The sequence below is a fragment of the Crinia signifera genome, chromosome 7, assembly GCF_055691185.1.
Source record: "Crinia signifera chromosome 7, ASM5569118v1, whole genome shotgun sequence".
NCBI classification, from domain to species: domain Eukaryota; kingdom Metazoa; phylum Chordata; class Amphibia; order Anura; family Myobatrachidae; genus Crinia; species Crinia signifera.
The window spans coordinates 19190863-19312758 of NC_139223.1; the positions used below are offsets into that span (position 1 = coordinate 19190863).

Here is a 121896-nt window from a genome sequence, read left to right on the forward strand (position 1 = left end):
TCTCTAGTGCTCAGACTACTGCGCTGTGCACTAGAGAGACGAGGAGACCCGAACAGAGGAGGCTGCACACACGTTCTCCTCTCTTAAAGCGCCTCTGCTCTGCACAATATGGACTGGTATCCGGATGATAGGTTGACGTTGACAGGTTTATCACAATTATTTTTCTTCTTTATTTTTCGGACATATTTTAGCATCCATGTAGACTCTGATTGGGGACAGTTAAGTGTGTCGAGTGCACCACGTACCCACAAGAACCATTCAAAGGTACGTGCTGCGCTTATCACAGTTCATTTCATTTACTGTTCCAAACTTTCCCTATGAGAGTCCCACCAGTCATGGATCTTCAGTAGACAAGTGTAGTTGTGATCGATACATTGCCCGCACCTGCGATATTTATTATTATATTATTTGCAATAGCCAGAGGCGCAGATGTTGTTGCGGATATTTATTTAGCATCTTGTAAGATGGGCTGCTGTCATTGTGAATACTGGAGGTTCTAAATTGCCCTTCAGAGGCGATGCCACCCTCAACGGTATCTCTTGCTTTCACAAATATAACACAGCGTCATTTCTCATTATATGGCACCACCTAGTGGTGATAACCAGCAATTTCTGTCACCTACATAATAAAGTGTAAAGGCCCATACACACTGGGTAACTTTGAGCTGAAAGTCGCTCAAAACAGCAGGTTTCAAAGCCACCCAGTGTGTATGCCCGGGCGGTGAGCGCTGCTGCGCGCTCCCGCAACATCGCCGGGAAAGCTGTTCATCTGGTTATACCAGCAGATGAGCGGCTTTCAGGACGGCTTTGCATAGCACTGTGCTATGCCGCCCCCCCCCCCCCTCCATCGGCGCCAGGCAGGGGGAAAGCCGCTCAGTGTGTATGCACTGAGCGGCTTTCCCCACACATCATCGCTGTCCATACACGCCGGGCATGGTCACCCAGTGTTTTTGGACCTTTATTCTACCACCCTGAAACCTTCTGATTCTCCTCCGGCTAGAATTTGCGTGATTAGAACCAAATGGATTTCTGATATGACCAATACACCAGAACAGTTTCCCTAAACTTGGTAAGTAATGTCGGAGTTTGGGAAACTTTGCGTCACTAGACCTTTTTTGGCCTCTCAGCAGCAATAAGATGATCTTATAGTACAGTATATAATGATTCCAGGAATAAAGGCTGTCGTGTTGCTATTGGTACTTCCCATAAACTGTAATGTGATTGGTCTGATTGTCATTGGAGTCCGGCCAAATTCAGCTCCGGACTTGCTCTGTCTGATCCCTAGCACAGGCGTCAACCTGTCACCCCGAAAACCCAGTTGGTTATTAGAATGTCCACAAACCAATAAGGAGGCCCCAATTAATATAAAATATAATTTAATAAAACGCAGTTGTTAGTCATCATTAGTAATATATGTATTGTGCTTAAATGACAACCAAGGATCAGGCTTTTACCTGATGTAACAGTTAACCCCTTAAAGTACAGAATCACTGCAAAACAAAGCGTGAGACCACAAGGTTAAGAATCCCATCAGGACGCCAGAATCACACAAACGTGTCAGGCTTTATAGATTGTCAGCTTATCGCCAAGGGTTCGTCAGTACATTTTTATTAATTTTTTGCCGAGATTGGGGGGTATTCAATCTTGGGTCACGGCTGTCGAGCTGTCCCGAAAGCATGACCCTGTCCCGTTCTCCTTCTGCTCGACTGAGAAAAAGCGGGACGAGAAGGGGGCGTGGCCGAGAGCTGCGGCAGCGAATAGTCGAGCTGCGGCCGCGAGCTCGTCACTTCCCGGCAGAACGAGCCCGACTGCTTGTGAAGTCAGGCTCGTTCTGCCGAGATCCCCTGTTCAATACTGTCAGGGAAGACAGCATTGAATAGGGCCCCGCAGCCATCGCCCCCTTCAGGAGATGGCTGCGGGTGATTGAACACCCCCCATTGAGTCAGTGTTTGCAAGAGAGTAGGAATCTCTTTAGGGTTATTTAGTAGTCTTGCCACTTTCCTAGCTACGGGGGGGGGGGGAGACATTTCTCCTATGCGTTCCCAGTCTGCCGGCCAATCACCTCGCCGGAGGCGCGGCAAATATGGAAGGCCTCATGTATATATCAGGGGCTGCCAGTAGACTAGGCCATTTATATAGCCATATAAAGAGCCTGTGGATAGTGCACTGGAATAGACATCGCTAGCACCTAATGAGAAGATTAATCACTATGAGTTAGTGTTGCATACTTATAGAGGTATATACACAGTATACAGATCGCATCTTATATCAGCAGTGTTTTAGTCGTAAAGTCAATGGTCAGGCGTCACGTAGTTGGGTAATTTCTGTGAGCCGAATCCCTTCTACAATGTCCTGGACGTCCGTCAGAGACGTGGCTTGTCGGATCTTCTCCAAGCTGACCTGTCGTGTGGACACATTGAGCAATATTTTAGGTTTACTTGTCTCACATCTACCCCTGATTAACTCACAGTTTACAGTAGGTCCCTCAATATTCCACCCTAGACCAAGCAACTGAGCAGGCCTCTCGAAGATTCCATTACTAGCTGATCATTGGGTGTCCATGCCCTTTCTTCTCCCTCCCTCCTCCTTCCATACCCCGGGGACTTTTAGCCCTAAATCAGCCATGCCCAACACAACAAGACAACCGAAGACGGGTACCTGCAGGGTCTGTGACAGCCGGACAAAGTCCCTTTGCACCTCCTCACTGGTTTTCAGTTCAGACTGTAACCTGGTGGCCTTGTTCTTCTCCTCGTTTAGTGCAAGTTCTAGAGAAGCCTGAAGACAATGGGGGAGTTAATGTGACCATGAAAAGGAAGACTGGAGGTTAGGAAGCCCTGGCTGTGCCGTACCTTCTCCTCTCTCTCCTTCTGCAGGAGCTTCTCCTGCTCACCAAGGGACTCCCAGACCTTCTGGACCTGGCTCTCAGATTCCTGTAGCTGCAGCTCTGCCTGAGGAAAGAGAGAAGCAGAGCACAGCTTATAATTGGTTGGAGGATACAGGAGGACCTGCATAAGCATGTCAGAGATCGTTGTGTGACCACGCTAAATAAGTCATGTATAGAGCCGACAAACCAAATATCTATTGACTGAAGAAGGTGGAGCAGAGGGCACGAAGAAGGCCGAGGTGGAGCAGAGGGCCCGAAAAAGGCTGAGTTGGAGCAGAAGGCCCGAAAAAGGCTGAGTTGGAGCAGAGGGCCCGAAAAAGGCTGAGGTGGAGCAGAGGGCCCAAAAAAGGCTGAGGTGGAGCAGAGTAACCCGAAAAAAGGCAGAAGAGGAGGAGAGGGCCCGAAAAAGGCTGAGGTGGAGCAGAGGGCCCAAAAAAGGCTGAGGTGGAGCAGAGTAACCCGAAAAAAGGCAGAAGAGGAGGAGAGGGCCCGAAAAAGGTAGAAGAGCGGGAGAGGGCCCGAAAAAGGTAGAAGAGCGGGAGAGGGCCCGAAAAAGGTAGAAGAGCGGGAGAGGGCCCGAAAAAGGCAGAAGAGGGGGAGAGGGCCCGAAAAAGGCAGAATAGGAGCCGAAGGAGGCAGAGGAAAGGGACCGGAGGATCCACCTTCTCCGGAGGGGTGACAGATGTGGAAGAGATTACTAAAAAAAAAAAAATGATGACCTGCTTCCGGTCCTGCTGGATCCTGTCCATCTCAGTGGTCATACTGGAAAGTGTCGCTAGAGAAGGTAAGATACAATCAGTGATACCCAACATAGAGTGTAGCTTAGTTATCACTATGCATATGGTGGCAGGGCCAGTCTCCCATATTAAAGAACAGAACTCATTTTCTGCCCCGTGCCCCATAATTAAGGAGAAGTGTGAACACGGGGGTCATGTATCAGGTTCCCCAGTGCACAGATATGTGAGGCACGTCTGAAACAAGAATAATGACCATCAGAGGGACTCCGGCGTATTTGGCACCATAGTGGTGTAATAAAGAGGCAGTAGACAAATCAGATCCCACTCAGCTTACTTTATTGCAGTGCAGAGGATGAAAGGAAACACCTTACGGACTGCAGATGTTTGCACAGTTACCCATTTATTTTAGCAAAGTGTTGGCTTGGGTAAATACGTGATATCTGTCATGTAGCAGGTGCTGGCCAGATATTGTCACTCACTTACCTTCCATAATCTCTGTAATCCGGCCACGGGGAGACGGGGGAGAGAGAGGAAACATTAGCACATGATGGAAGTACTGTATTATCGGCAGCCATTACAGAAATACTTCCACTCGTCGCTGGTGCAGAAGGTAGGAGGTCTCTGTCCATATCTAACCCGTCTTCTCCCCATCCATACACCAGCCTCTCGTCCATCTTCTCACCATCCATACACCAGCCTCTCACCCCACTCCTCACCATCTGTACACCAGCCTCTCGTCCATCTCCTCACCATCCGTACACCAGCCTCTCGTCCATCTCCTCACCAGCCTCTCACCCCTCTCCTCACCATCCGTACACCAGCCTCTCGTCCATCTCCTCACCAGCCTCTCACCCCTCTCCTCACCATCCGTACACCAGCCTCTCACCCCACTCCTCACCATCTGTACACCAGCCTCTCACCCCTCTCCTCCCATCCAAACACCAGCCTCTCACCCCTCTCCTCACCATCCGTACACCAGCCTCTCACCCCTCTCCTCCCATCCGTACACCAGCCTCTCGTCCATCTCCTCGCCATCCATACACCAGCCTCTCGTCCATCTCCTCGCCATCCGCACACCAGCCTCTCACCCCTCTCCTCGCTATCCGTACACCAGCCTCTCACCCCTCTCCTCACCATCCATACACCAGCCTCTCACCCATCTCCTCACCATCCGTACACCAGCCTCTAACCCCTCTCCTCCCATCCGTACACCAGCCTCTCACCCCTCTCCTCCCATCCGTACACCAGCCTCTCACCCCTCTCCTCCCATCCATACACCAGCCTCTCACCCCTCTCCTCCCATCTGTACACCAGCCTCTCACCCCTCTCCTCACCATCCATACACCAGCCTCTCGTCCATCGCCTCACCATCCATACACCAGCCTCTCGTCCATCTCCTCACCATCCGTACACCAGCCTCTCACCCATCTCCTCGCCATCCGTACATCACCCTCTCACCCCTCTCCTCACCATCCGTACACCAGCCTCTCACCCCTCTCCTCACCATCCGTACACCAGCCTCTCACCCCTCTCCTCACCATCCGTACACCAGCCTCTCACCCCTCTCCTCACCATCCATACATCACCCTCTCACCCATCTCCTCACCATCCGTACACCAGCCTCTCACCCCTATCCTCACCATCCGTACATCACCCTCTCACCCCTCTCCTCACCATCCGTACACCAGCCTCTCACCCGTCTTCTCCCATCCATACACCAGCCTCTCACCCCTCTCCTCACCATCCATACACCAGCCTCTCGTCCATCGCCTCACCATCCATACACCAGCCTCTCGTCCATCTCCTCACCATCCGTACACCAGCCTCTCACCCCTCTCCTCCCATCCGTGTATCACCCTCACCCCTCTCCTCCCATCCATTCACCAGCCTCTCGCCCATCTCCTTGCCATCCGTGCATCACCCTCACCATCCATACACCAGCCTCTCACCCCTCTCCTCACCATCCGTACACCAGCCTCTCACCCCTCTCCTCACCATCCGTACACCAGCCTCTCACCCCATCCATGTATCAGCCTCACCCCATCCATACACCAGCCTCTCATCCTCTCCTCCCATCCATACACCAGCCTCTCACCCCTCTCCTCCCATCCACCAGCCTCTCACCCCTCTCCTCCCATCCACCAGCCTCTTACCCCTCTCCTCCCATCCATACACCAGCCTCTCACCCCACTCCTCCCAATCCATACACCAGCCTCTCGTCCATCTCCTCTCCATCCGTACACCAGCCTCTCACCCCTCTCCTCCCATCCACATATCACCCTCTCCTCCCATCCATGTATCACCCTCTCACCCCTATCCTCCCATTCGTGCATCACCCTCTCACCCCTCTCCTCCCATTCGTGCATCACCCTCTCACCCCTCTCCTCCCATTCGTGCATCACTCTGACCCCTCTCCTCCCATCCATGCATCACTCTCACCTCTCTCCTCCCATCTGTCCTCTCTCCCTCTCACCCCTTTTCTTCCAATCCGTGCATCACCCTCTTGCCCCTCTTCTCACCACCCATCTATCGCCCTCTCACCCCTCTCCTCAGTGTACGTTTCCATCTGTCTCCTCAGCTGGTCCTCCACATCCGCTTTGGCCTCCTTCTCAGCCTTTAGCTCTTCCTGCAGGGTGACTACTTCGATACACAGCCGCTCCTGGCTGTGCTGCACCGCCCTCTGGGGGAGAGATAGGGAACACATGACACAGATACCAGCGACACATCCTACACACTGACGCTCCTGACTGTGCTGCACCGCCCTCTGGGGGAGAGATAGGGAACACATGACACAGATGCCAGCGGCACATCCTACACACTGACGCTCCTGACTGTGCTGCACCGCCCTCTGGGGGAGAGATAGGGAACACATGACACAGATGCCAGCGGCACATCCTACACACTGACGCTCCTGACTGTGCTGCACCACCCTCTGGGGGAGAGATAGGGAACACATGGCACAGATACCAGCGACACGTCCTACACACTGACGCCCCTGACCGTGCTGCGCCGCCCTCTGGGGGAGAGATAGGGAACACATGACACAGATACCAGCGACACATCCTACACACTGACGCTCCTGACTGTGCTGCACCGCCCTCTGGGGGAGAGATAGGGAACACGACACAGATGCCAGCGGCACATCCTACACACTGGCGCTCCTGACTGTGCTGCACCGCCCTCTGGGGGAGAGATAGGGAACGCATGGAACAGATACCAGCGACACATCCTACACACTGACGCTCCTGACCGTGCTGCATCGCCCTCTGGGGAGAGATAGGGAACACACGACACAGATGCCAGCGACACGTCCTACACACTGACGCTCCTGACCGTGCTGCACCGCCCTCTGGGGAGAGATAGGGAACACATGACACGGATGCCAGCGACACATCCTACACACTGATGCTCCTGACCGTGCTGCACCGCCCTCTGAGGGAGAGATAGGGAACACATGACACGGATGCCAGCGACACATCCTACACACTGACGCTCCTGACTGTGCTGCACCGCCCTCTGGGGGAGAGATAGGGAACACATGACACAGATGCCAGCGACACATCCTACACACTGACGCTCCTGACTGTGCTGCACCGCCCTCTGGGGGAGAGATAGGGAACACATCGCACAGATACCAGCGACACGTCCTACACACTGACGCTCCTGACTGTGCTGCACCGCCCTCTGGGGGAGAGATAGGGAACACATGACACAGATGCCAGCGACACATCCTACACACTGACGATCCTGACTGTGCTGCACCGCCCTCTGGGGGAGAGATAGGGAACACGACAGATACCAGCGACACATCCTACACACTGACGCTCCTGACAGTGCTGCACCGCCCTCTGGGGTAGAGATAGGAAACACATGGCACAGATACCAGCGACACATCCTACACACTGACGCTCCTGACTGTGCTGCACCGCCCTCTGGGGGAGAGATAGGGAAGACGACAGATACCAGTGACACATCCTATACACTGACGCTCCTGACTGTGCTGCACCGCCCTCTGGTGGAGAGATAGGGAACACACTGGGAATATCACTGTTACCTGCTGAGATGACACCTGCACGAGTGGCTCCCCGAGAGCAACCCCTGAGCTCAGGGATCTCAGCTTCTCATTCTCATCATTCAAAGAATTCACCTCCTGACAGATGCGGGTAAAGGAGGCCGTCAGAGCCGCCTGAGGGAGAAATGGAGAGAGAGAGGCCGTGAGGAGCCCGCGGGAGAGCTCAGAACATACAAAAGGAGAGAGAGAGGCCGTGAGGAGCCTGTGGGAGAGCACAGAACATACAAACGAAGAGAGAGAGAGAGAGAACGAGAACACCCATGAGGAGCCTGCGGGAGAGCACAGAACATACAAAAGGAGAGAGACAGGCCGTGAGGAGCCCACGGGAGAGCGCAGAACATACAAACAGAGAGAGAGGCCGTGGGGGACCCGCGGGAGAGCACAGAACATACAAACAGAGAGAGAGGCCGTGGGGGACCCGCGGGAGAGCACAGAACATACAAACAGAGAGGGAGGCCGTGGGGGACCCGCGGGAGAGCACAGAACATACAAACAGAGAGGGAGGCCGTGGGGGACCCGCGGGAGAGCACAGAACATACAAACAGAGAGGGAGGCCGTGGGGGACCCGCGGGAGAGCACAGAACATACAAACAGAGAGAGAGGCCGTGGGGGACCCGCGGGAGAGCACAGAACATACAAACAGAGAGAGAGGCCGTGGGGGACCCGCGGGAGTGTACAGAACATACAAACAGAGAGGGAGGCCGTGAGGAGCCCGCGGGAGAGCACAGAACATACAAACAGAGAGAGGTCGTGAGGAGCCCGCGGGAGAGCACAGAACATACAAACAGAGAGAGAGGCCGTGAGGAGCCCGCGGGAGAGCACAGAACATACAAACAGAGAGGGAGGCCGTGGGGGACCGGCGGGAGAGCACAGAACATACAAACAGAGAGGGAGGCCGTGAGGAGCCTGTGGGAGAGCACAGAATATACAAACAGAGAGAGAGGCCGTGAGGAGCCTGTGGGAGAGCACAGAATATACAAACAGAGAGAGAGGCCGTGAGGGACCCGCGGGAGAGCACAGAACATACAAACAGAGAGGGAGGCCGTGGGGGACCCGCGGGAGAGCACAGAACATACAAACAGAGAGGGAGGCCGTGGGGGACCCGCGGGAGAGCACAGAACATACAAACAGAGAGAGAGGCCGTGAGGAGCCTGTGGGAGAGCACAGAACATACAAACAGAGAGAGAAAGAGGCCGTGAGGAGCCTGTGGGAGAGCACAGAACATACAAACAGAGAGAGAGAGGCCGTGAGGAGCCTGTGGGAGAGCACAGAACATACAAACAGAGAGAGAGAGAGAGAGGCCGTGAGGAGCCTGTGGGAGAGCACAGAACATACAAACAGAGAGAGAGAGGCCGTGAGGAGCCTGTGGGAGAGCACAGAACATACAAACAGAGAGAGAGAGAGGCCGTGAGGAGCCTGTGGGAGAGCACAGAATATACAAACAGAGAGAGAGGCCGTGGGGGACCCGCGGGAGAGCACAGAATATACAAACAGAGAGAGAGAGAGGCCGTGAGGAGCCTGTGGGAGAGCACAGAACATACAAACAGAGAGAGAGAGAGGCCGTGAGGAGCCTGTGGGAGAGCACAGAATATACAAACAGAGAGAGAGGCCGTGGGGGACCCGCGGGAGAGCACAGAATATACAAACAGAGAGAGAGAGAGGCCGTGAGGAGCCTGTGGGAGAGCACAGAACATACAAACAGAGAGAGAGGCCGTGAGGAGCCTGTGGGAGAGCACAGAACATACAAACAGAGAGAGAGGCCGTGAGGAGCCTGTGGGAGAGCACAGAACATACAAACAGAGAGAGAGGCCGTGAGGAGCCTGTGGGAGAGCACAGAACATACAGAGAGAGAGGCCGTGAGGAGCCTGTGGGAGAGCACAGAATATACAAACAGAGAGAGAGAGGCCGTGAGGAGCCTGTGGGAGAGCACAGAATATACAGAGAGAGAGAGGCCGCGAGGAGCCTGTGGGAGAGCACAGAATATACAAACAGAGAGAGAGAGGCCGCGAGGAGCCTGTGGGAGAGCACAGAATATACAAACAGAGAGAGAGAGGCCGTGAGGAGCCTGTGGGAGAGCACAGAATATACAAACAGAGAGAGAGAGGCCGTGAGGAGCCTGTGGGAGAGCACAGAATATACAAACAGAGAGAGAGAGGCCGTGAGGAGCCTGTGGGAGAGCACAGAATATACAAACAGAGAGAGAGAGGCCGTGAGGAGCCTGTGGGAGAGCACAGAATATACAAACAGAGAGAGAGAGGCCGTGAGGAGCCTGTGGGAGAGCACAGAATATACAAACAGAGAGAGAGAGGCCGTGAGGAGCCTGTGGGAGAGCACAGAATATACAAACAGAGAGAGAGAGGCCGTGAGGAGCCTGTGGGAGAGCACAGAACATACAAACAGAGAGAGAGAGGCCGTGAGGAGCCTGTGGGAGAGCACAGAACATACAAACAGAGAGAGAGAGAGGCCGTGAGGAGCCTGTGGGAGAGCACAGAACATACAAACAGAGAGAGAGAGGCCGTGAGGAGCCTGTGGGAGAGCACAGAACATACAAACAGAGAGAGAGAGGCCGTGAGGAGCCTGTGGGAGAGCACAGAACATACAAACAGAGAGAGAGAGGCCGTGAGGAGCCGTGGGAGAGCACAGAACATACAAACAGAGAGAGAGAGAGGCCGTGAGGAGCCTGTGGGAGAGCACAGAACATACAAACAGAGAGAGAGAGGCCGTGAGGAGCCTGTGGGAGAGCACAGAACATACAAACAGAGAGAGAGAGAGGCCGTGAGGAGCCTGTGGGAGAGCACAGAATATACAAACAGAGAGAGAGAGAGGCCGTGAGGAGCCTGTGGGAGAGCACAGAACATACAAACAGAGAGAGAGAGAGGCCGTGAGGAGCCTGTGGGAGAGCACAGAATATACAAACAGAGAGAGAGAGAGGCCGTGAGGAGCCTGTGGGAGAGCACAGAACATACAAACAGAGAGAGAGGCCGTGGGGGACCCGCGGGAGAGCACAGAATATACAAACAGAGAGAGAGAGGCCGTGAGGAGCCTGTGGGAGAGCACAGAATACACAAACAGAGAGAGAGGCCGTGAGGAGCCTGTGGGAGAGCACAGAACATACAAACAGAGAGAGAGAGAGGCCGTGAGGAGCCTGTGGGAGAGCACAGAATATACAAACAGAGAGAGAGAGGCCGTGAGGAGCCTGTGGGAGAGCACAGAATATACAAACAGAGAGAGAGGCCGTGGGGGACCCGCGGGAGAGCACAGAATATACAAACAGAGAGAGAGAGAGAGGCCGTGAGGAGCCTGTGGGAGAGCACAGAACACACAAACAGAGAGAGAGAGAGGCCGTGAGGAGCCTGTGGGAGAGCACAGAGAGCTGGCAAAAAATTGTTACATAGAGCGAACAAGTAACATTAGCGGTGACTAAAAGGCAACAATGTTAGCCAATGTATTTCATCTTACATCAACCCTTACAAGTACATAGGTTACAAAGTCATTTTTAAATATGTTAAGGTCCATACACAGGGCTTTCTCCCTGCCCGGCGCTGTCAGCGGGAAGAGGACGGCTTTGCAGCGCTATGCAAAGCCGTCCACAAAGCTGCTCATCTGCAGGTATTACCAGCAGATAACCGGCTTTCTTGGCGATGTTGCGGCGCACCACTGCTCATTGCCAGGCCGTACACACTGGGGGGCTTTCATGCTGACAGCCGCTCAAATGAGAAACTGAGCGGCTTACACGTGAAAGTCGCCCAGCGTGTATGGGCTTTTACAGTCACAGTGGGGGAAGTCACAAGTAGAAAGGTTACAAAGTAATTTTAATATTGGTCTTAACCCTTTCAGTGCCAAGTAAATTTGTCAAAATAGGCATGAAAATTGCCAAACAAAAGCTAGTATTCATCATAATGTCACCGTATATAGGATCTTATATAATCTTTTTGGGCCAGATGTATCAAGCTTCAAAAAGTGATAAAATGGAGAGTAATAAACAGCCAGCCAATCAGCTCCTGTCTGACATTTTTCAAACCCGGCCTGTGATATGAGAGGTAGGAGCTGATTGGCTGGCTGTTTATCGCTCTCCATTTTATCACTTTTTGAAGCTTGATACATCTGGCCCCGTATGCCTTCCCACTGACTAACACAGGATCCGAGAAATCCTTGTGGCAACCATGGCGATTTCTGGAACCAACCCGATGGGACTGCTGGGGGGATGCTGGGATGTGTGTCTGCTAGACACGCCTACAGGGCGGAGCTCAATACGGCCTAGGTGGAGATCCTGGCATCGCGGGTGGGTGGAAAACCCGGCTCCGACTGACAAACATGAAAAAAAAAATCACTGACTGGTCGTTGTCACGCATATCGCTTACAACAGGACACGTCTCACCATTTTCCGCGCCGTCTTCTGCTGGGACTCGGACAGACTTCCCTGCAGGCTCTGCAGAATCTCCTCCGAACTCTTAATCTGCTCCAGCAGCTGTTTGACCTGCACGAGACAGAGACGGAATATCACGTATGTGCTGGGATTCCCTTACACATATGTACTGCTCGTGTCGGAACCGTGACGCACCTGGTTAGCGCAATCCTCCGAGCTGCACCGCAGAGCGTCCTGCAGAGCCTCCTTCTCCTGCATCACTTTTTCCAGCCGTTCGTTTGCGCTCTTCAGCGCAGCCTTTTGCTGGGCGAGCTGGGCACCAGGCGGGGATAGAAATAATAATATAAGTAACAGAGTCACCAGTCGCAGTGTCACACGTAACAAACCGGTACAATACTACAAAGCAGCCAGCTTTGAGATTGGGAACGTTGAGTGTATACAACAGACAGGGTTCCACGTGGGCAAATTCCATGAGTAACCTTCAGAAGAAAACAAGCAGGTGACAGACTAGCTGGGAAACTGTCAGTAAATCCTGTTGACCCGCCCTGCCCAGCATTGCCCCAGGCCTATGCTATGCTACTGTCAGTACTTTCACTTCTAATCTACAATACAGGAACACTCAGAACATACATGATGATTATCAAATGTGCAGGGGAGGTCGTTGCCCTCGTTACCTCTTGCTCAGACAGCAGCTGGTACCCCGCCGGGGGGATGTATATACACTCGGGTACCAGAGTAGCCGTAGATACCAGGGACGCTGTGTCTTCCTGCCCCTGAATCAGCCTCTCCCCGGGGTAGGAAGAAATGGAGACAGAATCATATCCCCTGGCGAACGCCTCCGCCGCAACCAGGATATCCGAGTCATCGGAGGAGCAATCGGGAGAGGAAGTGAGAAGGTCCTGCCCGCCGCATCCATCATCTGACCCAGACATGAAGACACAAGTTCCTCCTGCAGCACACACACACATGACACAATGAATACACACGAGCGTTACCACCCTAGGTCTGAGACATTATACAGCTGTGTAAACAGTATTAGTATAAAGCTGCGTTGCTGGTATTTGGGTATTAACGCGACATGTTCTGGTTATGGCATATGTCATTGCTCACAGACAGCTGTGCTATATCACTGGCCCACTTGTGGCCAATGGCAACATAACCAGGAATACGAGTCACGGATCAGGAATCCTGCTACCTGCATACGGAGTCAGCCTACAATACCTGTAGGATCGTACAGTTACGTACACGCAAGACTCCGTAGTAAGAGTGAGCCACACTGGAGGCTCCACCATGCACTGTGCCGCCACCTACCTGCAGCACACATGTACGGTACGGGGCAGCACGGATGGTGTAATGGTTAGCATTACTGCCTCACAGCGCTGAGGTCCTGGGTTCTATCCCCACCATGTGTTATATATACGGGGCAGTACGGATGGTGTAATGGTTACATTACTGCCTCACAGCACTGAGGTTATGGGCTCTATCCCCACCATGTGTTATATATACGGGGCAGTACGGACGGTGTAATGGTTACATTACTGCCTCACAGCACTGAGGTCATGGGTTCTATCCCCACCATGTGTTATATATACGGGGCAGTACGGACGGTGTAATGGTTACATTACTGCCTCACAGCGCTGAGGTCATGGGTTCTATCCCCACCATGTGTTATATATACGGGGCAGTACGGACGGTGTAATGGTTAGCATTACTGCCTCACAGCGCTGAGGTCCTGGGTTCTATCCCCACCATGTGTTATATATACGGGCAGTACGGATGGTTTAATGGTTACATTACTGCCTCACAGCACTGAGGTTATGGGCTCTATCCCCACCATCAGTGTTCCCTCTAAGCTGTGCGCACGTGCGCGCACACACAACTCGACGAGCGTGCGCACAGACATTACAACAGAGCGCACAAAGCAGCAGTGGTCCCTTTTTGCTGTTGTGGACTCAATTATTGTGTGTTTCACCCATTAACTACTGGGTGCTGTTTTGAATGTTTAAATGGTTAATATCATTTTGAAGTAAAGTTAACACAAATGCTGAACATCATTTTCCAGTTATATATAAGTGACGCACAAAATATTAAATTTCCTTCCAAAGTTGCACAGCCAAAATCTTTGGCCGCACACAGCCCTCGTAAAATTGGGTTGGGATCATTTGGTCTATTGCATTATGGTAGAAAGTCATTAGGTCGAATCCATTAGGTCGACATGACTCTAGGTCGACATGATTCTAGGTCGAAAGGTCATTAGTTCGACAGGTCATTAGTTCGACAAGGTCATTAGTTCGACATTGTCTGAGTCGACATTCACAAGGTCGACATGGGGTTTTTCCCTGTTTTTTTACCTGAATGTCAACACAGTCGACATGGACACAGTTTAAAGTGCACTGCATCCCCTCGCATCGCTCGCTGCACTCGCTATGCGTCGGGCACGGTGCCTCGCTACGCTCGGCACACTATTTTATTCTCCCACCACGCCCTAGTGGATGGTAGGGCATGAAATACCGCCTGTCGGCACATGTTGGCTCAAAAAACAGTGAAAAACTCCATGTCGACCTTGTGAATGTCGACATAGACAATGTCGAACTAATGACCTTGTCGAACTAATGACCTGTCGAACTAATGACCTTTCGAACTAGAATCATGTCGACCTAGAGTCATGTCGACCTTTTAGCATGTCGACCTAATGGATTCGACCTAATGACTGTCGACCATAATGCAGTAGACCAAATGACCGCATCCCGTAAAATTAGAGGGAACATTGCCCACCATGTGTTATATATATGGGGCAGTACGGACGGTGTAATGGTTACATTACTGCCTCACAGCGCTGAGGTCATAGGTTCCTGTGTCTGTGTGTGCGTGTACATGTGGTAGGGAATATAGATTGTAAGCTCCACTGGAGCAGGGACTGATGTGAGTGTTCAAATATACTTTGTACAGCGCTGCGGAATATGTGTGCGCTATATAAGAAACTGTTAGTAATAATAATATGGTATAGTAGTAGTACATGCCACCAGGACTAGAATAACTGTATACCACCAGGACTAGTACAATAGTACATACTGCCAGGACTAGTACAAAAGTACATACCGCCAGGACTAGTACAACAGTACATACCGCCAGGACTAGTATATACCGCCAGGACTAGTACATACTGCCAGGACTAGTACAACAGTACATACAGCCAGGACTAGTATATACCGCCAGGACTAGTATATACCGCCAGGACTAGTACAACAGTACATACCGCCAGGACTAGTACAACAGTACATACCGCCAGGACTAGTACAACAGTACATACCGCCAGGACTAGTATATACCGCCAGGACTAGTACAATAGTACATACTGCCAGGACTAGTACAACAGTACATACCGCCAGGACTAGTATATACCGCCAGGAATAGTACATACCGCCAGGACTAGTACAATAGTACATACCGCCAGGACTAGTACATACCGCCAGGCACGCAGTTACACACAATACACAACATATGACACAATGTAACACTGCACAGTGTACACAATAACACACAGCAGGCAGTAAGCGGCTCTGCAGGACCGACCTGTGCTGAGCGTGTCCCAGCCCTGGTGATAGATAACCGGGCAGCCCTCTGGGTTCTGCGCCGGTTCCCTCACATCCAACTTTCACTTAGCAAATCCGCATCCGCATGGGGCACGTTTCCGTCTGCGCTCGGCAATCTCCGGCAACGTTCGCCAATCCTCGGCTGCTCGGTCAGTCTCCGCCGTCTGATGTCGATGTTCGGGATTTTCCGGCCGCGCTCGGCTGGCTGAGCTAACTCGGAGGCACGTTCGGCAATCTCCGCCAAGTAATTTATTATTATTACCATGGTCTTTCCGCCATGAAGGCTTATAGGCAGATATAAATGGATGTTGGATGCTTATAGGCTCAGTATATATTTATAGCGATGTTTAAATGCTGTGGAACTTATTTCAAGTTTTGTTTTACTATTTCAGACTTTCATGTACTTTAGTAGGTCAAGGTCAGGTGTATTTTGGGACTCCGGATAGACCCCTTATTATTAGCACCCGTTGAAGTTGCCATCAAGAGTACCAGAAGGGTGGGGGTACACACCCATGCTTACTCCTCCTCTTTCCTGAGTCTTAGACACCTACAATGAACAGACATATGTTGGACTGGTGCATGCACCATGTGGGCATAGGCAAATCCTGAAGATTCCCACACTACCCACATTTGCCACCGCTCCGGGATTCCTCCTGACACTCTGGGAATCAGGGCAACTGTACGGAACCTGGTGCCCGGGTAATTACAGATGGGTCATGTGGTAAAATGTTATTGCAGGGTAAATTATGTGTGTCACTATGTCCCTGGCCCACTACCCGACATTGTGTTTCACCAGGCAGAGCTGGTCCTAGGTGTAGGCAAAGTAGGTAAATGCCTAGGGCATTGTGAATGCCATGGTGCTTGCAGCTCATACAACTCTGCCAGCAAAAGCGGGAGCGCCATTGCAGGGAGCAGAGACGGTGGGGCAGCTGCGGAAGTAACAAAAATGGCCACTTTCCCTCGAGAAGGCATGCAGTGGGTTCCCATCTGCAGTAGCTTCTCAATGGAATATGCTGACGCTCCGCTATATAAATAAATGCGGAAGTAAGGTGATATAGGCCCTTATTCTGGTCGGTGTGGTAATATCCGCGTGCGTTCGGGCCGCCGATGTTTTGTATCTGCGCAACTCTCCGAACAGGGGGTGGAGAGGGGCGTGAAGGGCTATTTGGGCTCATTACCATATGCATACGCCCCGCGTTTCATGGGCGTTCCCATGCAAACGCTGGGCGTACGTATGGTAATGCGGCCGTGACGCACGTGTAGGGGGCGGAGATATGACATCGCCGGATGTCAGCTGCCCGCCCAGATCCCTGCTTTTGCACGGAAAAATGTCCGTGTGGTCTGAGGTTGCGGGAGCTGGTGGAGCACTCGGTCCTGCATTCGATGGTCTGCGACCATCGAATGATGGGGGAGGTTCCCTTAGATGGAGGAGGCGTATTCCGTGAAAAATACACATGCGGTCCGTTCGGCCAGCTTCTTACCGCGTACGGACGGAGTTGGCGATCCGTATGGAAGGCGGGGTTTCGCACGCACGGTCCTGGCCGCATAATCGGATCCGGCCGCACCGATCAGAATAAGGGCCATAGTGAAAGGTATTACACTTGTCTCCCTCAGTGGGAGAAATGCCGTTGGCGTCATGGATTACTGAGGCCTGCGCTGTATAGGGTGCGGTGGGCATCGTGCGAATAAGCCCTTCTTCCATGTACAGTCAGCACTCAGCTTCTCATGACTACATCAGAGCCCCCACAGCACACAGTGAGATGTTTTCCCTTCGCTGAAAGCTACAAACAGGATGCAGCCGCTCCTGGTAAAGCCGAGGGGAAGACTCTCCACACTCCAGTAACCCTGCGCCTGTTACACACAGCCCAGAGGCAGACACATCACACAGTAGCCATATGCCAAGGACATCTTAGTGGGGCATGGTCTGACCATTGCTGGTCCCGGTAGCTGGCAGTTAATTGCCTTCGCTGATGGGAAGTAAATAAGGTTTTCTTACTCTCAGAACTGTATTGGTATAAGCCCTGCACCCCATATACCCTGTATAGTAGGCAGAAACATGTCAGGGAGGGTATAAATGCTATACTGGGAGTGGCACTGGTGCAACTAGTACAGACAGGGCCGGACTGGCCCACCCGTCCTCTGGGAAAATTCCTAGTGGGACCCACTGCTAGAGGACCCACTTGAGATCAGGATCCAGACAGTGCTGTTGAATTATACATTTGGATACACCCCTAAGCCCTCCATGGGCCCTTCTTGCCCCAGTCCGACACTGGCTGCAGGCCCCAAACCCTCCTGAAATTATCCAGCTAAGCTGCTAGCTATCACTTACCTCGCACAGTCTATAACAGGCCTGCGGCCCTCCAGCTGTTGTGAAACTACACATCCCAGCATGCCCTGCCACACTATTGCTGTTAGAAAATGCTAAAACTGTGGCAGGGCATGCTGGGATGTGTAGTTTCACAACAGGCCACAGGTTGGACAGGCCTGGTCTATAACAACCAAAAGGAAAAAAGAGACTAGCACAGACTATCTAATAACATATTCCATATTTTTTAACCAACATGCTCTATATAAATGGACCTGCCACGTCCCAATTATATTCCTGGTTGGTGGTGCTCCCACGAGTCATAAGATAATGTACTTACACACAAAAGAAAAAAAGGATGACTCTCTTTGTCGGGGCACAGCTTTTTATAATTATAGATTTGTGATGATATATATATCACAATATGAAGGAACCCACACTAGTCACCACACTGCGGTCACTTGTTAAAGGAAGACGCTATACTGACAATAAATTTTTATATTTTCTGATGCAATATTGTGATAGGGTGATGAAAAGGTACAAAAAGAATTTGGTACTTAGATTTTAAGGCACCAAATTTTGTGAATGTGTCAGCCTTGATCAGAATGGTCTCAATATTGGGATATTCTCCCTTGAGGCATCGGAATATCTTGGCTGAAAAAATTATTGGAGTGACATAAAAAATATATATATCAATCTCTGTTATAAGAGAGATTTATAAAAAGTGTTAAAAGAAGTGTTTTGTCAACACATACATATGTTTGACAAGTGAAGAGAAGGATAAAATGGTTTGGCGAAATATGTGGCTCTTATCAGGCTACTGTCACGGCGGGTTTACCACAGCATATAGTCCTGTGGTACTTAGGGCAAAATTGCCTACATTGCTATAGTGCTGGGTATATATATACACTCTTAATTATGTTATCAGAGGAGAATCCCTAGATTTCACGAAATAGATACAAAGATTGAAATATAGCTGATTTCCCTTAGTCTCCAATCGTTCCTACTATCTGGCCGTGTGTCATATAGACAGTGAACGGACCAGATGAGGGTATGATTATAGTGGAGACCTGTGGTCGGATCAGTGGAAGGAAGAGGCACAGGGATCTGCTGTTGAGACCCAGGTACAGTGTCACCCCTGTTGGATTTACCAGCGCAGGAGATCAATCTGGTCCTGTGACCAATGAGAGTCCCTTATATAGCAAGATATAGGTAGATGACAGTCCCTCAATAGGGAATTACACTTGTAGCTAAGTCCTCTTACAGAAGCCTGATTTGTATCTGCTCTAGTTCCACACAATTCATTCACTTATGATAGTAGCTCAAACTCTATTGGTAGGGATACATCCCCTATGCACATACAGGGTTACCACATACAATGTTACAACCAATGTGTAGAGCAAATCAATTGAAAATAAACTTAGCGTTATATGGATTCTGGGGATCCTCTATCAGCACCCAATAGTCCCCTCCGTGACAGTCTCGCCTGTTCCTGGACGCGCGTTTCGCCTGCGGGCTTGTTCACCAGTGTGTGCTATCAGCTCAATAACGTATTTTTGTACCTGTTTGTTTTCGCGGGTGTCGGCAGCTCTCATCTAATTGGATCAGTGTCGAATGTACAATCCCTTCCCAATGGTCATCTCTGCTGTCAGTCACACCCCCCCTCTGGCGTACTCACAACTCCGCCTTACGTTGTCTGTATTGTGCGTCTGCCTTGGCAGCGCCGTCTCATCCGTCAGTCTTCCCTTACGTACTGACGTAATTACATTCTCCTTTAAGGACGAGGTCCGTGGACGTCGTCGCCATGGTGAGTATTAGCGTCTCTCTGCGTGTTGCTAGATTGGTTTCTCTATTAAGACCCTTGTGCGGCCGTATTATGTGCGCGCTAACGTCATTTCATTGGTCCATGGAAATGAAATCCCTGGACATCGTCGCCATAGTGACTACTGGCATCTCTCTATATGCTCCCTGATTGGTTCATTAGTTGTAAATGGAACGTGTTTTACGAGGTGCCCTTATAGCGATCAGTAGCGTCCCTGATTACAATGTTATTTATATATTCATATTGGCTTTCTTTCACCTGTAGGTTCAACCTTAGTTTATAACCAATGTTGTAGTCCTGGGAACTTATAATATTGTAATTAACTTAAGTGTAATTATAATATTGTTGGGAACTGTATTATTTCTGATAGTAATGCTATATCCTGTCTGCCTATATATGTGCAAGTGAATATTATTAATAAAAATAAAAATAAAAAAATAAAAAAATATAAAAATATATAAATAAATAAAAAAATAAAAAAATGAATAAAAAAATAAATAAAAAAATAAAAAAATAATAAATAAAAAAATAAAAAAATATAAAAATATAAAAGTGTAAAAAAACGTGCAAAAAAGGTGTCCAAAAGAAGAATAAGTGAAGGAACATATGATATTTATGACTAGATGTAGGTTTGATGTGTTAAGAAGTTATTATAGTAATTATTTATTACTGTGGCTTTTGAATCAGTGATCAATAATTTAGTGATTATGAAAAAGGTGAGAATTGTATGTGTTTTTTCTTATGTGTATAGTGGTGATGTATGGGATATTGATGTGATGAATGGGAATAGATATTAGTGCTCGATTAGTGTTAATGCAGTTATTGATTGTTGTTCTTATGATGTGACCCTATTTCTGAGGTAGGGCCCCTGCATTGGTTGGTATTCAGATATCCCTGTGATGTTTGATCTTTCTACCTTATATTGGTTCTGTGGGTCTGTGATATGACCCCAAGGTGGACTTTTAGAATGATATAACTAGTCCTATATATTGTATTATATCAGGTTTGATGAATATTAATCTACAGAAATACCTGATAATTTATATATTCATTTAACCCTACAGGTAACAAGGCAGGATCTTGTTGGTTGGTGTTGGCAACTTTATCTTTCACCAAGTCTTGAAACACCTTCCCCTTAGGGAGACATTGAGGCTTATAGTGTGTAGAAGAGAAGATATGCATGCCCACATTGCACTGGCCACACCCATGCAGCACTGGTCACGCCCACATGTCATTGGCCACACCCACATAGCACAGATCACAGTTTCTCTGCTTCCCATAATAGGACCCCTGATGATTTTCAGCCCCAGGATCATGGGGCTTTTAATCCGGCCTGCAACCAGCATTGATCAGTGTGCGGCCATTTTTTGTGTCCCAATTGTCCTGATTTTTACAGCACAGTCCCAAAAAGTGGTTGTGTGGGGAGGGATTTGGATAGATTTGGGCAGACCGATGGGCGGGGCTTGTTTTGTTCCAGCTTGGCCTTTATGAATGTTGCGTGGTATGTCGTAAGCTTGGTATTCTCTGTAACCCTCACGGTGGTGTTGTGGTTTTCTTTCTTGCAAATTTAATTTCCTGCCTAATTCCCTGTAACACATTTTTGCATTAACGAGCTTGAGCCCTTGCGGTTAGATAGGGGGGGATATTTAAGAAGACTGTATTGGTGCGTATGCGTTCTTTCTCATAAAAGCATTTCTCCCTTTGTGCTTTGTGTGATCGTTGACCAGTTTTACAGCGGTTTAAAAATGCTACCATTGAAATCAATGGTTCCATTACTACCGCTAGAGCCATTCATTTCTGTGGGGGGGGGGGGGTACTAATTTCTAGGTTGAAAATGACTTTTATTGAAATCAAGGGAATCATCAATTTCTATGGGGAAACAAGTGCCGTTGAAACCAATGGAGCAAATTCCTTCTGTGGAGGGACTACTATTATTAAAATGATAGGAGCTATTCATTTCAGTGGAAAAGCTTCAGTCCTTTAAGTGAAAAGAAGCATCATTGTCTATGAAGAAGTTACTGCCATTGGAGTCATTGCAACCAATACTGTGTTATGGGTAGGCTTCTGTCATTGAAGTCAAAAAGAGGAGTCATCAAAAGTACCCATCACTTGTGTAGGCTGAGAGGACAGAAAACATCAGTAATATTAGTAGCAGTAGAACCTAAATGCTCGTTGCCAGAGGTTCCATGCTCATTGACAATAGTTACCCGCTAGTTGCCAGGGGTTACATGCTTGTTGCTAGGGGTATCATGCTCATTTCCAGGAGCCATTGCCAGTGTTTTTTTGCTTGTTACCAGTGGGTTACATGCTCGTTGCCAGGGAATAACATGCCCATTGCCAGGGGCAATAAATATATTCCAAGCACAATATATATATATATATATATATATATTCCAGGGGCAATCTGTAAATTCCGCTTCCCAGTAGGACCTCTAGCATCTGTCTCCTCCAAAGCACCGGCCATTTTTGGAGGGACATTTTCAGCAGATTCAATACGAACTGCCAGACCCATTGGAATCTGCAGAGACCATGTGCCCTGGCGGAAGCGGTAAGTCTGCGCACGGGTCGGAGTTGGACAGTGGAGCAAACAGGACACTGGGTCACGGAGGGCCCACACCACAAACCCTGGCCTGCATCTATTCTTAGTCTTATCGGCGATGCAGGTATCCAGGAAGCCATCTAATGCCTGGCTATAGATACACTGGCCAAATACAGAGGATTGCTTACATTCCAGGTCTGAGGAATGCACCCATAAGGGGGCAGAACCACAACAGTTGCCGGTGTCTCCAGTTTGTGCACCACGGCTATTGCTGCTTTGTTACTAGTCATGTTATGCTATTGGGGACAGGAGACCTTTATATGATAATATCTCACAGTCGTCGCTAATGATTTGTAATGATTTGCCGGTGTATGGTAATGCTATCTCCATTATGTAGGGTAACCTGTGTGTTTCCATTTTATTTCTGAGTACAGCATACACCTAACTCCAGTGGTGTAACAAGGCCGCCACTGGCTTACAACGGCCCTCAGAAAATGGCTGCCGCCTTGGAGGAGACAGATTTTAGAGGTACTACTGGACCTGTAGCGTCTGTCAGGGGATACACAGAGCATACAGCGCTACCTGGAAGTACTGGATTCCCTGAGCGTTGGCGCGCTGTGGGCAAAAAATCCCTGGCAATGAGCATGTTACTCACAGGCAACGGGCAAGAATTCCCTGGTAACCAGTATGTAACCCTGGCAATGAGTAAATAACCCCTGACAATGAGCAAGAAACCCCTGGCAATGAGCAAGAAACCCCCTGACAATGGTCAAGAAACCCCTGGCAACGAATATGTAACCCCTGGCAATGAGCAAATAACCCCTGGCAACAAGCATATAACCCCTGGCAATGGGCAAGAAACCCCTGGCAATGAGCAAGAAACCCCCTGATAACGGGCAAGAAAACTCTGGCAACGAGTATGTAACCCATGGCAATGAGCATGACAACGGGCAAGAAACCCCCTGACAACGGGCAAGAAACCCCTGTCGACGAGTATGTAACCCCTGGCAAGGAGCATGAAACCCCCTGACAATGGGCAAGAAACCCCTGGCAACGAGTATGTAACCCATGGCAATGAGCAAGAAACCCCCTGACAACGGGCAAGAAAACCCTGGCAACAAGTATGTAACCCCTGGCAATGACCATGAAACCCACTGACAACGGGCAAGAAACCCCTGGCAATGAGTATGTAACCCCTGACAATGAGCATGAAACCCCCTGACAACGGGCAAGAAACCCCTGGCAATGAGTATGTAACCCCTGGCAATGAGCATGAAACCCCCTGACAATGGGCAAGAAACCCCTGGCAATGAGTATGTAACCCCTGGCAATGAGCAAGAAACCCCCTGACAACGGGCAAGAAACCCCTGGCAATGAGTATGTAACCCCTGACAATGAGCATGAAACCCCCTGACAACGGGCAAGAAATCCCCTGACAACGGGCAAGAAACCCCTGACAATGAGTATGTAACCCCTGGCAATGAGCAAGAAACCCCCTGACAACGGGCAAGAAACCCCTGGCGACGAGTATGTAACCCCTGGCAAAAAGCAAGAAACCCCCTGACAATGGGCAAGAAACCCCCTGACAACGGGCAAGAAACCCCTGGCAACGAGCATGTAACCTCTGACAATGAGCAAGAAACCGCTGGCAACGAGCATGAAACACCTGATAAACATGCTACCTCTGGCAACAAGCATGATCAGCTCCTACCTGCCATGTTGCAGGCTGGGTTTAATAATATGGCAGGTAGGAGTTGATTGGCTGTTTTATTTTTATCACTCTCCACATTAGCACCTTTTGAAGCTTGATACATCTGGCCCCCAGGGAGTAGAGGGCGGCTTTCCCAAGCCAGCTGTGAATTGGGTCATAGTTCCTCTGACTTATAAACCACTTTTCCCCATCTACTGTAAAAGACGGTTTCGTTTCTTCAATATCCGCTGTATGGTTCCTATATTGCTTCTGTTTTATAACAACTGGGCGCAGAGCTGGCAGTGTAATGCCGGGAACACAGCTTGGTAGTGATGGAACCGGCAGGGTGCACAGATACTTGCCGATGTCGGCAGTGATGGAGTGGCGGTGGGGGAGGAGCGGGGAATCATCACCAGATTTATATTCATGTACAAACAATCGGGGATGTCGCAAGCAACCCAACTGGGTTTAAATCTTCAAGTCATCAATGAATTGGGTGTTACTGACCACATTTTAAATATAATTAGCAGCTCTTCCAACACACCCATGAGGTGGCAGCCCAGAGTCAGTTGGCCTGTTCTTTTTAGTTCTTTTTTTTTAGCCAGTAATGCCCTAGGCAATGAAATCCCCCCCCCTAGGCAATGAGCATGTAATCAGGGCAGGCGCCACCACTAGGCAGCTCTAGGCATTTGCCTAGGGCGCCGGCACCTGGAGGGCGGCAGTTCGCCCCTCACCCCCAGCGAACTGTGTAAAAAAATTGCTGCCCCGGCGTCCCTGCAGTGCTGGGGCGGTCAGGGGTGTCCGTGCCGTGGGGGTACCTGCGGCGCCGTCATGTGTATAAAGCTGGCTGCGGCCGGCGGGGTCCCTGTAGTGAATAGCAAATAACTAGCGCTATGCGCGCAGCGGCGCGGGAAGCGCTACTTATTTGCTATTCACTACAGGGACCCCGCCAGACGCAGCCAGCTTTATACACATGACGGCGCCGCAGGTACCCCTACGGCACGGACACCCCTGACCTCCCCAGCACTGCAGGGACGCCGGGGCAGCAATTTTTTTTACACAGGTACCACCCCCCTCCCCCCGGCACCGGGGCGCCCCCACCCTGACTCGCCTGGGGCGCTCCGGTGCCTTGCACCGGCCCTGCATGTAATAACCCCATGGCAACCAGCAGGAAATCCCCAGTGGCAATGAGCATGTAATCACCCTCACTATGCTGCGTATATTCGGAGCCTAGAGAGCAGGCTGTGTATGCTTACAGTTTTGCTCACCATCGAATGATTTTTCCTCTGTTCACCACAGAAAAGTACCCAGGACTTACTCTTCTGCTGCACGGCCTTCTGCGAATTGGAGGCGGGCACTGACGTCATGTGATATAATCCGCCCAACCCGAGCAGACAGGGGCATGCCTGCATGTGTTGGGGTCTGCCCAGCGCCCCCATCATTCTTGTGGGCGCATCCCTTGAAACGCTGGGTGTCCACCCCAGAATGCCCCCTGCCTGTCAATCAGACTGTGAGCTCCCCGGTGAATGAAAGTTTTGGCGAAGGCGCGCGCCACAGGGGTCTGCACATGCACAGACCATCCCACCATCGGAGACGGGGCCAAATTTGCTGCTCAACAAGCAGGTCTGAATTGGCCCGACAGAGTGTAGCGAGGCACTGGGCCCGGAGCATATGATGCGGTACACTTATATGGAGTCCATGTCGACCTATATCGACACGGACACCAAGAAAACGTGAAAGACTCATGTCAACCTTTACCATGTCGTCCTATTGCTAGTGTCAACCTTTTGACCATGTTGACTAAAAGTTATGTTGAGAGAGATAAAAATCCAATCAATCATCTGTAACATGACAGTTAGGAGCTGATTGGCAGGTACTTTATCTCTCTCCGTGGCTTAGAACATCACCCCATTGGTTTCATTATTTGTGGTCCCTCCCGGAGCTCTGGTACAGAAACAGATAACTTCCCTTTTCTGTCCCGCTTGTACTTATTATGTATTGTTGCTTCTGCTCTGGGTTTGGCGATGTTATGGTGAAAGCCGCCCGGAGCCCTCTCCTCTCTCTCTCTCTCTCACACCCACTCGCCAGGTGCAGGCACCCATGGGAGCAGCTGCTGAGAAGTTCATGGTTCTGTGACTCTGTGGCCAGTGCTCGGTGCCCTCTGTAATCTCTTACACATTGTGTATGCTGCTCGGATCATGCTGGGTCTCCTCGTCCTCTGTGTCTGCATCACCTGCACCATCCAAACACCAGGGGACACTGGGAATATCACTGAGCGTACTGAAGGTAAGAGAGGGAGCACGTTATCCCAGCTACCACGGGTTCTACTATTGTAGCCTCTGTACTGCCTATCGCATACTGATCTCTGCTCTGTACTCTCTACTGGTACATGATGTTCAGCTCTCTGTACTCTCTACTGGTACATGATGTACAATACATGATGTTCAGCTCTCTGTACTCTCTACTGCATGATGTACAATACATACTGCATAATGCATGATGTACAATACATACTGCATAATGTTCAGCTCTCTGAATTCACCTACTGTGTGATGATCAGCTCTCTGTACTCTCTATTACATGATGTTCAGCTCTCTGCACTATCTACTGCATGATGTTCAGCTCTCTGCACTATCTACTGCACTATGTTCAGCTCTCTGCACTATCTACTGCATGATGTTCAGCTCTCTGTATTCACCCACTGCGTGATGTTCAGCTCTCTGTACTCTCTACTCCATGATGTACAATACATGATGTTCAGCTCTCTGTACTCTCTACTGCATAATGTTCAGCTCTCTGCATTCACCTACTGCATGATGTTCAGCTCTCTGTACTCTCTACTCCATGATGTACAGCTCACTGTACTCTCTACTCCGTCATGTTCAGCTCTCTGTACTCTCTACTTCATGATGTACAGCTCTCTGTACTCTCTACTCCGTGATGTTCAGCTCTCTGTACTCTACTGCATGATGTACAATACATGATGTTCAGCTCTCTGTATTCACCTACTGCGTGATGTTCAGCTCTCTGTACTCTCTACTCCATGATGTACAGCTCACTGTACTCTCTACTCCGTGATGTTCAGCTCTCTGTACTCTCTACTCCATGATGTTCAGCTCTCTGTACTCTCTACTGCATGATGTTCATCTCTCTGTACTTTATACTCCATGATGTTCAGCTCTCTGTACTCTCTACTCCATGATGTACAGATCACTGTACTCTCTACTCCATGATGTACACCTCACTGTACTCTCTACTCCATGATGTACAGTTCACTGTACTCTCTACTCCATGATGGACAGTTCACTGTACTCTCTACTGCATGATGGTAAGCTCTCTGTACTCTCTACTCCATGATGTTCAGCTCTCTGTACTCTCTACTCCATGATGTTCAGCTCTCTGTACTCTCTACTGCATGATGTTCATCTCTCTGTACTTTATACTCCATGATGTTCAGCTCTCTGTACTCTCTACTCCATGATGTACAGATCACTGTACTCTCTACTCCATGATGTACACCTCACTGTACTCTCTACTCCATGATGTACAGTTCACTGTACTCTCTACTCCATGATGTACAGCTCACTGTACTCTCTACTCCATGATGTATAGCTCTCTGTACTCTCTACTCCATGATGTTCAGCTCTCTGTACTCTCTACTCCATGATGTTCAGTTCTCTGTGCTCACTACTCAATGATCCTCAGCTCTCTGTACTCTCTATTACATGAAGCTCTGTTCCCTGTACTCTCTACTCCATGATGGACAGTTCACTGTACTCTCTACTGCATGATGGTAAGCTCTCTGTACTCTCTACTCCATGATGTTCAGCTCTCTGTACTCTCTACTCCATGATGTTCAGCTCTCTGTACTCTCTACTGCATGATGTTCATCTCTCTGTACTTTATACTCCATGATGTTCAGCTCTCTGTACTCTCTACTCCATGATGTACAGATCACTGTACTCTCTACTCCATGATGTACACCTCACTGTACTCTCTACTCCATGATGTACAGTTTACTGTACTCTCTACTCCATGATGTACAGCTCACTGTACTCTCTACTCCATGATGTATAGCTCTCTGTACTCTCTACTCCATGATGTTCAGTTCTCTGTGCTCACTACTCAATGATCCTCAGCTCTCTGTACTCTCTATTACATGAAGCTCTGTTCCCTGTACTCTCTACTCCATGATGTTCAGCTCTCTGTACTCTCTACTACATGACGTTCAGCTCTCTGTACTAACTGATCCTCAGCTCTCTGTACTCTCAACTCCATTAAACTCTGTTCCCTGTACTCTCTACTCCATGATTTTCAGCTCTCTGTACTCACTACTCAATGATCCTCAGCTCCCTGTACTCACTACTCAATGATCCTCAGCTCCCTGTACTCACTACTCAATGATCCTCAGCTCTCTGTACTCTCAACACCATGCTGTTCAGCTCTCTGAACTTCCCTGTCATCCCCTATCTACTGTATAATGACCATGTGCTGGTGGACTTAATCCCCATGTAACATGCATCTATATTTAATGCATGTGTGGAGCACAAAGAGTTTTGGAATACATGCAGAGATCCCTACCAGCCAGGAGATATGGACATTACAGATTAAACTTTGTACAACCCCCACCTTATATAATATATATGACTCTCCAGACTTACAGGGCATTTACTCGGTATATCACGTGCTGAAATGTCTTTATTTTCCAGTGGATGCATAGTTTCTATGAGCGCCTTGCCAGGCCTGGGATGCCGTGCTCTCTGCGAAAACCATCAATGGTCCGTGACCAATAGGGAATACTTTTACCATCGACGGGGGAGAACCAGCTGGTTTTCTACCATCGATGGTGCAGAGATATAATTTTTTCCCCCACGTGCTGGTACACGGAACTTGGCTCCACCTCCAGTCACCTGCCGTTTCATCCTAACTTTAAATGTATTTTCCATACCACTTACGTGCTATGGGGCACTACAATTACCATCAAGTCAAGCTCACTGAGGACCTGAGCCGCAAGCGATGTAGATGTTTTGCTGCAAAAATTCCTAAAAACTGGTGTGGGGTGTGTGTCACACAGAGGCCCTTATTCAGATCTGATCGCAGGACAATTTGTTTGAAAAATGGGCAAAACCATGTGCACTGCAGGTGGGGCAGATGTAACATGTGCAGAGAGAGAGAGTTAGATTTGTGTGAGTTATTTTGTTTCTGTGCAGGGTAAATACTGGCTGCATTATTTTTACACTACAATTTAGATTTCAGTTTCCACACATTCCACTCAAATCTAACTCTCTCTGCACATGTTACATCTGCCCCACCTGCAGTGCAGATGCTTTTGCCCATTTTCCAAACAAATTTATACTGCGATCAGATCTGAATAAGGGCCAGAGAGTGCGCACAGAGACACTATTGCGATAATGACGCACTGTGTCAGAAATATCTTGGGAAAGTGCTTTGCGTTCCGTCTTCAGGGTGTGAAGTTCTGGAGGCCGTACTGCACCAGCCATAGGACTGTTGCAAGTTTCTATGGTGGGACTGATGATGGTGCACCAGTATTTGCACAGTCATAACAAGAGATGTGCCGGGGAAGGCCTCTCCTGCGGTCGCAGACAGGTGATCACCATAAGACACGTCTACTGCCAGCTCGGAATCGGCCAGAATATTGCTGTTTATTTTACACTCCACAAACATTCACAAAAATAACCCTCATGGAAAACATAAGAAGAACTCAGCTTTCACCAGACTGACTAAACACGGGATAGAAAAGGGGAAATCGGAAGCCAGCGCATTCTGTGAGTGACTGTACACAGTCTTTGTGGTTGTGAGGTAATATATTTACACAGACAGGACCTTGTGTATGGATGTAAATGTTCAGAGCCAGCCCTAGCTGATATGATGCTCTAGGCCAGGGGTGGCCATTACGTCGATCGTGATCTACCGGTCGATCCCGGACCTTCCGCCGGTAGATCGCGATCATTTCCTTAAGTATTGAACCTGCTGAAACCTCTAGTCTTTTGGCTTCAGCGGTCCCAGTAATGCAATGCGCGGGTGCACGGGTGACATCATTATACATCTGTGTACTGCGAGGGCTGAGGAGCAGTTGGTGTTAGGGATGGCCATCGGCACATCCCCCTTCAATGGTTGCCATCGATGGCTTCTAGAGCAGGAACCACCGATGGCTATAAACCATTCTACCTCACACCATCGATGGTTCCTGCCATCGCTTAGCCGCGCATGCGCAGAGCAACGGGAGGGGTCGCTGCGGGCAGTCTGCCTAGCCGGGATCCGCGCACATGCGCAGAAGAAACTTTAGCCATCAATCCAGTTTAAGTTTCTTTTGCGCATGCGCGCACCTCCCGGCGGGACGGGCCGCCCACAGCGACGCTGCTGGACGCAATGACGCTGCGCACGCAGTGCGCATGCGCCCCCAACTTTTACGATCGGAAGCCATCCATTGTTAAAACTATTCGACCATCCACTATCGATGCCTACAACATCAAGCACTAGGTCCCAACCATCGATGTTTTGGGAACATCAATAGTCGATGGCCATCCCTAGTCTGTGTCTGCCAGGAACCTTGAAAGGTGGAGGTGGCAGGCTGAGAACAGGGAAGTCAGCGGGCAGAATACAGCGGTGGCGGCGGGTATAAAACAGCGGCGGCAGTGGGCAGAATGTGTAATGCTGGCATTCATCAGACCAACTTTCCTCCAACCACCCAACTAGTTGGTTGGATGGAATAAAAACCTGGTACTGGATAGGAGCAAATGTCGTTTGTAATTAAGTCATTTGTTTCCCAAATCGGAAAATGGACAACAGCTGTCACTCAGACAATGTCCTGTAGTTGGACCTATTTGATTTAAACAATTTCACTTAACTAGTTGGATAGTTGGAGGAAAGTTGGTCTGATGTGTGGCCAGCATAAGAAAGTGTAAATGCTTGGCTTTTTTTTTCACATGTGGTTGTTGTGGACTTGTGAAGGGGGTGGAGAAAGGGGGTCTCTGTTCAATGGGATGGAGTTTTGTGGCCCCCATAATTTTCATTCTGTCAATGGAAAAAATTCTAATGGGGGGGGGGGGGGGGGGGTATGGGGGTTTGGCAGCAGTCCTGAGGGGCACTGTCCCTGAGAATGGAGCTTTTCATGGCAGTTTTGCTTTTTCACCACCAGGTTAGGTAGCAGGTTGGATGGACACAGTATGCAGTAGGTCACCCTTTGTGTTAGGTTAATTGTACATAGTTGATCTGATTATCTGGTTTTTTAGTGTGTCATAATGTAAATTTTCACTCATAATGTGAACTTTGGTTTGTACCGTGTGTTATAATGTGAATTTTGGCTCATACCATGAGGGAAATTCACTAAAGGAAATTTGTAAAAAATAGGTGTATTTGTATCCCGAAATACTCTTATTTTTGACATTTACTATCACGAAAATATGGCAATTCGTATCGATGTGCTATCAATACGAATTGCCGTATTTTCGGGATAGTAAATGTCAAAAATAAGTGTATTTCTGGATACAAATACACCTATTTTTTACAAATTTCCTTTAGTGAATTTCCTTAATGGTACGAGCCAAAACCTGCTACCTAACCTGGTGGTGAAATGTGTCATAATATGTAAGAGGCGTATAGCACAGGGAGGTGAATATTTGTCCCAGGGGGAGACGCTGGTAAATCACCGGTACGTAAGTGTACAAAAAAGTAGACTGTGGGTTACAAAAGTCTGGCCACCCCTGCTCTAGGCAATATTCTGGTTGGTGCTAGTTCCGCCCCTGACCCATTGCTCCTTATTAATATTACACTGCACCATTTTGCGCCTTATTCACATTACACCAAACAGTAGTGCTCTTTATACAGGTTAAGACACACAGTAGTGCACCTTATAAACATAATACCACACAGTAATAGCAGCACTTACAAATAGTAATTGTACACGTCTAATCAAATGCTAGTGCTGTGATTCACTCGGCACCAATGGTGATGTTTGATTGTATGGGCGGAGCAGCTTCAGGCTGCCCAGATGCACACGCTAGCCCTATGTAAACTTGCATTAGCATTAAGTAGTAATTGCAATTCCTGTTGCCATTGCATCAAGCAGGATCATGATTTTGTCTAATGCACTGAAACATCTTGCAGCTGTCCTGGGAGCAGCCCTCAGTGAGGGTTATTCAATTAGTTGCGGTGATGAGGGCAGATTTCAATGGAATAGCTTCGGCAACTGCAACAGGCCCTCCGGGGCTAACTGAATATGCCGCTTCCCGAGAGATTGGAAGATATAACACACATTCAATATAAACATGAGAAGTTGGACCTAATTCTTAGTCATAGGCAAATGCATGGGGGGATTCCAATTGCCCAGAAACCCCCTTTCCCCGGAGCCTGCCCAATGGCCACAACATGCAGAATAAATGGCGGTATGAAGCTGATGTATATGTCTAGTGGCTGCAGATTGACGATAGCACCAGCTCTCCCGAGTAACCGATCCACCCTAAGAAGTAGAACCCCTCACTGATCCCCATCCCACATGCTCACAAGTAGATAGGTTACAAACAGCCTTAATAAGAAAAAAAATATGTTTCCAAATACTTTCCACCAATGGGGGTTATTCAGATCTGGTCGCAATTTCACAGGCCGGCGATTATAGAATAACTGCACATGCATACAGAATGTAGCGCACAAACTCTTTGCAAGGTGATTGACACGAAGCCGGCATCTGGGGTTGGTAACCCGACGTTTTCAGATCTGAATGACCCCCAATCATTGGAAGATTTGTGTTATAAGAGATATCCCGCAGAGCTCTGACAATTTAGGATTTTCTTAGGATACCGCGGGAATTACTCTGATGTTTCCTGTTCCCGCCTAGGTGACGTATCATCCTCCTGTGACCGATTTCCCTCCGGGCGGATGCCGCTGAAGTTGTTGATGGACAGTGGCCAGTCGTGGCTGACGCTGGTGGTGAACACGTTCATTCGGAAATTAAACACCTCAAATCCACCAACTCTACTGCTCCCGGCCGACGGGAAGAGCTCCCAGATTTATTCCTGTTCAGCGAATGGCGTGGAGAGTTTCGTACGCACAGGTAGGAGCAGCCATGGGCTGAAGAACGTGTGAGTGGTTGGCCCAGGTGCAAAAATATAATTATGCCACCCCCCCCCCCCCAAGTTCACAATATGCCACACAGCTATGGATGGCAGCAGTGGGCCCCTTTGTCCTCATGGGCCCTCATGTAATGCACCTGCTGCACCAATAGCAGTTCCGCCTCTGCCTACCCCCTTTATTTTCACATTACATGGTTGCGGAATAGAAGTGTATATTACAGACCCGTCTTCTGATCGCTAGTGTATGGAAACCATTATTATAGCTAGTATACAATATAGCGCCCCCTTCCTGGTGCACAGTGTACAATACAGAACTCTCTCTTATGGCTGGTGTACAATACATACCTGTCCCTGGTGGATAGTGTTTCATACAGACCCCTATCTTGGCTGCTAGTCTACCCATTCCTGGTAGATAGTATACAATACGGACTCCCTTTCAGGTGGTATGTGCCATACAGACTAGCATCTCTGGTGGTTAGCGACCAATACAGTCCCATCATGTGAATAATGGGAATGGGTAAAAACCGGAACCGGACTGGACCCCAGAATGTCGGACCAAACAGGTGTCATACCCAGGCACTGGGTATGGCAGTGAAGTAAGAATGATACGCCAGGCTGTATCATCACAAACAGCAAACAGTTAATTTACAGTTCGGACAGGGGGCCTTATTTTGGTTCATTCTTTCTGACAAAATCCTTCTTAGATGGACAAAACCATGTGCACTGCAGGGGGGGCAGATGTAACATGTGCAGAGAGAATTAGATTTGGGTGAGTAATTTTGTTTCTGTGCAGGGTAAATACTGACTGCTTTATTTTTACACTGCAATATAGATCTCACTTTGAAGTAAAACCCCACCCAAATCTAATTCTCTCTGCACAAGTAACACCTGCCCCACCTGCAGTGCACATGGTTTTGCCCATCTAAGAAGGATTTTGTCAGAAAGAATGAACCAAAATAAGGCCCAGGGTTATCACGGAAATAACATTTAATCCATTGTCCTTCTCCCTCCAGCACAACCTTTGTTTAGATTATATCAGATTACATCAGTTCAGAATTTCCTTTCACTCATAGCATAAACAATGATGGGACAGAAATACATTACCATGGTATCCTGGGACCAGTAGTGCCACAGCAGCCTACTAGGACTCTCAATTTGTGTGTTCTCCTATTCAATGGGGGCTCTCTGCAGTCTATCTAATTAGGATCTCTAATGGACTCATCGCTGGGGGGCTTCGCGCCACGCAGTTTCCAACTGCTGACCCCCGATCATCCTCTCCCAAGACTCACACCTCTCGTCCTGCTGCTAGGGTACCCCTAAAGATGGGGATCCATCTTGTTCCTTCCAATGATCTCTGCATACTGCTGCCCTCACATGCTTCTCCATAATGCCAGGGACCATGGAACCTGCAGTAATGTTGCCTATTTGGCCATGGCCCCAGCATGGGCTCTCTGTGGGACACTAGCCTGTGCCCTCCATCTCAGTTCAGGTCACAGGCTCCAACTCTGTGTCCTTTGACCTAAGACTTTCTGTCCATCCACCTGCATGTCCAAGAAACAGAAACAACTGGTTTGGCCCATAATCTCCAGCACTCACGAATACGGTTTCATGGCTTTTGTAAAACATTTCACTATCTGTACCCCTGCAGATCCCACAGCTCAGCTAAAGCTGGCCAAGTCTGGGATGCCACACAGGCTCCATTCACTGCCGATTCAAAGCTTGTAGTGTCCGGTCTGAGGGGGTTGTCGGTCGGGGGAGAGGGTGCTTGTAACAGCTGTCTCCTGGGAGACAAGGAGGGAGAGATTAAATTCTCCCTGTATGGTCCATGGATGTAGTGAAAAAACATAAGTCACAGTAACAAACTATACAGGGGGGCTTTAATCTCTTCCGTCTCGTCTCCCAGGTGACAGGGACCCCCCCGGACTGGACACTACAAGCTCCCGAATGGAAGATTCATGAATGTCAGGTCTGGCGTTCCGGTGCCTGATCCGGTTCCGTTTTTTTTTACCAAGTTCCTGAATATTGCTAGTGTTCCTGTTGGCTAATGCCCCGTACTGCCCCATTTCCTGCTGCAATTTGTGCCTTTTTGGCCCCACCCCTCCCCCTACTGGTATGTCACTGGTGTAGGAGGAGGCTGCGAGGGGTGCCAGCTGAATGTGGGAGGCTTTCCCACCCTTCCGGGGGAGGAGGGTGGCGATTTTCAGGAGCCTCCCGGCCATTCCAGGAGGGTAGGGTATGGTAGCCAAGCCCTAGAGCAGGGGTCTTCAACCTTTAAGACAGCGTGGGCCACCTAAAAAAATCCAGTGAAGCCCGAGGGCCACTAAAATCGCCTACGGAATTTCGGACAGCCCCATAGAATCACAGCTCCCCTATAACGTCAGCACAGTTCTCCTTCATAGATAGTTGGCACATCCGCCCATACTCAGCACATAACCCCCCCCCCCCCCCCCCCACACACACACACACACACCCTAATAGTTATCAGCAGCCAATTTGGGTTCCAGTGCAAACAGTAAAATATGTGCCCCCCCCCATATATAATTTGATCTTGAATAAATTGCAGGCGCCGTAGGCGCGCTCCCAAAAACGGGTGTGACCTATTTATAAGGGGCGTGGTCTAATTATAACGAGTGTGAACTAGCAGGAAAACAATTACCTGACACCTCTTTTACAATCTGCATGACCAGACATTGGTTACCGCAGGAATGGTCATTGTCCTCACATGCTTAAGTTGACTGAAGGCTGCACAATGACATATAAACATGAAGGCCCACACAGTGAAATAGTATGCCTCACAGATCAAACCCAAACAATGAAAGGCTACTTAAATCAATATACACTGTTACACTGTTTATCCGTAATGCCCATTACACATTGTGCATCACACCATAGTGTCCATTAGACATTATGCCACACACCGTAATACCTGTTGTACATTATGTCATACACCATAATGCCCATTACACATTATGCCGCACCGTGATGCCCATTACACATTAATCCACACAAAATTATGCCCATTGCACATTATGCCCCACACTGATGCCCATTATGCCACAGACCATAATGTCAGCAGTACTCCTGCTTATACATATGATGCCCCAGCAGTGCCCCTCACACAATGCCCCAGCAGTGCCCCTCACACACAATGCCCCAGCAGTGCCCCTCACACACAATTCCCCAGCAGTGCCCCTCACACACACAATTCCCCAGCAGTGCCCCTCACACACACAATTCCCCAGCAGTGCCACTCACACACACAATTCCCCAGCAGTGCCCCTCACACAATGCTCCAGCAGTGCCCCTCACACAAAATGCCCCAGCAGTGCCCCTCACGCACAATGCCCCAGCAGTGCCCCTCACACACAATGCCCCCAGTGATGCCCCACACACAATGCCCCCAGTAATGCCTGCAGCTTTGCCAGGTCCCCTGCTCCCGCCAGATGTACCTCCTCATCCTGCAGCTTTGACGGGTCACCTGCTTCCACCATCCATGCCTCCTCCTGCAGTTTCGCCGGGTCCCCTCCGCCAGCTGTGCCTCCTCCTCCTGCAGTTCCAGTGCCGGGTCCCCTGCTCCCGCCAGCTGCGTCTCCTCCTCCCGCAGCTTCGCCGGGTCCCAACTCCCCAGCTCGTGACCAGACGTGCCTCCTCCTCCCTCAGCCTCACTGGATCCACTCCTCTGCCCTGCCTGCAGCCAATGGAAATCGGGTAGGTGGCACCCAAGGGGACTCCATTACACTGCCTCCCTCGGCAGCATTTTCTTTTACTTAAAAAAAAAAAAATCCTGTGCATGGCGGGCAGGGGGCCACTGAGATCAGCTCCGCGGGCCACTCGTGGCCCGCGGGCCATGGGTTGAAGACCCCTGCCCTAGAGCCTCTCATTGCAGCCGGCTTCTATTTCAGCTTCCAAGTCTTTGTATAGAACAGTACAATGTATTTTGCAGTCCAGTGAGACCAAAGCCTGCAATATCTATCAGTCTGTGTCAGGAGATGATTTGGTGCCATTAATAGTACAGGGTGGTACTAATCTCATTCTTACACATAAAGCAACTTTCACATCCCTAAACGTGACCCTCATTTTACTATGATTCAGCGAAAAGCCGTCACAGACCGAGTTATATTTCTAGATTAACCGTTGACTAATATAGATACATTATAATTGCGCGTGATATAGTGAAGACTGTGACGTTTGTGAGGCTAGAGGCAGATTGGTAAGAGGCCATTAGATAGACAAACATTGGGTTGACACCACTAGGTCGACATGCATGGTCGACATCACTGAATTTCAACATGGAGTTAGGTTGACAGGGTCACTAGTTCGGCACAAGCATTAGGTCGACATGGTCAACAGTCAAAAGGTCAAAGGGGTCAACAGTCAAAAGGGGTTTTCACTGTGTTCCGCAGGGCGTAGTACGTTGCCACGGGAGACACCCTGCTTGGCTCCGGTTATAACACTGCCCATTTGATCATATGAACACGGTACAGTGAATATTGACTATTTTTACCCTTCCGCCATGTCTAGAACTAAACAACGTGACGTTTGACCCCGGCAAGGATGTGAGTGTCCCCTGCAAGGCCGTCAGAAACTGGACAAGCCTGACGTGGTCCAGAGACGGTGATGTCATAGCTAGGGTGAGAAGAGGCTGGTGCTCGCTGGACATTGAAGTGTGGGGGGATGGAACATCCCTCTATGTCACCTCCCTCCTCCAACGGGATTCTGGGAATTATTCCTGCCCTGACCGTGGATGGCGGAACGTGACCTGCAGCTGGTCAGTCCTCCAGGGCTATGCGACAGGTGAGGCTGCGTTAAATGTTCCAAAAATATCAAAAAAGTTTTTTTCACTTAGTGTTTGAAATCAAAAAATCTATTGTTACTATGGTTGACATGCTGCGGAGTTTGGGTTGCGGAGCGGGGGGTGTAACCCGAACCGTTCTTGAAGGGTCTTCGGACGTAGAGTTCCTGGATCTGAGCGTCCGGTTCCGACGGGCAGCCTGAGTAAGCTTTAGCATCCTGATCCAGTTCCTGAATCCATCACGAATTGTAACCGATGGCCACAAAGTTGGCCCATAGTGTCCTGAGGCCCAGATATTAACCTGTTTCCCTGTTATCTGTAACACTCCTGCCGACCAGAGGATTTACAATTTGCGCAGCCTGACAACTCGCACTTTCTTCCTGACACTTTATCTTGTTCCTGACAGGTATTCAGATCTTTCTGGAGGAGCGATACTGGATCATTGTGGTGACTGCGCTGGCCCACGTGCTGTTTTGCTTGTTGGTCGTGTGGATCTACAAGTGCATGAGACGCAGTACGTGTTAAATTAAATACTTCCTGTGTAATAAAGGCTAACACTGCTCCTCACCTCAAGTGTTGTGCGTGATGGCGGCCACTAGATGGCACCCGACTGAGCAATTCAAGTGTTGCTCCGATCGCTGGTGCGGACATTACTGTTATGGTCTTCCAAACTTCTGACTGGCTGGTAACTAGTTACTAATAACCGCACCCAGCTTTGGAAGTGGGAGGAGCTTTGGCAAAAGGATCTGTATTGGAGCAGACCAGAGGCGGGGCTTAGTATAAGTTTTGAGCAGTGTCCTGTAGGCTTCTCTGCAATGGTGTAAGTGAAAGGGGGCGGGATGTAGTAAGCCTTGAAAAGTGATATAGTGGAGAGTGATAAACCACCAACCAATCAGCTGCTACCTGTCATTTTTCAAACACAGTCTGTGACTCGGCAGGTAGGAGCTGATTGGCTGGTGGTTTATCACTCTCCATTTTGTTACTTTTCAAGTTTTGTACATCTGGCCCAGGAAGTCTGGTGTGCAGAAGCAAAATAAGTGCCCCATTTTTTAAGATGGGATGAAGATGGGATGTTGTGCATAGCAACCAGATTGTTCTAGAAGATAATAGATAGAATTGATTGGTTGCTACGGGCAACATCCCATCTTCAATAGAACTCCTTATAATGGTGACTACAGAGAGTCCCTTAGTCTAGGTCAGTTCTCAGTAAATATTTGCATTTCCTTCACAGGATCATTATTCTGCATCATTATCTCTCTAGGGGCGAGATGCGCTACAGTGAAAATGCGGTAAATCCCCCATTTTCGTGGTTTTTACAGCATTTCCGATTGCACCAAAGCCCCTCTGCCGGGGCGTCGGTGCGGAGGGTAACGCCAGCAAAATCAGGCATTACCCTATGAAGCCTATCCGTGACAGGGATCTGTCACGGATCCCTCCCAGCATGCCCCGCGGCCGGCACCGCCACTCTTCGCATGCGCAGAGGTACTCTCCGGTCCAAAGACTGGGCCGCATGGCAAAGGACAGCTTTTATCGGAAGAGCTGTCCTTTGCGTTACTAATCGGATATGTTAGTGCGTATGCGATTATTAACAATGCGGTGTGGCGGGGTGCACCGGCGGACTTTGCTGCATCCCGCCCTCTGTTTCTATCCTTGGTGGATATAATTCTGTTTTATGCACCTCAATCTGTTTTACAGAGAGAAGATCCAAGGAACGGGTCAAGGCCAGGTAGGTGGACACACGTGCAGACTATTACATCCATATTAGGTTTATAAGATGGTAATAGGCATTACTGTACAGGATTTATATTATACACAGTCTGAAATGATTCATTGTCGCTGTTTCTTTTAGTTTCATCAAGACCAACACCGCCAGGAATTTGTACATGGATTCCCTCAACCAGGATCCAGGTGAGTTAGTGGAGAGCAGAGCAAAATCCGCTCCTGAGCCTAGATTCCCACCTGACTTCACGGGTTGGCTGAGCAAGACGGCAGCATTTACGAGCAGCCAACAGGAATGTTCCTGCGTGGAGGCGCACTTACACCTGAGAATACTGTGACCTTAGGGTAGGACAGGTGCTAACAGCGGTTTATGCTGATGACGCTGACAGTCTCCAGCATTCTGATTGGCTGATGTATTGCTTGTACTAATATTAATGAGATAGCCAGCTGTACGTTGCCTGATGTTTTACGTTATTGAAGCCTAATAGATATATTCATAAGCAAAACTAATGGTTATAATCAATGGATGTAAACATATGTCCAGTATCCCTGGTGTAAGCCCACCGCGTATACTACTGGTGCCGTCCCCGCGCATTTATCATAGTTGCAGCTCGGCATATGGCCACATTGGTGACTCTTAGGGGGTTATTCTAGTTCATTCTTTCTGACAAAATCCTTCTTAGATGGACAAAACCACGTGCACTGCGGGTGTGGCAGATGTAACTTGTGCAGAGAGAATTAGATTTGGGTGGGGTTTTTCTTCAAAGTGAGATCTATATTGCAGTGTAAAATAAAGCAGTCAGTATTTTCCCTGCACAGAAACAAAATAACTCACCCAAATCTAATTCTATCTGCACATGTTACATCTGACCCCCTGCAGTGCACATGGTTTTGTCCATTTAAGAAGGATTTTGTCAGAAAGAATGAACTAGAATAAACCCCTTAGTGACGCATTTTGCCAACGTCAGTGTCACGGACCCACCGGTCGCCTGCTCCGATACGTCAATCTGAGCAGCTCCGGCCGTGACTGGGGTTCACTTAGGACACTCGGGTCCTTTCCTTGAGGTACACTGCCACCAGCCAAAACCTGATTTTAGCGCTTGAAACTGCGCAAGGGCGGCTTGGCTCGCCCCTGACCACACAATACAAGATAACAATGGTAACGTTTTCCAGCCTTTCTCTTCTGAGGCTAATGAGTCTTAAGAACACAGAACCAGGACTGAGAATGTGTATTATTTATTCCTAGAAATACTACAGAGCTTTAGAAAATAGTTACAAGATTTTACAATGATTTTAAAAGTACACACGAGTTTTAAATGCAATTTCAGAAATAAAATAAAAAGGGAAAAATGACAGAACCGTAGCTTACACTTAAGTACCAATCCTGACGTGGGGGGGTTCTCCACAAGAAATCTCTCGTCGCTTACAGCCTGTTTGCTAGACCCCCAGGTAATGACACTGACTATAGGGAGAAGGGTCTTAGTTATACCTTGAAGACTCCCTCATCCCTCCCACCCTTGGGATTTTTAACCATTCCCTTGCTGAGCCTAGTGAAGGTCCCTAGATATAGGATCTTTCCCATAAAGAATGTGTCCCTGCTTTGAAGTAGATTTTATACATTCCTCAAGTGATAAGAGGTAATTTAGTGTGGAGGGCCAGAGCAGCTTTGGCCTGTTGGCTGGACACTATTGCTCTCCCCCCAATCTGGTTTATGAGGGGTCTCAGATCTTATCTTACATCCTAACTCCAGAGGAGTCCACAGATGGCTACACTCCCTGGGTCACCAATAGTCCACACACATAATACATGACATGTTCTGATCTCCCACATAATAATCACAGGCGGCATGAATTTACCAAACATACCAGACATACATTGATTGCACAGATAATCATAACAGGAGGCATACGTTAATTTAAACGATCACCTGATCTGATCGTTACAGTCAGATTCTGCATTTCACAAAATTTCTTAATTTTGGCGATAGACGCAATCAATTCATGTGCGGTGGTGACTTCAGGATCCTACAAGCGCCAGTGTAGGTGTGAAAACATGTCACACATCTGATGATATGTAATGTGGGGTCCTCCATCCACACGTTACTGTGGGTTTTTCCTATGATCACATTAAGGGCCGGAGAATCAAAATAATTTGAGATTTTGGGAGCGTTTGCCCATTTTTTTAAAGCGGCAATCAATTACACTGCAAAACCAGGTTGATTTTGCTATGTAAATGATTGCCGCTTTAAAAAAAAAAAGGGAAAACTCTCCCAAAATCTCTCACTTTCTAATTCTCACACCCTATTACATTTGGCCCTAAGTGTTCATTTATTTCCCCACGTAACAGACATCAACCAGAAGCCGCAAGAATTCACCTATCAGAACTTCGCTGGGACTCTGCCTAAGAACATCAACAAGGACTGTCAGTCGGATAAGAGTTCCTTCTTGGACCAGTCGTTAGGTGAGTGGAATACTGAAATGTGCGGTCTCCTAGGTAACATAATAATCGGCTTCCCAGGCCTTGTTGTTTTCCACAACATCTCTCTTGAAAACACTCAATAATTGCTAATTGTATATTTAGTAAATTCTGAATTCGGTTACAACCCGTCTGTCATATCAGAAGAGGAAATGAGGTTCTGTCCTGCTGTTGTCTGACACTCATGGCGAACGCCTTCAAAAAATGTCTCTGAAATACAAAGCGGAGAGTTATCTCGGTACTTGTGTACTTTCACGGCTCCCATCGCATGCCATATGTAGTGGCATGCGATGGCATGCGAGTTTTGCCGTTTTTATGCAATTTTTTTTAAACGCATGCAATCGCATCACATGCGATCGCATCAAATGCGATTTGATCAAATGCGATCGCGATTTTTAACAGAAATGCTTTCAAATGCATTGAAATTAGTATCAAACATGTTCAATGGCCCCCAAATGTCATTTTTCAGGCTGTACCACCCCCACTACCCCCGCTGTACCCCCGCGAACCCGAAGCGTGGTGAGCGCTTTTCATACCCCCACTATCCACGACGGCGTGGAGTTGAGAATAGAAAGTGTGGCGAGCGCAGCGAGCCACCAAGCCTGAAGCGTGGCAAGCGGACGCGGACACCTGTGAAGCCCGCGAGGGGACGCGTATACCTCTGAAGGTATCCGTGTCCCCTCGCGGGGCTCGCTGCGCACGCCACGCTTCAGGCTCGCTGCGCTCGCCACACTTTCTGTTCTCAACTCCACGCCGACGTGGATAGTGGGGGTATGAAAAGGTCGTAGGACGCGTACCGCTGCGCTCGTCACGCTTCGGGTTTGCGTTGATAGTGGGGGTGGTACAGCCTGAAAAATGACATTTGGGGGCCATTGAACATGTTTGATACTAATTTCAATGCATTTGGATGCATTTCTGTTAAAAATCGCATGCGATGCGATTTTTTACTATGCAATGGACATCGTGGGAGTCGTGACTGTACACAAGTACCGTTATCTCTATACCGTGATTGTTTTTGGGGCTTTGTACATTATACGCAGTGGCAACATCCCCAGAATGCTGGAATGTCCCTTTCAGCCCCCTTTCTGTGCTTCCCAGCACTGTCTCTGTAGTATCAGCCAGTGGTTTCAACCAAAAACTCATTGAATACAGTTGCAGAGGGCAGAGCAGCACTATGTAGCGTCCAAGGTACAAACTAAATTAAATAGAACTGATTTTAGAAAGATATTTTTCAACACGAAGCACGTAAAATCAAAAGACATAACATTCTTGTGCTGTCATGAGAAATACAGTAAGTGAGCATGTGTGTTGGTCACAGGGAATGCTGATGCATGACGTAATGTAGGAGTTAAAATAGATTATAACAAACACAAACCACAAAATTTACAATAATCCTAAACTGTCCAAAAACAGAAAATCTCTACGTAGAAAAAGAAAGTCAGACCCAAAATGAGGAACTTAGCAAAAAAGTAAAAATAGAACGATATAAAAGAGGGAATCCGCACGTTCGGTGTTCCTACCGCTGCAGTCACACGTAATATTGCATAATAAAGAACTAATTAGTCCTTGGTCACCGTACTGAAGGCATTTCTCAGAATATAATGGGAATAAAGCTCATATGAGCCAAAGGAACATTGGCAGGATTAGTACAGTAGGCCCTAAGCCTCGGCGCATTACAGTATGATCTTAATGGCAAACTCTCCTGCTAGTTACTCACATCTCTATGTACTGTATGTGTTGTGTGTGTGCTCCACAGATGGTTCGTACCTTCAGCCGGATGAAGGGGATTGGGTGTCGGATGGTAAGAGAACGCTACATATTCTACTGACACACAGAGTAGAGGATATAGGTTGCTCCCACATCACGCAGATATGGGGAAAGCCAATTCACTACAAGTGCACACGCACCACGCACGCTCCCTGCACTGTTCCGCTAGACCTCCAAATCAGGGGTCACCGGCTTTGCTTTTGGTTCACATACGTGGCATTTTCATTTTTATCTGCTGTGGCGGTATTTTCTAAAAACACATAACGACCTGAAGCAAACGAGTGACTCCGCACCTGGGTAAACCCATGTTACACTGCAGATAGAACATGTACAAAGAGAGTTAAGCTGGCCATACATCTACAGATCGATTGTCAGGTTGGGCTGGATGGAACAAAAACCTGGTAATAGATGAATGACAGTTTGGCAGTTTTCCAGCATTTCAAAGCAAATGGTCAACTGTCATTTGCTCTCATCCATTACTAGGATTTTGTTCCAACCAGCCCAATCTGACAATTGACCTGTAGAAATATGGCCAGCTTTAGATTTGGGATGGGAGCGTCCAAACCAAAATCTAATTTGTAGTGTAAGAAAAGAGCTTGTGCAGCAGGTGTGAGCTAAATGCAAAAGCAGCCAGTATTTACCCTGTGTGAAATAATTTGCCCCCCCCCCCCCCCCCGTGTACTTCAGTGTGGGTTGTCCTGGCGCAAAATTACTTCATTTTATTGTATTTGCTTTTGCAGAATTAGATGTGCATAGTGGCTGATTCAGGTTTGGAAGTAATGCTTGCGTTTTGCAAGTGACAAATATTTTTTTCTGTGCAGGGTAAATTGTCTGTTTTTGCATATTGCTAATACATGCCAGAAAGCTTTATGATTTAGATTTCAATCTGGACACACCCCACCGAAATCTAATCGGTAAATTGACTAAAGATTCTAAATATGAAAAGTGGTGATTTTGCTCATAGTAACCAATCAGATTCTGTTAAGTTTCTCCTCTCTGGGACTTGCTGTCATTAAGCCCCACCCCCATTCTTGTAAATGCCGTGTTTCACGGGTCTTCAGGGAGGTTCTAAATGACGCAATTTGCCAGTATTCGACTGGCAGAGGGAGGGGGTGCAGGGGGGCTGATGGGTAGGTAAGTATGGATTCTATCATTTCTCTAATGCATCCTAGAAAATCATAAAAACAGTTTTGGCTAAGTCCTGTGCTGTGAGTGGGTTGACCTCACTAATCCGTTAAACAATTAGTATAGCATAAACTATCACACCCCGTTAATTGCTGCTGTTCTATAAGGGGTAGCTCAGTTCCCCAAATTAGTTACCAGAAAAAAAGAAAATAATAGAACTGCGCAATAAAGGGGGAAAAAAACACATGCAATTTATTTATGCACTAATATGAAAACATATAAAACATACACAGATTTAAGATACAATTATGAAAATTAATTAAAAAAATGATAGACAGAATCTGATGCCTCTGTGTATGTTACATCTTCCCCCTGCAGTGCAGCATGGTTTTGCAGCAGTTGCTTGCTTTTTGGTTTTACTTTAGCGCCATACACACTAGACAATATCACGAATGAATACACTGTTAACAAAATCTCTGAAGCCCCTGGGCACATGATCTAGCGCATACTGCTAACGATATCGTTCAGCAATGTCACCCAGTGGTTGACGGTGTGTTAAAACTGAGCTGCGTCTACAGATGACAGGGGGTCGTCAATGAGCCACGGGTACGCAAATCGTTAGCAAAATTGATCATAAACACTATTTGTAATATCGCTTAGTGTATATGGGGGCTTTATTTACATGAATAAGACCCATTGGGGTAAATGTATTTGATGAGAGATGTGAGTTCTTTTTCAGATGGGATGTTGCTATGGGCAACCAATCAGATTCTATTATCTTCTAGAAGCGGCTAAATAAATAAGTAGATTCTTATTGGTTGCTATGGACAACATAATTAGAACATTAATAACATTAATAGAACTGCCATCTTATTAAATGTACCCCATTGTCTCTACGTCCAATAAGGTCGCAGTGGGCGTGGCTCCTATCAGCGCCACTGATATTGCTGGTGATAAATATGTACAATGTGAGTGTAATCTCTCTCTCTCCCTAATAGGAGCCTGCTACGAGAACGCCGCAGAGGAGTCGGGTCCGCCTGAGGGCTCCATAGGTAACGAGGGGGCACTGAATGGGCAGGAAGGAGGAGATGGCTGATCATTTGGTGGGTATGTGTCTGATGCCTCTGTTCTGGTTCTTTTCAGATGGGGACAGTTATGAGACCCCCTGCGGAGACACCAGAGATGGCTCAGTGGGTAAGGATGAATTGTGGATACTCCAGAAACCAGGTCCCTTGACATCCCCTTTGGTTACGACATACAATGCAGCAGTGTGTGCATACCCGCTGCTAACCGGCACATGCCATCATCACACCTCACAACTAACTGTCATTAGGCTTTCATTTTGGTCCATCGAGTGGCCTATTGTGGTCAGTGATGGTACTTCACCTCATACAGATCAGTAATTATTATTTATTTCCAGTTTCTTATGTAACGCAGCAGATTCCGTTGCGCTGTACAATAGTAGACAGAGATAAAACAGATTGGGTAACAACAGACCAGTGCTGGATCTAGACTTCTCTTCTAGGGAGGGCGGTTTACTGTTTAAACTTGACCCTCCCCCTCCTGTCCTGACTCCACCCCTTCCCATCCCTGACTCCTCCCATTGTAAGACTGCCCCCCCATAATAATAATAATAATAATAAGAAAAAAAACAATAAATGTAAAAGAAAAAACCCTGCATGGGGGGTCTGCATTGCACACATATAGATAGCACACCACAAACACACAGCTCACCCGAAATACATACATAGTACAGTATATCACACTTACAAACACACTGTATGTGCAGCCGGACACACCAGCTGCCGGACAGTGCACACACAAGGGAGCTCCAGGCTGTGGCTGCTCCCACTCGTCAGACGACTTCATCCTGAAACCGGGCACACAACGGGCACACACCCACCGTGCTGCAGACACAGCCCACCCCACACTGTCTGTGAGCAATCAGGGTGGCAAACCACCTAAATTACAGCCCACCAGCCAATAGGACAGGATGGGGAGAGAAAGCCCCACTATATCAGCTACTGGGTGGGAGAGGCGGCATCATCACCTCCCCCTCATCACTACAATCATTACTTAGTAGGTGCGGGTGCAGATGCGGCCGGCGGCAGTGATGAGTATACCCCTTGCCCCCCGCAGTGATTCCACTGGCCTAGGGGGGGGGGGGGGGGCAACCGCCCCGTTCGCCCACCCTTAAATCCGCCCCTGCAACAGACAGACTTGGAGGTTAGAGGGTCCTGCTGCAAGCTTACAATCTATAGGGACATAGGAGGGAAACACAAGGACAGGCACCAGTAATAGCATAGCAGTCCCACCAAGTTACAAGTCCAGAAGGGAAGCTATATAATACATTAGTGCCTCAGAGGGTTATGCGTGTGGTATATAAATATGATAGGCTTGCCTGAGGAGGTGAGTTTTCAGGGAACGCTTGAAAGTTTGGAGGCTAGTGAAGAGTCTTATTGTGCGTGGAAGGGCATTCCATAGGATGGGATATATATGGTATATTTTAGCTACATATAATATACAGGGAAGGATTGCAGTGTTAGCATTCATCCATTCAAAAATATTATTGTATAGTCAAGAAAGAAACGTTCCCTAAGAAGGAAATGAGAATAGATTGCCCAGCGTTTGTTTGTGCTGCATGACAACGGAATATAGCAACATATCCGGTTGTATTGATAATGTCCAGATCAACAATCACGTGGTCATCCACTAACGGTCAAACACATCTAGTGAGATGCCTTAAAATAGTCGGCAGCGTCTAGATCGACATTAACAGAAGATCGACGCAAGCAAAAGGTCGACGGGAATGTGGTCAATTGCCAATTGGTCGATCCTCTATAGAATAACCATATGGGGAATGGCGCAGACTTATACCGGTTCTGTAGTCTCCGGTGTTGCACTGCATGGGGGGTTATACTGTGTGGTGTGCACTGCGTGGGGGGTTGTACTGTGTGGTGTGCACTGCGTGGGGGGTTGTACTGTGTAGTGTGCACTGCGTGGGGGGTTGTACTGTGTGGTGTGCACTGCGTGGGGAGTTGTGCTGTGTAGTGTGCACTGCGTGGGGGGTTGTACTGTGTGGTGTGCACTGCGTGGGGGGTTGTACTGTGTAGTGTGCACTGCGTGGGGAGTTGTGCTGTGTAGTGTGCACACATGTCTCCATTACATCTGTGAGGTTTGATCATCTGATTATACCATTGCTGCTTGTACAACTCACGGCAGGTGACGGCAGTCAGGTGGTGAAATGCGTTGAATCCAGTGAATACAGTGCCGCTATGTTCCGGGTGTGCATTAAACTGCTCTGACAAAAAGATTGTGCTGCACCATCCACCTGCAATAGGCCACCATCACTGATAATAGCTGTTCTTGTGTCACAGGCTCGGTGTCCTATGAAGACATGAACGGATCAATCTGTGTAGGAGATAACGGCGAAACGCATGGAGATGGTGAGATAACACAGCGGGGTGGTGAGATCTTCCTTCCTGTACCTGCCATATACCTAATAGGGTCTGGACCTGCTGTATAACACATACAGTATCAGGCAGAGGCGGATGTAGCGCTCATGGGGCCCTAGGCACTATACCGGCAGGGGCCCTCCTCAAACAATCCATAGCATTATATATTTTTGCTGCTGATTGCAGGCAGCATCGATAGAGAACCAATAAATGCTCAGCGGCGTGACCATCGGCATTGTGTACAAATCTGAATCAGGCTCTAGGTGTTTTGGAAGTAGCTTATTACCTGTGTCACACTTACAGTAACCTGAGTGCCCACATACAGAGGATGAGACCGTTTTATGTGCCCAAACATTTGTTATCCTATCAAAGAACGTCAAAGGGGCTTTGGGAGTGTGGGCGGGTCCATGTGATGTCATGATGACACGCGGTAGTCACGCACTGCTCGTCTGGGAATATTTTGAATATCTTTATGGGGCCCCTTGGGCCCTAGGCAGGCACCTTGGTTGCCTTGTGGAAAATCCTCCTCTCCTATGAGGGAGTAGGGGAGAGTCTGGGTCATAGACCGTTGTTGGAGGCCTAGATTGACAAGAGCAGATTTCTCAATCTTAGGGCCCAGGTAGGAGGGGTGTGGCTCATTAAGTCAACAGTCAACAGCTTGACCACTATTGGCCGACAGGTGAACACAGCAAAAAGGTCGACATGGTTTAGATTGGCAAGGTCAAAAGGTCACACAAGCAAAATGTCAACACTTGAAAAGATCGACACTGGTTTTTCATGTTTTCATTGTCTATGTCGACGTGGACCCCTTAGGAGTGTACTGCAGTCCCTCACTGCGCTCGGCACACTGTTATATTCTCCCTCTATGTCCACTGAAATGGTGAAGTAAGAACAAGTCGGTTGAAAAAATAATCATGAAAAACTCCATGTAGACATTATTCATGTGTCAACCTATTATTCATGTGTCAATCAGTAGGGGCTAACACAAGCTGGGCCACCTGATTATGCAAATGCAGCCTGCACTCAGATAAGCACCTATCAGCAGGTGACAGTGAGGCGGTGAAACGCGTTCGTGGGAAAAGGGAAAAACAATACAACTATCTCCTGATTGACCAAAACTGTTTTCACAAACAATTCGTTCAGCACAATCCACCTGCAGTATGGTCCAGTAATAGATTGCTGTCATTCAATGCAGGGGTTACAAGCTCGGAGTCCTACGAAGATATGCACGGACCCATCTGTACAGGAAATGAAAGCGCGGAGCCCAGTGATGGAGCCATAACGCCGGAGGACGGTGAGATCTTCCTTTCAGTGCCTGCTGTATTTATAAGGACGGTCTTCCAGTAATTCTGGTTTTCTTTCACACACTACTAATGATAATAAATAAGCATCTGCAAATCATTTTTAGTCTTTTGCGGACTTATGGATGAAATAGATTACTTCCTTATCTGTGTCTATGTTGTATACATGGGGGGCAGTGTTCTGATTCTAACTCTTGAAATAAATAAGAGCTATTAGGAAAGAGGGATGGTGAAAGACTATCATTGGTACGAGTGTGCTGGAGGCCTAGATGCACAAAAGCAGATAAAATTTAGAGTAGTCATAAGTGCTATATTTCCACCATAAGTAGTCATAAGTGCTGTATTTTCACCATAAGTAGTAATAAGTGCTGTATAGTGCTGTATATTCACCATAAGTAGTCATAAGTGCTGTATTTTCACCATAAGTAGTCATAGGTGCTGTATTTCCACCATAATTAGTCATAAGTGCTGTATTTGCACCATAAGTAGTCATTAGTGCTGTATTATTCACCATAATTAGTAATAAATGCTGTATTTGCACCATAAGTAGTCATAGGTGCTGTATTTCCACCATAAGTAGTCATAAGTGCTGTATTTGCACCATAAGTAGTCATTAGTGCTGTATTATTCACCATAATTAGTAATAAATGCTGTATTTGCACCATAAGTAGTCATAGGTGCTGTATTTCCACCATAAGTAGTCATAAGTGCTTTATTTCCACCATAAGTAGTCATTAGTGCTGTATATTCACCATAAGTAGTCATTAGTGCTGTATATTCACCATAAGTAGTCATAAGTGCTGTATTTGCACGATAAGTAGTCATAGGTGCTGTATTTCCACCATAAGAAGTCATAAGTGCTGTATTTCCACCATAAGTAGTCATAAGTGCTGTATTTGCACGATAAGTAGTCATACGTGCTGTATTATTCACCTTAAGTAGTCATACGTGCTGTATATTCACCATAATTAGTCATAAGTGCTGTATTTGCACCAAAAGTAGTCATTAGTGCTGTATTATTCACCATAATTAGTAATAAATGCTGTATTTGCACCATAAGTAGTTATGTGTTGTATTTCCACCATAAGTAGTCATAAGTGCTGTATTTCCACCATAAGTAGTCATAGGTGCTGTATTCCCACCATAAGTAGTCATAAGTGCTGCATTTCCACCATAAGTAGTCATAAGTGCTGCATTTCCACCATAAGTAGTCATCTGTGCTGTATTTCCATCAGAAGCTGCTAAATACTAATACATTTACTGCCAGCTCCGTAAAAATGAGGCCCAGCACCGCAAGTGACTACACCTACGTACCAGAACCAATGTATTTTGTACCTGCAGATGCCGATTCGTATGAGAACATGCAGACTCCTGTGTACTTCCAACAAAATTCCACTCTTAAGTCCCAGAACAAACCAGAAGAGGAGAAGTCCGAGGACAGGACACCAGGCCAAACCTTATGGAATGGGACCACCCAGCTCGATGAACAAAGTGAGTTGAACCTAGATCCAAAACTAATTAACTAAACTGTTAACCCTTTGAGTGTCAAGGGAAATGTCAAAATAGGTGTGAAAAAATTGGCAAGCAAACCTTTTTTATTAACCCTTTGAGTGCTAGCATGGCTGGTAGAGATCCTCAAAATATCCATTAAAAATGCCAGCGCCGCTCACAGCGACTGTGATTATTTTGGGTGCAAGATTTAACTAAAATTAAATTAATTGACTTTTTTTCGCCATTTTTAGGAGATATTTTAAGGACCGCTCACTATAACCTTGGCACTGAAAGGGTTAAATAAAGACATATTTAATGTATTCATTTTTTAGCGACCCCCACCTTTTTATGGCTCCCTCCTTATCCTACTTCAGTGCCATGATATGCAAAGGAAACAGATTCAGCAGCTTTCCTGATGGGTTAAAAATATAATTTAGTTAAGTAGGATTGGGAAATCGCCAGATATAAAGGCGTCCACACTCTATCGCCAGCCCTGATGAGTCACGGTAAAAAATATATATTATTGGGGACAATAAGGTTTCAAAATAATAACATATAAAATTATGCGTAAATTATAATTTTGATTGATAGAAATGAACACAGTTTTGTGGCACTACAAATTCCAGCATGGATGTACTTCTATCATTAACTAATATGGCCTCAATTAACTTATAAAAATTATTGTCTTCATAATTTCCAATGTTTATTTTTATTTTATTTTGAATTAAATAATTTTTCCCTTTTAAGATATTTGTTCTTTTCTGAGGCCTCTTCGGTATTCCGTAGTGACGGAGTAATAACTATGTTTAATGCGACTCTTTGGGCGGTATTCAATTGTTTTATATCACGCCTGGTCTCCGTCCAAAGAGACGGGAGATCTCGGGGTGATATTGAATTGATCGTTTTACGCGCATATCGCAATCGTATAGCGGATAAAGCCGGCCAAACTAATGGGCGCAACATGAAAAGTCCTGTTTGAGCCCTCAAATGGGTGATAGCAAGCTGAAATTATGTTAGCAAGCTAAAATTATGTTAGCGCGCCTGTTGGCAGAAATAATTGAATTTCGCCAGCGGGCATGGGAGGGGCAGAAACAATTGAATACCGCCCTTACTGCGCATACACACAGTACACAGTGCAAATGCGCGAGGAGTCCGACCAGATGCAATGAGCGAACACTAGCCTTCGCTCACTGTTTGCAGAGTGATTGGCTCATTTCACAGGAGATTACAAGCAGCAGAGGACATGGCTCCTGCGACGCATTGGCTAGGACTGTATATCTGAATACATTACTGTTAAGGTTAGTCTCACAGTCTCTCTGTCTCTTTTTACAGATGGAGATTTTTATATGTCTTATGAAAGCAAAAAACTATGAGAGAATCCAAAGAAAGAGAGACCCCACATTCCAGATTCCCTGGGCGAGCGCGGACACCAGAATTTCGTGATTGCCTGCTTAAAATACAGGAAGATTGCTGCATTGTAATGGCATCATCACCGATCAGACAACATTCGGTGTTATCTCTGTCTACAGCACCTTCCACGACACAAAATGGCTGCCTAGGTCATGTGACTCTCCTCTTCCCATCACTGACCTGTGGAACACTCGACCACACTGTTTATAGGTTGAAACGTGGTCATTTATGGGTCTCCTATAATGCTAAATCTGGAGGAACTACATCGATGGGCCAAAATCACACCTAGAACCTTCTTATATGACCCTCTGCGCATCCATCTTTCAGTTATAGTCTGTGCAATTGCCACACATTAAATATATATATTACTGACCTCTTGGTTTCTATAAACCAATGCATACAACTGACACTAGGGAAATAAGGGCGTGGAACTGTGATCGCCCCCTTGCCACGGCAGCCCCTGCATAAGAACTGACCCACTGTATCCTGTATCCTGTATCCTGCCATCCAGTGCCCGGGACATGCCTCTGATATTTATTGTCACGGAATGTGTGATAGACGCTGATGCCCCTCAGTATCCACCCCCTGCAGTGCAGCTCACAAGGAAGAGAAGCAGGGAGTCTGACAGAGCCATGCACCTGTATGTAATAATATTGCATCTACCCCCTGCAGTGCAGCTCACAAGGAAGAAAAGCAGGGAGTCTGGAACAGCCATGCACCTGTATGCAATAATATTGCATCTACCCCCTGCAGTTCAGCTCACAAGTATGAGAACCAGGGAGTCTGACAGAGCCATGCACCTGTATGTAATAATATTGCATCTACCCCCTGCAGAGCAGCTCACAAGGAAGAAAAGCAGGGAGTCTGGAACAGCCATGCACCTGTATGCAATAATATTGCATCTACCCCCTGCAGTGCAGCTCACAAGGAAGAGACGCAGGGAGTCTGACAGAGCCATGCACCTGTCTGCATGCAATAATATTGCATCTACCCCCTGCAGTGTAACACAGGGGCAGGTTCTGCGCCAAAGGCTAAATCAGCCACTCAATGGTAATTCCTTTGTTCTCACAGTCCCTCTGCTGATTTATGATCATTAAGGCCAAATTTGGATATTCTTTGTATATTCTATGTCATTATTTGTTTTCTTAGTGACTGTATATAATGATGCATTTATTGTTAACTTTGAAATAAAATGTGAAATAAGCTCCCTCCAGTGGTGACTAACGAGCGCCCTCCAGTGGTGACTAACGAGCGCCCTCCAGTGGTGACTAAGGAGCGCCCTCCAGTGGTGACTAAGGAGCGCCCTCCAGTGGTGACTAAGGAGCGCCCTCCAGTGGTGACTAAGGAGCGCCCTCCAGTGGTGACTAAGGAGCGCCCTCCAGTGGTGACTAAGGAGCGCCCTCCAGTGGTGACTAACGAGCACCCTCCAGTGATGACTAATGAGCGCCCTCCAGTGGTAACTAGTGAGTGCCGTCACCTACTCTGCACCCTCCAGTGGTGACATAGGGTCAAGATATTAAGTATACATGGTGTTCCCCAGATGCACAGGTTACATTTGTGCCCCCCCCCCCCCCCCCCCCACAGTGCAGTTCCCTGCAGCATGTTGTTTCTCAGGTCCACAAGTTACACATGCCCCTCTGTAGCCTCTGTAGAGCCCTGTAAAGTGGAAGGTGATAACGAAAAAGCCAATGCACTCCTAACTGTCATTTTTCGAACATAGCAGATTGTTTGCTGCGTTATCACTTTCTGCTTTGTCTCTTCACCAGTCTTAATACATCTGCCCCAATGGAGATAAAGGGCACGATTCTGGGTTACTCGCAAAAGCAAATTCTCTTTCTAATCGACAAAACCATGCTGCACTGCAGGTGGGGTAGATGTAACAGTGGCAGAGAGAGTTACATTTGGGTGGGGTGTGTTCAAACTGATATCTATATTGCAGTGTAAAAATAAAGCAGCCAGTATTTACCCTGCACAGAAACAAAATAACTCACACAAATCTAACTCTCTCTGCACATGTTACATCTGCCCCACCTGCGGTGCAGCATGGTTTTGAGGCCCATTTATGAAGAATCGCATTTACAATGTGATCTGGGCGGAATATAACCGCCCAGCATCTCATTGTAATATGCGATCCTAGCGCATGGATATATAATTCCCTCACGCGTAGGGACATCGCCCTGTACGGAGCACGTCCCTGCGATGCGCTCATCCGGAAGCTGGGGGGTCTGGGCATGCGTAGTTAGTGCTGACCCACTGCAGTGTGTAGCCAATAGGCTACAATGGGCTATCACCATCTCAGAATGGTAGTAGCCCAGGGATGCGAACCGCTGCTGCCCGATGTTGCAGATGCGGCCAGCGGTGGTGCAGGAGGGATGGCAGCAGGGATTTGAGATTCCTGCTGCGGTCCCTCCTACATACATGGGGTGATACTAAACGGGTGTTTTCAGGGATTTAGCTGCAAATATTGATTGATAAATGGGCCCCTTTGTCCAGTAGAGAGAGAATTTGCTTTTGCACTTGAACCAGAATCAGGCCCACAGTGGAAGGAGCTAATGCAGCAGCCAATCAACTGTTATCTCCTTCCACTTAAACTCTTCTCCAGGCTTAGTACATCTGCTCCAATATCTGATAAGGGTAGACGATGTACATGATGGATAACGATATCCTTGTGTTATTATTATGCATATTGCTCAGTGTGGTATGAATGATAACAATGCACAATGACACGCCCAGAAATGTCAGGTTACCCCGCCTTCCTGTCATGCACCCTCTGACCACTTTTTCTGTTGCTAATTACCCTCACGCAGTCGGTCCATCTCTGATTAGCGCTCAAATTCGCAGCCTTGCAAGTCCACCAAACCCCGCCTGTCAAATGGTTGGCTGGCGCCACACATTCGCAAGGGTGACTAGCCCGCAGGGGTTTGCTAATGGATGTTACACAGTAACATCCATCCGCAGGCCAGGGGGAACCTCCCACATCTTTTGATGATTGCCGACCATCCAAAGATGTGGAAGGTGCGCGCATATAAAAGTGACTTTCAAGTCACTTACATAGGCGTGCACACTGGGAAGGATATGGGGGCGGGCAGCGGACATCCGGTGATGGCAGCTGCATGCCCCCGCTTCGTGGCCTTATTAACATGAGAATGCCCATGAAACGCTGGACGTTCCCATATGGTAATCGGGCTGCCCTCCGCCTGCTGTCCTGGGCACGTGCACCCGGAGAACAGAATGTTTGCCGCGGGTGCACGCACCCACATGCGCATAAATGCGCACTTCGCCACCATTGGTCCCCGTGTGAACGCAGGGCTGTTGCGAAGAAACCAGAATAAGGCCCAGTGTGTGCAAACCAACCACAAAGATAAAACAAAATGGTCGGTGGTAAAGTAAACTCTTTACACGTGAATCAGGCCCCTAGGAGCAGCAGCACTGGGTCTGGAATACTCTGCACTACATTTCCCGGCATGCAGCGGGCGGAGGTCCCGTCGCTCCGAGTGACGTCAGGGGACGCGGTTGCCGGGGTAACCAGACGCTCCGGCCTTGTGATGGCTCCGGAGCGGGCGGTGTGCCGAGCTCTCCTACTCGCCGCTGCCCTGTGCTGGGAGGTGGGGACTGTGAGCGGTGCATCCGGCAGTAAGTGACATTACAGGCGCCTCCTCTGGGGGTAACAGCGGCTCCTGGGGAGGGGGCAGATCCTGATGCTGTATTATGACCGATTGTATGCAGCCCAGCGATGTGTATATAGCCCAGGTGGTGTGTGTGTGTAAGACGTCATCACCAAGAAAGAGGGTAGTGTGTGACATCATCATCGAGAAGGATGGTAGTGTGTGTGTGTATGGCATCATCATGAATGAAGGGTAGTGTGTGTGGGTATTTCCTCATCTTTGCGGCCACCGCTGGCTTACGCCAGTTATGTTGTGAATCGCGATTGTCTCCTCCCCACGCTTCGGGCTTTACTAAAGATAATGGATGGTGGCATGGATACAGGAGGGTGGCATGGACCCCGAAAATAATGTACGCTATGTAAGTTCTGTAGCGTAAGCCGCAAAGATGAGGACGTACCTGTGTGTGTGTGTGTGTGTATATGATGTCATCATTGAAGAGGCGGTAGTGTATGTATGATGTCATCACTGAGGAGGTAGTGTGTGAATAGCGTTATCACAGAAGAGGCGGTAGTGTATGTATGATGTCATCACTGAGGAGGTGGTAGTGTGTGAATAGCATCATCACCGAAGAGGCAGTTGTGTATGTATGATGTCATCAGTGAGGAGGTAGTGTGTGATGTCCTCACTGAGGAGGTGATAGTGTGTGAATATCCTCATCACTGAAGAGGCGGTTGTGTATGTATGATGTCATCAGTGAGGAGGTAGTGTATGATGTCCTCACTGAGGAGGTGATAGTGTGTGAATATCCTCATCACTGAAGAGGCGGTTGTGTATGTATGATGTCATCAGTGAGGAGGCGGTAGTGTATGTATGATGTCATCAGTGAGGAGGTGATATTGTGTGAATATCCTCATCACTGAAGAGGCGGTAGTGTATGTATGATGTCATCAGTGAGGAGGTAGTGTGTGATGTCCTCACTGAGGAGGTGATAGTGTGTGAATAGCATCATCACTGAGGAGGCAGTACTAGTGTACAAATGACATCACTGAGGAGGCAGTATGTGTGCATGACATCATCATTGCGGAGGTAGTGTATGTGATGTCATCACTGAGGAAGGGACCTGAAATCCTCCCCTATATGCTTGTATAGGATAATGTAATAGCGGGGTGGCACCAACGTTATTAGACAATATCACACAACAGGGATGCAGACATTTTGGGGACATTGAATAAAGAAAATGAGATTGTAAACACAAGCTGGCCACAGAGAAGAAGAGGCGTGAGGTACCAGCCCAAGAAGGCGCTCATTGTGTAGTGTGAACACTTACATGTACAGCATGTGTGCTTCTCTCCATATGATGACACTCATGCTGCTTTCCCACTGCCTACCCGGGTAAAGACCCGTTTTTTTTAAATGGGTCTTTACCCGGGTAAGAGCCACAAAGACCCTTTCCCACTGAAGCTTTTAAACGGTAAATTACCGTTTAAAAGCAGTAAATGTCCCATTCACACTTACCCGTGTAAACCACAAAGCAACACGTTTAAACTCTCTAGTAAACCTTGCCTGTCATTAAAAACATCACATGCACCAATCATGTTCTTAACCTTTATTATTATTTCTAAATACCGTTTAAAACCCTTTCCCATTGCCAAAAAAACGGCTCTTACATGGGTAAAACACTGCTTTTTACCCGGTTAACAAATACCGGTATTTGTTACCCGGGTAAAGCAACCTGGAGCTTTCCCACTGCAGCTCTAGCCGTTTAAAAAGGCTAAAAAAACGGCATTTTACCGTGTAAAGCCTGCAGTGGGAAAGGGGCATCAGGGGGTGATAAACCAGGGTAAGATCCTCTCTCAGGACACTCTTTCCTCCATTTTTCAACAATTGCCCATTTATCATTGTATATTTGCGGCTCATTCCCCCCAAACACCAGTTTTTTGAGTAACCACCTATATTTAGTATCACCCGAATGTATCACAGAGGCACCGCAGCCGATATCTATTACCTGCTGCGATCCTGCCGGTAGCCACAACCGCCCCTAGGATACTATGGGGTATAGAATGCTGCCAGATTAGCATTCTGGACATTGGCATAGGTGCTCATATAATATTCTGCCCATATGGCAAATGCGTTTCTTGATAAGTAGGCTCCTTACAGTAGTAAATGTTATATATATAGAGAGAGAGAGAGATACAGATGTACCACCACACTCGCCATTCCTAAGAATGGGATGCAAGCAGCACCCACACTTCCCAGGTTGGGGTGCAGTAGCCTGTGACCACACTCTATATGTAAGACCTTAGTGGTTTCTGTTGGTCAGTAATTGTCCTTCTGTCCTCCAGCTGTGACCATCTGCTCCTGTGACCTGACGCCTGGAAGCTGTGACATAAACTGTTGCTGTGACCCTGACTGCACCACAAGTAACCTGACGGCGCTCTTCTCCTTCTGCTTGCCTGGCAGCACCAAGTAAGGCCGGGGACAGGGTATGGCAGCACCAGGGACAGGTGCTATAGAATGGCTGCAGAATTGGCATTTACCTCATGTGCAATGCCGGTATAATCGCTGAGTCCTCACGTAAAGCAATGACCGTTATAATGTATAGCGTTATTATATCATTTATATACTCATACTATACACAGCTGTATTACCCTGCATGGCCTACAGTATGTATAACACGGGACTGATTCTGTCCGCTGCACGCAGGGCCGAGAGATGGGCGTGTCTCTACAGCTGGCTGATCTTCCGCAATAACACCCCGTACACCACGGCCATTGTTGGCTCCCCTCCTGGAGAACTGTTCTGTGTGCTCTCAGCTGACGGTAAGAGCTCCACCCGCTGGCTCTGTACTGGTACTGCAATGTGTTTGACCCAATATATGTCACTAGGTACCAGAGAGGCGACTGAGGCACAAGGCACAGTGGAGAGAGTCTCTTTATGGGCTGAGGCACAAGGCACAACCTCCACTGTGTGCCTCGCTGATAGGCTGACTGTGAGTTCATAACACATCACAATTATTTGTATTATCCCCAATTTACCTCATTCCACACTGACGTTACCCACGTTTTACCTCTCAGTGGTTATTAGTTCAGTGTATTGTATTATCACAGCGCTGCCCAGTAGTTATTATCTTGTGTATAGTCCAGAGGTTCCCAAATTGGGACTTCAAGACACACCAAAGCCCTTATTCAGATCTGACCATGTGCACTGCAGGTGGGGAAGATGTAACATGTGCAGAGAGTTAGATTTGGGTGGGGTGTGTTGAAACTGAAATCTAAATTGCAGTGTATAAACAATACAGCCAGTATTTACCTGCACAGAAACAAAACAACTCCCCCCAAATGTAACTCTCTCTGCACGTTAGATCTGCCCCACCTGCAGTGCACATGGTTTTGCCCATTTTGAGAACAAAGTTATTCTGCGATCAGATCTGAATAAGGGCTAGGGTTACCACCTAGTCCCTTTAATTCCAGACACATGTTAATTACACAGGTTCTGTGGCAGTTTAAAATCAGGTGAAGTGGAGTCTTAAAGTCAGCCAGCCACAGAACCTGTGTAATTAATATGTGTCCGGAATTAAAGGGTCTAGGTGGTAACCCTAATAAGGGCCTAAGTTCAGGTTTTAAGGCTATCCATAGCTGAGCACAAATGTTATCACCTGTGCTCAAGCATGGTTGTCCTTAAAAGTAATATGGGGGGAGTTGGGGAGAGGGATTGGAGGTCCGCACACACTTTTAATCTGTATCCCTTCTGTATTTGTATAGGGATTTTGTTTATTTTTTGAGCCGCCTTTTTAGGTATGGCTAGGCGGAGGGTGCTATCCGGGCAAAGAAGGTAAGACAATGGTTAAGGAGAGGAAGAATTGCATGATGGATGCACACCAAAGAGAAGGAATATTCTTAAGTGTAGAATATGTCACGTCACAGTATATGTTGTGTGTGTGTACGTCCAATATTTTTTAACCTCTGATATTTTCACAAAACCACAGAAGGAGGCCACCCTGTGGGATCACATATATGCTAAAAAAAATCCACACAGGATAGTGCCCTCTCTTCTTTTTACTGGAATTAAACCAATAAAAGTTAAATTTTAATCAATTGAAGCCCGAATATTCTACACTTAAGAATATTCTTCCTCTCCTTAACCATTGGTTGTCCTTAAAACCTGGATCATTAGGGGGCCTTAAGGACAGAGTTTGGGAACATGTGGTATAGTTGGTGTCAAAGCAGGGCCTGTGCCAGCCCCGCCCCCAAAACATGATGTCACAGTGAGGGGACGGGGCCGCTGTTACCAGGAGCTACAGTGTTGCCCTAGTGCAGGGGCAGCCAACTCCAGTACACGGTTTCTAGCTCACCTCACAGGTGCACTCATTACTAACTGACACATTTTAAAAGATCAACAGGTGGAGCTTGTGATTCTGTGAGGAGACCTGGAAAATGTGAACTGTTGGTAGCTCTGGAGGACTGGAGTTGGCTGCCCCTGCCTTAGTGTCCTTTGACTGCAGGGAGTGTGATAGTTCTATCGGCTATGGGATGCTATTCCATGCCGCTGCATACCAATGGGGCAGTGACGGCACCGCGTGCACACCCCTAGTTATGGCCCAGGAGATGTACGATGAGGTTACATAAGTTCTGTGGTGGGTCCCAGGTGTAGACTGATCACCAGTGTGCGTGCTGTCACTTATCCCATGTGCAGCTGTGTGACGCTCTCGCTATGTTCTCTGCATCTTTGCAGCCTCCTTGAATTACTTTGTCAGCCCCCAGACAGTTAATGCGACCAACTTCGCGACTCTCAGCGCAGTGTACCAAGGCCCGACCTTCTCTTCCGCCTCAGCGAGCGTGCCGCAGTATCCTAGCTTCTACAAGGTGAGTGCGGATGGGCAGAGGTAGGGGGGCTGATGTGTACATGTTTCTGACAGCTGATGGCTCTCTATAGGCTGGCGATCCCGTCCTGACCGTCTTCACACTGGGAGCGCTGTCTGTGCTGAGACAGCCGGCACCGCTGGGGGCTCAACGTGTCTGCTCCAGCAACAATCCTGCAAGTGAGTGACAGCTTCTAGTGGGGCCCATGTGATATTCCTCTAGTCTCCCTGTCCCCATTCCCTTCCTACTCTCCCTTTCTCCATTCCCCTTCTACTCTCCCTGTCCCCATTCCCTTCTACTCTCCCTGTCCCCATTCCCTTCTACTCTCCCTGTCCCCATTCCCTTCCTACTCTCCCTTTCCCCATTCCCTTCCTACTCTCCCTTTCCCCATTCCCCTTCCCTTCCCATCTCTCTGTCCCCATTCCCTTCCTACTCTCCCTGTCCCCATTCCCTTCCTACTCTCCCTGTCCCCATTCCCTTCCTACTCTCCCTGTCCCCATTCCCTTTCTACTCTCCCTGTCCCCATTCCCCTTCCTACTCTCCCTGTCCCCATTCCCTTTCTACTCTCCCTGTCCCCATTCCCCTTCCTACTCTCCCTGTCCCCATTCCCTTTCTACTCTCCCTGTCCCCATTCCCTTTCTACTCTCCCTGTCCCCATTCCCTTTCTACTCTCCCTGTCCCCATTCCCTTTCTACTCTCCCTGTCCCCATTCCCTTTCTACTCTCCCTGTCCCCATTCCCTTCCTACTCTCCCTTTCCCCATTCCCTTCCTACTCTCCCTTTCCCCATTCCCCTTCCCTTCCCATCTCTCTGTCCCCATTCCCTTCCTACTCTCCCTGTCCCCATTCCCTTCCTACTCTCCGTGTCCCCATTCCCTTCCTACTCTCCCTGTCCCCATTCCCTTCCTACTCTCCCTGTCCCCATTCCCTTTCTACTCTCCCTGTCCCCATTCCCTTTCTACTCTCCCTGTCCCCATTCCCTTTCTACTCACCCTGTCCCCATTCCCTTTCTACTCTCCCTGTCCCCATTCCCTTCCTACTCTCCCTGTCCCCATTCCCTTCCTACTCTCCTTGTCCCCATTCCCTTCCTACTCTCCCTGTCCCCATTCCCCTTCTACTCTCCCTGTCCCCATTCCCTTTCTACTCTCCCTGTCCCCATTCCCTTTCTACTCTCCCTGTCCCCATTCCCTTTCTACTCTCCCTGTCCCCATTCCCTTTCTACTCTCCCTGTCCCCATTCCCTTTCTACTCTCCCTGTCCCCATTCCCTTTCTACTCTCCCTGTCCCCATTCCCTTTCTACTCTCCCTGTCCCCATTCCCTTTCTACTCTCCCTGTCCCCATTCCCTTTCTACTCTCCCTGTCCCCATTCCCTTTCTACTCTCCCTGTCCCCATTCCCTTCCTACTCTCCCTTTCCCCATTCCCTTCCTACTCTCCCTTTCCCCATTCCCCTTCCCTTCCCATCTCTCTGTCCCCATTCCCTTCCTACTCTCCCTTTCCCCATTCCCCTTCCCTTCCCATCTCTCTGTCCCCATTCCCTTCCTACTCTCCCTGTCCCCATTCCCTTCCTACTTTCCCTGTCCCCATTCCCTTCCTACTCTCCCTGTCCCCATTCCCTTTCTACTCTCCCTGTCCCCATTCCCTTTCTACTCTCCCTGTCCCCATTCCCTTTCTACTCTCCCTGTCCCCATTCCCTTTCTACTCTCCCTGTCCCCATTCCCTTTCTACTCTCCCTGTCCCCATTCCCTTTCTACTCTCCCTGTCCCCATTCCCTTTCTACTCTCCCTGTCCCCATTCCCTTTCTACTCTCCCTGTCCCCATTCCCTTTCTACTCTCCCTGTCCCCATTCCCTTTCTACTCTCCCTGTCCCCATTCCCTTTCTACTCTCCCTGTCCCCATTCCCTTTCTACTCTCCCTGTCCCCATTCCCTTTCTACTCTCCCTGTCCCCATTCCCTTTCTACTCTCCCTGTCCCCATTCCCTTTCTACTCTCCCTGTCCCCATTCCTTTTCTACTCTCCCTGTCCCCATTCCCTTTCTACTCTCCCTGTCCCCATTCCCTTTCTACTTTCCCTGTCCCCATTCCCTTCCTACTCTCCCTGTCCCCAATGCCTTCCTACTCTCCCTGTCCCCATTCCCCTTATACTCTCCCTGTCCCCATTCCCCTTATACTCTCCCTGTCCCCATTCCCCTTATACTCTCCCTGTCCCCATTCCCTTCCTACTTCTCCCTGTCCCCATTCCCCTTCCCTCCCTCCCTCCCTCGTCTCCTGTCCCCATTTTCCTTCCCTCCCTCCCTCGTCTCCTGTCCCCATTCCCCTTCCCTGTCTCCCTGTCCCCGTTCCGCTTCCCTCCCTCCCTCCTCTCCATGTCCACAGTCCCCTTCCCTCCCCAGTCTCCCTGTCCCCGTCCCCCTTTCCCTCCCCAGTCTCCCTGTCCCCGTCCCCCTTTCCCTCCCCAGTCTCCCTGTCCCCGTTCCCCTTTCCCTCCCCAGTCTCCCTGTCCCCGGTTCCCTTCCCACCCCAGTCTCCCTGTCCCTGTTCCCCTTCCCTCCCCCCATCTTCCTGCCCCCGGTCCCCTTCCCTCCCCAGTCTCCCTGTCCCCGGTCCCCTTTCCTCCCAGTCTTCATGTCCCTGTTCCCCTTCCCTCCCCCCATCTCCCTCCCCAGTCTCCCTGGCCCCGGTCCACTTCCCTCCCCAGTCTCCATGTCCCTGGTCCCCTTCTCTCCCTCGTCTCCTGCCCATAGCGAAGCCCGGTCCTCACAATGCTCCATAATACACAATGGGCTCCCTTTATTTCCCAGAATTCCTCCAGACGGGCAGCACATCGTGTATACATGTCCTCAGTAACCTGAGCGCCAGCTGCGAGTCCGACCTCGCCTTGGACGCGACCTTTTATTACCAGGATATCACAGTGCTACCGGTAAGAACGGCTGTGCTTAGAGATTGGTCTCATTCATGGGGATCAGGTTGTAGGGATCAAGGGGCAGAATATCGGGCACGCCAGTGTTAGGGGGGTGATACATGTTACCAGGGGCAGGATATCGGGCACGTCGGTGTTAGGGGGGGTGATACATGTTACCAGGGGCAGGATATCGGGCACGTCGGTGTTAGGGGGGGGGTGATACATGTTACCAGGGGCAGGATATCGGGCACGTCGGTGTTAGGGGGGGGGTGATACATGTTACCAGGGGCAGGATATCGGGCACGTCGGTGTTAGGGGGGGTGATACATGTTACCAGGGGCAGGATATCGGGCACGTCGGTGTTAGGGGAGGGTGATACATGTTACCAGGGGCAGGATATCGGGCACGCCGGTGTTAGGGGGGGGTAATCGTGTTACCAGGGGCAGGATACCGGGCACGCCGGTGTTACCAGGGGCAGGATATCGGGCACGCCAGTGTTAGGGGGGTGATACATGTTACCAGGGGCAGGATATCGGGCACGTCGGTGTTAGGGGGGGGTTATCGGTGTTACCAGGGGCAGGATATCGGGCACGCCAGTGTTAGGGGGGTGATACATGTTACCAGGGGCAGGATACCGGGCACGTCGGTGTTAACAGGGGCAGGATATCGGGCACGCCAGTGTTAGGGGGGGTGATACATGTTACCAGGGGCAGGATATCGGGCATGTCGGTGTTAGGGGGGGGGGGGTGATCGGTGTTACCAGGGGCAGGATACCGGGCACGCGTGTTCCACCAATGCTTAGGTGAAACAAAAATCCCAAATTCTGAATTGTTTGTGTCCTTCTCCCCAGGTACCAGCAGATGTGACAAATCGGACAGTCAGAGGGGTAAGAGCAGGGTGACATGGAGGGGACATTAGATACTATGTAGAGATATTGTGCCCTCTGACCTTTTATGTCGCTCCCTCAGATTCCCGTAAACAGCTCTGCGGCGGACAGTCCCATCCTGCAAGGAGACTACTGTAACAACGTTGTGACCCAGGTGACCTCTCTTATGGGGAGATATATACAGATTTACTAAGTCAGGCATGTCCAAACTATGGCCCTCCAGGTGTTTGGGGAAACTACAAGTCCCATCATGCCTTGCCACAGTTTTGCTATTAGGGAATGCTAAAACTATGACAATGCATGCTGGGATGTGTAGTTTCACAACCGCTGCAGGGCCACAGTTTGGACATGCCTGTACTAAGTAAAAAGTTCTTTCTATATTTCATCCAATGTGTGCATGGTCGAAATACATATATTACACTACTGATGCGCGTTGTCTCTGTGCCAGGTGGAGTACACAGTGCTGTACAATGGCACGCAGGGCATCACCAATGTCAGCGTTGTTTTCACTCTCGCCAACGTGTCCACAACAAGTCTCTTCATAAATCAGACCTTCGCCGTGGTGTATCAGGTAGGTGACCCTTCCCTTTGTTACCCCGTGTTTGCAGGATACTCTGTCCCCATTGAGGGGGGCTGTCTTCTGTCCTGCTGTATAACAGGGTGTCCTACTGGGGTATCCCTCCTCTGTCCTGCTGTAGAACAGGGTGTCCTGCTGGGGTATCCCTCCTCTGTCCTGCTGTACAACAGGGTATCCTGCTGGGGTATTCCACCTCTGTCCTGCTGTATAACAGGGTGTCCTGTTGGGGTATTCCTCCTCTGTCCTGCTGTATAACAGGGTGTCCTGCTGGGGTATTCCCCCTCTGTCCTGCTGTATAACAGGGTATCCTGCTGGGGTATCCCTCCTCTGTCCTGCTGTATAAAAGGGTGTCCTGCTGGGGTATCCATCCTCTGTCCTGCTGTATAACAGGGTGTCCTGCTGGGGTCTCCCCTTCTCTGTCCTGCTGGGGTATTCCTACTCTGTCCTGCTGTATAACAGGGTGTTCTTCTGGGGTATTCCTCCTCTGTCCTGCTGTATAACAGGATGTCCTGCTGGGGTATTCCTCCTCTGTCCTGCTGTATAACAGGGTGTCCTGCTGGGGTATCCCTCCTCTGTCCTGCTGTATAACAGGGTGTCCTGCTGGGGTATCCCCTTCTCTGTCCTGCTGGGGTATTCCTACTCTGTCCTGCTGTATAACAGGGTGTTCTCCTGGGGTATTCCTCCTCTGTCCTGCTGTATAACATTGTGTCCTGCTGGGGTATTCCCCCTCTGTCCTGCTGTATAACAGGGAATCCTGCTGGGGTATTCCTCCTCTGTCCTGCTGTATAACATTGTGTCCTGCTAGGGTATCCCTCCTCTGTCCTGCTGTATAACAGGGTGTCCTGCTGGGGTAATCCTCCTCTGTCCTGCTGTATAACAGGGTATCCTGCTGGGGTATTCCACCGCTGTCCTGCTGTATAACAGGATGTCCTGCTTGGGTAATCCTCCTCTGTCCTGCTGTATAACAGGGTGTCCTGCTGGGGTATCCCTCCTCTGTCCTGCTGTATAACAGGGTATCCTGCTGGGGTATCCCTCCTCTGTCCTGCTGTATAAAAGGGTGTCCTGCTGGGGTATCCATCCTCTGTCCTGCTGTATAACAGGGTGTCCTGCTGGGGTATCCCCTTCTCTGTCCTGCTGGGGTATTCCTACTCTGTCCTGCTGTATAACAGGGTGTTCTTCTGGGGTATTCCTCCTCTGTCCTGCTGTATAACAGGATGTCCTGCTGGGGTATTCCTCCTCTGTCCTGCTGTATAACAGGGTGTCCTGCTGGGGTATCCCCTTCTCTGTCCTGCTGGGGTATTCCTACTCTGTCCTGCTGTATAACAGGGTGTTCTTCTGGGGTATTCCTCCTCTGTCCTGCTGTATAACAGGATGTCCTGCTGGGGTATCCCTCCTCTGTCCTGCTGTATAACAGGGTGTCCTGCTGGGGTATCCCCTTCTCTGTCCTGCTGGGGTATTCCTACTCTGTCCTGCTGTATAACAGGGTGTTCTCCTGGGGTATTCCTCCTCTGTCCTGCTGTATAACATTGTGTCCTGCTGGGGTATTCCCCCTCTGTCCTGCTGTATAACAGGGAATCCTGCTGGGGTATTCCTCCTCTGTCCTGCTGTATAACATTGTGTCCTGCTAGGGTATACCTCCTCTGTCCTGCTGTATAACAGGATGTCCTGCTTGGGTAATCCTCCTCTGTCCTGCTGTATAACAGGGTGTCCTGCTGGGGTATCCCTCCTCTGTCCTGCTGTATAACAGGGTATCCTGCTGGGGTATTCCTCCTCTGTCCTGCTTTATAACAGGATGTCCTGCTGGGGTATTCCTCCTCTGTCCTGCTGTATAACAGGGTGTCCTGCTGGGGTATCCCTCCTCTGTCCTGCTGTATAACAGGGTGTCCTGCTGGGGTATTCCTCCTCTGTCCTGCTGTATAACAGGATGTCCTGCTTGGGCAATCCTCCTCTGTCCTGCTGTATAACAGGGTGTCCTGCTGGGGTATTCCTCCTCTGTCCTGCTGTATAACAGGGTGTCCTGCTGGGGTATCCCTCCTCTGTCCTGCTGTATAACATTGTGTCCTGCTGGGGTATTCCGGATCTGTCCTGCTGTATGACAGGGAATCCTGCTGGGGTATCCCCTTCTCTGTCCTGCTGTATAACAGGGTGTCCTGCTGGGGTATCCCTCCTCTGTCCTGCTGTATAACAGGGTGTCCTGCTGGGGTATTCCTCCTCTGTCCTGCTGTATAACAGGATGTCCTGCTTGGGCAATCCTCCTCTGTCCTGCTGTATAACAGGGTGTCCTGCTGGGGTATTCCTCCTCTGTCCTGCTGTATAACAGGGTGTCCTGCTGGGGTATCCCTCCTCTGTCCTGCTGTATAACATTGTGTCCTGCTGGGGTATTCCGGATCTGTCCTGCTGTATAACAGGGTGTCCTGCTGGGGTATTCCTCCTCTGTCCTGCTGTATAACAGGGTGTCCTGCTGGGGTATTCCCCCTCTGTCCTGCTGTATAACAGGGTATCCTGCTGGGGTATCCCTCCTCTGTCCTGCTGTATAAAAGGGTGTCCTGCTGGGGTATCCATCCTCTGTCCTGCTGTATAACAGGGTGTCCTGCTGGGGTATCCCCTTCTCTGTCCTGCTGGGGTATTCCTACTCTGTCCTGCTGTATAACAGGGTGTTCTTCTGGGGTATTCCTCCTCTGTCCTGCTGTATAACAGGATGTCCTGCTGGGGTATTCCTCCTCTGTCCTGCTGTATAACAGGGTGTCCTGCTGGGGTATCCCTCCTCTGTCCTGCTGTATAACAGGGTGTCCTGCTGGGGTATCCCCTTCTCTGTCCTGCTGGGGTATTCCTACTCTGTCCTGCTGTATAACAGGGTGTTCTCCTGGGGTATTCCTCCTCTGTCCTGCTGTATAACATTGTGTCCTGCTGGGGTATTCCCCCTCTGTCCTGCTGTATAACAGGGAATCCTGCTGGGGTATTCCTCCTCTGTCCTGCTGTATAACATTGTGTCCTGCTAGGGTATCCCTCCTCTGTCCTGCTGTATAACAGGGTGTCCTGCTGGGGTAATCCTCCTCTGTCCTGCTGTATAACAGGGTATCCTGCTGGGGTATTCCACCGCTGTCCTGCTGTATAACAGGATGTCCTGCTTGGGTAATCCTCCTCTGTCCTGCTGTATAACAGGGTGTCCTGCTGGGGTATCCCTCCTCTGTCCTGCTGTATAACAGGGTATCCTGCTGGGGTATCCCTCCTCTGTCCTGCTGTATAAAAGGGTGTCCTGCTGGGGTATCCATCCTCTGTCCTGCTGTATAACATGGTGTCCTGCTGGGGTATCCCCTTCTCTGTCCTTCTGGGGTATTCCTACTCTGTCCTGCTGTATAACAGGATGTCCTGCTGGGGTATTCCTCCTCTGTCCTGCTGTATAACAGGGTGTCCTGCTGGGGTATCCCTCCTCTGTCCTGCTGTATAACAGGGTGTCCTGCTGGGGTATCCCCTTCTCTGTCCTGCTGGGGTATTCCTACTCTGTCCTGCTGTATAACAGGGTGTTCTCCTGGGGTATTCCTCCTCTGTCCTGCTGTATAACATTGTGTCCTGCTGGGGTATTCCCCCTCTGTCCTGCTGTATAACAGGGAATCCTGCTGGGGTATTCCTCCTCTGTCCTGCTGTATAACAGGGTGTCCTGCTGGGGTATTCCTCCTCTGTCCTGCTGTATAACATTGTGTCCTGCTGGGGTATTCCTACTCTGTCCTGCTGTATAACAGGGTGTTCTGCTGGGGTAATCCTCCTCTGTCCTGCTGTATAACAGGATGTCCTGCTTGGGTAATCCTCCTCTGTCCTGCTGTATAACAGGGTGTCCTGCTGGGGTATCCCTCCTCTGTCCTGCTGTATAACAGGGTATCCTGCTGGGGTATTCCTCCTCTGTCCTGCTTTATAACAGGATGTCCTGCTGGGGTATTCCTCCTCTGTCCTGCTGTATAACAGGGTGTCCTGCTGGGGTATCCCTCCTCTGTCCTGCTGTATAACAGGGTGTCCTGCTGGGGTATTCCTCCTCTGTCCTGCTGTATAACAGGGTGTCCTGCTGGGGTATCCCTCCTCTGTCCTGCTGTATAACAGGGTGTCCTGCTTGGGCAATCCTCCTCTGTCCTGCTGTATAACAGGGTGTCCTGCTGGGGTATTCCTCCTCTGTCCTGCTGTATAACAGGGTGTCCTGCTGGGGTATTCCGGATCTGTCCTGCTGTATGACAGGGAATCCTGCTGGGGTATCCCCTTCTCTGTCCTGCTGTATAACAGGGTGTCCTGCTGGGGTATCCCCTTCTCTGTCCTGCTGGGGTATTCCTACTCTGTCCTGCTGTACAACAGGGTATCTTGCTGGGGTATTCCACCTCTGTCCTGCTGTATAACAGGGTGTCCTGCTGGGGTATCCCCTTCTCTGTCCTGCTGGGGTATTCCTACTCTGTCCTGCTGTATAACAGGGTGTTCTGCTGGGGTAATCCTCCTCTGTCCTGCTGTATAACAGGGTGTTCTGCTGGGGTAATCCTCCTCTGTCCTGCTGTATAACAGGATGTCCTGCTGGGGTATTCCCCCTCTGTCCTGCTGTATAACAGGGTGTCCTGCTGGGGTATTCCCCCTCTGTCCTGCTGTATAACAGGATGTCCTGCTGGGGTATTCCTCCTCTGTCCTGCTGTATAACAGGGTGTCCTGCTGGGGTATTCCCCCTCTGTCCTGCTGTGAGCCTGTCTGCCTCCTGCATTCACTATACCACCTGACCTTATGGAAAGCAGGCATCCTGTGGCAGTGCTGTGGACGTCACTGAGCGCTATGGTATGGCCCATCCTACTGCTACTGTGTGACTATGGAGATTGCATGGCTCTGTGTGTGTGTGATTCACAGGAACTGTAGCCTATATCTCCATACACATATAGGTCATGTATGTAGCATCTTCTCTTGTTTATATTGAAACTGCTGTACAACACCAGGTATTCTGTATTTTGCTATTATGACCCTTGTCATATACTTGGTAATGTCACATAGTGTTGTGTAGGTGATGTCACATAAGTGGTGATGATGTCACTTTATTGTCCACAGCCACTTTCTTCAGCTGGGGTATTCCTCCTCTGTCCTGCTTTATAACAGGATGTCCTGCTGGGGTATTCCTCCTCTGTCCTGCTGTATAACAGGGTGTCCTGCTGGGGTATCCCTCCTCTGTCCTGCTGTATAACAGGGTGTCCTGCTGGGGTATTCCTCCTCTGTCCTGCTGTATAACAGGATGTCCTGCTTGGGCAATCCTCCTCTGTCCTGCTGTATAACAGGGTGTCCTGCTGGGGTATTCCTCCTCTGTCCTGCTGTATAACAGGGTGTCCTGCTGGGGTATCCCTCCTCTGTCCTGCTGTATAACATTGTGTCCTGCTGGGGTATTCCGGATCTGTCCTGCTGTATGACAGGGAATCCTGCTGGGGTATCCCCTTCTCTGTCCTGCTGTATAACAGGGTGTCCTGCTGGGGTATCCCCTTCTCTGTCCTGCTGGGGTATTCCTACTCTGTCCTGCTGTACAACAGGGTATCCTGCTGGGGTATTCCACCTCTGTCCTGCTGTATAACAGGGTGTCCTGCTGGGGTATCCCCTTCTCTGTCCTGCTGGGGTATTCCTACTCTGTCCTGCTGTATAACAGGGTGTTCTGCTGGGGTAATCCTCCTCTGTCCTGCTGTATAACAGGGTGTTCTGCTGGGGTAATCCTCCTCTGTCCTGCTGTATAACAGGATGTCCTGCTGGGATATTCCCCCTCTGTCCTGCTGTATAACAGGGTGTCCTGCTGGGGTATTCCCCCTCTGTCCTGCTGTATAACAGGATGTCCTGCTGGGGTATTCCTCCTCTGTCCTGCTGTATAACAGGGTGTCCTGCTGGGGTATTCCCCCTCTGTCCTGCTGTGAGCCTGTCTGCCTCCTGCATTCACTATACCACCTGACCTTATGGAAAGCAGGCATCCTGTGGCAGTGCTGTGGACGTCACTGAGCGCTATGGTATGGCCCATCCTACTGCTACTGTGTGACTATGGAGATTGCATGGCTCTGTGTGTGTGTGATTCACAGGAACTGTAGCCTATATCTCCATACACATATAGGTCATGTATGTAGCATCTTCTCTTGTTTATATTGAAACTGCTGTACAACACCAGGTATTCTGTATTTTGCTATTATGACCCTTGTCATATACTTGGTAATGTCACATAGTGTTGTGTAGGTGATGTCACATAAGTGGTGATGATGTCACTTTATTGTCCACAGCCACTTTCTTCAGCTGCTCAGAGTTCGGTTCAAACCAGAAGTGGGAACCCGGGATACCTAGTTGGATTTCCTGTGATCAGCGACAATGGACACGTATCCTTATTCCATGTGTGTCCTTTCTCGGCACGGGGCTGCACAGGTGTACTGGTAACACTCCCGGCACGGGGCTGCACAGGTGTACTGGTAACGCTCCCGGCATGGGGCTGCACAGGTGTACTGTAACGCTTCCGGCACGGGGCTGCACAGGTGTACTGGTAACGCTCCCGGCACTGGGCTGCACAGGTGTACTGTAACGCTTCCGGCACGGGGCTGCACAGGTGTACTGGTAACGCTCCCGGCACTGGGCTGTGCAGGTGTACTGGTAACGCTCCCGGCACGGGGCTGCACAGGTGTACTGGTAACACTCCCGGTACGGGGCTGCACAGGTGTACTGGTAACACTCCCGGCACGGGGCTGCACAGGTGTACTGTAACGCTTCCGGCATGGGGCTGCACAGGTGTACTGTAACGCTTCCAGCACGGGGCTGCATAGGTGTACTGTAACGCTTCCGGCACGGGGCTGCACAGGTGTACTGGTAACGCTTCCGGCACGGGGCTGCACAGGTGTACTGTAATGCTTCCGGCACAGGGCTGCACAGGTGTACTGGTAACGCTTCCGGCACGGGGCTGCACAGGTGTACTGTAACGCTTCCGGCACGGGGCTGCACAGGTGTACTGTAATGCTTCCGGCACGGGGCTGCACAGGTGTACTGTAACGCTTCCGGCACGGGGCTGCACAGGTGTACTGTAATGGTTCCGGCACGGGGCTGCACAGGTGTACTGTAACGCTCCCGGCACTGGGGGATTCCGTATGAAATCCCGGCAGTCGGGATCCCGGCGTTCAAAATCCGGACGCCGGAATCCCGACAAGGGGGGGACGTGGATCGCCCCCCCCCTTGCGGGCTCGCTGCGCTCGCCACGCAGCGGGCCCGGTGCCTCGCTACGCTCGGCACGCTAATTTATTCTCCCTCCAGGGGTGTCGTGGACTCCCACGGAGGGAGAAAGTGTCGGGATTCCAGCGTCGGGATTCTGAACGCCGGGATCCCGACCGCCGGGATTTAAACTGCATCCCGCACTGGGCTGTACAGGTGTAATGTAAAGCTCTTGGCACTGGGCTGTACAGGTGTACTGTAACGCTCCCGGCACGGGGCTGCACAGGTGTACTGTAACGCTCCCGGCACGGGGCTGCACAGGTGTACTGTAACGCTTCCGGAACGGAACTGCACAGGTGTTCTGTAACGCTTCCGGCACGGGGCTGCACGGGTGTCCTGTAACGCTCTTGGCACTGGGCTGCACAGGTGTACTGTAACGCTCCCGGCACGGGGCTGCACAGGTGTAATGTAATGCTCCCATTACGGGGCTGCACAGGTGTATTGTAACACTCCAGGTACAGGTGTACTGTAACGCTCCTGCACAGGGCTGTACAGGTGTACTGTAACGCTCCTGACACTGGGCTGCACAGGTATACTGTAATGCACATAGGTGTACTGTAACGCTCCTGGCACATGGCTGTACTGCAAGGCGCATGGCTGTACAGGTGTACTGTAACACTCCCGGCACGGGGCTGTACAGGTGTACTGTAATGCTCTTGGCACGGGGCTGCACAGGTGTACTGTAACGCTCCCGGCACGGGGCTGCACATGTGTACTGTAACACTCCTGGCACGGGGCTGCACATGTGTACTGTAACGCTCCCTGCACGGGGCTGTACAGGTGTACTGTAACGCTCCCGGCATGGGGCTGTACAGGTGTACTGTAATGCTCCCGGCATGGGGCTGTACAGGTGTACTGTAATGCTCCCGGCACTGGGCTGTACGGGTGTAATTTATTATTATTTATTTATTAACAGTTTCTTATATAGCGCAGCATATTCCGTTGCGCTTTACAAAGTGGACAGTGATACAACAAAACAGGGTATTTACAGACAGTCAAAATGTAGGTGTAATGTAACGCTCTTGGCACTGGGCTGCACAGGTGTACTGTAACGCTCCCGGCACGGGGCTGCACAGGTGTAATGTAACACTCCAGGTACAGGTGTACTTTAACGCTCCTGGCACAGGGCTGTACAGGTGTACTGTAACGCTCTGACACTGGGCTGTACAGGTGTACTGTAATGCACATGGCTGTACAGGTGTACTATAACGCTCCTGGCCCAGGGCTGTACTGCAAGGCACATGGCTGTACAGGTGTACTGTAATGCTCCCGGCATGGGGCTGCACAGGTGTACTGTAACACTCCCAGCACGGGGCTGCACAGGTGTACCGTAACGCTCCCGGCACGGAGGTGTACCGTAACGCTCCTGGCACGGGGCTGCACAGGTGTACCGTAACACTCTTGGCACGGGGCTGCACAGGTGTACCGTAACGCTCTTGGCACGGGGATGCACCGGTGTACGGTAACGCTCTTGGCACGGGGCTGCACCGGTGTACCGTAACGCTCTTGGCACGGGGCTGCACCGGTGTACCGTAACGCTCTTGGCACGGGGCTGCACAGGTGTACCGTAACGCTCTTGGCACGGGGCTGCACAGGTGTACCGTAACGCTCTTGGCACGGGGCAGCACAGGTGTACCGTAACGCTCCTGGCACGGGGGTGTACTGTAATGCTCTTGGCACGGGGCTGTACATGTGTACTGTAACAAGCCCCCATCGCCTGGGCTTAGTAGCAATGAGAAGTACGGATGACATCAGAGGCACAAGGCATTTCCGCTATCAGTCTGGTTACTAGGAAGCAGCAGTGACGTCTGTGTATTGTGTATTACTACAGACACCATAAGAGCCCCTGTAACATCTGCACTAATCAGGTGGTATCTATATAAGCAAGAGAAATTACTTCACTTCATAAATAATGAAATCACTATAAATACAATATCAGTATCACTCACTAACAGGTTAATTGCAGCATTACCTAATTATCCATGCAGGATAAGCCCATCATTAGTTGGCCAACTGTGTCTGCACTACAAATCCCAGCCAGTCCTTATAAATAAAATGTGGGAGATACAGTATGGTGTCCTCTGGGTCACAGTAAGTGGTTGCTCTCTGGCTCCCCCTTGTGTCCTCATTGCATTATTACCCCTGACCCCTGGCAGCTGTTGTTACTGAGGTCTCTGGTGGGAGAATCGTGCACTTACAGCCCTGTTGGGTTTGGGATGAACTCGCTGAGTGGCTGCATGATCCGGTAAGCTTTCCTGTGTTCCTGGGCACACATGTATGTGAGGATGCTGTACAGTATCTAATATGTCCCCTCTCTTTCACAGTGGAACAACCCTAGATACATGTAGTGACCTCCAAGCTCGGTCATACCAACTGCTGCTGGGGGGCAGTGTGCCACAAAGCTTGGCAATGTTTGGGAACGCCACCAGTACCCAGAGCGGGAGCTGGACACCTATCCTGTATGAGAACTGCAGCAGCCAGGTGACTGGTCCCATTCATGTTTCCATCCTCGCGGACAGCATCAGAAGTTGTACACAGTGGTAGATATGGCTATTACCATTCTGTACAAGTGTTTAGCATAAGTAGGACATCAGGGGGAGACTTATCAAAGCTTGGGAGAGAGATAAAGTGATTAGCGCTGCAGGTGACTGGCACAGAGCAGTACGCACTGGTGCCGAGTCAGTGATTAGTGCTCCAGGTCACTGGTGCAGAGCAGTACACAGGTCAGTCAGGCACCGGTGCTGAGTCAGTGATTAGTGCTCCAGGTCACTGGTGCAGAGCAGTATACAGGTCAGTCACTCGGCCAGTGATTAGAGCTGCAGGTGACTGGCACAGAGCAGTATACAGGTCAGTCAGGCACTGGTACTGAGTCAGTGATTAGCGCTGCAGGTGACTGGCACAGAGCAGTATACAGGTCAGTCAGGCACCAGTGCTGAGTCAGTGATTAGCGCTGCAGGTGACTGGCACAGAGCAGTACACAGGTCAGTCATGCACCGGTACTGAGTCAGTGATTAGAGCTGCAGGTGACTGGCACAGAGCAGTATACAGGTCAGTCAGGCACTGGTGCCGAGTCAGTGATTAGCGCTGCAGGTGACTGGCACAGAGCAGTATACAGGTCAGTCAGGCACCGGTGCTGAGTCAGTGATTAGCGCTGCAGGTGACTGGCACAGAGCAGTATACAGGTCAGTCAGGCACCAGTGCTGAGTCAGTGATTAGCGCTGCAGGTGACTGGCACAGAGCAATACACAGGTCAGTCAGGCACCGGTGCTGAATTAGTGATTAGCGCTGCAGGTGACTGGCACAGAGCAGTATACAGGTCAGTCAGGCACTGGTGCTGAGTCAGTGATTAGCGCTGCAGGTGACTGGCACAGAGCAGTACACAGGTCAGTCAGGCACCAGTGCTGAGTTAGTGATTAGCGCTGCAGGTGACTGGCACAGAGCAGTACACATATCAGTCAGGCACCGGTGCTGAGTCCGTGATTAGCGCTGCAGGTGACTGGCACAGAGCAGTATACAGGTCAGTCAGGCACCAGTGCTGAGTCAGTGATTAGGGCTCCAGGTCACTGGTGCAGAGCAGTACACAGGTCAGTCAGGCACTGATACTGAGTCAGTGATTAGCGCTGCAGGTGACTGGCGCAGAGCAGTATACAGGTCAGTCACCCGGCCAGTGATTAGAGCTGCAGGTGACTGGCACAGAGCAGTACACAGGTCAGTCAGGCACCGGTGCTGAATTAGTGATTAGCGCTGCAGGTGACTGGCACAGAGCAGTACACATATCAGTCAGGCACCGGTGCTGAGTCAGTGATTAGCGCTGCAGGTGACTGGCACAGAGCAGTACACATATCAGTCAGGCACCTGTGCTGAGTCAGTGATTAGCGCTGCAGGTGACTGGCACAGAGCAGTATACAGGTCAGTCAGGCACCAGTGCTGAGTCAGTGATTAGTGCTCCAGGTCACTGGTGCAGAGCAGTACACAGGTCAGTCAGGCACTGATACTGAGTCAGTGATTAGCGCTGCAGGTGACTGGCACAGAGCAGTACACAGGTCAGTCAGGCACCGGTGCTGAATTAGTGATTAGCGCTGCAGGTGACTGGCACAGAGCAGTACACATATCAGTCAGGCACCGGTGCTGAGTCAGTGATTAGCGCTGCAGGTGACTGGTGCAGAGCAGTACATAGGTCAGTCAGGCACCAGTGCTGAGTCAGTGATTAGTGCTCCAGGTCACTGGTGCAGAGCAGTACACAGGTCAGTCAGGCACTGATACTGAGTCAGTGATTAGCGCTGCAGGTGACTGGCGCAGAGCAGTATACAGGTCAGTCACCCGGCCAGTGATTAGAGCTGCAGGTGACTGGCACAGAGCAGTATACAGGTTAGTCAGGCACTGGTGCTGAGTCAGTGATTAGCGCTGTAGATGAATGGCACAGAGCAGTATACTGGTCAATCTGGCACCTGTGCTGATTCAGTGATTAGCGCTGCAGGTGACTGGCGCAGAGCAGTATACAGGTCAGTCACCCGGCCAGTGATTAGAGCTGCAGGTGACTGGCACAGAGCAGTACACAGGTCAGTCAGGTACCGGTGCTGAATTAGTGATTAGTGCTGCAGGTGACTGGCATAGAGCAGTACACAGGTCAGTCAGGCACCAGTGCTGAGTTAGTGATTAGCGCTGCAGGTGACTGGCACAGAGCAGTACACATATCAGTCAGGCACCGGTGCTGAGTCCGTGATTAGCGCTGCAGGTGACTGGCACAGAGCAGTATACAGGTCAGTCAGGCACCAGTGCTGAGTCAGTGATTAGTGCTCCAGGTCACTGGTGCAGAGCAGTACACAGGTCAGTCAGGCACTGATACTGAGTCAGTGATTAGCGCTGCAGGTGACTGGCGCAGAGCAGTATACAGGTCAGTCACCCGGCCAGTGATTAGAGCTGCAGGTGACTGGCACAGAGCAGTACACAGGTCAGTCAGGCACCGGTGCTGAATTAGTGATTAGCGCTGCAGGTGACTGGCACAGAGCAGTACACATATCAGTCAGGCACCGGTGCTGAGTCAGTGATTAGCGCTGCAGGTGACTGGCACAGAGCAGTACACATATCAGTCAGGCACCTGTGCTGAGTCAGTGATTAGCGCTGCAGGTGACTGGCACAGAGCAGTATACAGGTCAGTCAGGCACCAGTGCTGAGTCAGTGATTAGTGCTCCAGGTCACTGGTGCAGAGCAGTACACAGGTCAGTCAGGCACTGATACTGAGTCAGTGATTAGCGCTGCAGGTGACTGGCACAGAGCAGTACACAGGTCAGTCAGGCACCGGTGCTGAATTAGTGATTAGCGCTGCAGGTGACTGGCACAGAGCAGTACACATATCAGTCAGGCACCGGTGCTGAGTCAGTGATTAGCGCTGCAGGTGACTGGTGCAGAGCAGTACATAGGTCAGTCAGGCACCAGTGCTGAGTCAGTGATTAGTGCTCCAGGTCACTGGTGCAGAGCAGTACACAGGTCAGTCAGGCACTGATACTGAGTCAGTGATTAGCGCTGCAGGTGACTGGCGCAGAGCAGTATACAGGTCAGTCACCCGGCCAGTGATTAGAGCTGCAGGTGACTGGCACAGAGCAGTATACAGGTTAGTCAGGCACTGGTGCTGAGTCAGTGATTAGCGCTGTAGATGAATGGCACAGAGCAGTATACTGGTCAATCTGGCACCTGTGCTGATTCAGTGATTAGCGCTGCAGGTGACTGGCGCAGAGCAGTATACAGGTCAGTCACCCGGCCAGTGATTAGAGCTGCAGGTGACTGGCACAGAGCAGTACACAGGTCAGTCAGGTACCGGTGCTGAATTAGTGATTAGTGCTGCAGGTGACTGGCATAGAGCAGTACACAGGTCAGTCAGGCACCAGTGCTGAGTTAGTGATTAGCGCTGCAGGTGACTGGCACAGAGCAGTACACATATCAGTCAGGCACCGGTGCTGAGTCAGTGATTAGCGCTGCAGGTGACTGGCACAGAGCAGTATACAGGTCAGTCAGGCACCAGTGCTGAGTCAGTGATTAGTGCTCCAGGTCACTGGTGCAGAGCAGTACACAGGTCAGTCAGGCACCGGTGCGGAGTCAGTGATTAGAGCTGCAGGTGACTGGCACAGAGCAGTACACAGGTCAGTCAGGCACCGGTCCTGAATTAGTGATTAGCGCTGCAGGTGACTGGCATAGAGCAGTACACAGGTCAGTCAGGCACCGGTGAGGAGTCAGTGATTAGCACTGCAGGTGACTGGCACTGAGCAGTACACAGGTCAGTCAGGCACCGGTGTGGAGTCAGTGATTAGTGCTCCAGGTCACTGGTGCAGAGCAGTACACAGGTCAGTCAGGCCCCGGTCCTGAGTCAGTGATTAGCGCTGCAGGTGACTGGCACAGAGCAGTATACAGGTCAGTCAGGCACCGGTCCTGAATTAGTGATTAGCGCTGCAGGTGACTGGCATAGAGCAGTACACAGGTCAGTCAGGCACCGGTGCGGAGTCAGTGATTAGAGCTGCAGGTGACTGGCACAGGTCAGTCAGGCACCAGTGCTGAGTCAGTGATTAGTGCTCCAGGTCACTGGTGCAGAGCAGTACACAGGTCAGTCAGGCACCGGTGCGGAGTCAGTGATTAGAGCTGCAGGTGACTGGCACAGAGCAGTATATAGGTCAGTCAGGCACCGGTGCTGAGTCAGTGATTAGCGCTGCAGGTGACTGGCACAGAGCAGTACACAGGTCAGTCAGGCACCGGTGATGAGTCAGTGATTAGCGCTGCAGGTGACTGGAGCAGAGCAGTATACAGGTCAGTCAGGCACCGGTGCTGAGTTAGTGATTAGCGCTGCAGGTGACTGGTGCAGAGCAGTACATAGGTCAGTCAGGCACCAGTGCTGAGTCAGTGATTAGTGCTCCAGGTCACTGGTGCAGAGCAGTACACAGGTCAGTCAGGCACTGATACTGAGTCAGTGATTAGCGCTGCAGGTGACTGGCGCAGAGCAGTATACAGGTCAGTCACCCGGCCAGTGATTAGAGCTGCAGGTGACTGGCACAGAGCAGTATACAGGTTAGTCAGGCACTGGTGCTGAGTCAGTGATTAGCGCTGTAGATGAATGGCACAGAGCAGTACACAGGTCAGTCAGGCACTGATACTGAGTCAGTGATTAGCGCTGCAGGTGACTGGTGCAGAGCAGTACATAGGTCAGTCAGGCACCAGTGCTGAGTCAGTGATTAGTGCTCCAGGTCACTGGTGCAGAGCAGTACACAGGTCAGTCAGGCACTGATACTGAGTCAGTGATTAGCGCTGCAGGTGACTGGCACAGAGCAGTACACAGGTCAGTCAGGCACCGGTGATGAGTCAGTGATTAGCGCTGCAGGTGACTGGCACAGAGCAGTACACATATCAGTCAGGCACCGGTGCTGAGTCAGTGATTAGCGCTGCAGGTGACTGGTGCAGAGCAGTACATAGGTCAGTCAGGCACCAGTGCTGAGTCAGTGATTAGTGCTCCAGGTCACTGGTGCAGAGCAGTACACAGGTCAGTCAGGCACTGATACTGAGTCAGTGATTAGCGCTGCAGGTGACTGGCGCAGAGCAGTATACAGGTCAGTCACCCGGCCAGTGATTAGAGCTGCAGGTGACTGGCACAGAGCAGTATACAGGTTAGTCAGGCACTGGTGCTGAGTCAGTGATTAGCGCTGTAGATGAATGGCACAGAGCAGTATACTGGTCAATCTGGCACCTGTGCTGATTCAGTGATTAGCGCTGCAGGTGACTGGCGCAGAGCAGTATACAGGTCAGTCACCCGGCCAGTGATTAGAGCTGCAGGTGACTGGCACAGAGCAGTACACAGGTCAGTCAGGTACCGGTGCTGAATTAGTGATTAGTGCTGCAGGTGACTGGCATAGAGCAGTACACAGGTCAGTCAGGCACCAGTGCTGAGTTAGTGATTAGCGCTGCAGGTGACTGGCACAGAGCAGTACACATATCAGTCAGGCACCGGTGCTGAGTCAGTGATTAGCGCTGCAGGTGACTGGCACAGAGCAGTATACAGGTCAGTCAGGCACCAGTGCTGAGTCAGTGATTAGTGCTCCAGGTCACTGGTGCAGAGCAGTACACAGGTCAGTCAGGCACCGGTGCGGAGTCAGTGATTAGAGCTGCAGGTGACTGGCACAGAGCAGTACACAGGTCAGTCAGGCACCGGTCCTGAATTAGTGATTAGCGCTGCAGGTGACTGGCATAGAGCAGTACACAGGTCAGTCAGGCACCGGTGAGGAGTCAGTGATTAGCACTGCAGGTGACTGGCACTGAGCAGTACACAGGTCAGTCAGGCACCGGTGTGGAGTCAGTGATTAGTGCTCCAGGTCACTGGTGCAGAGCAGTACACAGGTCAGTCAGGCCCCGGTCCTGAGTCAGTGATTAGCGCTGCAGGTGACTGGCACAGAGCAGTATACAGGTCAGTCAGGCACCGGTCCTGAATTAGTGATTAGCGCTGCAGGTGACTGGCATAGAGCAGTACACAGGTCAGTCAGGCACCGGTGCGGAGTCAGTGATTAGAGCTGCAGGTGACTGGCACAGGTCAGTCAGGCACCAGTGCTGAGTCAGTGATTAGTGCTCCAGGTCACTGGTGCAGAGCAGTACACAGGTCAGTCAGGCACCGGTGCGGAGTCAGTGATTAGAGCTGCAGGTGACTGGCACAGAGCAGTATATAGGTCAGTCAGGCACCGGTGCTGAGTCAGTGATTAGCGCTGCAGGTGACTGGCACAGAGCAGTACACAGGTCAGTCAGGCACCGGTGATGAGTCAGTGATTAGCGCTGCAGGTGACTGGAGCAGAGCAGTATACAGGTCAGTCAGGCACCGGTGCTGAGTCAGTGATTAGCGCTGCAGGTGACTGGTGCAGAGCAGTACACAGGTCAGTCAGGCACCAGTGCTGAGTCAGTGATTAGTGCTCCAGGTCACTGGTGCAGAGCAGTACACAGGTCAGTCAGGCACTGATACTGAGTCAGTGATTAGCGCTGCAGGTGACTGGCGCAGAGCAGTATACAGGTCAGTCACCCGGCCAGTGATTAGAGCTGCAGGTGACTGGCACAGAGCAGTATACAGGTTAGTCAGGCACTGGTGCTGAGTCAGTGATTAGCGCTGTAGATGAATGGCACAGAGCAGTATACTGGTCAATCTGGCACCTGTGCTGATTCAGTGATTAGCGCTGCAGGTGACTGGCGCAGAGCAGTATACAGGTCAGTCACCCGGCCAGTGATTAGAGCTGCAGGTGACTGGCACAGAGCAGTACACAGGTCAGTCAGGTACCGGTGCTGAATTAGTGATTAGTGCTGCAGGTGACTGGCATAGAGCAGTACACAGGTCAGTCAGGCACCAGTGCTGAGTTAGTGATTAGCGCTGCAGGTGACTGGCACAGAGCAGTACACATATCAGTCAGGCACCGGTGCTGAGTCAGTGATTAGCGCTGCAGGTGACTGGCACAGAGCAGTATACAGGTCAGTCAGGCACCAGTGCTGAGTCAGTGATTAGTGCTCCAGGTCACTGGTGCAGAGCAGTACACAGGTCAGTCAGGCACCGGTGCGGAGTCAGTGATTAGAGCTGCAGGTGACTGGCACAGAGCAGTACACAGGTCAGTCAGGCACCGGTCCTGAATTAGTGATTAGCGCTGCAGGTGACTGGCATAGAGCAGTACACAGGTCAGTCAGGCACCGGTGAGGAGTCAGTGATTAGCACTGCAGGTGACTGGCACTGAGCAGTACACAGGTCAGTCAGGCACCGGTGTGGAGTCAGTGATTAGTGCTCCAGGTCACTGGTGCAGAGCAGTACACAGGTCAGTCAGGCCCCGGTCCTGAGTCAGTGATTAGCGCTGCAGGTGACTGGCACAGAGCAGTATACAGGTCAGTCAGGCACCGGTCCTGAATTAGTGATTAGCGCTGCAGGTGACTGGCATAGAGCAGTACACAGGTCAGTCAGGCACCGGTGCGGAGTCAGTGATTAGAGCTGCAGGTGACTGGCACAGGTCAGTCAGGCACCAGTGCTGAGTCAGTGATTAGTGCTCCAGGTCACTGGTGCAGAGCAGTACACAGGTCAGTCAGGCACCGGTGCGGAGTCAGTGATTAGAGCTGCAGGTGACTGGCACAGAGCAGTATATAGGTCAGTCAGGCACCGGTGCTGAGTCAGTGATTAGCGCTGCAGGTGACTGGCACAGAGCAGTACACAGGTCAGTCAGGCACCGGTGATGAGTCAGTGATTAGCGCTGCAGGTGACTGGAGCAGAGCAGTATACAGGTCAGTCAGGCACCGGTGCTGAGTTAGTGATTAGTGCTGCAGGTGACTGGCACAGAGCAGTACACAGGTCAGTCAGGCACCGGTGTGGAGTCAGTGATTAGCGCTGCAAGTGACTGGTGCAGAGCAGTATACAGGTCAGTCAGGCACTGGTACTGAGTCAGTGATTAGCGCTGCAGGTCACTGGTGCAGAGCAGTACACAGGTCAGTCAGGCACCGGTGCTGAGTCAGTGATTAGCGCTGCAGGTGACTGGCACAGAGCAGTACACAGGTCAGTCAGGCAGCAGTGCTGAGTCAGTGATTAGCGCTGCAGGTGCCTGGCACAGAGCAGTACACAGGTCAGTCAGGCAGCAGTGCTGAGTCAGTGATTAGCGCTGCAGGTGGCTGGCGCAGCACACAGGTCAGTCAGGCACCAGTGCTGAGTCAGTGATTAGTGCTGCAGGTCACTGGTGCAGAGCCATATACAGGTCAGTCACCCGGCCAGTGATTAGTGCTGCAGGTCAGTGGTGAGGAGCAGTACACAGGTCAGTCACCCAGCCATTGATTAGTGCTGCAGGTCACTGGTGCAGAGCCGTGTACAGGTCAGTCAGTTGCCAGTGATTTAGCACTACAGGTGACTGGCACAGAGCAGTAAATGGGTCAGTCAGATCTATAAAACATGCCCTGCGGGGGAGGTGTGGCTGAAGGAGCTGACACTCTGATTATTCATCTCCACAGGGCGACTGCTCATCCAGCTGCCTTCTCCCAGTCTCCCTGCACATGCAGATCTTATGGGCGGACGTCGGGCTCCTGTCTAATCCCCAGGCACAAGTGCTTGGTGCTCGCTTCAGCTACAGGTGCCAGCTCGTCAAGGTGAGACTCAGACTTGATCCCTTCATCTCCTTGGGCGGTGTTATGGGATTAGACAAGGACGAGTGACTCAGTAGAGGCAAGGTGCAGGGCAGCGCTCAGATGGCGGTGCCCACGTCATGCCATTGCTTGAGCTGCCAACAGGACCTCTGTGATGGGGGAACAGCGTGTACACGGGTCAGACAACGGTCATTCTACCCTGACAAAGTGCCACCCAGCAATCCCCATAATCTATAATTGTACCAATCTAGCCACACATGTGGGCAAGTGTCTGGCTCTGCCCCAATCTGTAGCGCTGGACGCTGATCTTCTGCCCATACAGGGTGTTCCGGGCATGCTTGTGTAAGCCTTTCCTTGCCCAACCATTCAGCAGATACCTAGATTAAAGAACCAAGGTTACTGGCCCTTTAACTGGGGAATTATTAAAGCATAACGGTCCCATAACGTTTGATATGTCCTTGTACAGAGGCAGTGGGCTGTTGATCAGATTTGCTCCGTGCCACTGAGAGATGCCCATTGTGGTGGACATGGGTGACAGCAGTGGGAAATGTTTGGCTGCCTGGTCATACATCTCCCTGCTAACGTGGCACAGACTGGCATAGAGATGGGTATCTTGGCAGTACGCTTGGTATTGCTATAGACGCTAACCGCATGTTTCTCATTCTTTCCACAGTGCCAGGATGCCACCGTTCTCCAGACTCAGGTTTCTTTCACAGACCTGACACTACGCGGCCCTACCCCGCGCGGCTACCCCACGGTTACATCCCGAAACCCCCTGGGATTCTTTTCTCCTTTTCAGTGTAGCGGTGTGGTGGCGAAAGCCGGGAATTCCCGCCTGGTACTAGGGCTGCTTATTATATGCTGGGGCAGAAGTGGGTAGACATTACCCTAATCCCTGCGAACACTAAAGTGCTCAAAATGACCGTTCAGACGGTTTGTATTGGATAATTCCCCAGTAAGAGAGATTTATACACTTTTCTAAATAAATTTTTTTTTTTATTTAACATCTCCTTGTTTTCAACTAAATATACTTATTTGTGAGGCGTGGCATGGTTGGTAAGTGCTGGTTTAAACACTTCATCATGAACTTCAGAGAACAGCAAAGCTCCTACTAAAATGACCCATTACAGGAAGGAATGATCACAATTCTCATTAGGAAGCAGAGACACAATTTACCAATGCCAAGCTGTCTAGAAGAGGGTAGTCTCCAAAATGCATGAGAGTTGATGCCTGCAACCTTCCACCAAAGTGTCAGACACTTCAGTGGTAAAGCCCAGGTCACCCTGTCCTATAGAGAAATCCATTATGGAAGTAGATGCATTATAACTGGATTACATTAGATTATACCATGGTTTATGAGGAGTTACGGTATATGCTCTCCAGACTGATAGTGCGTGACTCAACACGAGCTCTTCCGTTTGGGGTGATGATTAGCTGAAGTACGTGGTTGCTATAATAACACATGGTGGTCAGATCCTAAATGGTGCAGTCTTCCATGTGTCTTCCCCACACAGATGGAGCAAGTTATGGTGTAATCTCAGGAAATCTTGGTGCGGGAGGCCCCAACTGCAGGAGTCCTCTGTAAGCCAACAGAACAAAGGAATCCTTCTCATCAGAACATTGCAGCTGGGTATACATCCTCTGTATAGGAAGCAAGTATTTAGTTCTAGGCCTTCTTCCCAGTCACAGAAATCATTCTCCAGCCAGTGCATTATAGGGGCCAGTGTATGAACCTTACATAATGGGGGGTATCCAATGCTGTGGGCGAGCGGTGCAACGAGCAGAGCTTTCTGCTAGCTGTCACCATTCAGCCTGTCAGTATTCAACACAGCCCCCTCATACGCCAATTCCCCCTCGCTCCATTTTTTGAGCGAGGGGGAATTGGCGTATGCGGCTCCAGAAGCAGCGAGACTTGTGGCTAAATACAGCGAGTTTCCTGCATTTGGCGCGGATCTTGCTGTTTTGGGGAATTCTCGCCGCCCTGTGACGGCGACGATTTCCCCAGAAAATTGAATAGGGCGAGCGGCCGGTGCGGATCGCTGGTTTACTGCAATCCTCGCTGTTTAACCCCCTCGCCGGCCGCATTGAATACCTGCCAAATGAGTGCTCCTGCTAAGGAACAAGGACTGAGTCTGAGAACCACCAGCATCAAGGATATGTAAAAAAAATAATAATACTACCAACCAATCAGCATGTATCATTTTTCAAACACAGCCTGGGACTTGGCAGGTAGCAGCGGATTGGCTGATCCTTTCCCTCTCCTCTGAAAAGATGCTTCATGTTAATCGTAAGAATGTGAACTTCATTTTCCCACCTGCCAAAACCAAATTTGGTGATTAATATCCCTATATCTGGTGTTTGTCAGGAAAGGGAACTGTGTTCTCCACATAGGACAGCACGGATACAGTGTGCTAGATGGGACAGGTCGTCAGGCCCGATACAGATTTTTGTATTTTGGCTTATTTAACAATGACCATTTCTAGGTGGTTAGTTCTTCCCTGACCACCCCGTGTCCTGAATAGAACAATGATCTCATGCTAATTACAGCTGGACAGAGCAGGAGCATCCAATAAGCCGGAGGACAGACTTGTACTATTAGTAGGAGACAGAACGTGGAAGAGATCGTGCATATTACACCCTGCTTACACAGAGATCTATTCTGTGTATTTCAGGTATCAGTTCGCTAGTAGGGATGTTAACTGCTAGGGTGCAAGTAAAAATCCAAATGAGTCCCACACCAAATCACCTAGCCCTTGTGTTAGAAATACCAGATCCCCACTAAGCCTTCAGGGCAATTGTGGTAAACTGTATCTCTCAATGCCAGGCGCAATGTGGGCATACACTCTGGAAAATCCCAGAACTCACCCGTGACATCAGTATAATGGAGCCCATACACTTATGAGATATTGTATACAATCATTCAGTTTCAGCCACATCTGTTCGATTAAGTGAAATTATTGTCTGCACATTTTAGGGACCATGCAACGCGATGCACTGGCCCAGCGGCCGAAAGCCGCATCAACAGAGAAGTTGTATGTACTGAACATACTATCGAATTGCAGAAACAATCGCATGGGACTTTTAACCAGATGCAAATACAATTCGCTTTTGGCGGCGGGTTTAAGAAGAGGGCGCCAGAGACACCACTAGCTGCGTCTGTCTGAGTAGCTTAGCACTGATAGGTCACTGCAGATGGCATGCAACACGGGGTGCTGGAAGAGGGTAATTTAGGCACCACGAGCTGTGATCGGACATTGCCTTGCAATATGGCATAAGTGTATGGGCACCATTAGAGTCCTTTTCTGTACCGATCATGTATATTAGCAAGGAGAACACACGCACAGTTAGGCTTCTGTACCATCCCCTAATTTATTACCAGTTATTTATATATAGCGCACACATATTCTGCAGCGCTTTACAGAGAATATTAGAACACTCACATCAGTCCCTGCCCCAGTGGAGCTTACACTCTATATTCCCTACCACATGTACACGCACACACAGACATTCTGGGTTTCGTTTTGTTAGGAGCCAATTAACCTACCTATAAAAGTTTTGGACCGTGGGTGTAAACTGGAGTACCCAGAGGAAACCCATGGGGAGAATATACAAACTCTGCGCAGTTAGAGCCATGGTGGGAATTGAACCCATCACCTCAGTGCTGTGAGGCAGTAATACTAACCATTACACCATCCGTACTGTCCCGTATATATAACACATGGTGGGAATTGAACCCATCACCTCAGTGCTGTGAGGCAGTAATGTAACCATTACACCATCCGTACTGCCCCGTATATATAACACATGGTGGGAATTGAACCCATCACCTCAGTGCTGTGAGGCAGTAATACTAACCATTACACCATCCGTACTGCCCCGTATATATAACACATGGTGGGAATAGAACCCATGACCTCAGTGCTGTGAGGCAGTAATGTAACCATTACACCATCCGTACTGCCCCGTATATATAACACATGGTGGGGATAGATCCCATGACCTCAGCGCTGTGAGGCAGTAATGTAACCATTACACCGTCCGTACTGCCCCGTATATATAACACTTGGTGGGGATAGATCCCATGACCTCAGCGCTGTGAGGCAGTAATGTAACTATTACACAGTCTGTACTGCTCAAAGCATTATGAGCGTTGCTACAATACCAGGCAAAATATCTATTTGCATTATAGACTGCGACAGCATTAGGGTACCTAGGCAGAGGAATATACCCACAGCCAATCGCTTTAGGCCAGGGCTGGGCAACACCAGCCCTCCAGATGTTTATGAACTACACATCCCAGCATGCCTTGCATCAGTTTCAGCATGGCCACATAGCAAAACTAATACGAAGCATCCTGGGATGTGTAGTTCATTAACATCTGGAGGGCCGGTGTTGCCCAGCCCTGCTTTAGGCAATAATGCCCTTAAAAGTAAGAACAGGTATTATTTATTTAATCCTCCCTAGGACACCAGTGATTTACACATGTACTGGGGCTGGCTAGATTCACAGGACAAGAGCATTTGAGCCACAGAACCTGTGTAAATCATACAGTCAGGTCCATCGACACAACTCTCATATTTTGGGCTCCATACACCAATGGATTTGAAATGAACCAAACAAGATGTGCTTTAACTGCAGACTTTCAGCTTTAATTTGGGGGTATTTACATCCAAATCAGGAGAACGGTGCAGGAATTACAACAGTTTCTATATGTGCATCACACTTTAAGGGACCAAAAGTAATGGGACAATCAACTCAAAAGCCATTACATGGACAGGTGTGGGCTAGTCCCTCGTTATTTCATCATCAATTAAACAGGTACAAGGTCTGGAGTGGATTCCAGGTGTGACATTTGCATTTGGAATCTGTTGCTGTCAACTAGGAGATCCAATGATCTGTCACTATCAGTGAAGCAGGCCATCATTAGGCTGAGAAATCAGAACAAACCCATCAGAGAGATAGGAAGAACATTAGGTGTGGCCAAATCAACTGTTTGGAACATTCTTAAAAAGAAAGAACGCACCGGAGAGCTCAGCAACACCAAAATACCCGGAAGATCACAGAAAATAACTGTGGTGGATGACAGAAGAATTACTTCCCTGGTGAAGAGAACTTCTTCACAACAGTTGGCCAGATCAAGAACACTCTCCAGGAGGGAGGTGTATTTGTGTCATGGTCAACAATCAAGAGAAGACTTCACAAGAGTGAATATAGAGGATTCACCACAAGATGTAAACCTTTGGTGAGCCTCAAAAAAACAGGAAAACCAGATCTAAAAAAGCCTTTAGTTCTAGAACAACATCCTATGGACAGATGAGACAAAGATCAACTTGTAGCAGAGTGATGGGAAGAGAAGAGGGTGGAGAAGGAAAGGAACTGCTCAAGATCCAAAACATGCCACCTGATCAGTGAAGCATGGTGGTGGTAGTGTAATGGCGTGGGCATGTATGGCTGCCAATGGAACTGGTTACCTTGTATTTGTTGATAATGTGACCGCTGACAGAAGCAGCAGGATGAACGCTGAAGTGTTTCCAGCAATATTATCTGTATTGCAGCTCCGTTCCAGCTCCAGCCAGGCCTATGCTCCCGCTCAACACCCTGTGATACCGCCTCCCGCTCAGTTCCAGCCAGGCTACTACACCCATCCTTACAGCAAGATTGCCATTAAAGGACAGGTATATAATCAGTGTACAGCAGGGAGGGCACTTCTAGAACAACCACCCCTACCATCTCCAGTCAGAGAAAGGATGGTGGGATGTTACAAGTTCTCACCTCCCATAATACTCAGTTTGCTATAAATGTCTGCTGATCCCTTGGCCCCTGAGCAGATAAAGGGTTAACGTATCATCTCAATTATCAAAGTTTAATGGGTATTTCTCAAAATTCAGTCATATGCTTCCGAACTCATTGGACTGCGCATCACAGTGCAGATGGACAATGACCGGAAGAATAAGTGGAATGTTCTGCAATGGCCGAGTCAATCACCTGACCTGAATCCCATTGAGCATTTCACTTGATGAAGACAAAACTGAAGGGAAATTGCCCCAAGAACAAGCAGGAACTGGAGACAGAGCATCACCAGGGATGACACCCAGCATCTGGTGAGGTCTATGTGTTCCAGACTTCAGGCTGTGATTGACTGCAAATGATTTGCAACAAAGTATTTAAAAAAAAAAGAAAAAAAAGGAGGGTTTTGATTTAGGATTGTTTCTTTTGTACCATTACTTGGGTGCCGGACGCGGTCCTGACAGTCATTTACCCGACGTCGGGATCCCGACTGTCGGAACCCTATACCACACCCCATTACTTTTGGTCCCTTAATAAGTGTCAGGCACATATAGAAACTGCTGTAATTCCTGCACCGTTCTCCTGATTTGGATGTAAATACCCTCAAATTAAAGCTGAAAGTCTGCAGAGCAAGCACATCTTGTTTGTATCATTTCCAACCCATTGTGGTGGTGTATAGAGCCCAAAATATGAGAGTTATGTCGATGTCCCAATATTTATGGCCCCGATTAAGGCGGGTATTCAATGTGGGGGTCACGGCGGTCGAGCTTGCTCGACCGCCGTAACCCAGTCCCGTTCTTGGTCAGCTCGACCGAGAACATGTAGGCAGGATTCAGTGTCCCATCTGCAGCAGGATGAGAAGGGGGCGTGGCCACGAGTTGCGACCGGGAAGATACAAGCTGCAGCCGACAGCTCGTCACTTCCCGGCAAAACGAGTCAGGCTCATTCTGCCGAGATCCCCGATAGCATTGAGCAGGGTAAGACAGCATTGAATAGGGCCTGATGGGAGATGCTCACCGGTGATTAAATATCCCCCTTAGTAGTGTCCAGAATTAAAGGGATAGGCAAGCCTATGGTCTAGGAGCAGTTAGGCTGCAGTCCTGTCTCTCTCCAGGATCAGAACTCATTAAGGACTTTTACAATCTGCAGAACGGACCACTGATTATCCAGAACCTTAGTGTTAATGAGCTGCGACCACAGTTCCCAAGCAGAAGAAAAGACACAAGTCCAGGTAATTTCTACATTCATTTCATTTCAGACAAGATAAAAAGGTCTCCATAAAAAGCCACAGCTCAGTTGAAACAGGGTAAAGCAACATATGCTCCCGCCCCCTCTCCACTCCAGCCAGGCCTGTGCTCCCGCACCCTCTCCACTCCAGCCAGGCCTGTGCTCCCGCCCCCCTCCCAGTTCCAGCCAGGCCTGTGCTCCCGCCCCCTCTCCACTCCAGCCAGGCCTGTGCTCCCGCCCCCTCTCCACTCCAGCCAGGCCTGTGCTCCCGCCCCCCTCCCAGTTCCAGCCAGGCTTGAGCTCCCGCCTCCTCCCAGTTCCAGACCCCTCTCCGTTCCAGCTCCAGCCAAGCCTATGCTCCCGCCTCCTGCTCAGCTCCAGCCAGGCTACTACACCCATCCTTACAGCACGATTGCTATTAAAAGGACAGGCATATAATCAGTGAACAGCAGGGAGGGCACTTCTAGAACAACCACCCCTACCATCTCCAATCAATCAGAGAAAGGATGGTGGGATGTTACAAGTTCTCACCTCCCATAATACTCAGTTTGCTATAAATGTCTGCTGATCCCTTGGCCCCTGAGCAGATAAAGGGTTAACGTATCATCTCAATTATCAAAGTTTAATGGGTATTTCTCAAAATGTACATACATGATCCCTTACATACAAAGTACATACATATTTCATCACCGCACGCAGCTGGTCCACTGACTACAAAGTAACTGTTAAAAATAAAATAAAAAGAATTTACAGAGGAAATCATTAGGATGGAAACAGCAGCAGTCCAGATAACCGTTTCCGTGGTTCCAGCATACACACACGAGTATTCCGTGCACCTGTTCCCCCAGAAGGCCGCAGTACAGCCGCCAAGCCAGTCACTAGCAGCTAGCGACGGTCCAGACCTCAGTTACGTCACTAGGTCCTGTAATGTCCACCTGCACTGGGCGTACGCGACTGGTAACCTTTAACCCTGAAATGTTCAGCGATATAGGAAGGCCGCTGTCCGTCGCAGCGGCTGTGCAAGATACTACAGCAGTAAATCGGAATTTCTAGTGGTTGATGCACCCTCAGACTGAGTTCTATATAGCAGACTGGGACAGTACACACAAGTGAAGACACACTGTCACGTTAGTATGAGCACGACATGTACCCTTAATCCTGAAACACAAATACCTGATCCGGCCAATGTCTGAGGCCCGTCCCTTCCAAATGCCAGTTTCCAAAATGCTGTCTCCAGTACATGCAGAGCTTACATGTCACTACTTCCCGAGGCACATAACGCCCCCTTCAGGATTTATGGGATCACTGAAGAAGGCACTTTGCATACCGGGGTAGATGTATGAAGCAAGGAGTAGGAGTCAGCCAGAGGAGAAGTGGCCCGTGGCAACCAATCAGCACTGAAGTAACAGCTATAACTTGCATAATATAAAATTATACAGAGCAGCTGATTGGTTGCCATGGTCCACTTCTCCATACATCTACCCCTCCAGTCACTGGAAGGTCGCTGTCACTGGGGAGATTTTCAGCCAGACCATAGATAAAGCCTTACAAGTTGTGGGGAGTATGACCAATAGACTGCTAATGGGGGATTGACAGCAGTTTACTCTGTGCAACATTATCCAGCTGGCTTGATGTGGTTTGATATTTTAGCTAAAAATACTCCCGTTACCTCGTTCTGGGCAGCAGCGCATAACGGATATGGGAATGCCCTCAGCAAACATGGAACCACTGACACATGCCCTTAATCAACATGGCTGCTTTAACCTGTTCTAAAATTGAAACACTACATAAACCCGCCCCCAAAATATCCATCTAGAGCACCACCTACGGCTCACCAGCAGGTGTAGCACTACAAATACCAGGATGTCATGTAAAAGGTGCTGGGACTTAGTAGTTGCCTAAGCGATACCCACCAGTGCTCTAGAGAACCGTACGCTGTGTTTGACATTTGCCCCGGCGTTGCTGGCTATTCCAGACTGCCAACGGGGGGAGGGGGTGGGGGGGGGTTTAGACACGCCGCTACACCAGACTTGGGCCCAGAAACGGGATGAAATGCGTACGAGCAGATGTTAATGTTATAACCCTGAGGTCACATGTGCTGTAGAGTCATCATGTTGCAGTAAGGCACCGCCATGAGAATCTAGGTGTTCATCCCTTACCCAGCAGCTTCTGAAACAGTCCCAAAGGAAAAACGCTTCCCGCCAGCCGCGTCCGAGAGATTAAGGCAGAGAAGCGGCTCCTGTTGCGCGTGTTCTTCATCTCTTCCCCTCGAGCCCCTTGTGTCAGTGTGAGGTAACATGGAGTCTCCTGGCCCAGCAGGATCTACCACCTCCGGGGGTGGAAGGCGGGTAGATTCTAGTAGTCCTGGAGGGAGGTCAGTGTCAGCGTGTCAGGGATTTGGGGGGGGTGAGGAGGGAGCTGGAAGGTGCCACTGAGGGTCACTTCTTCTGCTTGTTTTTGGCAGAGTTTCGGGGTGGGGTAACTGGACGGGTCTGATTTGCACCCCCATAAGCAAACAGCTTCTTGTCAGCAGGCTTCAGGATCTGTAGGAGTAGAGAGAGAGAGATATTAGGATGCCTGCACAACACTGTTACACAAGTTCTGCAAGAACCACACTGCGATACATATACAATAGATTTCACTGCACGGAGCCTGTGCAGCCGTGCTACCCAGAATGCAGTGTTCTGACTCTAGTATTCCATGTGGAGGATCACACTGCCCTCTAGCATCCCACATATCTAGACTGAAAACACATTGTATGAACCCGAGTGCTGCTCTAGAACATAGTCCCCTGCACAGCCAACCTACCTGGAAAGAACACATGAGCGATTCGTCCACACTCATCATGGACCCCGCATTGTCAAATTCACCGCAGTAGTTAGGTGCCGAGAACAGCGTCACCAGCTGCCGCTTTGCAAAGAACTCGTAGCCATCCTCCACCACCTACAGTGAGAGATGCATCGAGTTAAGCCAGAAAGGATAAAACACAGCAATACTGACAGACTGGCATGCATTCTGTGCTCACCTGATGAGCTCGGCAGATCAAGTCCAAGTCGTGCTTGTGAAGAAACTTTGCCACAACGTCCGCTCCGAAGGTGAAGGAGACCCCGCGGTCGTTCTCTCCCCAGCCAAGGACATCCTTGTCAGGGTCAGACCACAAGAGGTCGCAGAGAAGCCCCTGGTCTGGGACGTCTGTGGGGCGCAATATCCTGCGTACCTGCTCCATAGACTGTAGGTCAGGGGACAGGCCTAGGAGAGCAGAACAAACATGGCGGGGGGGAAGCAGTGAGCAAAGATCCACACAAAGTATTTGCTCTATCCTGGGAAACTGCAGATGTCTGGATACTGTACAGTCACAGACATGAGTCACTTCCCTGTACACAGGATGTAACCGTGTCTAAACATGTGCAGCTCTGCATGGCGTCTCCCTGGGAAGATTCAGTTCTCTAGAAACAAGGCACGGCGACACCTAGTGGTCAGTGAAGTGATCACAGGAGAGAACTGGGAAGACTCAGGACAAACCATTCTCACCTGGCACTTCAGGAAGGGACAAGACTAGTTACCTACTCCGGCTGCTAAATCCTCAACAGGCTTGATCTCAGAATTGAGCATCTTCCCCGTAAATGATGTGGTCAGTGGGCTGACCAGTATATAGAAGGATCCTCACCTCCGTGACAGCAAAAGATCTTCTCATCTACGATTGCAGCGACAGGTAGGCAGTTGAAGCAGTCTGTAAACGTTTTCCACAGCTTGATATTATATCGTCTTTTACCTGCACAAACAGAAACAATGCTCAATCCTCCATTACAACGTCCAGAACCCACTAACGTACACACAACCGGCACCATGGGCCCCACTTCCACCACCCCCCGAACAGCCCGGCAATCCTTACACTCGTCGTAGAACCCGTAGATGCGGTTGATGCTGGCGCACTCGTGGTTCCCGCGCAGTAGGAAGAAGTTCTCGGGGTATTTGATTTTGTACGCCAGCAGTAAGCAGATGGTTTCCAGGGACTGCTTGCCACGGTCCACGTAGTCACCCAGGAACAGGTAGTTACTCTCCGGGGGGAAGCCGCCATATTCAAACAGTCTGAGGAGGTCGTAATACTGCCCGTGTACATCACCTGCACGTATAGGGGGAGCGTGAGATGGTTATTGGGAAGATAAGGTGAACCCACCCACACGTCCACAGAGCTGGGAGAAGAGGCTTCAGGACAAATAAGAGGTGCTAAGACTGGAGAGAATGGTATCAGCAGCCTGCAGAGGTACATACCGGCTTCTATACTAAGTGTTGTCAGATGCCGCAAAGCTGTAACTAATTGGATGTATTATATAAACCATACAGCACACACATATATACATATTATTAAGCCTGCTCGAAGCAAAAGCTTTGAAAGCTAATCTGCTACCTTCTGTATATGTGTGAGAAAGATGTAGTTTCACTCTCTGCCAGCAGATGGCAGTGTTTCAGAGACTCACAGACTCTAGAAATACATATAATGTGTGCTGTATGGTTTATATATACACATCGTCCTCCCATATTACATTCTTCTCTGGGCAACACAAGCAGTTGCCAATGGACTTTGATCTGCGCTTTCCAATGCTCATGATCCCTAAAAAGGTATACCCCTGGTATATGCTGCCGACAGCCCAGTAGCATCACTGGCGTCTGATATTCATACAGTGCTACCATAATGCTCAGCGCTGTGCAAAGAGTACTGAGATCAGGCCCTGCCCCCATTCTAGCTTAGTGCTGACCAGCGCTACGGTTGGACGCAGGACATCACCGTAGCTGTGGCCACTGCAGGGATTGGAAGGTGAGATTACAGCTCTTTTCTAGATTTTAGATTTCCAGAGCCACGACATTAACCAACAGGATTAGCACTGCTACAAGGGTGCAGATTAGAGTCTCCACTCCACATTAATGGCAGCCCGTGTACACTGGAGGCACTGGTCACAACACCCTTACCACATATCTTTAGCGGGGCTTCTAGCTCCAGAAGGATGGGTTGGCTCAGAAAGATCTCGCGAGACTTCAGACACAAGCCCCGGATCTCATTCTCCGAAAGCTGGACGTTCTTCCCCGGCCGACAGCCTTTAACTGAAGAAGAAAAATGAATGTTACGGACTTTAAGTCACCAAATCACTATTAGCAAACACCAGTGTGCCCCCCCCAACATCAGAGGCTCCACCTGCCACATCCCGCTCCCAGTGTGACTTCCAAAGTCAAAAGCACACTGTACTTACTGTGACTGGCACAGCTACAGGTCTCCCCTGTGTACTTAAGGGGCAGGGTGCGGCTTGGGCAGCGGGGACAACACAGAAAGGGCAGATACGTGCAGTCCTGGACACAATTATATTGGTGTACAGCCAGCAGGCAATAACTGCAAGAATACCTGTGCCCAGCCATAACAAGCTGCCCGCACCCAGCTACCTCTTAATGCCATAGAGCTGGCGAACGTATCTGCGGAGACCACTGAATACCTTATCCCTGTGTCCAGGCACCAATACCATCCACCATCTGCAGGCAACATGATCTTAGTACTGGAAGAACAGCCTCCTGTGGGCGGAACCAGCGAGTGGCAGTAAGTACTTATAGTAGTTATGCAGCAATGACGCTGATCTGGGCCACAGATAACCGCGAATGTGCTACTGCAAGGTGGTCTTATGGGCCGATGAATGAAAACACGAAGTCTAATTCATCACACAGAGCAGGGAACGGATGGCGCTGTGCGCGCGAAGGCTTATTTACTATGAAGCAGCTGGCAATAAGCATCAATTCCCAGCAAGTATTAACCTTCGTGCCTTTACTAGCACAATGCTACATGTACCACATGAGCCACTGTGACACCAACTGTCAGACAGAAGGAGGGGGGTCCGGGGCGTCTTTTGCTGACTTGCAGAGTGACTGGCCACCCTGGACCATACAATACCCTTTGGTCTACGCCTGGCTGGTCAGCAGGTTACCCTACCCCAGAAGTACCTACACACTATGACAAACACCGTCCAGTAATACAGTTTGTGTCAGAGTACACAAGACATGATGACACTGGGGGTGTTGTACACGTTACAGACTCCACAGCAGTACAAGCCATATACAAGTGTGTACAGTATACAGAGCTGTGCTCTAACGCACCTGTGGAGCAGGGACAGGGCGGTGCGGGGCGTAGATGACAGACGGCTGCCTAATGACACCAACAAAGCAGGGACTTAACCGCAACAAGTTACCAAGCCTGGATGGTAGAGATGAGTGCCTCCACCTCCTCTCACAGCAGCTCCGCCTGCATGGACAGGTGCACCATTCACACACATGCCAGTGACAGGGTAAAGCACACAGACTAATCTGCGAGCGGCTGCACCAGCCCAACGTCCCAGCAACAGCAAACAAACAGCATTGGAGGGATTACAGCAGATCTGAGGCTCAGCAAAGTGAGGGCAGGACACAGTGGGCGAAAGAGCAGAGGGGCAACGCAGGAAGCTGGGAGGAAACCACAGGGGACCAGGAGATGGGGCTACTGGTGTAATGGGGGGACAGACCAACAGCCCCAATACTGAGGTTCTATATAGAGAACAGTGACATATGCAGGGGGGAGCAGAGGGGCAACGCAGGAAGCTGGGAGGAAATCACAGGGGACCAGGAGATGGGGCTACTGGTGTAATGGGGGACAGGCCAACAGCCCCAATACTGAGGTTCTATATAGAGAACAGTGACATATGCAGGGGGAGCAGAGGGGCAACGCAGGAAGCTGGGAGGAAACCACAGGGGACCAGGAGATGGGGCTACTGGTGTAATGGGGGGACAGGCCAACAGCCCCAATACTGAGGTTCTACATAGAGAACAGTGACATATGCAGGGGAAGCAGAGGGGCAACGCAGGAAGCTGGGAGGAAATCACAGGGGACCAGGAGATGGGGCTACTGGTGTAATGGGGGGACAGGCCAACAGCCCCAATACTGAGGTTCTATATAGAGAACAGTGACATGCAGGGGGGAGCAGAGGGGCAACGCAGGAAGCTGGGGAGGAAATCACAGGGGACCAAGAGACTGGGCTACTGGTGTAATGGGGGGACAGGCCAACAGCCCCAATACTGAGGTTCTATATAGAGAACAGTGACATATGCAGGGGGAGCAGAGGGGCAACGCAGGAAGCTGGGAGGAAATCACAGGGGACCAGGAGATGGGGCTACTGGTGTAATGGGGGGACAGGCCAACAGCCCCAATACTGAGGTTCTATATAGAGAACAGTGACATATGCAGGGGGAGCAGAGGGGCAACGCAGGAAGCTGGGAGGAAACCACAGGGGACCAGGAGATGGGGCTACTGGTGTAATGGGGGGGTGGGGGGGGGGGGGGGGGGAAGGCCAACAGCCCCAATACTGAGGTTCTATATAGAGAACAGTGACATATGCAGGGGGGAGCAGAGGGACAACGCAGGAAGCTGGGAGGAACCACAGGGGACCAGGAGACGGGGCTACTGGTGTAATGGGGGGACAGGCCAACAGCCTCCATACTGAGGTTCTATGTAGAGAACAGTGACATGCAGGGGGGAGCAGAGGGGCAACGCAGGAAGCTGGGAGGAAACCACAGGGGACCAGGAGATGGGGCTACTGGTGTAATGGGGGGGGGGGGGGGGGGGGGGGGGCAGGCCAACAGCCCCAATACTGAGGTTCTATATAGAGAACAGTGACATATGCAGGGGGAGCAGAGGGGCAACGCAGGAAGCTGGGAGGAAATCACAGGGGACCAGGAGATGGGGCTACTGGTGTAATGGGGGGACAGGCCAACAGCCTCAATACTGAGGTTCTATATAGAGAACAGTGACATATGCAGGGGGAGCAGAGGGGCAACGCAGGAAGCTGGGGCTATTGGTGTAATGGGGGGACAGGCCAACAGCCCCAATACTGAGGTTCTATATAGAGAACAGTGACATATGCAGGGGGAGCTTAACAGGAAGCATTGCTGCCTTACAGCACTGAGGTTGTGGGTCCGATTCCCACCCTAGCCCTGAGTGGAGTTTGTATGTTCTCCCCATGCTTGCATGGGTTTCCTCCCACACATCAATTATAAACTGGTAGACTAATTGGCTCAACAAAAATGAACCCGTCCGTTCAGGTATCACTTCACGGAGGCATTCGCAGCCGAAGTGACAGGCAGGGGGCATTTGTTGGGGTCAGCCCAGCATTACATTGGCATGCCCTTAAAACTCCAGGTGTGCCCCACCCCACTTGGGGTGGGCGGATGATGTCCCATGACATCAGCACCCGCTGTTAGTCCTGGCTTACTGTCAAAATCATTTTTCCACTATGCAAGCGGATGTGTAAGCATTCATCAGGGCAGCGAATATACGCAGCCTAGCGAGCAGAACTAAATTACCCCCTAGATGGGCAAAGTGGTTCTTAAGGTCCATACACACTGGGTGACTATGCCCAGCGTGTACAGACAGCGATGGTGGCGTTCATCGCTGCGGGGAAAGACGCTCAGTGCATTCCCCCTGCCCGGTGCAGTCAGCGGGGAGAGGACGACACTGAATAGTACAAAGCCACTCATCTGGTGGCATTACCAGCAGATGTGCGGCTCTCCCGGTGGTGCTGTGGGAGCGCGCAGCAGCGCTTATCGCCGGGCCTTACACACTGGGCGGCTTTGAGCTGAAAGCCGCTCTAACCTGCTGTTTTGAGCCACTTCCGGCTCAAAGTCGCCCAGTGTGTATGGGCCTTAACATTCTATATTCCCATGTAATTATTCATTTGCAATACACGCTACCACGTACGAGGCACAGCACAACTGTGAGCCGATACACGGATGCCCCACTTAAATTGCGCACATCCAAATTCCGTACAGCTGGTAACAGTAGAACCAGTGACTACACGAGGTGATCACGTTACATGAGAGGCGTGGACGGATACATGTGAAAGTGCTTAGCCATTAGCCTGAAAGCTGCTTACCTAGGGGGTGCTACTGATATACAGCTGACCGGGGATAACTGACCGGGGATAACCTACATCTCCCAGCACAGACATAACGGAACCTCACACTGCAGGGGACGTGTCAGCCTGGCACACTGCATTACACCTTATTGCCATACAATGGTGGCCTTTATGTGCAGGCATGGCCACTGGCCAGCGTGACTGCACCTATGTAAGAGACCGTTATATACAGATCCTATTCCTGTATGTGATAAGTCCCCCTACAACTAGTCCCTGTGTGGTACAAAACGCCCAGAATGACCGATATACCCCGAAATGTGCGCCATAGTCAATGCGGAAGCAGCATAAAAGCACTCACCGTATAAGAAGTGTCTGACACCCCATACATACTAGCGCCAGTCGTTCCCTCTGAGCTCCTAGATAACGATATTCAGTGGAAACACTGAACGACAACGGTAAACAATACCATTGTGATGTCAGCAGGACCTACGGACAGTCGTTACCTCTGAGCTCCTAGATAACGACAACAGTAAACAATACCATTGTGATGTCAGCAGGACCTACGGACAGTCGTTACCTCTATAGCCAAAGTCGGCCTGCATGTTCAGCAGACATTGGGGGGGGTCGCTAACAATGCATTGTTGCACTACACTGATTTTTGGGCGACTGAAGGATCAGGGTACGAGAGCACATCTGTATATATGACGCCTGGCCAACAATGGAGTACACAGAAGGGTATCCCCTCCATGATGCAGATACAGCTCTGGTTTCCCAATAGACGAGTGTACCAGTGAGCTGTCAGCAACCACCTGGGGAATGGTGTGTCTAGCGCTCAGTAACGTAACACCTGTGTCACAGGTAAGCAGTGATATACCGGATGCCTCCTGTACACAGCCACTTATCTAACATCAAATAATGGAAACAGAAGCACTAATTACAGAAAAGGGTTATCATTACAATAACCATGAATTACAGGCTCGGCCTGGGAGATGTAATGTGCTCTCCCAGCGGCTGCAAACAACACGACACATACACACACACAAGCCACAGTACTAGATGTATACTTAGGCTACACAGGCAGGACCGACCGACCGACACACACACACACACACACACACACACACACACACACACACACACACACATTATAATCCTAAACAAACTATCGCAAAATCAGGTTCTAATTAAAGTACAGATTTCCATATATAGGGGACAATAAATGTGTACAATATACGTACAGAGAAACATGGCAAGTAAGTGCACCTATAGTGACTTACTAGAAAGTACATATGAATGAATATTGGGCCCAGTGTAGAACATACAAGGGACAGACCACCACAGGGGCCCGGCGAAGAACATACAAAAGCCCGGGGCAGAACAGACAGGGGCTCGGCACATAACTTACAGGAGCCTGGCGCAGAACAAACGGAACATTCCCAAAAGGGGACCAGCGTGGAACGTACAGGGGATATATATACCCCACTGGGGCCCGGTGTGGAATGTATAAAGGACAAACCACCTCAGGTGCCCGGGGCAAAACAGAAGGGACGGAACATACTGGAGCCGGATGACTGACATACTGGAGCCGGATGACTGACATACTGGAGCCGGATGACAGACAGTGCTCTGACAGGGCGGATCCTGACTCAAGAGGGCTGTTCTCCCTTGTTTGGGTCCACGACCCCCAGAGAGGGAGAATAGAACCTGTGTGAGCTAAGCGAGCCTGCAAGGGGCTTCTTTGCGCTGGCCCTCCTGTCTGAGCGCCATACAACACCCAGGACAGAACGTACGGAGGCACAGGGCATTGCAAAAAGGGGCTCGACACAACCTACAGGAGCCTGGCACAACAACGTACAGGGTAGATATATGTACCCCACTGGGGGCCCAGTGTGGAACATACAGGGGAGATATACCCCACGGGGGCCCGGCGTGCAATGTACACGGGGCCCGGCATGTAATGTACGGGGATATATAATACACGGGGCCCGGCATGCAATGTACGGGGATATATACCCCACGGGGCCCGGCGTGTAATGTACGGGGATATATACCCCACGGGGCCCGGCGTGTAATGTACGGGGATATATACCCCACGGGGCCCGGCGTGTAATGTACGGGCATATATACCCCACGGGGCCCGGCGTGCAATGTACGGGCATATATAATACACGGGGCCCGGCGTGTAATGTACGGGGATATATACCCCACGGGGCCCGGCGTGCAATGTACGGGGATATATACCCCACGGGGCCCGGCGTGTAATGTACGGGGATATATAATACACGGGGCCCGGAGTGTAATGTACGGGGATATATAATACACGGGGCCCGGAGTGCAATGTACGGGGATATATAATACACGGGGCCCGGAGTGCAATGTACGGGGACATATAATACACGGGGCCCGGAATGCAATGTACGGGGACATATAATACACGGGGCCCGGAATGCAATGTACGGGGATATATATAATACACGGGGCCCGGAGTGCAATGTACGGGGATATATAATACACGGGGCCCGCCGTGCAATGTACGGGGATATATACCCACGGGGCCCGGCGTGTAATGTACGGGGATATATAATACACGGGGCCCGGCGTGCAATGTACGGGGATATATAATACACGGGGCCCGGCGTGCAATGTACGGGGATATATAATACACGGGGCCCGGCGTGCAATGTACGGGGATATATAATACACGGGGCCCGCCGTGCAATGTACGGGGATATATAATACACGGGGCCCGCCGTGCAATGTACGGGGATATATAATACACGGGGCCCGGCATGTAATGTACGGGGATATATAATACACGGGGCCCGGCGTGTAATGTACGGGGATATATAATACACGGGGCCCGGCATGTAATGTACGGGGATATATAATACACGGGGCCCGCCGTGCAATGTACGGGGATATATAATACACGGGGCCCGCCGTGCAATGTACGGGGATATATAATACACGGGGCCCGGCGTGCAATGTACGGGGATATATAATACACGGGGCCCGCCGTGCAATGTACGGGGATATATAATACACGGGGCCCGCCGTGCAATGTACGGGGATATATAATACACGGGGCCCGGCGTGTAATGTACGGGGATATATAATACACGGGGCCCGGCGTGTAATATACGGGCATATATACCCCACGGGGCCCGGCGTGTAATATATCGCGCATTCGCTCACCCTCGAGCAGCCGCTGGATGATGGAATCGATGTTGAGCTTCTCGGCGTCGCCCATGGTGGCTCCTGCTGCGGTGGTTGCCGGGGGTGAGGCGGGTGCGGGACGGTCACGTGGGGTGCTGCCGGTCTCTCTCGGTCTCCGCCGGCCAGTGACGTCAGACGCGGCCCCTCCTCCTGGCTCCCCTCAGCCGCGTTCTTCTCTCCGTGAATGGAGGGGAAGCTGCGCGCATGCGTGCACACAAGAGGCCGCTCCCTATTGGCAGCAAGTGACGAAGGTTTCGAACCCGGCCGCGCCCCTTTTCCGTTGCGTGAGAGAGGGAGAAACACGCCCCAGGTGGGCTCCTATTGGCTGAGGCGACGCGACCGCTGATTGGCCAGGGCAGTGCTAGGTGCTGACGTCATGGCGGGGAAGGCGAAGCTCGAAGCGCTATTCGCTGGGGGCGGCCCCGTGGGTGCCTTCTGGTGTCTCGCTGAGGGGCGGATGCATAGTTGACCTTCTAATGGGGCAGCCAATCAGGATACAGCTTTAATTGTATAGCGTAGTGCCTAAGTGTTAGCTAGAAGCTGAATGGTTGCTATGGGTAACACCTCTACCAGTCTTTTTTATACGGTTTATTAACTGGCCTCCTTGAAACAGGTCGACACAAGCAAAGAAAGTCAACATGAAAACGGTTGAAACAGAGAACAGTCAACATGACTTCTTAAAGGTGTTTTGATGTTGACACCTGCTTCCGTTTGCTCTCCATGTTTCCGGCATGGTGCCTCATTCTGCTGGCATTGCACTCGGCACACTTTACCGTTCCCAATCAGGGTACACATGGATGCTAAAGAATGAAACAGTCCATAAAAATTAAGAGGAAAAAAAACATGAAAAACTCCTAATCGACATTTTCCATGTCAACCTTTTGTTAATGTCTTATACATGTTGAACTTTTGGTGTCGTCCTATTCAACGTCAACCTAGATAATGTAGACCTATCAACCAGATACCCTGGTGCTGCTGCAGTCACATTACCACTGGCATTTTGTTCTGTGTTAGGTCCTTTTCTTATGCATCATCCACCCTAGTCTAGGTGATCCATCTAACCCCCGTCGAGGTACCGGGAAGACACCTGTAACTCAACATTCCAAAGAAAATTGGCAAATGCTGATTTGAATTTAGTGTCCACTTCTCACAGGTCGATCCATTTGGGCCTCAGTCAGAGTCTCGTCATAATAAGCTGACATTACAGCGGGGCACTGTCAGACCAGAGGAAGATGCACTACAGAAGTCCTGCTCCTTGTATAAACATGTGTTCTCCTATGAACAGTTCAATGTATAGACAGATGGACACCGCTGAGCTGAGAGAATTTACAAAAGGCGTTGAGGCTATAATTATCCATAAATAGTTAACGCACCTTAAAAAGCTATTGGATGAGTAAAGATTAACTCGGTTCAGAGACAGCATCTCTGACGCAGTCTGTTTAGTTATAACGTTCCTTCCTGGGGAAGGAAACCACTTGACAGCTTTACAGACCCGGAACTACATTAGTTCCGCTATGCCAGTGTAATGTGCTATACGTGGTGTCACGTTAGGCGCTTATTGTCTACATACACACACATGGGGGGGCTGTAGTCAGAAGTGCCCAGAGCAAGGGTATGTTTCGGCATTCCCCTTCCCCAACCCATTTTTTCTTCTTATAGCAATGCCCCATACACATTATACAACACACCACATTATGCCACATAATGCAAGTTACACAATATGCCACAAACCGTAATGCCCAGTACACATTATGCCACACACTAATTCCTATTACATATTATGCCACACAAAGTTATGCCGCTGACACCATTTTATGTCCCATACAGAAATGTCCCACAGAAATGGTTGTAATTACTCATCGCCACTTACACACATAATGCGCTCCTGTAGTGCCACTTACACACATAATGCGCTCCTGTAGTGCCCCTTACACACCATGTCCCCTGTAGTGCATGCTTCTCCCACCCCGTTTCTTTGTCTGCTGGCAGCCATTTCAAAGCCAATCGGAGCTTGTGGCCCTGCAGCCAATCAATAACCATGGCTGCCAGTACACAAGCTCTGATTGGCTGGTGCTGAATATAAAATGCAAATATGCCGGAATTATATAGAAGCGACCCCCATGCCACCCAAGACACCATGGGGACAGCAGCTAACTTGACATTGGCGCTCCACCTTTCACAAAGGTTTCTGACATCCCCCCCTCCCCCTATCATTTTTTACCTACATGCTCGTTGCCAGGGGTTACATTCTCATTGCTGGGGATTTCTTGCTCGTTTCCAGGGGGAGGGGGGGGGGGGGTTTACAAGCTCCTTGCCAGGGGTTAAATGCATGTCGGCGGTGGAGGTTCCATGCTCATTGCCAGGTGGTGGGAGGGAGGGGGGGGGGATTTGCATGGTTGTTACCAGGGGGGGGTTACATGCTCGTTGCCTCATTTCCAGGGAGTTACATGCTCATTGCGGCAGCGTTCCAATCTCACAGTGCAAACCAGAGCTCCCGGGAAGCCGTTTACACGCTGCAATCCTCTGACAGACACTAGGTGACAATTCTGGAGGGGCTGTTGCGGACAGAGACTCTGCGCCCCCACACTTTCAGGGCTCGCAGATGTGCACCTCAGAGATATTTGCTAATCAGCGACCAGTGCTAAATGAGCCCCTATACCGTTTGTCAGGGAATCCCTAGAAGTTCACATACAATTGTTGATGACATAGCATCTTTTACCATATCATCTAATGCAGTGGTAGCAAATTCCAGTCCTCAAGAGCTACCAACAGTTAACATTCTCCAGGTCTCCTCACAGAATCACAAGTGAAGTAATTGGCTCCACCTGTGGATCTTTTTAAATGTACCAGTGAGTAATGAGTGCACCTGTGAGGGGAGATGGAAAACGTGACCTGTTGGTAGCTCTCAGGGACTGGAGCTACCCCTGATCTAATGTACACACCATAACACAGTGCAGCTATCATGCGTGGTTTAGGCATATGAATAACCTTAAGAAGATTTAAGGATCAGATATGGCTAAAGGCCAAGTGGTACTTCTCTGCTGCCACACTGCGTTCCTACGTAACTGGCTTTATGGAGGTGCAATACAAAACGTCACTATTTTAGAAGTCAGGAAATATCTATATTACTTTTGTTTTTTTAAGCCTGAATAGGGCTACTGTATATAGTAAGGACAATATTTTTTTTTTTAAATAAATGTAGCAATCTTTAGGCACATAATGGACATTTCACATAGGCAGCTGCACTATGGTATGTGCAGGTGACAATCTAGAACTGGGGTAGCCAACCCTAGTCCTCGAGAGCTACCAACAGTGCATGTTTTGCAGGTCTCCTCACAGAATCACATGTGAGCTAATTAGCTCCACCTGTGGATCTTTTAAAATGTGTCAGTGATTAATGAGTGCAGCTGTGCAGCGGCTAGGTTGTCTGGAAAATGTGAACTGTTGGTAGCTCTCGAGGGCTAGGGTTGGCGACCACTGATCTAGAACTTCGATTGGTGAGCCGGATTGTTGGCATTTTATTGCCCTACATGAAAACACCACAGATGATAGTGTAGAGCGGTTCTTCTGTGCCTGTACTGAACTACAACACTTCTAGCACCCACGTGCCAGCAGCAGGCTACACAGTAACCAATGGGTGAGAAAACCAGAGCGTACATGAAATATATGTAACAGATTCCTCAGCATCAGACTACTGTACTATGGGCCTGATTCATGTTGACTCGCTAAGTAGCGTGAGTCTTGACTGACCAATATTTGCTGCGTGCGGCTCTGTGACATCAGACGCCCGCCCCCAGCAGGCATCGGCACACCCACATACCCATGGGACCGCCTCCATCCTGCCCCGATGCAAACGGCTCGGCGACTGTGCAAGTAGACGATGGCGTCCGCACAGCAGCCCTGCACATGTGTATATTAGTATATAAGCATGCGCAGAGTGAAAGTATCAGTCCCCGGTGCGAATACGCCGGGGACGGATTGAGACGGAATCAGGCCCTATATTAGACCGCGTACGTCGGCCACACCAGATAAAGCCCCTTCTTTATTGCAGGCTTTAAATATTTTGGCCCAGGAAAAAGAATAAGTTACAGGTCCAGAAGAAGAGTCCCCACAGACTGCCACAGCGATATACCCCAGTGGGCATGTACCCAATGCCAAACCCAATCTGACAGCAGGTAACAGTTCTTAGTCTTTGTCCTACACCGACTGCTGCTCCAGAGGACGGATCTCCGGGGAGGACTCTCCTTCAACTAAAGGTTGGAACGTTCTCCCGTTGCTGGCGGCCTCTGGTGCTCGGGTGCTGGACTTGACATATCTTAGCAGATTCAAGATGGCGGCAGGCGTCACACCTGGAACGCGGAAAGCTGCTCCGATCTGTGGACAGGAGAGCAGTGAACATGTTTCATTAGTGGTACGTTGGTCTCAGACAAATCTGTGTCTAAAAAGTTGTCAATAGGATTCTTCACCCGAACATTTCCATGTTCATCCCACCCCAGAGGGCAAAGCATCGATCGTCTGTGTTTTATGGTGAATACGCTCTTTGTTCCCACTGACTGCAATTAGTCCCGGCTCCGCAGACACCGGGGTTCACCGGATGACTGTACAGACTATCGGGCAGGATCAGTGGTTTTGTCCTCCAAGGTGCCGTCAGCTGAGCAGCACCCTAGGAAAGGATGACACACTGGAATATCAGAGAGATGGAGAACTGGGCCTATGGCGTTCTACAGAAGGAACACACTGGGGTGGCGGCATACAGTGGGCTGTATTCTATCCTACAGGAGGGAAGGCAAAGGCTATTCAGCTGACGCAGATATCCCCCTGCTCCTTTCCTGGTTTACCATTATGTAGGCAGAGAGCCAAAGACCCCGGCGTCTTGGTACGGCTGGTCTAAAAGCTTGAGGTGCAGAATTCTCAGGAAGCGAGGGCCACCTGGAGGACCATCCTGCCAAGCATGTAGAGGGGGAGTGGAAAGCTGGGACAACTAGGCGGTGGCTCTGTGGCTTGTCTATGATACCTGGTGCCAACACCTCACGTGGGGTCATCAGCAATGCGACATAATAAGGCCACGGAATGGTCAGTGATTACCACATTCTTTTGAGTGTGAGCGAGTGATGCATTGTGTCCGTAAAGACAGCACACACCAATTGCTAGTTGTGAAGCGTGAGAACCACCTTTGGTTCACATGCCACCGAAGGACCACGGTGTCATTGTGGAAGACAAAGAGGGTTAATGTAAGTGCCTGTGACTTACAATCTGGCTGATATTTTAAGGTACCATAGATTTAAAAGGCAACAACCACCACCACCACCACCACCACCAGGTTTTGTCTTTTAAATGATCGCTACTTTTAAACATTGGCCATACTTTCCGGGAAGGTGTCAATGCCTGAGGGACACAGACTGTTACAGTTACTACTTGGGATCGGATGATAAAGAAGCTACACAAGACGACCGGATGGAGGGGCTCAAACTGAACGCTCCATAGGACCTTCAATGTAAAAGGTCCCAAGAAGCAACACTGGAATGAACATTAATGAAGACCGTCCTATGCAGGAAAATCCTAAGCAATCTTGCTTAGGACCCTGTTAACGCCTCTGCAACAGCGCCAAAATGTGAACAGCCAATCAGAGCGGCTGATATGCTGGGGCATGGGAATAAACCTTCATTGGCTGTTTGCATTCTGACCCCCTCTCGCTTAGTGATGGTTGTCCTCAGTGTTGAGATATTAAGGTTTAGGGTAGGAGGTTCTCCAATGCAGTGCGACCAGCCCAGGTGGCTCAGCCTTGTCCTGACAGCGGCTTCCGCAAAGGTAACGGTGTCCTAAGATACTAGTGCAAGTAATATCTATCTTTTTAGAAGGAGTGTGAGCGCACCATCTGTACATAGCAGACACCTCCACAGCATAATCAGCTCCTAACTGCCATGTTACAGGGTAGATTTATTAAGCTCAATGATGTGATAAAGTGTCTGGTTTTTATCACCGGACAAAAACCAGACACTTCACCGAGCTTTTTTTTTTTTTTTAAATTCGATAATTTTTATTGAAAATTTTTTTTGTTCGTATAACAATAACACCCCATAACAGTGCTATAAATAGCCAGAGCATTTAAAACAATAGCATATATAACAGGAGCAGAAATAGCTTTGACATGTATATATATAGGGACATTTTTCCTGTAGTAATATGGACAGTGGTATTGCATTATATCGGTAGGTGTATAACAGCCTTAGTATTACATAGGGACATAGTCATGTATATCAAACATATGTAGTTTCAAAAGCAAATAGCAGGGTTTTATGGGATTTTCATCACTTCAGGAGAGAGAGAAATGTATACCAGTCAAGGTACCCGGAGGCGCCATCCGGGTCCCTGGAAACGGATGGATAAAGAGATACACTAATGTAGATATATATTGTATAAGGTTCACTGCACCCCACCAACCTGCAACACAGAGTGGTTAGTTGCCACTGTCCAAATGCAAATAAATATAAATGTATCCCAGAGTAAATCATGTCTATGCATCAAAAGAAAACCCCAAACGTAGCCCAAATCAAACCTCCCTATAACCCCCCACCCTGTATGTCCCACCCCCAACCTGGGAATACCTGGAGCCCTAAACCTAACAACCTACCCTCTAAACCCCACTAAACTACATTAACTAGCCTAGAAAATCCCCCCCCCCCCCCCCCCCCCCCACAACCCAACATGTAGAGCATATTCAATAAGGATGGTTAAGACAGGATATGCCGAGGGCTATTTAGAGTGGCAAAGAAATAATGACCTAGACTAGGTGAACCCCATCTCTCCCACAACAAGCAAGTATGAATGACCTTTTGGTTATAACATTAGACAAATGTATAGCATACAGGAGGCAGAGTTAGGATGCAGTAAAATATAGAGTACGGTGTGAGAGACTTTCCCAACAGTGATTTTGAGGTAAGTCCTGAAACATTAATCCGGCCAGGCCTCAGTGTCCAAAAATGATAGAAAAGGGCAGACAAGGTGCTTGATCCCAGCTCCTCCCGAATACTCAGGGCAATATTCAGGGCACACACACATATCAGTACAGGTATGCAAAGCGTCCAAGGCAAGTTTTCCAACTGACAAAGCCCCAAAGGTGTATATATCCGGAATTGGTATAGGAACAAATAAGTGTCTGTCCCCAGCATCTTGGGGACAATCCAGCCAGCGTTCAGGACATGCGGGCACAGCCTCCCAGAGATTTAAAGTGTCCCATACAGGTTTCACAGCAGACAGGGCCACATGAGAATATGTGTCTGGGGCTGGCACAGGAGCAATAGAACTCACATAAGTAGTGTGCATAGGCAGGCTGCCCAGGATGTCCCCCGCAGCCTGCACCGCACCATCAGGAGAACAGGCAGGAGTCGGACCACCATGTTTAATAGCATCCAGCTTGCTTAAGAGCCTGGAGGCCGAGGCTTGAATCGCCAAAATAATTTTTTGAGTGGAGATTTCCATAATTTGTGTAGTCCTCCGTAGAAGGGAATATTATAGCTTCAATAGGACCTCAGGTGTAATGATCAGATTTGCTTCAGAGGGAAAGTCCAGCATGTGCCAATTGAGACAGCAGCTCTGAAGTTTTAGCCCACCTTGCAGGTACCAGTAAGTGTGTGGCAGCAATAACCACTGGGCCCAGCACAGGATCAGTTCTGATATAGGTGCCTCACAGCTAGCCTAGGGACAGGCAAGCAAGATGGCGCCCGCCCCTCCGCGCGGCCTGAGCGGCGCGTCTCGAGCGAGACGACTCCCACTCTCCCCCGCTACTTTACGGAGAGCCACCGGACGCCACAACCCACCCAGTCACCTGGCCAGCGGCAGCAGCACAGACGGTCACCCGGATCGCGCACACATCCAGTGTTCAGGAGGATCCAAGATGGCGGCCGTGTACGGAGAAGATATGCAGGGCGCAGCAGTCTCCGCTGACAGGACTCCGCAAGCCGTCTATCGGATCCTTAGGCAGCCCAGGGGAGACAGGAGCACCTCCGGACGCAGTGGGTATATGTATTTGCCACCTGCGGGACCCGGGGCAGGATATATGGTCAGGATGTGCACGGAGCTCACACTCCCCGCGTCCGCTTTCAGTGCTGGCCAAGCCACGCCCCCCACTTCACCGAGCTTAATAAATCTGCCCCTCACTTACCTCACGCACGTTCTTACATTTCACAGCCTATTACATCATATGTGAGTTTTTGGCTAAACTTATTATTAGGAAGTATGGCATCAAAAATATTGTGTTATAGACCAGCTCTCTTACATGAGAAGAGGACCCTAAAAAGATCTAGTTGCAGAAGGACCGGTGTAACAGGACCAATGACCAAGGTCTGTACCCACTGCAAACCGACTTTCCAAAACACCTTGAGGGACCTGGGGACCTTGGGTAAAACAGCAGCTTAGCTTGGGTTCTAAGAGAGAAGGTCCAGGCTTCCGGCCCTACCGATAGGGGGTTTGTGACTGAAATGAAAGCCCACGAATAAACCCCAACTTACCGTCTCAGGCCGACTCTCAGATAGTTTCTCCCGGACCTCATAAGATAAAATGGCGTCAAGGTTCATGTAATCTAGGCTGTCTGGCAGCACCAAAGCCTCATCTCTCCGAACTTCAGCCATTTCCTTCTGCTGAAAGCTGACGTGTATCTCATACATAACTAGAATAGGAAAGAGTGACGTGTTTGGCCATTCAGAACTATGGATTCATGTGTAGACAATTGGAAAATACATACTTAGTACATACTTAGTACACGGGTGACATGCCAAGATATAGAAGCAGAAAGAAAAATCAAGTCATGAAGGATCTGGGGCGACATGTAATAGGGTGCCATTTTTTCTTGTCAGAAATCGCTTGCAATTTGGGCCAAATTTTTATTAATGGGAGTGTGAGATTTTTTGGGGGGTAAAATAAAAAATAAACGCTCTTAGTTTCCCAAATATGGGAGAAAAAAAATTGTTGGAGTTCCCCCGTATTTAAGAAACCAGAAACCAGGCTCTTGGACCTGGTTCCAAAATTACAGGGGACAAAAAAAAAAACCTAGGTGTCTCCCGTAATTTGGAACCAGCACCGGGTTTCAACAGCCAGCGGGGTGATGCCACAGCTGGATGGAGACTTTTTATATAATCTTAACTGGCCACAACATCACCCTCTCGCAGGACAACCCTGGAAGGGGTCCCTAGGGGGGTAGGGACCCCCACAGTAAAGGAGTCCCCCCCCCGCAGGCTTCACCCATCCACAGCTGAGGCCCAGGGCTGTCCCTGGCACCCCTTAGCGGTGGTTTATATGATAAATGTATTTTGTGTAAAATAAAATAAAAATTGGGTTGTACTGTCAAATTACAGGAAAACTCCACTGCATGCACCTTTTCACACGCTCCCTCAAAGGGTATTCCTTTTGTTCAGTAGGAAAAAAAAACAGCACTTCCCGAATCCTGCACTAGAAGAGCCGCATCTGAGTATAGGCTTCTGCGCCTCTTCCCCGAGACGTTAGTCACTGGGACCCCCCTCAACCAAGCAGGGCTGAGCTCAGCCCTGACTGGATGTAGCGGTCTCCATGGAGACAGATACATCCAATCAGGTAGGGAACTCCTCTGAAGTTCAGCCCTGATTGGTTGAGGGGAGTCCCAGTGCACGAGAATTGCATACACTATGCGATTCACAATGTCAATCGCAGGAAAAGAGCCCAAATTGCAGGTGAATGACAGCGGGTCCTATACGTGGTCCTGTGCACATTGAACCGGAGCCTGCGAGTCGAACCGGCTGCACAAGCATTCTCCTTGGATGGCTTGTGAGCTGGGAAGTCTTGTCTGGGAACGCATGCTATATATCGCATGAGATCTTGCCACCTGGGACCTTTCCAGACGTTAGAGGGGGATTGAGGGTGACTTCTCTGAGGGAAGAAGTCTCCTTTTTAATGTATGGGGGCCTTAAGGACCAGGGTTGAGAAGGCATAGATAGAACGGCTTATGTTTAACGGACATTAGAAATCTTTGAAGGATACATCGGATAGTCATTGTTAACTGTCCAACTACAAACCATTATCTCTTAGACAATGCCGCTACGGATGACAAACAAATATGGCAGCCAGAGACACACAGATCTCAACATGTCAAGTGATGGCAGAGGAGGGAGCGGGAGGATGTCACACTGCACATATAAAGCTCATATGGCATTCCAGATCCTCTACGCTCATTACATCATACGCTAGCTACACGACTGTGGTTGCCATGCTAGCCACAACACTTTGCTGAACTGGAAAACATTAACCCTTTGATTTCCAAGTGAATATGTCAGAATAGGTGTAAAAACTGGCAAGCAAACATTTTTATTCATCATAATGACCTTTAATGTTACCTGATCTAGGAAATATCATCTTTCTTACACAACATATTTTTTTTGATTTTATATAACAAATGTGAGAGACGCTGGGGTTTTTAGCAGATATTTTGCAAATCTCTTACAGAGATGTTGGCACTGAAAGGGTTAAAATCGGCTGAAGAAACAAATAAATGGAAAATGGTCATTTACAAGATTCTGCTTATAGCCTACTACAGCGATTTAGGCTTAGCTAGACACCTTATACTGATTGGATAGTTACTCATGGGATCGCTGCTGTTCTACTTCTTACATATACAACTTTCAGCACATTGGGCCTTATTCTAGTTCACTCTTTCTGACAAAATCCTTCTTAGATGGACAAAACCATGTGCACTGCAGGTGGGGCAGATGTAACATGTGAGAATTAGCTTTGGGCGAGTTATTTTGTTTCTGTGCAGGGTAAATACTGTCTGCATTATTTTTACACTGCAATATAGATCTCACTTTGAAGTAAAACCCCACCCAAATCTAATTCTCTCTGCACAAGTTACATCTGCCCCACCTGCAGTGCACATGGTTTTGTCCCTCTAAGAAGGATTTTGTCAGAAAGAGTGAACTAGAATAAGGGCCATTGTGTTTTACCTTCTGTCTTTAAGCGCTGAGCTATATCTCGCCTTTCACTGAATCTCTGCAGAGCACCTGGAGAAATCCGGGAGAGGGTCTCCAACTCCACCCCAATATACCTCAGCATGTCCTCAGCACTGGAAGAGGAAGAAACGATTCGTCAGTGACAGTTTGGGGGATAGTTACAGCCATTGACCAATAAGAGCGTGGAGACCTCTTAGTGCACCACAGTGACACCTACAGGTTGCCCGCATACTGCACTGATAAATATAGACTGTACCTGAGGAGGCCGTGACGGCTGGTGCTGATTTGGGCCTCTGGAATCAGTTTCTGCCATTCGATGGGTGAAAAACGTATGGAGCGCAGAGCAGAGAGTCCATCATCCAGAGTCTGTCTGGTGGTGCGGGCCCGATCATAACGTTCCTGAGAGACACAGCCGGCTTCTTTAAATCCTGAGGACCAATCAGTGGAGTGAAATAACTACTACATATCGAAACACATCCACCCAAGAAACAGTCCTTCTCCCCTTTGTTATCGGGACCCTGCTACAGAATGTGGATGACGTTACCAAAACTCCCACGAACATCAATCACCAGCTCACCTCTCAGACTGAGCCGTGTGTCTGCATTGTCTGGCCGTAAGGACATACGGAACTCGGCGCGGCTGGTGAACATGCGGTAGGGTTCTCGCGTGCCTTGTGTGGTCAGGTCGTCGATTAGTACTCCGATGTAGCCTTCTGTTCGGCTGACGGTGAACGCCGGCTGACCTTTAACCCGGAGGGCAGCGTTTATTCCTGCAATCACCCCCTGGCAGGACAGAGCAGAGATCACAGATCGGATATAATCTACCCCCACATCTTGTCGACACTCCACATTTACAGACAGTCTTTATTGCCGACACCAGGTCACTGTCCCCAGTCCGGTACCCACTGCAGACCTGGACTTATAAGTGACAGGCACATAATAACCCTATAGGTTGCATTCCTTTTTATTCCCATACTACTGTTAATCTTTTCTCTGAAATCCACCTAAAAGGGGATATTCCGGCCATAAAATCAAATATGCAACACCCCCAACCAGCCCCATCACCCACCAATACCAACTTCATAATATATACACAAGCGGTGCTTCTAAAAGTAAAAACCCAGGTGAATCATTTCGGTATAATTGGTGAGTTGTGATGTCACAGCACCGCCCTCCTCCTCCCCCAATCACGTACCTGGGCAGCAGCCTCTTCGTACCCCGTGGTGCCATTAATCTGTCCAGCCATAAACAGTCTCTGGACTAAAAAGGTCTCCAGGGAGGATCGAAGCTGGCGAGGGTCCATATAGTCATACTGGACTCCGTAACCTACAGACGTGGGAAAGAGTAGTATACAGAAAGCAACAGGTTCCTTATGATACAGAACCAGAATATAGAACGGTTCCTACACTGTACTACAGTCAGCTGGAGTTTAGAGCAGCAGTAGGAATGGAACAAGACAAATCAAAGCTACACAATACATATCCCAGCATGCCCTGCAACAGTTTTAGCATGGCCAAACTGTAGTAGAGCATGATGGGATGCGTAGTTTAACAACAGCTGGAGGGCCAAAGGTTCCCCATCCCTGTTCTACACCAACATAACTACCCTGGGTGGATAAGTAAGCACTAGAGGCGCCTGGCTTATTGTTTCAGTACCTAGACTCCCATCAGTTCTGATTAACGGCACCATGAGACTGTGTCGCATGAACAAACAGAAAGAGAAACCAGACTATAGTGTCATTCATCTGCTGTAAAATGCTACATAACTGTGCCCGCGACATAATGCAGACATAACATAAGGTCATTCGTTGGTTTGCAGGATACATAGAGAAGATATGTGTTAAGTCACTTCAGTCACATTACACCCATCTTACTGCAAGCAGTCATTATTTGGACAACGCCTCCCTCCCCAATCAATCACCAGTGGTGGATCCAGGGAGGGACGACCCACATACTACACTGGTGTGCCTGGCGGCTGAATGGCAGACAAGGCCCCTTCCCAGCCGCTCCGATTGTGCTTTAGCATCCTCCATACAGTATGCAATGTCATATCCACACTCTGGGGGATAGTTACAGCCACTGACCAATCAGAGTGCAGGAATAGGCGCGGTTTCACAAGATCACCCCAACTTATAGGGAAAAAATAAAAATCTTCATTAACTACTAACCTGGCCTCAGCATGTGAGCATTCTCCAGACCAGGAATTGCTCTGAGAAGCCTCTCCTGGGCCTCGGCTGGCAGAGTCACAGACAGTCCCTGGGGATAGATAACATTGGAATCCAGTCCCTCGGGCTCAAGCCAGACCTGGTGCCTTCTACCCGGGAACCGTAAGATCTTTGACTCAATGGAGGGACAGTATCTAGAAGATCAAAGTAAAGGTCAGCAGGGTCTGTGCCCCCAGACCCCCCCCTGCAGTCCCCCCACAGAACTCTTTGTGCTAGATGTTTGCAACTTCAATACTGCAGAAACATACAGATTTCCGCCTGCAGTGCAAGAGAGTGGAAGAGCAGAAATCTGCAACGAGTCCCAGTGTGTCTTACCTTGGGCCGGCGCTCGTCTCCTTGACGTGATTGCTCAGATGTAAGTTCTCTGTAATGATCTGCTCCACTTTGGGGCCCGTATGTGTCATGTGACAGGGAAGCTGTAGTTCAGGCTGAACAGAACATGGACAGGAGTGAGCATGATGGTGTGTAAACGTCATTTTATACTGTACCCCTGGCTCAGGATTATCAGTCACTGTGGTCAGTATTCAGGACACACTCACCGCATTAAAACTGTCTGATACAGGCCACAATGTGGTAGTGAGTCCACAATAGAAGAGCCACAAATAGTTTTTCCCTCTAATTCCTCTTTATCTGAATTTCATACCTTGATCCAGACACGGTCGTTCATGAAGCTGAATGGTATGGGGTCACTGTCCGCCTCTTGTCTTTGCAGGTTACTGAAATCTACAGAATCCTTCGAGATCCGCGGTGGGGTTCCGGTCTTCAACCTCCCAACAGCGAAACCCAGATGTTCAAGGGTGCATGCAAGACCGACTGCAGGTTCCTCCCCCCAGCGCCCAGCGGGAACATGTTCTGTGCCAATCCGTACCATTCCACGGAGAAAAGTGCCATTTGTCAGCACTACACTATTGGCGAGCACCTTACTTCCATCGGCTGTAGGGGGACAATTCAGCAGGGCTCAGTGCGGACAGTACAAATGTGTGGGGTGTGGCGGACACTTCTTATACCACAAATACATGCTAATCAATCGGCATCAGTGGTTATAGGAAGGATAAGAATACAAACCCAATATGATTCCACTGACTTGGCACTTCCCAGGATAAGAGGGATCTGGGGGGTCTAGAATCAAGTCTTCCACCGACCCCTCTGTCACAGTCAGACCTGGCATATCCAGGATGGCTTTCTGTAGAGAGAAACTGTCCAGTTCAATAGGAGATATTGTGTACAGATAAGGAATATGTATCCCACTAGAAACAGATGCTATGTAGGAGATACCTTCCATGATCTCAGAGGTAGGGATGCTTGCGGTCAAAGTATATGGAGGATAGGGGCTCCGTAAATGCCCTAACCTTCTCCCCCTACTCCCTATTTGTAGCCTAAACCTATCCCTCGCCGCTAGTGCCAAACCCTCGTACCCCGGCTCTGGTGTCGGCATAATGATTCATGTCAGAGTTCCGGCTCCGGTGTTTTGATGGCAGTTAAGATTCCGTCGCCAGGATTCCAGCAGTCAGCATTCCGACCACTGGGATTATAACGCCGGGATTATAACTGCATCCTGATTAAAACTCTAAACTCCACCTCCAGGTAACTGTGTATTCCAGATAATTCCCTTTATTTCAGTTGACCATGAATACGAGAAAAGATAACGAAGCGCGTCCAGTGTAAAGAACTGCAGTGATACAATAGGTCTATTGCTGTATTCAAGTGCAATGAACATAAACAACTGTGCTCTGGGATAAAGACAATAAAAGCTGAAATTACCCTTTAAAATATTAAGTGTCTGTACCTATGTTCAAATATTCTGTAAATCGCTGAAGAACATGCATGCGCTATATCACAGGTTCTCAAACTCGGTCCTCATTACCCCACACAGCGCATGTTTTGCAGGTCTCCTCACAGAATCACAGGTGAAATAATTAGCTCCACCTGTGGATCTTTTAAAATGTGTTAATGAGTAATGACTGCACCGGTCGGATGACCTGGAAAACGTGAACTGTGTGGGGACCAAGTTTGAGAACCCCTGTGCTACTTAAATAACTGGTAAAAATAATAATAACGGTCCAATATAAGCCTCCATGTGCTGCCACCTACTGGTCCAAAATAGGCACTGACCTGCATGTTCCGCTTATACAATGTCCGGTCAATCTGGGCCCGCAGACCCCACACCGCTGGTCCTTTACTGCGGTTTAACACCTTGTAGTGGATCCCGGAGATGTCACAAATCCTCCCACAAACACCATCAAGAGCGTCCACTTCTCTCACCAGGTGACCCTTCCCAATGCCCCCGAAGGACGGATTACAGGACATCTGACCTGAGTGTGTACAAGGAGATGAGCTGCAGCTCCAGAAATAAAACCCCAGCGCAACACCGCAACATTATGTATTTTACCTATTGTTTCCACCATGTGTGTGACGAGCAGGGTCTTGGCTCCTGTCCGCGCTGCCGCCGCTGCAGCCTCAGTGCCTGCATGTCCTCCCCCGACAACCACCACATTATAGCGTGGGACATCGTCACCACTCGGGGCAGAGCTGACCAGGCGCCTGGGGACCCGGAAACGGGAGTATGAGCACCGTGCTCCATGACGGAGAATCCACTGCAAAAGCAAATAGAGATGAGTGTTCTACTGAAGATGTGATTAACCCATAGCAACTAATTAGAATATTCTACTTATTTATTTAGCACCTTTTAGAAAATAATAGCTCCCAAAAGCTGGAATATGGACAATGCATAAATTGTCCCTAAAATGGTTAAATCTAGAAGCTTAACCAATTTGTCTGAATGAACACTTTTTTGTCAGCTTTCCATGTTTGGGAGCAAACAGCCAATTGTCATTCGCTCCCAGAATGGCCAGATTTTCATTCCAACCAGTCAGATTGGAAAGATAATCTCACAGTGTGTATCCAGCTTTAGTCTCCATTTCTATCATAATTAATAAGTGATTTCATCACCACAATCTGCACCCAAATCCCCAGTTGCAGCCTGCAATAACTGTACAGGGCTGTAGCAAACAGCTACACTGTAACAGGAGTATGCTGACAGCTGAGTGGAGCAGAGGAAGTGTCCCGGTGCTTCAGCCCATGATTGTATCACCCCCACCAGCCACCGTGGCCTTCAGGAGCTAGGAAAGGGGCATTATGGCTGCAGCCACAGAATGGACCCAGTTATAAATGTGATTAGGTTCACCAGATAACCTGTTTAAATAGGCTTACCACACTCTGCAGCATGACGCTCACTAGTGATGTCCTCCGTCTTCTGTACATGCAGCATCGTTAACTATATTGTGCATACCCACTAAGCGATATGCATGATCAGATCATTAATATTAATTAATATTTCTTTCAAAATGTATAAAGAAACTTTAATGCTATGGGTGTCATTAAAAAATACTGATACTCCAGGATGCCTTGATTTAAGGAAGTTTGCGAACTACTGGTCTAGTGTGTACACACTTTAAGTAGCTGGCCAACTTTAAACCAGCACTTCATCTGGCTTCAGTCAGGCGCAGAACCTAAGTTAATGTGTCCCAGATTAAATGGATAATATAATTAGTCTCTATTTAAAAGACCTGATGTGTACACCCAGACTCTTTACTGTGCAGTAAGCATGTCTGTATGGCTGATCTGGAGGGTATACAGCTAGTACTGTACACACTAATATTGACCAAGGGGGGAATCCAATTCCTGGGAAATGTGCAAGTTTCTGCTGTCATGGCGTTGAATTCCCCCCATTCAGGGCCCTTTCTAGTGTCCTCACAGCCTATGGGTCTGCAAACTAACATCTGCGAGTCAGCAACATTGCGAAGGAGCTTTAGGCCAGGCCTTATAATGACTTTAATAGTTTACAGAAAGCTGATGTTTTTGATACATTATAGCGAGGGAGGAAGCGGGGGTGGGTTGAGGATGAGTAGGTATGACCATTGGTTGGTTACCACTGATGGTGCCATTGATGGATAACCAGGATGGTGTAAAACAGTTTGTAAGGGAACCATCAATGGTCATCCCTACATCAATGTTCAATAAATTGCAAACCAATCAAGGTCCAGGGGCGTGGTTTCACAGATGTCTGGGGGGCAGTGCTATGCTCTGTGGTCCATCACCCAGTAGAAAAATTAAATAAAAACCATCGGGTTATCCCCCCCCCCACCCCTCATCGATGGTAAAAGTAGTCATAGACCATCAATGATTTTTAAGTCGCCGATGGCGATCCCTAGTGGCGGGGAATTGGCCTCGGTGGTCACCATGGAACAATGCAGGGGCAGCAAGAGAATTTAATAGGGTAAAATGGTGACAGTTTGCGCAATAGCGTCAGGCGGCCATTATTATAACGCACAGGTGTCCCCATTGTCACACTTATGCGCACTACAAGTACTATAGTAGCAGCATCACTGGGTGACTGATACACTTGTGTAATGTAATGCCCCAGTAACAGCACAGCCTGGGATATTACATTATTACCCACCACCACCAGGGAGGGGGGTGCCGTGCGGATATCGGGAGAATACCAGCCCCAGCGTGCTAGGACATGCTGGGATCTGTAGTCCATTGACAATAGAGCAGGGCTGGCTATGAGAGACTGTCCCGGTTAACCTGCGCCCCCAACCGCCGTCACTCATCTCTCCCATTCGCGGGGAACCCGTCATACCCCGACACGGCGTCCTTACTCACCTTCCCCCCGTGCTCCGCTATGTGCGTCGCCATCTTGGAGGTCACATGACCTACCATAGAGACGTGGAGGGAGGGAGAGAGGCCCGCCAGTTTTTGAGCCTGTGTGGAGTTATACATACTGCGCAATATGATGTACACACTGACAGGGATGGTTCTCAAACGGCCCCGGGCCACCCTGAGGGGTATATTTACTAAAATGTGAGTTTTTAGTCATAACATCTCATCAGGATTCTATGTATCAAGGGATGGAGAGCCCACCAGCTGTTGTTGAACTACACATCCCAGCATGCCCTGCTATAGTTTTGCTATTTAGCTATGCTAAAAATGTTGCAGGGCATGCTGGGATGTGTAGTTCAACAACAGCTAGAGGGCCGAAGGTTCCCCATCTCTATTTTAGAGGATCATAGATAGAATCTGATTGGTTGCTAACGTACATTCATGATTGTGTCCAATTTCCCTTCATCTTCCCGGCAGTCCTTGGTGGTTTTTGGATACACAATGTACTCACAATCTGTCATACAATCCATCTGCTGCATGATTGTATTATTGAAGCTTCATTTAAATAGGGGGCTGGCCTACTAGGATCAAAAGGATAGGAGTACCAAAAATCCAGTTATTATTTTTTTAAATTTACAGGTTGCCAGCAACTACCAATCTGATCACATCTGGGGTGGGATGATCTAAACCAGAAATGCTGTAAAAAAAAACAACAACATTATCGGGGTATTTACCGCATTTCTGTATTCTCTAACACCCCTCCGCAGTGTCAGCGCTGCAGAGGGAATCACCAGCAAAAGCTGGTGAGTCCCTGCAGAAGCCTATGGGCTTCTTACCGCAGCGCTGTGTGAGGGATCCGTCACAGCATGCTCTGCGCCGGAGCCACATTACAAGGGCTGTCCCTTGTGTTACTGATCGCATATGTTAGAGCATATGTGATCATTAACAATGCGAAGCCCAGTGGGGGACAGGTGATAAATGTTAAAGCATCCCGCCCATCTGGTGCGCTACTCCATTATTAAACAGCCCGAATGCAGCAATTCTCTGAAAACTGTTTTCAGAGTAGAGACAGAATTGAGCAAAA

The 121896-nt window shown here is 49.5% G+C and overlaps 6 protein-coding genes across 9 annotated transcripts; 2 read left to right on the forward strand and 4 right to left on the reverse strand.

Moving 5' to 3' along the window:
* Positions 1-1358: 1358 nt before the first annotated feature.
* LOC146019895 (rab GTPase-binding effector protein 1-like) lies at positions 1359-4468 on the reverse strand. 2 transcript variants are annotated; one of them, XM_083152531.1, is made up of 5 exons: positions 4104-4468; positions 3603-3658; positions 2849-2947; positions 2658-2774; positions 1359-2399 (listed from the first exon to the last, which is right to left on the reverse strand). In XM_083152531.1, exons 1-5 carry the CDS (start codon positions 4156-4158, stop codon positions 2298-2300), a joined length of 429 nt encoding a protein of 142 aa, XP_083008657.1. In that variant the 5' UTR covers positions 4159-4468; the 3' UTR covers positions 1359-2297. The 2 variants fall into 2 exon arrangements, with proteins under 2 accessions (XP_083008657.1, XP_083008656.1); XM_083152530.1 differs by lacking the exon at positions 4104-4468 and having other exon boundaries at positions 3603-4048.
* A 1583-nt stretch (positions 4469-6051) lies between these two features.
* Positions 6052-15810, reverse strand: RABEP2 (rabaptin, RAB GTPase binding effector protein 2). 2 transcript variants are annotated; one of them, XM_083152532.1, is made up of 6 exons: positions 15632-15808; positions 12733-13007; positions 12254-12370; positions 12071-12169; positions 7675-7806; positions 6052-6300 (listed from the first exon to the last, which is right to left on the reverse strand). In XM_083152532.1, exons 2-6 carry the CDS (start codon positions 12988-12990, stop codon positions 6136-6138), a joined length of 771 nt encoding a protein of 256 aa, XP_083008658.1. In that variant the 5' UTR covers positions 12991-13007; positions 15632-15808; the 3' UTR covers positions 6052-6135. The 2 variants fall into 2 exon arrangements, with proteins under 2 accessions (XP_083008658.1, XP_083008660.1); XM_083152534.1 differs by having other exon boundaries at positions 6165-7632; positions 15632-15810.
* Positions 15811-26007: 10197 nt separating this feature from the next.
* CD19 (CD19 molecule) lies at positions 26008-53819 on the forward strand. The gene is made up of 14 exons (XM_083152535.1): positions 26008-26293; positions 32862-33077; positions 37618-37890; positions 38295-38402; positions 39584-39614; positions 39738-39796; positions 41954-42067; positions 43839-43883; positions 45973-46026; positions 46118-46168; positions 48352-48420; positions 49625-49723; positions 51072-51221; positions 52554-53819. Exons 1-14 carry the CDS (start codon positions 26206-26208, stop codon positions 52592-52594), a joined length of 1398 nt encoding a protein of 465 aa, XP_083008661.1. The 5' UTR covers positions 26008-26205; the 3' UTR covers positions 52595-53819.
* Positions 53820-56135: 2316 nt separating this feature from the next.
* Positions 56136-84809, forward strand: TCTN3 (tectonic family member 3). Its single transcript, XM_083152536.1, has 14 exons — positions 56136-56264; positions 58579-58702; positions 58940-59055; positions 60968-61098; positions 61169-61274; positions 63892-64010; positions 64843-64878; positions 64961-65032; positions 65327-65449; positions 71716-71808; positions 74842-74930; positions 75010-75166; positions 83672-83806; positions 84477-84809. Exons 1-14 carry the CDS (start codon positions 56177-56179, stop codon positions 84681-84683), a joined length of 1596 nt encoding a protein of 531 aa, XP_083008662.1. The 5' UTR covers positions 56136-56176; the 3' UTR covers positions 84684-84809.
* Positions 84810-91425: 6616 nt separating this feature from the next.
* LOC146019900 (serine/threonine-protein phosphatase PP1-gamma catalytic subunit-like) lies at positions 91426-103207 on the reverse strand. The gene is made up of 7 exons (XM_083152539.1): positions 102934-103207; positions 95786-95917; positions 94710-94940; positions 94485-94589; positions 93843-94066; positions 93626-93760; positions 91426-93360 (listed from the first exon to the last, which is right to left on the reverse strand). The coding sequence occupies exons 1-7, from the start codon at positions 102986-102988 to the stop codon at positions 93256-93258; spliced, it is 987 nt and encodes a 328-aa protein (XP_083008665.1). The 5' UTR covers positions 102989-103207; the 3' UTR covers positions 91426-93255.
* A 3770-nt stretch (positions 103208-106977) lies between these two features.
* MTO1 (mitochondrial tRNA translation optimization 1) lies at positions 106978-120902 on the reverse strand. 2 transcript variants are annotated; one of them, XM_083152537.1, is made up of 13 exons: positions 120816-120902; positions 118540-118744; positions 118263-118462; positions 117216-117333; positions 116794-117083; positions 116466-116578; positions 116094-116284; positions 115122-115252; positions 114505-114709; positions 114184-114355; positions 113922-114040; positions 111462-111619; positions 106978-107328 (listed from the first exon to the last, which is right to left on the reverse strand). In XM_083152537.1, the coding sequence occupies exons 1-13, from the start codon at positions 120870-120872 to the stop codon at positions 107152-107154; spliced, it is 2136 nt and encodes a 711-aa protein (XP_083008663.1). In that variant the 5' UTR covers positions 120873-120902; the 3' UTR covers positions 106978-107151. The 2 variants fall into 2 exon arrangements, with proteins under 2 accessions (XP_083008663.1, XP_083008664.1); XM_083152538.1 differs by lacking the exon at positions 120816-120902 and adding an exon at positions 119361-119988.
* Positions 120903-121896: the final 994 nt, after the last annotated feature.

Coding starts and splice junctions, on each gene's coding strand:
- RABEP2 (XM_083152532.1), bottom strand. CDS start 12,990: ATGTCTGGGTCAGATGATGGATGCGGCGGGCAGGACCTTCTCACTTCC. Junction 12,170..12,253: donor CGGAGGATTGCGCTAACCAG/GTGCGTCACGGT, acceptor TGTCTCGTGCAG/GTCAAACAGCTGCTGGAGCA. Junction 7,807..12,070: donor AGAAGACGGCGCGGAAAATG/GTGAGACGTGTC, acceptor TTTCTCCCTCAG/GCGGCTCTGACGGCCTCCTT.
- LOC146019900 (XM_083152539.1), bottom strand. CDS start 102,988: ATGGGCGACGCCGAGAAGCTCAACATCGATTCCATCATCCAGCGGCTG. Junction 94,941..95,785: donor AGCCCCGCTAAAGATATGTG/GTAAGGGTGTTG, acceptor CTATACGTGCAG/GTGATGTACACGGGCAGTAT. Junction 93,361..93,625: donor CGCTCATGTGTTCTTTCCAG/GTAGGTTGGCTG, acceptor CTACTCCTACAG/ATCCTGAAGCCTGCTGACAA.
- LOC146019895 (XM_083152530.1), bottom strand. CDS start 3,785: ATGGGGCACGGGGCAGAAAATGAGTTCTGTTCTTTAATATGGGAGACT. Junction 2,948..3,602: donor TCCAGCAGGACCGGAAGCAG/GTCATCATTTTT, acceptor CTCTTTCCTCAG/GCAGAGCTGCAGCTACAGGA. Junction 2,400..2,657: donor GGCTGTCACAGACCCTGCAG/GTACCCGTCTTC, acceptor TCCACACGACAG/GTCAGCTTGGAGAAGATCCG.
- CD19 (XM_083152535.1), top strand. CDS start 26,206: ATGCTGGGTCTCCTCGTCCTCTGTGTCTGCATCACCTGCACCATCCAA. Junction 37,891..38,294: donor CCTCCAGGGCTATGCGACAG/GTGAGGCTGCGT, acceptor TGTTCCTGACAG/GTATTCAGATCTTTCTGGAG. Junction 42,068..43,838: donor CTTCTTGGACCAGTCGTTAG/GTGAGTGGAATA, acceptor TGTGCTCCACAG/ATGGTTCGTACCTTCAGCCG.
- MTO1 (XM_083152537.1), bottom strand. CDS start 120,872: ATGGTAGGTCATGTGACCTCCAAGATGGCGACGCACATAGCGGAGCAC. Junction 116,579..116,793: donor ACGACCGTGTCTGGATCAAG/GTATGAAATTCA, acceptor TGTTCTGTTCAG/CCTGAACTACAGCTTCCCTG. Junction 107,329..111,461: donor CTGAGAGTCGGCCTGAGACG/GTAAGTTGGGGT, acceptor TCCTGTCCACAG/ATCGGAGCAGCTTTCCGCGT.
- TCTN3 (XM_083152536.1), top strand. CDS start 56,177: ATGGCTCCGGAGCGGGCGGTGTGCCGAGCTCTCCTACTCGCCGCTGCC. Junction 64,879..64,960: donor CAAATCGGACAGTCAGAGGG/GTAAGAGCAGGG, acceptor TCGCTCCCTCAG/ATTCCCGTAAACAGCTCTGC. Junction 65,450..71,715: donor CCTTCGCCGTGGTGTATCAG/GTAGGTGACCCT, acceptor TATTGTCCACAG/CCACTTTCTTCAGCTGCTCA.